This window comes from Glycine soja, chromosome 8 (assembly GCF_004193775.1).
Source record: "Glycine soja cultivar W05 chromosome 8, ASM419377v2, whole genome shotgun sequence".
In the NCBI taxonomy this organism is placed as follows: Eukaryota; Viridiplantae; Streptophyta; class Magnoliopsida; order Fabales; family Fabaceae; genus Glycine; species Glycine soja.
Window position 1 is genome coordinate 12,953,673 of NC_041009.1, and position 121,896 is coordinate 13,075,568.

Here is a 121,896-nt window from a genome sequence, read left to right on the forward strand (position 1 = left end):
TTATATTTTTCAAAAAATTTAAATATTAATTGTATTAATAGATAATGGTATCTGGGATAATTTATATCATGTCTAAAATTTATTTATCTAAACTGATTTATGATTTTCTCTATTTTGAAGTTATAATTTATTATCTTAAAAAATACAAAAAATTATTCGTGTCATATAATTAAAATGAATTCTTAAATATCTTTAATTTGATTATTCTAAAAATCAAAATCAAATTTTAAACATCTTAAATATTAACTTTAATATTTATCTATAATATTTTTATGTCATTTTATAAATTGGCAAAATCAGCATTCAAAATCAACTATTAATATTGTGTTGAGAACCAACACTAATTGGTCCAAATGGTAGTGTCTTCCATCCCTTAACCAAATTGTCTGTGATTTGAATTTTAGCCTTGACTATCAAATAGATCATGTTGTGAGGGAATACTCATCTTGTATGCACTCATGATCTCCCACCTAAATTAGTTGTTGTTTTCAATGATAAATACTTCATATAAATACCAAGATAACAAAAAAAATATTATGGTAAGAAATGAGTCACCATGTAAAAAAATGTAAAATATAAACTCCATATATGTAACAAAACAAGCATATTATCATATTATTTTTGGAGTTAAATTGAAATAAGAATTTGAAATCATTGATCAAAGAGAGAAATTTTGGCAGCTATAAACACATAATCATAAAAACTGATCAAATAAATATTTTAAGAAAAGATATATCAAATAAGAAAATGAGTCTGGATAGTTGGAGAAATTCATAAGTGGAATTTTAGGTAAAGTTTCACCACTTCATGAGGTGAAAGAAAATTCAAATTAAAAGAGAAAGGATGTGAATGAGAGAGGGGACATGATCAGCTGCCATCGTTGGTTCTCACCATGTTCAAATCTACCACCCTGGATTCTTGTCATGTCCACATTTGCCACCATGGGTTCTTGCCTTGTTCAGATAGATCTATCGTCATGTGTGCTCTCTTTGTTCCGATCTCGTGATGTTCAAAATCTACCACCGTGGGTTCTCATCATGTCCACATCCACCATTGTGTGTTCTCTCTTTGTTCATATCTCACGGTGTTCATGTCTTCCATGGTAAGTTTCACCTAATATTGATTCCCTTCTTTGTTTGGTTCTAATTCACTCATAGTTTAGTTGGATGCATGTGATTTAGATTATGTTTTGCAGTTTCAGTTTTATGACCTGTTTTTCTTTTATATTTTGTTCAAGGTTAAATTTTGGTAATGAAAAAAATGGTGTTTTTAATGTGTGAAGGATGTTGGGAACTCTAATTTTGGATGTGTTTGTTGTTGGTTTTTGTTAAGCATCTAAGCATTTGCTACCTTGTATCAATTGATGCTTTTTGTTGAATATTTAAGTTTGCTTCCCCACTGATACGAACACTTATAACCAAAAAAAAATGAAAATTTTTATCGGTTATAACTATAACTAATGTAAAAAGAGTACTTTTTACATCAATTATAGTATAACCATGTAAAAAAAATATGCATTCCACGTTAGTAATTACATTGATCATATAATCGATGTAAAAATCATTTTTAACTGATGTAAATAGTCTCTTCTATAGTACAGGTTCAATTCATATCAAATTTACAACTATAGATTTTATTGCAGCATCATAAATTTAGTTTAATTTCTAAATATATTCAACCACTTTGCGAATGCTTTTTAATTTGTTTCATTTATCATTTTCAAAATGATATCGAACAAAATAATAGTGGCAATGGATCTCTAGTATTTTCATCTGGATTCTAATTCCATAAACGTCATGATGAGTATTGGTGAGGACCTTCTTTTTGGGTCATCAATGTATGTTAAGCCAACCAAAACTAAATCATTAAGCATGCATATTCAAATTTGGATGAGTTGTGAAAGATAGGCAGCATTGTAGGGCATCCTTTATGCATGGCATCTCCAAAACAAATGATAGACATGAGATTTTATGATTTCTTCTGTATTATTTTAAGGTTTTATCCAAAGAAACGATTGATGATGAAGTGTTTGACAAAAGGGTTAAATATATGGAATTGCTGGCAGTATTAGCTCATGAGTACTTGTGGTACTTGCCTACATGAAGCTTCACTAGCTAGATATGCCATTGGTTGAAATGACTCCAATCAACGTTGAATCAATTATGAATATGGTAATCAAGTTATTTATAATCAATTTAATGGTTTGGAACTATTCAAACATTGTCATTGCTATTGAAACTATTCAAACATTGTCATGTGGCAATATAATTACAAAGCCTAAAAAATTGTCATTGCTATTGAAACTATTCAAACATTTTCATTATAATTGTAGACACAATTGAAAATTATAGCCACGTTTTATGAACATATTGCTCTGTATAGTGTGATTTCATGATTTCTCTTTCTCTAATATTTTCACTCACTATGTTTTTGGTGTCGTTTTGGTGGCTATTAAATAAAATCAATGATCAAATTTATACTACAATATTGTTCCACAAAGAAACAATAGTGAGATCTTTGTTAGGATTGGAAGGAAGAAATGATGACCGATTGCATGTGATAAGTATAACATGTATGCTTCCATGAAGTACATGCATATGCGAATTCCAATTCTTAATTAGTATCATAAATTTCGTAGTCTTAATGTTAATAAATCTTAATTTTCTTTGACATAGTTAAGATGACTTATTATGTATTTAGATAATTAAATTTCAAAATTTATTTGCATTTGTAAAAGTTACGACATTGGTTAGAATTAACTGTGAATTCTATTAAGCCTGGTAAAATCTTTCTATGAAAACTTTATGTTCTCATCAAGATGTATGAATTACATTGAAAATGTCTAACATAACAATCTTACATATAAATTTATATTCAAACACTTTAAATTTATTGCCTATTTCAACCATTTCCAATATATATTAGTGCAATTGTAATTATTTTTTGAAGGATTAGATTGTGTACATATGCCGCATGTCAAACTATCGTGTATTGATACCATATATGTTTATAAATCTGTAAAGCATGCAATCCATTTAATGTTTTTAAAGAGTATGCATGAAAGATTTACATATAATAAAGTCGTCAGATAAAAATTTAACTTGAAAAAACTTATTCGCCTCATATATTGTAGAGAAGTACTTGTCACACCAACAGCCATAAAGTGCACATAGAAAAGAGATGTAAAAGTAATATTTTTCCTCTATAACTAAGTTTGGTACTTTCATATTATAATTAAAGTACTCATTAACATGCACTATTTTCTCTTTCATCTTCTTTCTAATTCATTTTTTTGTCTAATCTTCCATTTTAATCACAACACTTATAACATCTATTACTTTCTCTTTACCTTTTTTTCTTGTTCTTATCTATTTTTCTCTCACTAGTAGAAAAAAAGATTTTCAAAGTTTGTTCTATTTCACATTCCATAATGATTCTAGAATCATATTTCAAATTGTCATGAAAAGTCAATATTTTTTACGATGGTTTTTAAACTATCTTAGTATATTAATTTTTATATCGATTGTCATAAAAAATCGTTTTAAAATGTCTTTTTTATAAAATAAAAATAAAATTAAAATAATTTTTTCAAAAATCGTATGAGACTTTTTAAAATAATTTTTCAAATAACTGTCTTATAATGTCTTTAGAAAATTGATAATTCTAAGATGATTTTAAAAAAACCATCTTAAAAAATATATTAGAATGTCTTTTAATAAAATGAAGGATTCTAAAATAGTTTTCCATATGATTGTCTTAAAAAATTAAAATAATTCCTCTGTTCGATTAAAAAAAAAAAATACAACAATAAAAGATACAAAGTTGTTATGTTGAAAATAATAATTATTAAGATTATTAAGATTCCTCTTTAAAAGTAGAAAATATTTTCTCAAACTAACTAATCTATTGATATTTCATCTTCTACATTATATCAATACATTTTCAATGTAATATAAAGATATACGCTACATGATTCATTGTGTATGTAAAACGGAATATCAATACATTTTCAATGTAATATAAAGATATACGCTACATGATTCATTGTGTATGTAAAACGGAATGTTTTAATGACATTGTCGTATTTTCAAAATTAGTCTAAAATTAATGGATTATTGTTAAATATTTGAAAATAATCTAGTCTTATAAAATAATAAAATAGCCTTTTCTTTCATGACATTATTGATTGTACTAAATCAATTAGCATTGGTAGATTTTTTTAGAGCCGGAAAACTACACAAACTGACTCGATCGATAACCCCAAAAATCAGTACTAGAGTATCACCAAGATTGGTTAAGAGTATACCCTCAGCATAGGCCAGCGGGCCAGTTTCTCGAGAATATGATGGTGCTTAAAATGGTGAAGATGAAAGTACATGGCACTGGATACTGACTCTCAATCACTTCCCATGACTAGAGATTGGTTGATCATGTTTGTGTGTGCTGAGATATGGATCCATAGGAGCATATCGAGTCATGAGTGTCAGATGAAAACTTAGGTCAGGCCTTATAGACTCTTGCATTCATTTTTTTTAGTTGTTTGTATCAATGATTGTTATTGGATATCCTACAAATATTTTGTGAAAGTGATTTAAAAATTAAATCACCTTACTCCTTTCATCTTTCCTTTTTGATTGTTTGTGTGTTTTAAACTACCCCTCTGAAGATTCTTAAGCTTGAGACTTTGGAAGATGATCTCTTTTTGGGTTTCTAGATACTTAAGTCTACTGATTTTTCTTTTCTTTGTCCTTCATCTTCCATCAACTCTATATCATTTGAGCGTTCCAAGAAGCTATTACATAAGAAAAAAATTATGTTTTTCAAAAATTTAAATATAGCGTACACAAGTTTTTTATATTTAGGGACTTTATGAAATAAATTTGATGCACAAAAATTAGGCACACAAAACTAATATTTAACCTATTAAGTTTTTATTTATACAAATAATTTATATTTAAAATAATAAATTACTTGTTAATTGATTTAATAATTAGTGTGTGTACAATCAGAGACATTTACTTTAATTTATGAAATTTTTGGGCAACTATCTCCACAAAATTTTAATTTTTTTAATATATTTGTATAATTAAAAGTTACTCTTAAAACATAATTAAAATAATCAATATATTATAAGTATCACTCTTACAAATTTATACTCTCTCCGAACCCAAACGCCTAATGTTTAAGGTTAATAAATAAAGCTTAAGAAATATTAAATACTACTAACAAAATACATATTTAGACTAAAATACCTTCATTTCATGTCGATGATGAAAGTAGTTGTAGAATCTAACTTATACTAAATATAAGAGTACACGTAGAAAAAAAATAACTATAACCTGAATAAAACATCAATAGTTTTGGGGAAAAGAATCATTACAAGCCAAGTGCACACAAAAATCTTTTCAATTTTCTTCTGTCCTCTATCTACCTATTACTTTAAGAACAATATCACATGCTTTTTAATGTTGTGGGAACACCCGAAAAGGCTGGCTGCAAATACAAACAAGCATCAACTTTGTCAGTTATTATATATTAAGTAGTACATGTTTGTGAACCTTATAAAATACAATACATCTAGAACCAGCCAACCAAATTAAAGTCTCCTTTTTTAATTGCATGGTCTCAATAATGCCACCATTCACCAATTAGTCTTTCATTTCAAACCTCATCACCACTCCAATTTCTTTTGAGCTTAGGTCCTGTGGGTCCCTCCTCTCCCAACAACTCTTTTGGCAAACTATCTTCAAGGCCTTGCAAAGCAGGGAAAACCTTCTCCAACTTGTCCAACACCTTTGCAATGTCATAGGTGATTTTGGGACCCCATTGCCTGAAAAAGTTTAGCCAAGGCGGTTCTACAATTGCTGACCCCAAATACTCACCAGAAACAACCTCAAAACCCACCCCCATGTCAATCACCTTCTCACTCCTCTTAGTTTCATTCTTTATTCCAATCCCATCAAGGCCTTGCATGACAAGTCCTACTTTTGGATAAATGGCATGGCCATTCAAGGAGGAATAGCACACTGCTTTGTTCCCACTTTGGAACTCAAGTTGAGGAGCCTCAACCCATTGGCCCTTGCTGTGTTGTGAGAGATACACCCTTTTTAGTTCTCCATTGAAGTTGCTTACTCTTAGTGTCACATGCTCCCAGTCTCCAATATGCTCTCCTATTTTCCCTAGTGGGATATCTATGAGTCCTACTTTGGCTGTTCCAGGCCCATTGAATGGGTAGAAAACCCACATGACAAGGTCAGTGAATGTTCCACCAAACATTGGTTTGGCATGAACATAGGCTTGGCAACTCTTGAAATCACCCTTTTTCACCCTCTCCTTGTTGGCTTTGTCAGAAGGAAGGTCCAACCAAAACTCACCATCATTGTTGCCACCTTGAGGAAGGTTAGAGCCTGTAGGGTCTATTGCCACAGGTTTGGACTCTTCTCCTTTCTTAACAAGCAATGCCCCATTTGTGAAATACCACTTGGTGGAAGCAGGTTGGAAATCTTCATCAGGATGCAAGTACATGAATGGAGAATAAGCTTGGACTAGTGCCCTAACTTGGGGCAAATTAGGCATTGAGGAGGAGAAGTTCATGCTGGTGTTCTTCAAACAAGCAATAGGGAGAGGGGAAGGAGCTTCACAATTATGAGCAAAAAATGTTCCTACAAGAACACCAGGTGCTTGAGTCCCTCTATTGCTTGGCCTCACTTCATGAACATTGAAACCTTTCTCATCACTGCTCTTGGCTGGTCCCCAAATCCATGAGTTTCTCTCACACTGGTCTGTGAGATCTGACCTAACACACCTGATTTTGTCAAGTGAGGGTTTCTCAGGTGTGGTGGTGACAACATGGCCTAAGGTTTTATAGCCATCAGGTGCTGTTGGTAGCCAAATGTAGCCATCTTTGTCTTGCTTGATCTTTTGGGACTTGCTGCTCCACACCAGTGTGTAATCAACTGGTTTCTTCAAAGCTCCATTGTTATCACCTGAAGATGATGATTCATCTTTTGCCACCAGAATTGATCCAAAAAGAGGCTTGTTGTTGGGTTGGCTGTAGTGGCCTAAGGTAAAGAATCCTTCAGGTACTCCTGCTGGCTCAAAGAAAGTTGCCCCTGCATCACCTGGTCCACCTTCTAGGGTTTTCCAAACTTTGTTGAATATTGAAATTTGAAACAGTTTTAGCCCTCCTATGTTGATGGTTCCAGTAGCAAATTCACCACCTACATGAAAAGTTTCAATTCATGAGACCATTAAGAAACATATAATTAGAAGGTTTTAAATTACAGTTCTTGACATTGCGAGAAATTGCGGCAAATATGACTGATGCAGTCGTAATTGCGATCACAATACATTAGTTGAGTCAAAAAATCTTGATGTTGCAACCAAAATCACAGTTGCGGCATGTGGTTTTTTAAAATCATGATTGGAAGTAATAAATAACACTACAATATATATCAAGAAGGAAAAGGGGGAAAAGTTCACCTTGTGGCCAAACTGGTATATTTGCTGGAAGCTTAAATGTAGTGTCGATGGGAAGAGTTTCTATCTTGTTTGAAGAGGATTGGTTCTCCATGACTGTGTTTTTCTAGGACAAAAGGAGATGGAGTATTAATTTTTGTGTGATAATAAATGTGTTGGTTGTTATATATAGCGAATGTATCAGTTTTTATAACGTGGCATAGAATTATACTTATTTCTGAATATATGTGTTCCCACACACCAAACTTCTCATTTCCAAGCAATCTTATCTTCAAGGTAATTTGCTCATATATTTTAAACCAAGTGTTTGTATGAATGAATGTTTTTCTTTCAACTATTTAAATACTTCTTCGTTGATTATGAATCTCACGTTTATTAGCTAAACCTTGCAGAGCAAATAGCTGTGATCAATTTTTACTAAGTAAAACAAAGCAATATAACGTGATATTGAATTGAACTTGTCAAGTACACACTGTGTCAACTACCAAAGAATTAATATGCAGTAATTATATATATATATATATATATATATATATATATATATTTCGTACTTTTAAATGTTTCTTATTGAGTATGTAAAAAATATATTAAACACAAGAACATCTACCCCAAAAGTCAATGCCAAATAATTAGATCACAACCAACATCTCCACCCCAGGAGTGAGTGAGTGTGTGTTTTAATAATCACAACAACCAAATAATTTTTCGGAAGTAAAACAATAATGGTAAGTATCCAAATACTTTGGGGAAACATAAGATCTCTTATATAGTAATTTGCAATTAGTAGCCGTATAAATATATGCATAGATAAGTTTTGCGTGAAAATGGTATGATTAAAGTTGTAGTCAATTATCATTTAATATTAACATGACAACGATGGGATGCAACCCATATCCATATATAATACATTGAAAAAACAAATACTAGAACTACATAGAGGATTATACCTTTTATATTAATTTTTTCTTGCTATATCTATCTTAAACTAAAATTAGGTTTTACACTATTTAATTGATACTTTCATTCATTGTTTACTGACGCTGCTAATGTACCTTTTGTTTATTTAGAATAATATATAAAATCTGCACTCCACATCATTAGCTTCTGTTAATTGTTTGATGCTGACTTATATGCAACTTGAACAATTCAAAGTACTAATGCACGTTTTCTTCATAACTAGAAAGTCACTCGAGTGCATGTATTAAATAAGAAAAAAAAATCTGGTATTTAGTTGTAGGATGATGACATAACTTTTATGTTTAAACTTAAAAATGAATTAAAAATGTCATCAAGATTTTAACATGTTTACAATCATAATTTGAGGATTTTCTTTAAAAACTATAACTATAAGTTTAGAGAATTAATTTATTTTTTTACTGCTGAGAATTAATTTTCTAGTAGTTTTGTGCGAAAGATCTTATGAATTGCTTAAAGACATGAATTAAAAATATATTGGAGACACGTTTTCTTTTCTTCTTCTTTTTCAAACACTCTGTTCTTAATTAAATTTTTTGAATATTGACTCATAAAATTCACCCGTTAATAAAGTGTGTCAGATTACTGTTACAACCGACAATCATAATCATCATAAGAAAGTTATGCATGATCCATTAAAAAAAATCTTAAGAAAACCGAAATTAGTTGTCTTCAGAAGATGCCCTTATTTTATAATGATCATTAGTTTTTCGCGGTAATTAATACCTTCTCTATAGCCGGATTACTATAACAATTTTTTTCTGACCATATTATTTTTATCTACCAGAAAAGATTTCTACCATATTTTATTATTGAATAATATTTCTCTGATGTCTGACAGATGACAGATACTATATTTCACAATCCTATATAACATATAGTGATTTTTTAATGCGAAACAACCTTTTGGCTCAGGATTCCAAATATATTTTTAACGTATTGAGCTTTTGTTGATAATGTTTAAAGGAGAACATGTGGGAGCCGTCTTTTTTTTTTTATATATATATAATAGGTGATTGTGATTTGTGAATTTGGTTAGGGTTTTTTTCGAAATAAAAAAGTTAAAAGATTTAATTCAGTTTTTTTAGCCGCAATAATGAGAACTTAAGTCTAAATTATGTTTTTGTAACATTCCAAATTTATAGAAAGGATTATTCCTAGCTTAAATGAGGAATCTTGCTTAAGCAACAATGTGCATAAAGGAGGTCAGAGGGAGTTTAGCTTAAGCAATAAGTATTTCTAGCTTAAACAAGAACTCCTTCTAGCTTAAAGCAAGAAGTGGTTCAAAGAATATCTTTAGGATCATTTTTAAGGGAGTTGTTGGATAGTATAAAAGTTGTAGTTATTTAGTTATTTTCTTTGCCTTTATGCTTGTTCATCCATAAGTGTTAATTTGTTGTTGTTGATATGTATTTAAATCCTTAAGTCCAGTCATTGGAGATGACAGGTAGGAAGGTGTCATATATATGACCATAGGAAATTTTAAATATATTTTATTGTTATATTTTACTCCTTGTGTTTTTAACTCTCTTGATTGTATATTGGATCCTCACTATAGTTAGTAGTGAGTTTTCTTTCTATTGTATGTTAGGTAACTTAAGTTTGTTAGAGTTAGTTGACAATTAGCATAATTTTCTATATAAACTGTTTTGTAACAACTTTTCAACTGGGTTGAATAATACAAGATTTCTCTATCTCGGTTTTCTCTTCTCTTATTTTTTCTCTCAACTCCATTATGGTGTTCAGAGCTTTGGTGGAAACCTAGCCTTCATTCATGGCTTTTGCTTCTTCTCCTCCTCTTTTCCCTCCATCGTCTTCCTCGTCGCCAACTTCTTTGAAGCAGTTTTCGCATTCGATTTCTCATAAACTACATGTGACAAATTATCTTCTATGGCTTCAACAAGTTGAGCTTGTGATCAAGAGTCGTCATCTTCATCACTTTCTTGTTAATCCTTTGATTCCAAAAAAATATGCCCTTGTCAAAGATTGCGATTCTGATACAACTACTGAGGTGTATCATGGTTGGAAAGAACAGGACCAATTCTTTCTTGCTTGGCTCCGATCGACCATTTATGGTGATATGCTTACGCATGTTATTGGTTGCAAATCGTCGTGGCAGCTATGGGATCGTCTTCAATTGCATTTTCAATCTCTTACTCGGGCTCGTGTTCGTCAGCTTCGCAATGAACTCCGATGTCTCTCCCATGGTAATCGCTCCACCACCGGTTATCTTCTTTATGTTCAGAATCCGGTTAATGAAATCACTTGGATTAGTGAATCGATGTCTTCATCTAATAAGCATTTGAATTTGATTCTTTACGGTCTTCGGATGAGTATGACCCATCCATCTCGATGATTAGTACAAGATTTGATCCTCTCTCAATAGATGAAGTCGGGACCCCAGGTTCCATCAATCTTACTGAAGGTACCTCTGGTAATTCGTCTATAGAGAATTCCTTTACTCCTAATTTTGCCCAAACAGCAAACCCTAATTCTCAGGTACAGGTCAATTTGACTTCTCAGACTTCTGGTGACAATTCCACCAATGATTATACTGGAAATCAGTTTTTTGGTTGTTGTGGTGGTCAGAACTTTGGCTGTCATAGCCGTGGTGGTTGCAGCCGAGGACGCGGTGGTGGTGGCAGAGGTCATTTCTTCGATGTCCTGTGCCAAATATGTTACAAGATTAGACATGGTGCATCGTTCTGTTATCATCGTCTTGATGAGAACTATGTGCCAACTCTTCCTCTACCCCCTTCCATTATTCAATGGACTTCTTCTGCTCTTCCTTCACAGCAGATTCAATATGCACAACTTGTTCAGTATGCTTACTTTCAACCTCCACCATATGTTATTCAAGCTCCAAAACAACCAACCAACTCTCTTCAAATTTTTTTGACTAGTTCTGCTGCAACACCTTCTCAAAGTTGGTATCCTGATTCTGGTGCTTCTCACCATGTGACCAATATGTCACAAAACATTCAGCAAGTAGCACCTTTTGAAGAACCTATTCAAATAATTATTGGAAATGGTCAGGGCCTCAATATCAATTCCTCGGGTTTATCAACCTTTTCCTCTCCCATTAACCCTCAGTTTTCCCTTGTTCTGAGTAATCTTTTGTTTGTTCCCACTATTACAAAAAATCTCATTAGGGTCAGTCAATTTTGTAAAGACAACAATGTTTATTTTGAGTTCCACTCATATGTTTGTCTTTTTAAATCATAGGATACTAAGTTGGTTTTGCTGGAAGGATTTGTGGGAAGTGATGGCCTCTATCAATCCCCTCAACTCTTTGCTTCCATGCCTCAATCTAAGTCTTACTTAAAATCTTTTCGTTCATCTCTTTCAAACAATATTGTTGTAAAAACTTCTATTGTAAAGACAACTAATTGTAGTACTAAGTTTCTTTTTGTGTCTGCAAATAATACTGTTGTTGTTGATCTTGTTGTTAATACAACATCTTGTAATTCTGTTTCTTTTCCTATTTGGCATTCTAGGCTTGGTCACCATAGTGTTGATGCCATGAAAACTGTGTTTAGACTCTACAATCTTCCCAATATTAATAAAAATTCTTCAGATTTTTGTAATCATTGTTGTATTGGGAAGTCTAACAGACTTCTTTCCTCTAGTTCTCTCATTGTCTATGAAAAACCTGTTGATCTTATTTTTACCGATCTTTGGGGTCCAGCACCATTTCCATCTCCTTTGGCTTTTAGGTATTATGTTACTTTTGTGGATGTTAATACCATATTCATCACTTGGTTTTACTTGCTTAAAAATAAATTTGATACCTTTGAAACTTTTAACCTGTCTAAAACTATGGTTTCAAATCAGTTTAATGCTTCTATCAAGGTTGTTCAGTAAAATTGGGGAGGGGAGTTCAGACCCTTTACTAGGTTTTTGGAGGAACATGGCATTCAACCTAGACTCATTTGTCCCCACACTCATCATCAGAATGGAGTAGTGGAACGCAAACACAAACACATAGTAGAGCTTGGCCTTACTTTGATGTCTCAAGCTAAGCTGCCTCTTCACTATTAGGATCATGCTTTTATTTTCAGTGTCTATCTCATCAACAAATTGCCTTCATCTACTATTGGTAATGAGGTTCCTTATCAAAAGTTGTTTAACAAACAACCACGTTACTACTTTTTAAGGGTATTTGGTTGCTCTTGTTTCCCTTTACTAAGGCCCTACAACAAGCATAAGCTACAGTTCAGATCTCAAGAATGTGTGTTCTTAGTATATTCTCCTTCAGACAAAGGTTACTAATGTCTTGCTGCTGATGGTAGACTCTATATCTCTATTTTTTTATTTTTTTTTTTGCTCTGCAAAAATATATAATATATATTAATTTAGTACCAGAGGTACTTAATTACAAATATTGGGATGCCCAACACAGAATTGGTTCCAAAACTGACTAAAATGGAGTCAGGAGAGGAACCGCAGTTGGCTACCCCAACTAGAACAAACTAGATTAGATACAAACTGTTACATGAACCCTGCAGAAATGAAAACAGTTTTCCCTACCCTGACCTTTTTTTCCTGAACCATCTTTAATTACCTCTGAGGTTCTTGACCCTGCCTCAATCCTCACTGTTTTGTCTACCACCCAACCGGCATTTTCCACTAATGTCACTAGCCATACTGCATCTTCACCATTCATTTCTCCAGATTTTTCCAACCCGCAACCAACCACTTCATTCATTAATCCTAATACCCAGTCCCTCACTACCAATACTGACCAACCTCAAACCGATAACCTTCCCTCACCTGACATAGTTCCTGCCTTAGTCAGACCCACAAATACCCATCCCCTGTGCACTCGTGCAAAATCTAGAATTAACCCTACCTTTCTCCTTGTCTATCTTGAACCTAAGTCCACTAAAGCAGCTTTGAATGATCCCTCCTGGCTCTCAGCCATTCAAACTGAATATGCAACTTTAGTCAAGAATGCCACTCGGCCTCTGGTTGATCTCCCTCCCTCTAGACTGCTATTGGATGTAAGTGGGTGTTTAGAGTGAAGGAGAGAATCCTGATGGTTTAGTCAACATGTACAAAGCTAGGCTTGTTGCCAAGGGCTTCCACCGGCAGTTAGGCTTTCATTACAAGAAGACTTTTTCCCCTGTAATAAAGCAAGTAATTGTTAAACTTGTACTCTCTTGCCATTTCTAACAACTGGTCCTTCAGCAGCTTGATGTTAACAATGTCTTCCTCGATGGCATTCTTGAAGAGGAGGTATACATGTCCCAACCCCCAGGATTTTTGTCTTCTAACAAGCATAAGTGTGCTAGTTACACAAAGTTATTTATGGTCTTAAGCAGGCATCTAGTGCCTGGTTTGACAAACTTCAAGCTACTATTCTTAGCTTCAATTTTAATTCCAGCAAGTGTGATCACTCTTTGTTTTTTCAGAAAATGCTTTTGTTGTCTATATATTAGTCTATGTAGATGACATTATCATCACACAAAACTCATTCACTCACTTGTTCAACTCAATTATGTCTTCTCTTTCAAAGATCTTGGTGATTTAGATTATTTTTTGGAAATAGAAGTGCAAAACCAACCAGATTGATCCCTCATTCTGACTCAATCAAAATACATCAGAGATCTCTTGGCCAAGACTAAAATGGATGAGTCTAATCCTATTTCTTCTCCTATGGTTGGAGGCTGCAAGTTAACCATGCTTGGCTCTCCAAATTTCTCTAATTCTACCTTATATAGGTCAATAGTTGGGGCTTTGCAATATGCTACTATTACTAGACTTGAGATTTGTTTCTCTGTTAACAAGGTCTGTCACTCCATGTCCAAGTCTTCTGAGCAGCACTGTTTGGCTATTAAGCGTATTCTGAGGTACCTCAAGGGTACTATCTCTTGGGGATTACATTTTCAGGCAACATCTCTACAACATCCCATTCCTCTTCATGCTTACTGTGGCTCTGACTGGGCCTCTGATCCTGATTACAGGAGGTCCTTTCTTGGACCTAATCTCATTTGTTAGTGGTCCAAGAAACAGTCTGTGGTGGCCAGATCCAGCCATTGAGACAGAACACAGAAGCATGACTCTTATTGTAGCAAAGGTCACTTAGATTCAGTCCTTGTTGTCTGAACTTCAAGTTGCTCACTCTACTCCTCTCATTCTCTGTGATAACACCAGCACTGTCTCACTAGCTCACAATCTTATTTTACACTCTAGAACCAAGCATATGGAACTGGATTTGTTTTTTGTCCGAGAGAAAGTTTTGAACAAGAAGCTTGATGTTGTTCATGTTCCTACTATGGATCAGATTGCAGATGTTCTGACCAAAGCTTTGTCTCCTTCTTCCTTCATTTCTTTTAGGTCCAAACTCAAAGTGGTTGAAAGACCTTCTTCCAACACCTCTTGAGCTTGCGAGGGAGTATAAGTGTATACTTTATTCCTTTTGTTTTTTTACTCTTTTTGTTGTATTCTGGATCATCACTATAGTTAGTAGCGAGTTCTCTTTCTATTGTATGTTAACTGACTCAAGTTTGTTAGAGTTAGTTGACAGTTAGCATAACTGTATAAATTGTCTTGTAACAACTTTTCAATTGGGTTGAATAATACAAGATTTCTCTATCTCAGTTTTCTCCTCTCTTCTTTTCTCTCAACTTCATTAGTGCACAACATATTCTTTTATCCTTGGAATACTATGGATGTACAGTTGGTACACAAAATATTTCACTAATTGTTGTTGAAATATGATGGGTGCATAGTTGATGCACAAAATATTCTTTTCGTCGTTTGAATACAATAGATGTACAGTTGATGCACAAAGTATGCGAAATATGTAGAATATGTAGAAAACTCCATGGAGTAGAATATGTTGTTGAGAATGTTGTTTGAGTCAAATGTGGTGATTATAGTTTAGATTTTATGTTATGATGAATAGAATATGATGAGATTTTGATAAGAGATGTTTAAAATATCAATCATAATGTTTGTTGTTTTATGGAGACTAGTTGGTGTTTAAATTATGTTGTGGCCTATTAATGTTACATTAAAATGTATAAGAAAAATATGATTTTGAGTTGATATTTGTTTAATTTTCTTCTAGTAATGGATCATATGTGTAGTTTTACAAATAAAATTAATATAATAAATATTTTTTGTTAAACTTATTATTTATTATGTAATTATTTATTAAAAGTTTATACATCAAATTTCCGTACTTTTTGGGCAAAATGATAATTCCAAATATAAATCTAGGTTTTATTATTATCACCAACCAGTTGAGATTGATTTGCATAATCACAGTTCATTAAATGTGCTCTCAAAATCTCTTTCAAGTTTCAAGTAGGGAAAAACATACTTCCAAGCAATCAATCACTTCCTGGAGCAACCTATCTTGGCTTACTTATTTTTAGAGATACTCTCACGTTTTAGTTCTAGAGGCTTTTTTATTTTTATTTACATTTAAGCAACACTTGCTTGCAAGCAATTAATTGTGATAGTTGTTTTAAATTTTAAAGATTTTTTTTTTCACTCAAAACGTAGATTGTACAAGTAGTTTATCCTCAAACATAAGATGGCGTAAGCCTAACCCCGATGCCTTCAAAAGATTTGAATTCACATAGACACCATTATGCACATTAGTTTATTAATAAAGATGTAAGGGCTCAAAAATTTGACACCATTATTTTGAGTTACATTTGACCATGAAACTCAAAATTTGACACAATCTAACACCTTTATTCAAACCGATCCAATTTGGATTTTTGAGTTCATTGATTTGGAAAAACACAATGAAACAACGTTACACCAAAGGGGTCAAAGGCTAATTGCTTTTCTTTCTTTTTTTTACTAACCTCGTACCTTTCACAGTGCATTTTTTAATATTCTAAAAATCTGTGAAAAATAAAGAGAATGAAAAAGGAAAGCAAAAAGAACCAAACAGAAAAATGAGGAGGCCCTTTGCAAGCCAGCACTTATTTGTATACAACACGTGTGCAGCTATATGCATATTCTTCAACTAAGAAACGCAAGGTGACTCCTCCCTATTTTGCTTGGCACTGTCTCGTACTTCATTCTTTGTTCATGTTTCCGAAGCACACATACTTGATCTGGAAAAGTAATAGGGACAAACTTCAGCAATGTCACACATTAATGTAAAGTTTATCAAAATGAAATGACAAATTGACCGTGCATGTAAAGTATATCAATGTTGCACAATACTGACACTGAAACCTAAACAGTATTTTTAGCAAAAATTTTAAATTTTAGCATATGAACCTTCATTCTTAGACATTTTTCAAAGATAATTAATAGCATTCAACTTATAATATGTGATATATGTCCTTGTATCTTTCTGCTAGAAAACAAAATTGTCCTCTTTTCCTCACATTTGAACAAAGCAAGGTAAGGAATCTTTCTGATCCTCCACCAATACTACATACGAAATAGCTGAATCATCTTACTGTGAAAACTTTATTTGGTAAACATCTTAGACCCAGTGAAGAATAACATTATTTTGTATGCCAGGTATCAGCCCATACCCATTGACCCAAAACATCTAAAAGTGTTATTAACAATTCAACACAATCCCCTAACTACCCACCACACATAATTCTACACAAATATGCCCTCTTTTCTAGATTCTTCAAACCATAACCAAACTCAGTTTTACAAACTTCAAAGGACAAAAGTTGCACAAGTATAATCAATGGCTATGCTTATGGACTATGAAGCAGTCTTTTATTAAGTAACAGGAAAATTACAGAAATGAATACTTTAGATTTGTCCTTACCTCTAAATATTCATCCATCCCATATTTGGAGCCTTCTCTTCCAAGGCCAGACTGTTTAAAACCACCAAATGGAGCCACCTACATCAACACATGCACGTAGATAAACCCATCAACAAAAATTCCATTGTCACTTGATATCATTTAATAAGGAATGAGATGCACCTCAGTTGAAATTACTCCTTCATTAACACCCACTAGTCCATATTCAAGAGCCTCAGCAACACGCCATGATCGTTGGATACTGTTTGTAAATACATATGAACCCAAACCTTCATATGTACAGGCAGTTCCATGTTCCAAAGTTTCACAACATTAAACCAAGAGTGACCAAATATGACAAAACTATTAACCTAGGCTGTATAGGAGGGGGAGGGAGGGCAAAAACCATTCTTCAAGGCTGTATAAAGAAGAACCAAACGAACTACCTGCGTTAGTGTCATTAGCAATTCTGATAGCTTCCTCTTCAGTTTTGAATCTCAAAAGGGGTGCAACAGGTCCAAATGCTTCCTCTCTGGTTTAAGCCAAATCATTTAGGTGAATTAACAAAAAAAAAAGTCCAGCAAGCGAAAGTTAACAACAAAATTCCATTTGATGATATCAAGGCAAAGTGAAATAAACCATATCAAAATTTCTGCACATATAGAATATAGGAAGCATGCAACAAGGCACTGTAAACTATATAAACTACATTGGTTTGAATCCTCATATCACCAAAGAGAGGTGAAGACTAGCTTTACAGAAGATATAATGACAGTGCAGTGAAAAGATTCAACAGTTCTGCACAGTTGTGTTTCTACCAAACTCAATCGCAGTTTGTATTTTGTAGATATTAGCCTCATCTATAATCTATAAAAATTATAAAGGCAATACGCCCTTTTTGGTTTACACATTTTATTACCAAATTTATCCTTCAGCTGCTTCATTTGTAACTCCCCACTCTCCCATTCAAACTCCTGACATCCTCTCTCTGATGTTTGGTCTCCACTTTTTCAAAACTTGTTTACTCTTTAGCTGTTACTGCAAATTATGCCCATTTTGTTTCAATTCTCAACTCTCACATCAGTTATATTGATAAAAAAAAAACTGTATTAATTACATATACAATAAATTAAATTCCAAAAAATAAAAAATGTGAATAGAGAAGCACATTAGTGCCTATCTTTTTGCTAGTGTATATAAAAGCATATCCATAATCCAATTTCCCTCCAGTTTATTATCTTAAAAGCACAGCAGAAAAGACAGTTCATATATTAATCTGTAGTGACAGAGAAACCATAATTAATCTGCCAAGAATTAGGAAACAATTAAGGAAGTTTTTACCCCATAATCAAGGGTGATTAATTGGGAAGAGATTCTAGGTAACTGGCTGGAGTTTGATTAAGGAATGCAAGCATGACAGTGACAGAATATGCTGTCAATATTTCACAAGCATCTAGCTGGGGGAAATCTTTACATAGTCTCTCTTACTCTCTGTATCTCTGATTATCTTACAAAACCTTTTCTCCAATTTTAAGCATCACCATTATAATATGGACCTGACTACCACCATTCCAATACGTCTATTCTGATAATTCGCATGGGTATCACCTCTTATTAGCAACTTTTTTCCATTTAGTACTATTTAAAAAGAGAAACACAGCACAGAACATTAATGTTAGAGTAGTTAGTTAAGTGCTTTAGAGCTTATTAGGATTCTGTTTGAATTCTGTTAAGCTTGTTGACAGCTGTATCAAACAACTGAGTTTCCAATGCAAGCATCCTACCCTCATATAAATACTGTTCACTTTTGTTAATCAATGTAATAAGTATTCTCTCATTCCAGAATATTAGAACACACACTTTCTCTCTCTCTCTCTCTCTCTATATATATATATATATGTGTATATATATATATATATATATACACTTAGATTTCTAACAATATGGGCAGTTGGGTATATTCAAAAACAACCTTTGAATTTTCAATAACAATCATGTTAATCTTATTTTGAAGTTTAAATTCACTAATATAGTGAATGGGCACCAAATTTAATGTCCAGCATCAATTTCCAACTTAAAACGCAAGATACTATAACATAACCAAGCTGTGAAGTATAGACTGTATAGTTGTTAATATCAGTTAGTATAGAAATTAATTAAAATATCATGTCAAAGTTACTGGTCAAAACTTAAAAGTCTAATGAGAGACGCAAATCAGAAAACAAGAAAACGTCGTAAAAGGTTTACCTTGATATGTGCATATCACTGTTGACATCACTGATGACTGTGGGTTCATAAAAAGTAAGTCCAAGGCTATGTCTTTTACCCCCAAGAATTACTTTTGCTCCCTTCAGATAAAAAGGATTTGAATAGTCAGAACTATTACCATTTGTTACTAGACCTACTTATCCATCTTGCTATATTTGCAAACAGAAAAATAAAGGAAAATGTACATTTGAAAAAAAAAACGTTTCAAATATACGTTACTCTGTTCAAGTATATATATATCACAGCAATAGAAGAATGAAGAAAGGGTCAAGAAACCATTATAAAAGACCTTGATATAAAAGAAATTTCAGAAAATTTGGTTTTTGATCAAGTTAACATAATAGTTTGATCGATGTAGCCAACCCCATCCTGTGAAATAAGGCTTGCTGTTGCTCAAGCATGCAACGCAGTAGAAAAAATACATCAGAAAATTGCACTATTAATAAACATTAGCAAATCCCAAAAGGGATCATAGATGGCAAAATAGTTTGCATAATCAAAATTTTGTTTATTTGACTTCTTTAGATCCTTTATTTAGAATGCAAGAGATTGAATAGGATGTCATAATAAAGATTGACAACAAACCTTCGATGTAGCATCATGAATTAAGGACTCAACCTGTAAGGAAAAACCACAAGGCAAACCAAGAAGTTCCTATTAGTTGGAAGATATCCTGCAACAATGCAAAAAGAAAATGAAATACTAAGAGAAACACAAACCTTTTTTACAGCAGCTTCATTTATTAGAGGACCCTGTTTAGAGATGGATATGAAATGAGTTACACCATGACTCATTTTCTATCAATTTAGGAGAGGACTCTAAAGAGTAATGACACTCAAAAACATATTATAACGGGAATATTGGAAAGGAAATATTTATCAAAAAGTACCTGAAGTCCATATGAATGAATATTACCTTGGAAAAACAGAGATGCAAGATAGGCAATATCCACAGGCAGTTGGTTCAACAGAAACTAATATAAATTATTTTAAATAAAAAAGACCAATAACTACCTGTGACACACCTTCACTAAAACCATCCCCAACTTTCATATTCTGAACAGCATCACGTAAAGCATTTGCAAACTTCTCATATATACCTTCACAAAGAAACTTGGTTAAGTAAAAAAAAACAATGAATATTAAACAAATAATGTATCTAAATGCACATTTTCACATTGGTGTGAACTTCAAACAGCCAAACAATCAATAGGACACAAACACTTCAGAGAAAAATCTCATAAGAATGTCATTGTAATGCCCTTTATTCGTTATCTTGTGTTCTGTTTTCAATTCTGAAATTTTTTATTTTTCAAAACACTACAAATTCCATATAATATAATGAGATCAAAACTAAATAAGAAACTGCTCACAGCAGTAGTCACAACCAATAAGCCTAATGACAAGGTTACAAAAGGCTATGTAAGCATCCTGCAAAGATTCACAATGTCATCTTGATTATATCAGTAATACTGATACAAGAGCACTTTACATGAAACAGCTAGTGTGTGAGTGTGACACATTCCAGAAACTCATACCATTTAGGAGAAGGAGCTATTAGAAAACAACAAAGTATCAAATTCTCCTAAAAGTATTCATAAATTCAGAACCATAAACATGTTATATTTTTTTTTGAAGGGCATAAACATGTTATATTCAAATGAAAAGTTTTTAAGAGATGGCAAATCAGATAAATGCAATGTAATTGTAAAATTGATATTTTACTATCATTTCCATCTAACCTTCTTGCACAATAATTCTATTTGCACAAACACATGTTTGTCCACTGTTACGGAACTTTGCTGCAAGCTGCAATCAAATTAATAAAATATTATGATTAATGATATGATCAAAACAGAGGGGAAGGGAGAATCACAGCACGTCCCTTAACTTTCCATTTTAGCAATTAACCCAAAAATTGGAAGCTTCTATCATTTTATGCAGCTTTGTTAGTTGTTATCATACCACCCCATGCTCGAATTGCCCAACCACAAATCGACCCATTGATTCTAATTGACAAAAGAATTCATGCACAGAAACCATAATCTCCAAAATTGCTGAAATTAAACTGGAAGTTGCTTCCGCCCCAAGTTGATGGAGTTCTGTGCGTTTGGTGTGTGTGTGTGTGTGTGAGTGAGAGAGAAAGAGAGGGAGAGCACATATTAAAATCTCAAACATATAATTAATAAATATTAAATTATCATCAATTAAGATTACTTATCAAGGAGAAAAAATCACAATAGGCTACTGAAAGATAGTTTAATAAAATAACTTCACCAGTCCACCTCAGCAAGCTAGATAAGACCTGAAGCAAAAAATATCCATATACCTAAACTTCGGTAAATAACAGTCAGAAAGAAAAATCTAAGTGAAGGTGATATGTAACATCTAAAAGAATACTAGCATGCATGGAACAAGTAATCCACTGCTAAAATTGCAACTGCTTAGCCCAGCAAGCCCCAGTCATCAAGCTAAGACCAATAATCATATACGTAATTTGGTGACACATGCAATCAAGGTTTCTGTTTCTCCATGAAATATGGAGTAGTTATTTTGATTTCAGAGCTCGATTTTTTACCTAAGTACACAGGCAACTGCCAAGTTGCATTTTCCCTGTGCAATTTAAGTTCCTCATAGCTGAAGAAACCCCATATTTTTTTCTCAATCTAACAAACTATCTGGGGCTCACCCACCACACAAAGAAATGACAATACAGCACTAATTACTTGCATTTCTAATATTCATTTTTGAGGCCACAGGGAGAATACAAGAATTATCCATTACTGTTAAGAGGCATCATCAAAAGGTCTTAGGCACTGCATACATTAAGTTGCAAACAAATCAGACACAGCAAATCCATATAAAGCAATATCTTAAACAAAAACATCATTAAAGCCACCATGCATTCTCGTCCTTTCTAACTTACAGTTCCTTTTACTGCAACATCCAGGTCAGCATCATCAAAAACTATGCAAGGTGCATTGCCACCGAGTTCAAGAGATACCTGGAAGTTCAAAAGGCATATATATAATGGTAAAAAAAATCCTTCTAATCTTGTATTTGAAGAAATTCATGACAATATCTAAGCATACTTTTTTAACTGTTTCAGCTGAACCAGCCATCAATTTCTTCCCAACTGCTGTCGAGCCTGTGAATGTGATCTTCCTTACCTAAATAAGGTTGATAATTTCTTTTTCAGGCGCTCAATTACATTCACAAGGTAATTGCTTCGTAAAATAACATGGTAACAGAACCTGTGGACTTGCAAGTAAAGCGTCCCCAATATCAGGAGCATTTCCCATTACCACGTTCACGACACCCTATGTCATTAAACATCACAACCATTAAAATCATAAAAGAAAGGCCGGAAGGGGGAAAAAAAGAAAAGGAAGCTTCATTTATGGGAAAAGAATGAAAGAAGAAAAAGCAGAGAAAAGGTCAGCAAACATGTAGCAACATAAGAGATGGGTAAACTACAGACTTTGGGTTCATAGTGGGTGTAAGATTTACACAATATTGTGGAATAAACTAATGATGATTAAGACAATATGTATTTCTCTTCACATGTATAATATGTACATTGTACAGTTCCAAAATATTATAGTAAAGCATTAAAGTTTCTAAAAGACACATTCAAAGAAACCAAAATAACTGCATATGTTCAAACATAGTTTTTGACATAAACACGTAGTAGATTACATACCAAAATATCAGAATGAACTTTCTATAAACATCACAACCAAGCTGTTGATGTACAATTGCCATACTACAATGACAATATTTAATAAATTTAATTATTAAATTACAAAACATCACAACCGAAAATGATGGAAACTGTAAGCCAAATATGCAATGAACTTTCATTGCAGTGATAAAAGTATGTTCAAGAAACTACCGGTGGTATTCCAGCTTGAATGGAGAGTTCCACTGCAGCTAAAGCAGTGAGAGGTGTAAGTTCAGAGGGCTTTATGACCACTGTACAGCCACATGCAAGGGCTGGACCAACCTGATATATTAGAAAACAAATAATTCTTAAAATGATTGTTATTCCCTGACTCCTAAAAACACTTAAAGTGAAAATGGGTAAATTTAGGACAGTGAAGATTCAAAACTAAAGATACCTTTCGAGTAATCATAGCAAGGGGAAAGTTCCAAGGTGTAATTGCACCTACAACCCCTACAGGCTGCAAATCCCAAAGAGGTAAATACGAGCCATGTAGATAAATATTAGGATTATGATTTATGAAGAAGAAATTGAATATTAAAATCAGTAAAATCATATTCTAGAACTTCCAATATTGAAGGCAATTGAAACCATCATTTCTAGCAGCATTCACACAGACTAAATCATTGGATATCAAGACAGAAATTTACTTTTCATTTGCTGAGGAAAGTGCCTCCTCAACATTCACAAGAATATAGTTTTCAATTACTCAAGATATAAATATCTAGCTCAATTCATCAGAAACTAATCTCATTTCTTTTAATATGACCTCAGATAAAAAATTCTGCAGTACTTGGACATTGCCATATTTTGGCTTTATTTAGTAGCCATATTTCACATCAATAAAATTCAATTGCAGATGAGTGCCATTTCCTATTTAACCAAGCTGTTTTTTTTTTCTTTTCCGGAAAATAGAGGGATGAAAGAGAGCTAAGCAATTAAATAAACCGGGAAACAAATAAAGATAGCAATTCAATAAACTATAAAGCTCTCAATCCCATTATGTATCAGTTAAGGAGACACTCCCATAAAGAGACCATGACCCAAATACCAAATAGAGGCCATCAAAATGATTATGTCCCATGTCAGATTTAAGCAAAGAAGAATACTTAAAGATATAGGCATTTCACATCAGCCAAATACACCATAGAGTGGCATAAATAGCAGAATCCCATAATCCTATAAGCCTCACCCTTCTTAGTTCTGCCAAAGCCCCTGAAGCTAGAAAAATGAAATATTCCAAGTTGCTGTAGAGCATTTAAAAGGCAAATCAAAAGTAGAAACTAATAATTTAGACTAATTGCAGTAATAAAGAAAGCAAATGCGAAATCATTGTAAATAATAGCAAGTTAGCAACAAACAAAGCAATCCCAAACTTCAATGCCATATAAAATGTGTTGACCTTCCATGAAAAGCTATATTGACCATTGTTGTAACCAATTCAAATCATCAAAAACTAACATCCTTAGACCACCAAAAGAATATAAATTAAAGAATATGATTCAAGATAGCATGCCAATCAAACAAACAATTCTTTTATTTTTGCCTCCTCTGATTCACTACTTTCCCTTATAGTAGTTTGAGTTTGATTTTCCAATGTTATTAAACATCAACAACCACCATACTTGCGAGGCATGATTAGAGTAATTAACATCACAAACATTCACATCACCTTGCAGAAATGCAGGTCATGTACACCCGTTGCAATATACTTTAAGTTGTCAGATGAGAAAGAGTTATAGTTTAAAAAATTATTTGATATGTTAAACGCAAACCTAATTCTTTGATATAATTTTTAATGTCAAAAATACCATACTCCACTTCATTTAGCACATTACATCAGGTACAGACATCCCATCATAAAATTGCTTCACTTTAGGTATAAAGTTATCCCAGAAAACTGCTGAAATAAAAATTTAAGATACCAAGTTTACCTGCTTTAGAACAAATAATCGCCGATCAGAAAAAGGTGCAGGAACTATATCCCCATATATACGTTTTGCCTCCTCAGCTGCAAACTCAATAAAGCCAGCCCCATAGACTATCTGCAAAATAGTCATTTACATATATACTGCACCAATAACGAAACTCAACTGGGGAACATACATAAGAAAGAAAAGAAACAATAACTCTTCACCCATTGTGTACCTCACCCACAGACTCTTTAAGAGGTTTCCCCTGCTCCAAGGTTATAAGCTGTGCAAGTTCTTCTTTATGTACCATTAGCAAATCATACCTTGAAAATTGAAGAGAAAATTAATAGGATGTAACTATTATCAGGAGAAAATTACAATTCAAGCAACTTCCATGATATAACTATAAATTTCTGATCTACCTTTGTTTTCAGCATCATAAATTTCCTCATAAATTAAAAGATCCAATTATATTAAACCTGTCTAATGCATTTAATTATCTTCCTTTCCATCTAAAATTTGCAGTTGCAAGGGTCTAATGTTGTCAACACATGAATGTAATAGGAGTTCCACATAGCACTAGCAACAGTTGCAATTACAAGGAGATGACAGGTTTGCATATCAAATGAACAAAAACCATTTACTGTTTAGTGATATAGTACAAAAACTCTGAATTGAATTGACACAAAGTGGTCCTAATAAATAACAATGCTAGATAAAGCAGTATTTGTGGCTAAATAAATTGAATTACATTAACGTCAACATAACGGTCCCAAAACTTAAAAACAAATGCAAGTTAGAAAAAAAAAAGTCAAGTGTTTCAAAAAAGGTGGGTCAATCACCAGAGAACAACTATACCATTTCCTCAGTAATTTGCTTCGTTCAGCAGCAGTGGTTTTGCTCCAAGCTACACACAGGAAATTTTAGTCATTATAATATTGTGAATAGTCTAACAATACAAATAACAGAATTTTTTAGTTAACTCATTTTTCGCACCAAAAAGGAATCGTGAACTTTAATCCATCAGCAATGGGAAATTGTGAGTGAAAGGGTGTGATTAATACGATAGAACAAATCAACTACATTAATAACCACCACAGACTGAACATTGAAATATATTAATCCCTCACTTTATGCAAGTCATCCTAAAACATAATCATAAAAATATAGAGGGGTTAATATTTCATTTCATCAAATATTACCTAAAACTCTGTCGTCTGTCCATACTCTCTATAAAGTAGCAATTCTTTTAATGCTTAGTGCATTTAATTATTTAACATCTACACCCAGTTTCAATTGGAAGCTACTCCAATTTGGTTTAACAGAAGTTAATATTTTATTTTAAAGAAATAGATGTTACTCTTGACAGGTCTGCAATCCCATTAGCAAACAAAACAAAAAAAAAATGACCAGTCACCTGAGATAATTCATTTCTTACACCAAACTTGTTAGTTGTTATTGTTATTCAACATAACCATCACATCTTATGCAAATTTATCCTAGACGTTATAAAAGAAACTTCAGAACCCAACTTATTTAATAATTATACACTAAAGGGAGTGTTTGGGTGATCAGCTTAATTAGGTGCTTATCCATTGTTGAAAAAAACCACCGAAATTGTGGTCACCCCTAGACAGAGGGGGTGTGTTAAAAGTCCCACATGGTGGGTAACCATGGGCAAAAGGGAACATGTTGAAGTTCCACATCGACTAAAGATAGTGCTGAGATAAACTATATAAGTAGATAGCAATCCTCACCTTATAAGTCACTTTTGTAGGGTTGAGTTAAGCCCATTCCTCGCTTTCTAATATTCATTAAGCTCTTATGACATGAGAGTTTATGTTATAAATTTGACCATAAAACTTATTGGAATAAGTTGAAAAGAGCTTATTTTGATAAACTTCACCAAGAAGCTTATTGAAATAAACTAAAAAGAGCTTATAAGAGTCATAAGCTCTTTATAGGCTCTTCCAAACACCCCCTAAGTATCTTAGGCAAAGGCTTATATTCAGTCATTTATGGAAATATATCTTAATCCTCTCCGCTACTTCTACTTCTACTCTAAAATATAAGACATAGCATTAAACTGGGAAGTTTCATACACCCCCTAGGTTCCATAAAGAGCTCAAATAAGCTCTTCATAGCCTCTTCCAAACACCCCCTAAGTATCTTACACCAAGACATATATATTCAGTCATTTATGGTAATATATCTTAATCCTCTCCAATACTTCTGCTTCCATTCTGAAATATAGGATACAGTATCAAACTCGGAAGCTTCTTACATCCATATGCATCATAGGCTGCAGAAATTGCATCGTTTGTCTCTCTTCCACCCATGCATGCAACATCTACAACAGATTCACCAGTTGCTGGATTATAAACCTGCCACGGCATTTAACATATAAGATACTTACACAACAGCACTGTTAAAACAAAGAAACATCGAGTGATAAAACAGGCTGCATCTTTAGACTATGATCATCAGCAGCATCAATAGACCATGAAGCAGCAAGTGCATGCTGCCCCTCTTCTATTGTACTTTGCTAAAATAAAAACATTGGAAGAAGAAAAAGAGAAAAAAGAACAGCAAGTATACCTTTATGGTTTTACCATCATAAGCATCACTCCATTTCCCTGCAATAAGGCCCTGAGTCCTCAACAATCCAGAACTATTAAGCTGGGAAGCAATACTCTGCGCATCCGTGCTCATCTGCCATTCAAACAAACCCAACTCATGCACAAGTAACAAGAATATCCCAAATCTCGCATTTCTCTAATAATAATAAACATCCATTTTGCAGCCCCTGAAAGGCTTAGGTATCGTTAGTTTGGTCCTCTAATGATAACTACATCAAACTGGTCATTCAAATGTCAACTTTTACATCAAACCATTAACAATACTAATAAGAAATCGCATTCAAGTCGTCCACAGTTTATACAAAGAATCAAAGGTTGTCTATAGTATCACTCAATCATGGATTGTCATATAAGTAAAAATTGTTGACTTTTCCAATAATTACTTTAAAATTCATGTGAAGAGCAATTTACAAGGACGATATAGTTGAAATTATTGAATTTTATAATGATTACTTTAAACTCATGTGAAGGAGGTGATTTCTAACGACAGTGCAAAATTCGTGTTACATCAAACTTAAACTCTTAAACAAATGGGTGAAAAACATGTACAGTTTCACCAAACACCCAAAAAGCTCAAATGGGTCGTGGGGAATCGGCTAAAAGATCGAAACTTTGCACTCAATTTCAAACATTTAGACGCAGTGGGGAAATGGGTATGTCAGAAAATGAAAACGGTGAAAAAGTGAAAAGACAGAAAGGGGCATGCCTTTCGAGTGAGGGGAGGAGAAGAGGGTTGCATCTGCATCTGCAACTGAACGGAGAGAAGATTATAAGGGCGATAGAGAAGTTTCGAGGATCGAAGTGCCATGCGGCAAAGGTTCAGTGCGGCCATTTGCAATGGTGGTCGAAAAATTCCAGTGGTTTTGTTTACTTGTGCTTGATGAAGTGAATCGGCTAAAATAATATTTAGTAATTAGTAATGTTTTAATTGAGTGTTGTAATGTACCTTAATCATATGAAACTATTTGATTCTATTTATAAGATATTAATTAATTTATTAATAATGATTTTTTAATTTTATCTTTTATATTATTCTTAATATTTTATTATTAGGAAAGAGAAATATTAAGTAAGTGTACCAAAGGCATGTATATCAAATGGGTTTCTGACTATTCAAAAGACGAGACACTTAACGAAAAGTATAAGAGCGTGGCATATCATGTTTATTTTGAGAACTCACAAATCAGCTAGTTGAATATACTACCCATTAGCTGAATGGTTAAGGCCCCCCCTTTTTCACTAAATAGAGCAAAATAATGAAGACATCCTAGTCACTATTAGGGAAACAATTAAACATTGGAACCGTGATTAAGACCGAATTACCTAGAAGGAAAATCATCCACAAAACCCATAAGTCCTAGACTCATAAAGGTAGGTATAAAAAAATGTGAGATTCTTGAGGTAATGACAAACAAAGGTTGCGGTGTGTAAGTTAAACTCCTCACGCATCGTTCGCAAATTATTTATAATCGTTAGATTTTTTAATGTAAAATCTATGGTTTAAAATTTTATTTTTTCTTCACTTTCCCAATTTTGTCCCTTAGAGAACCCATTCTATCTATCCCCTTCAAAGACCTAGCCACTTTGATCTCCATTTTTCCTAGCGGCGAACCACCTTGCATCTTTCTACACACCGCCCTCCCACACATCTCTGTTGGCCATCATCTTGTAGATCTAAATAAGCCCTATCACAGATCTCTTTTTCCAATATTGGGCTTCGATTGAAACAAATCTAAGTAGACTCCCTCGTTCCAACGATTGATCTTTGGTGGCTGTAGAGGCACGGGGCAATTAGTAGAAGTTTCACCTTTTTTGTTATGTGATTTGTAATGATTTGTGGTCTCCTTCACGATTCACAATGGGATTTACTGGTTTCACATTGAGTTTTTGTGGTTCGGGAAGGTGATATGGTTTCATTCGCCCTTGGATATGGTAGGAATGAGGCATCAAGACGAGATGAAGGGGGTGGTCGGAAGCAATGCCGCACGATGGTTCGTGTTGACATGCAAGGGAAGGTTTTACAATGGTTCATCATTTTCCTTTGGGAATGGATTTCTTGTTGATTTGTGTTGGATCCTTGTTGTTTGTTATTTTCTTGAAAGCCATTGATGGTCATGGAGAAGCAATGGTTCTATTAGTGGCAAAGTGGTGTTTGTAATGGAGACAGAATGGATGACAAAGGATAGGGAGATTAGGCGATCGGAGAAACGGAGTAGTCAGCGACAAATTGGGAAAGATAAACAAAAAAAAGGAGAAAAAGAAAAATGTTAACCATTGATTTCAAAATCAGCACATCTAACAATTCAAATTTACTTAAGTATCATGCAAAAAAATCTTTCACTTTTGCAAGATAGAATCTGTCGGTAAAGACATTATTCATTCTTGTTCATTATCCTCATTTATGCCTCTGAGCCAAAGCCAAAATCGAGGTCTGATGTTATGAACTATTTTTTTTTGTAAAGCATAATATAATTATTACTTGAAAAATTATTTCATCATTTCATACTCCTTTACTGATGTTACCAGGCTCAGATTGATCATTGCCTTGGTTAAAATATTTGATCAACATCACTGGCTTAAGGATTGACCCAATGAGTTAATAATTGACTTGCATGACTTAGTCTACATTAAAAAATTATAAATAATAAACTTTTAGAAGAAATTATTAAAAAAATCATATCATACCTTAAATAATCTCAAAAATATAAATACAACACAAGTTATACAATTTCACTAGTCCATTGTCAAGACATAAGTCATGATTACAGAAATAACAAACTCTTCAAACAAAAGAAAGTCACTAATAAAATTTCGAACAAATAAAGTTCTTTACATAATAAGTATCAAACAACTACAAATAATTCATTCATGTCCAACGAGTTAAAGTGGTGTCATCAAGTTCACTGAGTTAATAAAACAAAAATAGTTGTGAATTTGATTAATTTAAAAAATATTTTGTTATAAAAATACTATAAAAATAATCATTTGCTAGGATTGTTATAATATGATTTGTCAAGTTCATTTTTTTTTTTGCGCACCCCTACATATAGATATGGTGAGATAATTTTTTAGTAATGATCTCACCTCATCAACTAACTTGATTATGATGGAGACGATTAAAATAATAATCGTATGAGATAATAGACATACAAATGAAAAATTTAAGAATATATAAAAATGTATTATATTATAAAATAAAATAAAAGTTATTTAAGCCTATTATAAAAAAGGTGTAAATGCAAATATAGGAATTTCCCCATCAAACACCTAACCTGAACACAACTTAATTTTCAGTTCAAAGTCCATTATGAAATTAAGAACCCCTTAGAAAATATAACCTCAAATTAAGAAGTGTTCAAAATCAAATCAAACCAAACCTAAAACTAAAAGCTGGCCAAAAAATAAAAAATCACATAAAAATCGATGGTCATTGATTTAGTTTTCTTATCTTCCAAATCGCATGATTCATTTTGCAATTTGATACATGAAACTCGAATTAAATCAAATCAAACCGTATCACTAATATCTCTAAAAACTATTGTTATAATTAGTGTTTTGTTATTAAATATTTATTTTCTATGTTTTCATGGTTGAAAAGGTATTATGAATATTATTTTATTATTTTTTTAGTCCAATAGTTGAAACTTAAAAATAAGTATTGTGTTATTTTTACTTTTAAGTTGAATAATTATTATTCAAGTATTATTTAACATAAAAATAATTAGTATTTTACTTTAAGTTTAATTATTGAAACTTTTTTTATTTACGTACACTGTTAATTGTTAAACTACTTATTACTCAAATTTTATTCAATTAATAATAAACTTTTAAAATATTTTTTAAATATTTTCTAACAAAATTTTCAGAGTAAAAATGAAATCAAATCAAACCATAAAAAAATAATTTGATTTGAATTTGATAAATAACTTTAAGGCAAACCAATTCATACCATATTTACTTATTTTGTTTATTCAAACTAATTTTAAATTAAAACGGCACCGAATTATATCACGTACGCCCCTACTCAAATTATGAATAAAACGAATTCTGACAATGACAAACTCAAAATTGGTTACCAAACCATAATGAATAACAAGTCTTTCAATTGTCAAACAAAAACACAAATTTAACCAAAATACAGAGAGTTTAGTAAAATTATAATATTTAATGGAGATTTTTTGAGAAAGTCTACTTTGTAAACACGGATGCATTAAGTTAATTTTGTTATTGCTAAAAAAAAGTGAATTTTGTTTAAAATAACAATAAAAATATATTTTTATTAAACATCTATTACCCAAAACCAAAAGCAGCAAAAACAGTCTTGGGGTTTTCCCCCGTTATTTTCAACAACAAAAAAAAAAAAGAGATTTTTATTTCTCATTTCATAGCCCAAAAGTAACCAAAAGCAGCCAAACAATAAGTGTGCGTAATTGCATTTGGTAGTTTTGTTTGACTCTCTTTGTTGTTGGCACCTTCCAATTCTTCTAATCTTCTGCGTTTATCTCTCTTTTCTTCTTCATTTCCGCAGCATAGAGAGAGATAGAAAGCGAAAGAAACCTAACACAATGGCGTCTTCGATCGCAGCTGGTGCTGGATCCACCGATCCCACAGCTGCCAGAAGAAACACTAAGCGACCCAAGTGTAAGGCTCTCTCAGTCTCTCTGATCTCTCGTGGTTTTTCGACTTTTGAGCTCAATTTTCAGTGACCCATTTGTCTTTTTTGTTGAAGTTTTTGGTTTGTGGTGGAAATTTCGTATTTTTTATTTTTGGGTTTAATTGAGTTCATGTTAGGAAGAAAATGGTTTTTTTGGGTTTGTTGAGTTTTTCTGTGTTAGGATTAAGGCTTGATAATGCCTAGGTTCAGGTGCCCGTGTTGGAGTTCTATTTCATTAAGATATGACAGTTTGTAAAGCTAAAAATCCACTTTTTATTTATTATTTAATTTGAACTTTTTAGAGTTAGTAGTGGTGTTAAAAAAGCTTCCGATGTTCATGTTGTCTGTTTGTTGACCTAAATGGAGGAGTTCAATGCAGTTGGATTGTGTGTGCTTATTTTAGATTGTGATTCTCTACTGTTTTGAAGTGAATTGCATCAATTTGGACTTTTGATTAATTTTATTAAATGATAAATTTATCTTATAGTATAATTTAATTTGACTAATTTTAATGGTGGGATTGTGTACTGCGCACCCTGTAGATTTGAAATGAACTGCAGGGGATCTCATTTGGCTGATTTGACAATGCTTTGTCTCTTTTTTTTTTTTGGGTGCCCACTGAATACTGAGCTGACAAGAGTTCTCTTTGAAAATTTAATGCCTCTCAGATTCAAAGTTTACTCAGCAAGAACTTCCAGCGTGTAAGCCAATTCTCACGCCACGAGCGGTAACATTACCTACTACTATTTTTGTAATACGTTGCATTGTTGCTCATGAGTATATGTGTACCTCAATGCATCTTTGTGTCCTTATTTATGTGGTGGTATAGCTTGCACTTAATAAGTTTTTCCATGCAGGTTATTTCGGCATTCTTGCTTGTCAGCATTGTATTCGTTCCTATTGGAGTTGCTTCACTAATTGCTTCAAGGAAGGTAATGTTGAGTGCTATAATGTGTTGAATTTATGCTTACAGTGGTCTATAATGCTGAGCACAACTTTCACTTTCTTGTATTTATCAGGTTGTTGAAATTGTTTCTAGGTATGAATCAACATGCATACCAGATGGTGTTACTGACAAGGTAGCATACATTCAGAGTCCTGCAGATAAAACATGCCACATATCACTACCTGTAAGTTTCCTTGACACCTGTTTATCTATTTCATTTTACTGTCATCTTTCTATTAACTCAATTCCCATGATTGATGATAAATGGAGGTCAAATCGAGGCAATTTTCTTTTCTTAAACTTTTCTCTTTTGAAAAGGTGCACAAGCATATGAAGTCGCCTATTTATGTCTACTATCAACTTGACAACTTCTACCAAAATCATCGCCGGTATGTAATAACCCTTTTTTCTCATGCATATTACATTCTTTTCTGTTGTTTCAATTCCACATTTACGAAGTAAGGGAAAAGTGTGGTTTTAAGAAACAGCGATCTCCTGGTCCTTTCTTCAATGGTTCTTGACAATTATTGGAAGGGAAAACTGCCCAGAAACTGATGCTTTTACTCCTTTTGTTTGCAAAGCATCTTTCAAGCTTGTTCTCATAACTCTTTCAGTCTTAATATATTCATTATAATGGATTTTGTTGTGTATGATTGGTTATTTTCTTACAATCATGGCAATTTTGTATAATTTTAGATATGTTAAAAGCCGAAGTGATGAGCAATTGCGGGATCATAGGGAAGAGAACTCAACAAATGCTTGTAAGCCTGAAGATATAGCCAATGGAAAGGCAATTGTACCTTGTGGTCTTATAGCTTGGAGTTTATTCAATGACACATACAGTTTCTCCCGTGACAACAAGAATTTGACTGTGAACAAGAATGGCATCTCCTGGAAGAGTGATAGAGAGCACAAATTTGGAAAAGATGTTTTCCCCAAAAACTTCCAGAGTAGTGCTATTAGAGGTGGTGCAACTCTCAATGTATCCATACCAGTGAGTATTTACATGAGCTTTTGTTTTGATTGGACTATTGGATTAAACTTCTATCCAAGTATAATATTTTTCTTCACAAAGTTCAGCAATGTAATTAAATGTTGTTCTGATAGTGCAGTCTTAGTTTAGCCTTTGTTTACCCTTGCATGGGCTTTTGTGTTAAGCTTGCATCTTTTGGTTTATTTATTGTTGTTCTGCTGTTGTTAGTACTTCTATTGGCAGTTTGGTTCTCATATTGTACATACAGTAATGACTTTTCGCATGGAAAATAATTCCACTGTTCCATATTCCTCATTTTCAACTTTTCAATTATTTCAAATATATTTTTTGTTCATCTTATGATTAGTACAAGTATTCACAGTCTAGTTTTCATCAATGGGATATATTGCTCACTTTTTTAATTTTTTTTTATCAGCAAAGATAAAATATATATATTAATGAGTACCAGAGGTACTAGAAATACACTTTACAGGTCAAATTAGTTTCCTGAGATACCTAAATCTGACCATAGAATGTGAATACATAAATAAGCTCACTTTTTTTAAATGATTTATGGAACAGTTGAGTAAGCAGGAGGATCTTATTGTCTGGATGCGAACTGCTGCTTTGCCAACTTTTAGGAAGTTGTATGGAAAGATAGAGGTGGATCTGAATGAAGGTGATAACATAACTGTGACACTGCAAAATAACTACAACACGTACAGTTTTAATGGCAAGAAAAAGCTTGTTCTGTCAACTACTAGCTGGCTTGGTGGGAAGAATGACTTCCTTGGCATTGCCTATCTCACTGTTGGAGGATTGTGCTTCTTTTTGGCATTGGCTTTTACCATTGTATATTTTGTCAAGCCAAGGTAAATACTTTAAATCCTTCATTGCTTTGTGGTTCAGACCATGAAAGTTCCTTTCACAGCACAGAAATTCATGGGGCACCTTGCATGGGCTTACTGCTTATTTATTTTTTATTTGTTTGACCAAAAATGGGGTTGGATGCATTTATTTGTTTTACACATTAGCACATGGAACTTGAATTTCTATTTGTGACTTGTTACCAGCAAAGTTGGCACACACACAGCGTGCCATCAGACCTAGACTAATTGGAGTATTAGGCCTGAGCATTTATTTCCTAACCCTTTCTTCTCCCTTTTTAACTCTGAAATCTGCATTGATTACATAGGCAATTTGATTAAAACCTAAATAATATTTGTGACTTGTATGTTCAGTGTGTTGTTAATTCTGTCTATTAGAAAATCTTGTCTGGTATGAGAGTTTTCTTCCTCCTGCATAGTAAAAATGATATTATTTCCTAATGGGACTACCAAGTTTGTTATAAAAAAAAAGAAGAGAAGCTCCCTTTAGTGTTATTCAAGGTATATAATTCAGATATTAATGATTAAAAAGCCATGTTTAGAACTTGTATAGGAAAAAAGGTTGAGGTTGTTTTAGATGCGATGACAAAATTGTTACACATGCTGCATGTTTTTGTTCAATGTCCATCGATTTCTTTGTTAGTGTCCACTGTACAATTTAAAATTCATATCTGTTCGATTGTGTAAATTAGTTTAGGATCTGTTTGTTCTAAGCTCTTTTTGAATTGAAATATATGTTTTAAAATTTATAATAATTATGATTTAAAAAAGAAGAAGCAAAAACCTCAAAAAAGAAAATTTGTTTTAATTCTTTACTCAGAAAAAAGGATAAAAAAAATCCTTTTCTCAGATGTCAAAAGTAGCAGGTTCTGGAGATAAAAAAAGCTAAAATAAGCAGTTTCATATAATCACCTTTTTTTAAAAGATTAAACAAATTGCCCCTTGTTGGATAATTAAAATTTATTCATACCTCAACAGCCACTTGAAGTGGCAATTTTGAATTATTATTGTTAATTCCTAACTTATCTTTCAATCTGTCTTTGTAGGCAACTTGGAGATCCCTCATATTTGTCATGGAATAGGAATCCAGGAGGGCGCTGAGCAAAGAAACTCACTATGCTCGTTGGTTATTTCCATGATTATAGGCCTTGGGTATTTTACAGATGTGGGTGTAGTTTTGTACATTAATGTTAACCCAATTACTAGTAGTACTTGTGAATTTAGGTGTTCTTATCCCTCCTCTCCCCAACACAAGAAAACCAAAACACTTTTTTTTCTTCTTTTTTTGTGTTATGCATCAGAATTAAAATATGTTGTATGTTCTGATAATATATAGTGTCCCAATATATGTTCTAGTTGCATTTCATACAACCTGGAGAAAATAGTTCTTTGGTTTTGGTTAGCTTTTGCTGAGCTAAAATAGGGGAAATGCCCCTTCAACGTTTGCATGTTCCCCTTCATGAAGTTGGTTTATTAGGAGAGGCTATATTTTAATTTTTTGGAGAAAAACAATTTATTCCATGAAAATTATCTTAAAACGGCCGGTGCTTTATCTCTACATCAATGCCATCAGTCAGTCTAACTGGCATCATTTTTTTTTTGGATAATCAAATATGGTAATTGCTCTGTATTTTGATTTTTTTACCTAGTGAGAGGGTACCTGGAAAATAACGTTGTTTAAGATGAACAAAGATTAAATGAGCCATGTTACATTAATGCCATAAAATTTATTTTCTTATAAACTTGTTGAAAATGTTAAAAAATTATTTTAATAATTAAATCATGCTAAAATATTATTAAAATAAATTTAAAAAACATTAAAGTAATAATTTATTTTCATAGAATTCATGTAAATTTTGTATAAAGTATTTTAAACACGTCTTAAAATTATTGTGACTAATCATCTCATTTTTTATTTTCAAAATCAACCTAAAAATTATTGTAACTCATCATCTTTCCCAAGTAGCTAATTTTTTTATATTATTATAAATCTTATTTATCTATTTATAAATCTAATTATTAATATTATTTATTAATAAAAAAAATTGATGGTTTATTAATAAAAAAATTGATTTTAATAACGTTAACCGATGTTGAAACTCTTTAATAACTGATGTTAAAAGCGTATTTTTTATTAATGATGGATTAATTATAGCGTATTTTTTATTAATGATGGATTAATTATACGTTGTGTGCATGATTCTAAGTCTAATTGATCTATTTATATATTTAATTATTGAAATTATATTATAAACATATTTATATATAATTATTATAAAATCTGATGATTTTTAGTTATTATAAAAAAGATGTTTTATTTCTTTTTTACTGCTTGAAATTAAAAAAAGTGCACAAATTGAGGAGTAAGTCAAAGACTAAAACTTTTTTTTATATAAATTTCGGGACTAAATTACATGATATTAGAGTTTGTTAAATTTGTGACTGAATTTCGGGTAGTAAAACACAAAATTCATGGAAAGTATAAGTGACTGAATTTTTTTTATTCTAATTATTATTATATCTAAGGAGTTTTTTTTTTTTTTTTTTTTTATGGTCTGTCAAGCGTCTGGTTGATTGATAGCTATTGTCGTATGAAATCAAAAAGTTTTTCAAAAACTTGAAATAAAAAACTAATATGAATTATTTATTTCCTATATCATTTGAATAAAAAATAAAATTTATGTATTAATAAAAAATAATTAGCTAGTCTGGATCAAGTAGCTAATAGATAAATATTTATGTATTAATAAAAAAATTACGTTTATTTCTTCAATTTTTTTTTTTTGCGAATTTTAGTTAGAAATTGATGTTTATAATTTATATTTAAATAAAAATAATAAAATATAAACAGTAGATTTTTTTAGTCAAAAGACTTTATACTAATTAAAAAATATTAAATCTTAAATATTCAATAAACATTATTATTTTATATTTCAATAAAACTTTTTACTTATTCTTTAATTAGTATTCTACGAAGAATAGTATTGTAAGTATAGTCTCTGGTATATTCTTTTTAACACATTATTATTAGGTAAAATTTTCAATCATTAAATAATAAAAAAACTCATCAAGTTTTTACATTTTTAAATAAATTTCAATCAATAAAATATAATAAATTCAAAAAGAATTTCGACATTGATTGGTAGAATTTATTTAAGAAAAATGCTAGCAAGTTCCTTATTAGGACACTGGATAAAATATTTAAAGTGGAATTTTTTTATTATAACACACTATAATGTAATTTTCAATGCAACTCCAAATTAATCTTCAACAAAAACTTTCTACCCTCTTTATTTAAAAAAGTTAGCAATTGTAGAACTCATGTCAATAGTGCACATTAATGTCATAAAGATCCAAAGAAATATTCGCCGAATTCGTTACCTCGTCAATAGTGTCGTGTACCTGTGTACTGTAGTGTAGTACACCTGTTGGTCACAGTCATTCTTTTATTTCCTCTGTTCATAAAATTATTAATTATATTACTATTATTATACTACACACTACACAACACATTAACACAATCACATGCACTTCACTTTGTTGCACACTTACACTTGCCCCCACTTTGGTGTTTGCAACAGCAGCAACACCATTTTCTTTCACTCACTGGATGATGCCATGTCTCTCTCACACCTCACCACTCCTCTCTGCTGCACTTCTTCAACTTCAGGTCCTTTTCATCTTTGTTTCTCTCTGTGTTCCAAAAGGGCTATGCAGATTTTCCCTTTTTTAAATGGAATCATTTTTCTTTTTCTTTTTTTCTTTTTTCATTCTTCATTGCATGAGTTTGGTGAAGCTGCTGCATTTAGCAAGTTTTGGAATTTGCAGTGGCAAACTTTCTCTAATGTGGTTCTGGGTCCAGATTGGGGTGTTTATTGCTTGCTTGATTATTTTGTTTGTGTTCTTCAGTATATAAAAGGACAAATGTTTATATAAACAGAAGGGTGAAAAAATGTGAATTTCTATGTTTTCTGTGAATATGTCTACATACTTAACCGACAATTGGGATATGACAAAACCTAAAGGATTTTATCTTGTATTGATTTCTTACTGCTTATAACAAGTTGCAGAATCTATTGTTGGGAAATAGTAAATCCAAATTAAATATTTGATTTGATGTTACTCTCCTCTTTAATTTTATTTCAATGTTGGATTGCTATGCACATCTCCTTATAATACTCCTAGGTAGGTCTGATATGATTTCCTTTTTAACAGATTCTTTGCTGACCGCGTCATGTGTGAAGAAGAAAATGAACAGTACAGCCTTGGTATGACAATGCCTTTTTTTTTGGTTTGCAAACATGCATGTGCTGATCTTATACACACAAATATAGATAGATAGATAGATAGATAGGTAGATACAGATATATAGAGATATTGTAAGCAAGGTTTTAAATTGCAGTCACAATTGTGGTTGTAGTTTCATCACAAATCTTGATATTACGGAAACTTGCAGCTGCAATTGTAGTCGTGAGGCAGTCACAACGACTCTGAAAGCCTTGACATTGCGGCCACAACAGTTGTGGACCGTTTTTGAAACCTTGAGGGAATGAAGTGTGTTTTATTGCTTGCAGTGCCATGAGGCCTCCAAAGAAAGAATCAGGAAATTGTTTAACAAGGTTGAACTTTCTGTTTCTTCATATGATACCGCTTGGGTGGCAATGATTCCCTCTCCGGCTTCTCCTCATACCCCATTTTTCCCTCAGTGCTTAAATTGGTTGTTGTATAATCAACTCTTAGATGGTTCCTGGGGTCTTCCAGATCGCCATCCATTATTGATGAATGATGCTCTCTTGTCTACCTTAGCAAGCATCCTTGCATTAAAGCAATGGGGTGTTGGTGAAGATCAAATTAATAGGGGTACTTTACTCTTATCCTAACTATTGCTTTCTCTGGTGTTACATAAATAAACTTTACTAATATTCCTTCAGGTCTTCGTTTTATTCAATCAAACATTACTTCAATCAATGATGAGAATCAACACCCTCCCATAGGATTTGGTATACTTTTTCCTTCTATGATTGAATATGCACAAAATTTGGGCATTAACCTCCCAATTGGAGCTACAAGCTTGGAAGCAATGATCCAGAAGAGAGAAATAGAGCTCCACAGGTAGCATTTTGGGTTCTATCTTGTATATATTTCAAGTTTTTCCTGTCTTCGAAGTATTTCTGATCCTTGGGTTCCTTTTGCCAACTTCTTGGTGCCAAGAATTTAGTAGAGAAATCTTACTCTTCATTTCGCTTAAATTGCCCAAGCTGACCTCTTTCTGGTGCATGTCTTTATAGAGGTAGTCAAAGCAATTCAGATGGGAGGAGAGCATATCTAGCATATGTTTCAGAAGGAATGCTGGAATCACAAGACTGGAAATCAATCATGAAATATCAAAGAAAGAATGGATCGTTGTTTAACTCACCTGCTACAACGGCAGCTGTTTTTCAGTGCCATAAGAATGCTGAATGTCTTGGTTACCTCCAATCCGTATTAGAAAAGTTTGAAAATGCAGGTATGTTTCCAGAATTATATTTAATTTTACTTACTATTTTTGTAGATTAATTGGCCTTCTTTTTGTTTTGAAAATACAATCAGTTCCGACAACTTATCCTCTGGATATATATGCCCGTCTCTGTATGATTGATAGTCTTGAAAGGTTGGGTATTAATCATCATTTCAAAGAGGAAATTCGAAGTGTATTGGATGAAATATTCAGGTAATAATCCATTTGAGGCGCATACACCTGTTTATGTAAAATATTAACATTATGTCAGTAAATGGAGAAGTTGGAAAGAAATTATAAAAGTATGTGATGAAAATATAGAGATACCATTCTATTTAAAGTATTCAGGACCCTTTGATAGTAAGTTTCAAAACACTCAAACATTTGTCAAAGCATAAATACTTATCATTTTCATCCGCTGAATCCCTCAGTATATATAATTTGCAAAAAAAAAAAAAAAAAACAGATATTGGATGCAAGGAGTGGAAGATATATTCTTAGACCCCACCACCTGTGCAATGGCATTTCGTATGTTGCGTCTCAATGGCTATGATGTATCTTCAGGTTGGATCGTTTGAAACATTTAAGTAGGTAGGAGTTTTTGCTTTTTAGATCAAGGCCAAAGAAGCTAATCTGTATATTGTCTTTGCAGATCCATTTTATCAATATTCTGAAGATAAATTTGCTGAATCCTTGAAAGGGTACTTGAAGGATGTTGGTGCTGTTATAGAGCTATATAGGGCTTCACAAGCCATTATACATCCCGATGAATCAATTTTGGTGAGACAAAGTTTGTGGACAAAACATCTTCTGAAGCAGGAATCCTCCCCTTACAGATTATATGCTGATAAACTTCGTAGTTATGTTGACCTAGAGGTAGTTTCTTGTCTTAATCTTTCAAAAACTTTAGTTACGTAGTTTTATAAATCTTATAATCCTTCCTGAAAGCTGCAAGTTTTTTGTATTTTAGATCAAGGATGTTCTTAATTTTCCTTATCATGCAAATTTGGAGCGATTGTTAAACAGGAGATCAATGGAGCATTACAACACAGTAGAAACAAGAATTTTAAAAGCATCATATAGGTTCTGCTAGTTTGTTTCCCTTCTTTCAAGTTCTCTTTGTTGTTCCTTTCTCTTGAGATCAAATTCTTGATGGTTAGTATGGTCCAGATCTTGCAATCTTGCAAACCAAGAAATTCTAAAGCTAGCAGTAGAAGACTTCAATATCTGCCAAGCGATACACATTGAAGAGTTGAAACAGCTTTCAAGGTATATCTTTCTTTTCTTCTCATTCTAAATTTTCAAAGATATACATTTGGGTTCTTTTGTTCATGCTACTACTTATGCTGGGTTTTTTTAGAAACTTCATTCAAATATGTATCATAAATATAGAATCCAACTCATATTTCGACTGAGAAACATAATTTTGTTAAACTCAAATGTATGAACGCACAAACAAGAAGGTTTTATTGAAAGAATTCTGGAGCTGAAGTAGAATTTGTAGGACAGAATACTAAGATAGGCCTAAGCCCTAACTAGGAGTCTCCTCCTTCAAAACAACTTCAGCAAATTAACACACAATAAATCAGAAAACTGTCACTTAAGAAACACACATAACTGCCACACAACACATCAGATAATGATAGAAACTGGTTCAGGTTGAGCACACAAAGAACATACTGTTATTGATGAACAGAAAGAATGCCCAATTTCCTTGGATATTCAAGAGATCCAGGACTCTCCCTAGCCACAATACTAACTCTCCAATTGACTTACTACTCCTCTCAACCCCTCTTCCTATTTATAGGAAACATGTTATATTTTTCTAATTATTCCAGCCCTCAACTAACTAACTAACTCCAATTATTCTATTATCTAACTAACTAATGAGTATCTATCAAGGCTGAAATGAGGAAACTGTTTTATCATTAACCGGTTCAGTGGACACCAAAGGCTCCACCGATTCAGAAGCTTCAATTTTCCCTTCTGGAATTCCAATTCCATCATCATCTTCCCCCCAAATTAGCACTTAAAGCTTTCTCATAGGACATCTATGGAGAGGGCTGGTCACACTAGAAGCAGTGTCCTTCCGTTCTGTGAGCACACTCTTGGTATGGCTAATGCCTCATGCCTCTGTTCCTGAATTGGTTCCTTGTTTGGCTATTGTTGCTGCCAACACTGCTATTTGAATTCGCAGCAGAAGAAGCCTATTTGGCTAGTTGAGTTTGGTTCAGGCAGGTATCTCCCATTTGGCTTGAACTTCTTGTGGCTGGGTTATATCCAGAATCCATGCCCTGGCATGAAATAAAAACCTTGATGCATTTGGCTATTGCTCCCTGAACTGTCTGATTTGGCCAAATAGAACCAGGTTTCACTGCTTGATGTAATCCAAACCCGTTACTATCTCCATATAACTCTTCTTCAATTGATTGATCTTGCTAAGATAATGGCCTTTCACACTTCCTGTAGGTCATGAGTACAATTCCTTCTTCTTGTCACCTCATTCAAGCCATTCATATAATCCAACGCTTGTTAGTTGTTATTTGGAAATTTCTGGCAGTTTGTCAATTTCTCAAACTTTTGAACATAATCTTCTACCCAGCCATTTTGGTACAAGGCATCAAGTTGCTCATATGGGATTGCAGCATCACTAGGTGAAAACCTCTTCAACAATTCAGTTTTCTGTGCTTCCCAATTCCTCTCAAACATCCTCTTCCTCAAATATCTGAATCAAAGCACCGATGTTCCTTCCACACAAACAAAAAATAGTGGCACTACAGTTCTAGTTTGGTATTTTGGATTTCAAAACATTTCTCAGCTCTAGCCAACCATCCAATGTGATCCTTCCCATCAAAATTGGGTAGCTCCACCTTCTTCAGTGTTTCAAATGATTCATCTTCATAATTGGTTGACTTAACATCCATGACGTGTGGATCACGGGGTACAGGAGTTCTAGTATGGCTTGAACTTCCTGCATCTTGTTCTCCGATCTTTGGACCTTTTGTTCACTGTCTCCTTCAACAAGGATCTCTTTCCACTGTGTTCCCCATTGTTCTTAATTTGACTTGCAAATCTGCTCCATCTCTGCGCTTCTTCTTTTGACTTGCAAATCTGCTCCATTTGCTTCGCAAATCCCTCCACTTGAGTCCATCCTCATCGATGGCATCCCACAGGTCGGGCCTAATGTTAGACTTAAAAGTTTGAACACACAATCTGGAAGATTTTCAAGAAATAATTCTGGAATTAAACCAGAATTTGTAACATAGAACATTAACACAGGCCAAATCCCTCCCAAGGACTCTCTTAAGGAACACACCTAACTGCCATACAACACATCACATAACTGTCCTATCACATTTTCTCAAGTTTGATCTAAATGTACTACACTATCATATGCAGGTGGGTTGTTGAGAGAAGACTAGACACACTAAAATTTGCAAGGCAGAAACTGGCTTATTGTTACTTCTCCTGTGCAGCTACTATTTTCTCCCCTGAACTTTCTGATGCTCGCATATCATGGGCGAAAAGTGGGGTGCTCACAACAGTTGTTGATGATTTCTTTGATGTTGGGGGTTCTGAAGAGGAACATGTGAATCTTATTCAACTAGTTGAGAAGTATATTCTTTTATTTCTATTATTAATTGAAATGGCCTTCTCTTGATTTATATTTGAATTTTCTCACAACTTTCATGCACAAAGATGACGTCTTGACAATTGAACTGCAGGTGGGATGTAGATATCAATACTGTTTGTTGTTCTGAGACAGTTAAGATAATATTTTCCGCAATTCACAGCACAGTTTGTGAGATTGGAGAGAAATCAGTCAAGCAGCAAGGACGCAATGTGAAAAACAATGTTATCAAAATTGTGAGACATTTCTGTCTTTCTGCCTGTGCATTTTTTGACTAACGTTATTTTGATTTTTCAGTAGTTGATTGTCAATGGTTTAATTTTTGAGGAATATGAAAAGTGAAATCCTGAAACCTTTCTGCACCCCTCCCTCAAATAAAAGAAAATTTCTAATGCTAAATATTGTGCTCCCCAAGACCTTAACAATTGCCTGTTCTTCATATTAATGAATATTAGTTCGACACTTTATTTTTATATTTACTTCAATGACATGAAATTTTACATTGGAGTTCTCCCAGTTATGATAATTTTCCTAACCAATGGATTGAATTTGTTTACTTTTTACAGTGGTTGAATTTGGTCCAGTCAATGTTTAGAGAAGCTGAGTGGTTGAGAACCAAGACTGTGCCAACAATTGGTGACTATATGGAAAATGCATACATATCATTTGCCTTAGGACCAATTGTCCTTCCGGCCCTCTATCTGGTTGGACCTAAGCTTTCAGATGAAGTCACAGAAAATCATGAGTTGAACTATCTCTATAAGCTCATGAGCACATGTGGCCGTCTTCTTAATGACATTCACAGTTTTAAGGTATATATAATACATCCCTGCTCCTTGATTCCCTTCCTGGTTTTATGGTGACTAATGTTTTTGTCTCTTCTGTAGAGAGAATCCGAGGAAGGGAAATTGAATGTGCTGGCTTTGCGTATTGCTCATGGCAATGGAGTTATTACTGCAGAAGATGCCACCGAAGAAATGAAGGGTATTGCTGAAGAAAAGAGAAGAGAACTCCTGAGATTAATTTTGCAGGAAAAAGGAAGTGTAGTTCCCAGAGAGTGCAAGGATTTGTTTTGGAAAATGATAAAAGTGTTGCACCTGTTTTACATGAAGGATGATGGATTTACTTCACACGAGATGCACTCTAGTGTAAATGCAGTACTTAAAAAACCTGTCATCCTTAATGAATTGTTAGTACATTCTCAGCAGAACCTTAGTCCTGTCAAAGCCACTAATGACCTGATGCTCTAGTCCAATTTGTACATACACATGACAAGCAAGACCTGCCCTTGCTTTTGAGTGATCATTCTATATGAACAAAATGTCCCAATCTTTCCTAACTTTTTACCAATTTATTTTTTTCTCTTACTTTTAGTTTTTTACTTTTCATGATGATCATTTTTTTTTTTGTCTTGATTGTCTCAGGATCCAATCCATATCCATAAATGTTAAGTATGCATCCCTGTAACGTTTTCTGGTGAATGGAAGGGTTGAAAAGAGATGTCATTTACTTAATTGCTTTGTGTATTGGCTCCCTTGTCTGGTGACCCGCATAGTGACTAAACTTGGGGTAGGCAAGGGAGTGGTGCTAACATCAATTTGATAAAATAAATCAGCAAACAATATATGCTAATCTTAAAACTTGAACGTGCAATGTAAGATCAAACAGCAATACTAAGGTTTATTTTGGAAATGATTAATAACCAACTAACTAATCATGAGTGGATATTTAAAAATAGTAGAAAAGTGAAACTAAACACAATAAAATTATTATTTTTTCTTTTATAATAAGGGATATTCCTAACAAGTGTCATAAGGGCATGGATTAAGAAACAAATAAATGGAAATTTTTTTATCAGAAATACTGGTAAAATTGCAATAAAAATCATAATGGGATGTGTTGGTAATACTTTTTCTATTGTTTTTTTTTTATTTCCTAAACTAGTGCTTTAAGGGCACTTGTTATCATTTCCTTATAATATTGTCTGGCAGTCGTAATACAAAAAATAAAAAAATGGAAGCTTTTTTTTTTATGTATGATCTATCTATTTCAAACTCATGATAATATTCTGTCATTAATATTATACTAGAGTCTAGAACTATATATCTTGATATGAAAGACAGTAACCGTTCTGAACTTTCTCTTTTCACAAACTTTTCTTTTTTTCTTATAAAATTGGCGCTGCAGCTATCCCGCAAGAGAGCAAGGCAGCAAACAAGCACCTAATACCTTTAAAAGGGGATCAAAAGAGAATGCACAAATTGGGGGACCAAGCCAAAACCCAATAACTAAAGACATTTTATTCCTAAGCCAGCCTATAGACGCAAGAATTACCCACCTGTATATATGAGAACAAAACAAACCTATATATCTTTACACCGAAAAAAGGCAGGTTTTCCATCTCCTTCTAATCATCCAAGAAGCAGCAATATCCAATTCTGAATCACACTTCAACCATGGGGCACCCTTAGCAGAACCATCAGTGTTCACCTTCACAATGCCAGCCAGCCACCGGCAAACGCCAGTCCACCTGCTTGATGGAAGGCACTTTAGGAGTATGAATATCCACCAAAAAACTTTTCAAGAGGGAGAATTCATCCAAGGAATGAGCAAAGCACCCCTTGGAGCACCTCCAAGCTAAAGTATCCACGGCCGAGATGACATTATTTTACAAACTTCTTTAGCTGGAATCAAATTCATTTGTCACCCAGAAATAATAAATGCGGGAACTATCTGTTTAGCATCTCCCACTAATATCACTTGTTAGTTGACTGTTATCAATAAAGAGAGGAAAGCATAAATTCTAGAGCTCGAAACAACTATTTCATTCTCAGCATCTGTTGGCAGTAAGCATTGTTCGTCAATTTAGCAGATCTTTACAACTGATGTTCAGTTTCCTTCTATGCATGATAACAAAATAAAACTTACAGGATACAAAACTCAGTTAATAATAGTTTCTTGTATGTTCAATTCGTATGCTAGCTATAAGTTAATAATAGCTTCTTGAGTTAATTCAAAGATGCAGCCTATCACAGGTTCAAAGATTGTAAGTGTCCATGGTTGGTAACCACTGCAAAATTCAATTGATATAAGAAAAAGGTCTAGAAAACACTAATTACTTGTAGAAAGTAATGTTAATAAATGTTTGCAAATGAATATCGTCTGTAGGAATAATACTTTTATTCCATTGAGAGGGAAATAATGAATAATGTTGCAAACCTGCATAAAATCAAATTCCAGTTTATGCTAAAAAATTAACACACAATGTAAGCACTAGCAAAATTTGCAGTATACTTGCCAACGATCTGAAATTTTTTAAATTTCAGACAACTAAAATATTGAAAGCTGGAAGAAACAACATACATCACTTCATTCCATAACAACCTTTGCACCAAGAGCTTTCAATTTCTCTATTATCTGCTCCCCTTCTTCCTTTGAAATACCTTTCTTTATAACAGAAGGTGTTTTTTCCACTAAATCCTTTGCTTCCTTCAAACCTAAATCAGTAAAGCCCCGGACCTCCTTGATGATTTTAATTTTGGAAGCCGCTTCATAGGACTCCAGTTTCAATTCAAACACAGTTTTTTCTAGCTTTTGCTCCTCCTTGGCTGCTGTTGGTGCTTTTGCTGCCATTCCAGCCAAATTTCCAGCTCCTGCTTTCATAAATCCCACATTAGGCATCTCCTTCACTCCCATTTTCTTCATGAGAATGAGACCCAATTCTCCAGCTTCAGCTACCGTAAGAGAAGCAATCTCATCAATAAGCCTGAAAACTCTCTCTGATGGAGGGCCTCGATGATCATTGGGATCAAATGTAGCAGGATCAAAATCAGCTGGGAGACATTTTTGATCAATTTCCACTTCCTCTACATCATCCTCCTCCTCTTTCCTCGCAGGTTGACCAAAATGTCTTGAAAATACATTTAAGTTACTAGCGTTAAGCCGCACTACTGTTGGATGAAGAGGTTGTCTACATAAACCCTTGGGTAAATAATGTCTTATTCTTAAAAGTAAGCTCATTCTTGGCTTGTAGTGCAGCAATATCTCAATGGAAAATCAGTTCAGTTTGGCGCACCTTGTGAACTCCTCCTAGTCCAATAAATAATTATCCTGAAAGCAGAACAAAAGAGAACAGAACATTTTGTTTAAACATCATTGTCCAAATATTGTAAATCTTATATTTCTCAAGCTTCCAACGAACATAAACAGAAAGAATCCTAAAACTCGCATATCGTTCAGAGCAAATTACTAAATCATAAAGAAAGATGAACCAAATACAATGCATATTTTCTCATATCATGGATGATTTCATAGAAGCTAATAGTTCTTGAAGCACTTAGAAACCACATGAAGTAAAATATTTTAACAAAATGAAAGTATAAGAATGATGATCAGCATATAAGAAACACATAAAACCACAAATTACACAACTAACAAATTCCTAGACATCCTTCATCATACCCCCACAATCAAATCGTAAGCAGCTTACAAGTTACAACAATTAACACAACAACGACTAGGTGAGCTCGACTACATGGATCACACAATACCATTAAGCTCAAAAGTAAGTTCTCAACCCCCATCTCTTCCTCACCCTAAAAAATGCACATTTACGAACACCAATTTATGAAAATTAAGGGTAAAAAAAACTTGCAAATTTTTTTTAAAAAAAAAAAAAAACTAGAAACCCCTAGGAAAACTAATACAAGCATAATCTGCTCATAACTCATTACAAATAAAATCCAGATCTATATCAAAGACTCAACTTTGAGTGGATGACAACATCCCATAACTTGCTATTTGATCTGCAACCTGATTTGCATCTACAAAATGCACCCAACGAATATGACCAATCTATTGTAAATATTATGGATACTTTAACCAACCCGTAGCAAGGATGAGAGAAGTAACAACATTTTCTCAAAACACGAACCACACATCTAGAATTTGAGTAAGCACAAATCCTCCTGAAGCCCCTTTCCCAAGCCAATTTTAGAGCAGGAAAAATACCCCCACAACTCCACGGAAAGAATAGAGCAAGCACCGAGCTTAATTGCAAAGCAACAAATAAAAACTCCATACCCATCCTGAATCACACCCAGGAGAAGCACTTCTACCCGCATCCACAAAGGAACCCATCACAATTAATGGTCACCTCACCCCTACAAGGAGGTTCCCACCTTATACCTATATCTCCAACACGTCTAGTCACGGATTTAGAATCCAACATGCTGACTTCAAGAGCAGCCACCGAATCCTGAGCCAATCTCAAAACTTTGTTGACAATACCCTCTACATACAACGTGGTATTATTAAAAACCAATTGGTTCCTACTCCACCAAATTTGATTCAACACAATCCCAAAAGAAAAGTACTCCACCTCAAGCCATGCTTCTCCTACCCATTAGCAAGATTCAAGTGCAACCAATCCTCACAAACAAAGAAATTATTTCCCACATGCCCCTGAATCACTAATTCCTAAATACCTTCAACCACAAAATACTACACAAATAATTAAACTTTTGCCGCTGAGATAGAACATTAAACTTCAAAAGCAACAAATCATTGTTCCAAGGCAATCACTACGAGGAATCGATTAAACCAAATCCAAGATGCTTATAAACACAATAAAAGAATAAATCCCATTTTTTTATAATACACAATTTTTACTTGTAAAACAAACATCATACACCCCACAATCAAATACAAGAAAGAAAAAAAAATCATTTTGGCAAACACCCAAAATTGTTTTCCCAAGCTTATGGCTACCCAGAAAGAAGAAATCCTAAAATCATTGAGCAGAATGAAGAAGCACTGATATGAGCTTAAAATGGAGAACCTCAATTCTTACCTTAGTCATAATCTGAGCTCACAGTCGCATAACGAAGCCAACGGAAATGCAGTGAAAACTGAAAAGTCTCGTTTCAGTATGTGTAGGTTTGGAGAAAATTGAAATAATAAAAAAAGAAAAAAATTGAAGGTATGAGTTTTTTCATTGGGCTGGCCCGTGTATATTGTATCAAGTTGTTAAGTATGCAAAATGGAAATTGCTATCCTCACCTCCACGTGCATCAATTTTTTTACCCCAAAATGGACATCAACAGAAATATGTTTTCTTATAGGAAACATATTTCCGTCGTAGTATATAGGGGTGTTAAAAAATCAAAAGAGAAATACATTTTCATTGTTACTAAAACATATTTATGTTTTATTTTTCTGCACCCCCATGTACTACAAAGGAAATACATTTTTGTTAGATATTTTAGGGGGCGTTTGGTTTGATTGTTTTCTGTTTTTCATTTTCACTGAAAATAAAAAATGGTGATGGAAATGCGTTTGGTTGGATTTTTGTTTTCATTTTCAGTGAAAATATTTTTTCAAACGAACCAAAAACTAAAAACAATAAAATATCGTTTTCAGTTGAAACCAAGAACCTCATCTTGTGTAAAATGAAAACGCGATGACAAGAAATGTAATTTTAAGCAAATCTAAAAATACATTTCCTTTTGAAAACGTATTTTCAGTGTTTTTATTTCTTGAAAGCAGAAAACAAGAAGTCAAACCAAACATGTTTTCAAAATTCTAATCTTTTAAAAATGAAAACAGTTTTCAGAAAATGAAAATACAAACCAAACACACCCTTATATTGGAAATGTATTTCCATTTAAATTTTTTTCAAAACACCTTTATTATAACAGAAATGTAGTTCCATTTTTGTTTGTGCCAAATACAAAATAGAATCATGATTTTGTCTGTCTCCGATATAATGGAAATATGATTCGTTGAAATTAAAGGAGGGAGGAGGGGAAAGAAAAGTGGTGTTAACTCGTTGGCAAGTGTACCAAATGTCCAAGTAATAAAGACTCGAAAGTCCGAGTGTCGATTTCCGCAGGAACTTTGTTTTGTACTTGTGTTGAATAATTTCCAATTTATAAGAGAAAAAGATAAGATGAGATATAAAAGATAACTTAAAAAAAATAGAGTATAAAATAATAACTATTAATAGAAAATAAAAGAAATAATAGAGAATTCAATGGGATGAGAATTTTAGGACCTAGCATATCTTATTTGTCTAAGATGTATTATTTGTGATTTTTCTCTATCAATCAGGTGAATTTATTCTACCCACATCTATTATAATACTTGTCTCTAATGTCTCACGATGACAAACTTATTTTACTTATTTATCTCACAAATGTCTTTGCAAAGAGTCAATAGATAAAATACATAAAGTTCTAATTAGAGATGTTTGTTTTGATGCATGGACATAATGCAATCACTCTATGTCTAGCAATGATTTTATTAAGGTACCCCTTCCTTTTAGTTCTATTAGAAATTACCCTCTATCAGACGACTAATTCCTAAAATAGATGCATGCAAAACCTTCCTTGTTTTTCTATTAAGGATTATCCTCTGTCAACACTTAACCCCCAAAGATGATGCAAGGATGAATGATGTATGAAATTAAAAGTAAAAAAGGATAATAGAAAAGAAAACACATGTTTGTATTGATAAATATGAAGTGTATAATACATCTTTTGATTTTTTAGACCTGTTACGTCCTAACTAAGAGTTTAACATCTCATAGTCATAAGGGGGCCTTGCACTAGCAAAGGGGTATAGGAACTGATGAAGGAGAAGAGATGGAAAAAAGGAATAGAAAATGATGAAAGAGAAGAAAGAATTCTCTAAGGGAGAGTTTCTAGGTTTTAGGTGTGTATTAGAGTGCTTTGAGACTTGGTGTGTCTTTTCTCCTTGACTTGACTCCCTTTTTATAGTTGCTGGAGTGGACTTGGACTTAATGCAAAAAATCTTCCTTATTTACATTTTTTATATTTTTTGGATCTTTTTCTATTTTAATCATTCAATTTCATATCTGCAAGTCATAAATAAGAAAAATATTAATTCCTATCATTTAAATAAAAAATAACTGCTAAATAAATATTTTTAAAAATATTTTCAATATATTTTTATTATAAAAAATAGTTTATATTTAACAGTTATCAAGTGGTGTAGGGAAGGAATGAGAGGTAATTTTGTGTGTGTGTGTGTGTATTTATATATAAAAGTTAAGAGTGAGAATAGCAATTCTCATGCTAAAGTACATGTTTTATCTCAGTTTTCTTTTTCAATACAATTTTCATTGTGCGGTGAATCTTGTATACAAAACTTATTTCATAACGAGATTGTTGACAGTGCCAGAGTTATTCAGTCTTGCAAGAATATTCCAACTCATAGGATCAACATGAGTCACACAAAGATTCCAAACTGGATACCCCAAGGACTAATTCATACTTCAACTCATTCATTTCCTCTTCGGTTAAGCTCGATCACATCATCCGTCTTAAAAACATATGCATGTTTATGATGCATAATCACATAGGATGTACATGGTTTCACTTATCACATCACATGAAGAATCCTATCCCACATGGACTAGGTTCTTTAAACATTTTAAATCTTACTCATATACAATTGCATCCACATCTCATACACATAAGAATCACACATTACATGTCACACTCATTTCAATATACATAAAATCATGTTCATAGTAAAAAGGAACAACGTTCCCAAACATAATTCAATCACAATCATCCTTAAGCACACTTGACTAAGTAATAGATTGTTCAATCCATCCAAATTCTATATCATTTTCCTATTATAGCAATTATCTATTAACACCTATATTTCGTATATCATTTCTTAAGTCCTTGGAGTATTACCTCTTTTATTTACTTTTATGCTCCTATGACCTCTGTACGGTTTACATGATATATCTGGAGTTATACTAACTTAGTAAAGCTTATTCCTATCTTGTTTGAAAGACAAGACAATTACCTACAATTTTTATATTTACTTCGAAAGCTAGTTCAATTGTCTACTATGCCTAAAATTAGGAAGAACATGAGTTGATTGCACAATCCTCACAGTTTGACCTTTGTTCAGTAATTGTTCTATATATAGAGTTCCAGAAGTCCAAATTAAGTGAAACCAATGTAATTTGTTAGCTAACACATAGGACTACATTTCTTATGAAGATACCTAAGTCTAGTTCAGTCATCTTTCTAACTTGTTTTCACCTAAGTTTTTCACATTAATATATAAGACACCTCATGAATCCTTTCTTGATTTCTAAGGTATATAAATGAATTGTATTTTTTCAGCAAGTTTTTCAACGACACAAACAACAACAACAACAATAACAATTTACAGAAAATATAACAAAAGGGTTCTAATAAGAGTTCTCCTTATGATATATTCTCAATACTCAAAACTTGGAGTGTTAACAACATCAACAATTTACAGAAAATATAATAGAAGGCTCCTAATAAGAGTTCTCTTTATGTTATATTCTTAGTACTCAAAACTTAAAGTGTTACAAGGTGTACATAAATTGATGTAATCGAATGCAAATTAAAATACCATATTTTAAAACTAAAAGGTGAAATAATAATAATATTTTTTATAAAATTGAATCAAATTTTAGATGCAGTTTTAAAAATTGATTGAGTCCAATCATATCATCATATGGAACCCAATCATGCTTGAAGTGTATTCAAGATGAAAATACATGTTGTAGGTATATGTGGTTACTTATAAGTTTTTTTTTAATTATCAAAATTAAAGACGGTGTCAAAAGATTTACAATAACTCACATTATGTTTAACCAACTAAGTTAGATCCCCTTGACGTGATTACTTATAAGTAGTTAGATGGAATATGCATCCAACGCTTCAGATTTTAATCATGTTGTGACTTATACAGAGATATTTCATATATTTATTGTGAACTTGTTCTATGAACGTGTGTTGTGTGTCATTTTTTTTTTGAAGCAATCTGTTGTATGTAATACAGAAGTATAAAATTGTATAGTTAATCAAATTCATACCACAATAGATTGGACCAAATCTTATTAAATTTGACAAACCAAATCAATTGAAACAGTAAACACACCCTTATTATTAACACCAAATAACTAGCTTTATATATTTAGGTAACTGGCAGGATGGGGGTGTGGAGGTGGGATTGGAGTTGAAGGGGGGCATTGTTTCAATGGGAGAAAGAATAGTTAAAGGAGTTGGAAGAGACTGTGAGTAGGGTAACAATGTTAGAAGAGGAAGAGGATAAATGGGTATGGAAGGAAGACAAAAACGGCATATATTCTATCAAATTGGCTTATCAGGTTATTAAGGCCAACATAGGAGGAGCCAAAGATGTGTTATTCTTTGAGAAGATGTGGGTGAGAGAGGCATTCCCTGGAAGGTGCAATTTTTTATGTGGATAGAAAACCTTCTCTATAGATTCTAGCCCGCAGGAACATAATGGGTAGGTAGTATGGAGGTGCGGTGCAAGAGTGTTGACATTTTCACGTCAAAATGGAGTGATGATGCGGAAGCTAAGAATTGTAGCTTCTCAAAATTCACGTCAATTTTTGTGCATAATCATTTCCAAACACACACTAAGATGGCTGGCCCAAGATTTTCTCACGTTCAGAGACACAAAAAGAGGTATTGTTTAGGTTGCAGAAATAGTGAAGATTTTATCTAGGAAATGAAACAAGGCTTGTTATTCCCTCTCAAGTTGGATGCTAAACCCAAGGGGCTGAGAAGCATTGGAGTTGCAAGCTGGGAAACGTGATTTTGAATTGGGACGAGCTGGTGGGGTGGGGTGGGGTTGAGGAATTACTATAGTGAAGATTATGTTAAGTACCATATTTTTTTTAAAAAAGGTCTTATTTTTATTAGATCCTACCATAAGTTTTTGCACCACGATGACAGTAACATTAACTTAACAGGACAGAAAACATGCAAAATATATTTAGGAAAGTTTATGACACATTTGACAAACAAAATCTAATGGACATAAAAAAAAACCCACGAAATCAGTGTTCTTCCTTCAGAAACTCAAGGAAAAATTTCCCACGATATTCTATTGGTATAGACTTCAATTCGCTAGACACAGTAGCAACAAGTTGCCACTAACCCAATAACAGTGTGTCCCCTTCTTTTATGCTGAACTGCAGCAAGGGATTATAGCACCGCTTATGATTTTTGGATGGTTTCATACTTCAAAAGTATTTCTTTTCATAAGAAACCAGCCCATGAATTCCACCTTCAACTTGTGCTGCTCCACTCCGGACCTGGGAAGAGCAAACCAAATATTAAGAACATAATCAGTGGCTTTTTAAATGAAATCCCAAGCAAAGTTGCATGCATGCAAAACAGTTATGACTTGTAAACATAGCAAATTGCAGACTCAAACAAATATAAGAAACACCCTAGACAACCCACAATTATATTTCAGGTGATTTCAAATTTAAGCAGATCACTCACCAAAATGAAGAAAAAAGCAAAACAAGGTACTACTTTTCATCTTTTTGTTTATAAAATCAAGATGTATTTAGGATCATACAGGCAAACATATTCATTTTTTAGTCCTCAATTGCATTGGATTAATCCAAAGAAACTTAATAAATTGCTGCAATTTCTTTTACTCCTTTTCTTGGTTTTCTGATTTAAGAGTGCAATGGCAAACAAAAGAAGGGTTTTATTTTTAAAGAACTACATTATCCTAGCTTTTCCGGTCATGAAAATAAAAATTTGGCGAACAAAGCCAAATATGTGGGTTCAATGGGAGATGGGCAGTCCGTCAATAAATATTGCCCTTTTTGATTGTGCAAATGATCAAAACTTCATTGATATCTAATGCTAATAGCAAGAAATAAATATTTAAAAGAGTGGCTCAACCGTACCTCCAGTCTTAACACCCTGGATCTTAGAAGGTCATGAGCAGACTGTAGAGAGTTGGCACCGATATCCTGAAACCCTTGCCTGACTGCTTGCAAGGTGTATGGTATGAAATTCAAGACAGAGCCCTTATCTTTAACAGCTCCAACAACCCCCTGAGCAATTTTTAGCTTTGCTGTATCACCCAAGTACCTTGCATCGCTCCCTTTAGTCATGGCTTCTAGGGAACCCATTCCTCTGTACTTTTTCACACGTTGACCATTCTGGTGCAGAAACGGTAGTTTAGTTATGCATATTAATATATTATTATGATATTTATTCTTGTATGAGCATGTACAACTCATCAGCAAAAGAAAGAGGCAAGAACAATTTAGTGAAGCTAAGATAGGAAAGGGAAAAAAATCAAAAAGTGAGTGTGTGTGTGTGTGTGTGTGAGAGAGAGAGAGAGACAGAAGCATATTTTCATAAATGTAATAAAAATAACATGTAGTTCCTAGAAGACAACAAAAATATTATTTGTTCAAATGGCCAAAGCCAATAATAACAAATCTTTTCATTTCTAACTAGTGAAGTTTCCAATTTTCATCACAATAACTTACCTTTAACTACAAGCATTACAGAATCTTTCATGTTCTCTATTTCTAAAGAGATTTTCTTTACAACACTATACTACCATATAAACTATTAAAACACATAAATAGGAAATCACAATTTTTAAAAGATTCCATCAGGCCATAATCATACCTGATACACATAAGCCCCAGGAGCCTCAAGACTACCAGCTAAGAAGCTTCCCATCATAACAGTTGACGCTCCCAATGACAAAGCCTTAACAATATGACCAGAGTTTGAGATGCCACCATCAGCAATCACAGGAACACCACTTTTATAAGCAATGGACGAGACCTTGTAAACAGCAGTTGCCTGAAAAGCATAAACTCCATAGTCAATATTAAGAATTGACACATTGAGTATGAGTTGGAATCAATTTGAAAGCAAGAATATTAGTGGGGCAGAGCTGAAATTCCAAAAAACTTGAAATTTAACACAATATTTAAAGTCTACATACACTTATGCTACTAAAAGGGAAAAAAAAAAACTTTTGCATTCAATAAGTATGTAATTCATCATTATCTAAGCCAACTGTACCAAAAAAGTTCAAATTTAGGCACTACCCACTGATCTAGAGCCTATGTTAAAAAAGATTGGGGAGTTTTTAGTTTGTTTTCATTAAATAAAAGCAAAACACTAACTTTCTTTCACACTATTTCCTGTTTTCAAACATCTTTACAAGAAACAGTTAAAATAGCCTTTAGGGAACACCAAGGATCAGGCATGCCGCACAAGCCCCATCAAGCGGGTAAGGTGGTAACTATAGACATCCTAACCTCCTGAAAGGATCATTGACAAGTATCAAGCAAGCATTTTCAATCCTAACAGTTGATCCTTCAAGCTCTAAGTCCAACCAACACCAAATCAAAACGCATAGATTCAGAAAAAACTCATCACAACACAAAGATTTACACAACAAACCAAGGCTTTAAAAATCAATCAATGATCATGATTTTATCTATCAAGGTTTTTGGAGTCTCTGCGACCGCAATTGCAGTCACATCATCTGCATTTGTTTGCAATCTCTTAAACCACAACTGTGATTGCAATTTAAAACCTCAAAACAAACCACCACACACTTAAATTCAATGATAAGGGTAACAAAGATCAAAACAGTAATCAATCAATTGATTGATCGACGAATCAAATATACCTGACCACGCCCCACAGCACAAACCTCCTGAGTAGTACAAATGGACCCAGACCCCATTCCAACCCTCAACCCATCAACCCCAGCCTGAATCAGATTCTCAGCCTGGTACATAGTCACAACATTCCCCCCAATCACATCAAGCTCAGGGTAAACCCTCTTCACATACTTCACCATCTCTAACTGATAAATTGAGTTCCCCTGAGAACTATCCAACACTACAACATTCAACCCAGCCTTCACCAAATGCTCCAACCTCTCCTTATCATCTTCCCTCGTCCCCACCGCGGCCCCCACCATAAACTCCCCGTCCGCCCCCACCGTCGCCGGCGCCACCAGTTTCGGGTAACCCTTCACCCTCTCCACCTCCTCCCTCACCACCAAATCAACAACCTCACCATCCTTCTCCAAAGCCACAGCACCACTTTTCTCACTCTCAAATATTTCATTAATTTTGTTTAGGTCGGCGTTCCATGGCACTGGCTTGGGAGGCGGCGCCATGTAGTCGCCGACTCTCAAGCCCTTGTCGGTATGATTCGTCCAGTCACTCTTCGCGACGTAGCCGAGGAGTTTCCCGGCGGAGGTGCCAGTGTCGGTGACGAGAAGGAAGGGGGAGGCCCCGAAGGCGTCATCGTGCTCCACGACGGCGGAAGGTGCGGCGAAGGCGGGGTCGGAGAGGATGGGGACGCGGCGGGACTTCGCTTTGCGGAGGATGGCCGCCTGGACGGCGGCGGGGACGTTGGAGTGGACGACGGCGATGCCGCCGAGGGAGGCCATGGCGGAGGCCATGGCGGACTCCGACACGGTGTCCATCGGAGAGGCAACAAACGGCACGGCAAGGGGAAGGCGGCGCGTGAGGCGCGTGGAGAGGTCCACGACGTCGGCAGCGAAGTCGATGTAGTGGGGGAGAAAGATGACGTCATCGTATGTGTAGGAGAAGCCCTGCGTGAAGAGTTTCTCGGCGGTGAAACCGTCCTCGATCGGCGGCGGAGTGAAATCCATTACGGTGGCCGGAGAAGGGAAACAGGGTTCAGCTAGGGTTTCGCGGTTTCAGGGTATTTAAAAAAATATAGAACAGAAAATGACAATAATAATAAATAGTAATAAATTATAAATTAATACTACTATTTATGGCTTTTGGTTTACTTGAATTTTACTGTTCTGGAAAAGAATGGAAAATGCAGCAGTGCTGTATGAGCTGGAGGGATAAGTGCAAGACTGTGTTGGATTTTATAGCCGATGACGTCGAAGGAGATAAGCTTTTTTTTTTTTTTTTTTTTTAATTTAGTTAAAGTACATAGTACAAACTCATCCAATATAAATTTTGTTTAATAATTTATTTGCTTTTATATTTGTGTCATTTTTTCATTTTAATCTTATGTCTAAATACTTTAGGCTTTAGTTGCTTTTTAGACAAAATTATAAATTTCGTTCTTTATTTTATTTTTAACTTCGGATTTTGTTCCTTGATAAATTAATTCATAAATTTTGTCCTCGTATTTATTAAAATCACGCAATGTTCATTCATCGGGTCACAATTGGACGTTGATCGTTAGCAAATGACGTTGATTGACATATGTCAACTGAGAGACACGTTAACTACAGATATGATGTGCTTCAAACACTTCAGCAATGTCAGCAATTACTTCTTTGCAAGTTGGTTATCCCCAGCACCCATGTCGCCTCCACCGCCGCTAGCTCTGCCGTTTCCAACGCCACACTCCTCGGCTACGCCATTGGAACGGCCCACGGGATGGCGTCGCAGGCGCGCATGGCGGCCTACAAAGTTTGCTGGACCGGCGACTGCTTCGCCTCCCGCTCTCCCTTGGTGGCTCCTCCTCCTCCTCTGTCCCTTACTACTTTGACAACATCCCCATTGGAGCCTTCGCGACGCTAGAGAGAGGCATCTTTGTCGCGTGCTCGACGGGGAATACCGAACCTTGCAACGGTTCTGTCACAAATGTCGCTCCGTGGATCATGACTATCGACGCCAGCACGCTAGACAGTGATTTTTCGACATACGCTACTCTCAGAAACGGAAAACACTTCGCTGGAATTTCACTGTACAGTGGAGAGGGGATGGGAGACGAACCGGTCAATTTGGTTTATTTCAGCGACCGATCGAACTCGTCAGGCAACATTTGCATGTCTGGTTCGCTCAACCCGAAGAGCGTGCACAGTAAGGTGGTGGTTTGTGACAGGGAACTCAACTCACGCATGGAGAAGGGTGTAGTGGTGCGCGACGCCGGCGGGTAGGGATGATACTCGCAAACACGACGGTGAGCGGCGAGGGACTGGTGGCGGACAGTCACTTGGTGGCCGCCGTTGCGGTGGGGGAATCCGCGGGGGATGAGATCAGAGATTACCCGTCTTTGGATCCTAATCCAATCGCGAATCGTTTGATGTGTCTCTCTGTTGACACATGTCAGTCAACATCACTTGCTAATAGTCAACTTTCAAACTATGACCTGAGAAACTAACATTGCGTGATTTTAATAAATATAAGGACAAAATTTATAAATTAATTTACCGGAAGACAAAATTCAAAATTGGAGACAAATTAGAGAACTAAATTTGTAATTTTTCCTACTTTTTATATCACTAAAAAGTTAACAAGAGAGATTAAAATATAAAAAAGTTGATTATATATATAGAGACTAACTAAAATTAGAGATTTTATGGGAAAAAACCCTAATATTAGAGATTTTAAGTAGTACAAATAAATTGATGCAGATACAGAGATCGATATATAAATTATTTTCTCATATTTTAATAAAAGCTTGTAATTAAACATGAAGAAAATTTTATTTAGCAATTTGTTGTGTGAAAAAATTTATCATATATATATATATATATATATATATATATATATATATATATATATATAAGATATTATAACCTTTATAGTATTAATAAAAGTAAAAAAGTTTTGAAGGGAATCCTAATACATTTGAGAAGAAATTTCCATAACAATAAATTAATTATCATTATCAAGTAATATAATAAGTATTTCAAATTTTGAATAATTATATTTATTATTATTATCAATCTAATTTGAAATTCAAAACAATTAAATTTCTGATAACTATAAAGATAAATATTTAAAATTTTGAACAATTAAATTTATGATAACTAATAGTTATAAACTAATTATTATCCGTAATTATGATAAGTATTAAAAAGTTTGAATAATTAGATTAACTATTATCAATTTGATTTAAAATTCCATTTTTTTAATTAAGGCAATTAAAATTATTTTAAATTAAGATAACTGTATAATTTCAAATTTTAAATTAACTAAAATAAGCAATTCATAATTGAATTATCTTTTTCCAAAATAAATTAGCATGGATCTTATATGATTAGTAAGATTCTTATTTTTTTCAACTACGATGCAGTATATTTGTCACATATATTTTGTTATATCTTTTTATTTATTTTAGTTACATATTTTATTACATATTTTAATTTATTTATTTATTCATTCATTTATTTTGTATTATAAATTGAAAAATCAATTCTCACATAATTTTAGTATAAACATAGATAAATGTGCTTCTCTTTTCATGTTATTTTGTTATGATTTTTTCTTTAATACTTTTTGAAAAAATATACCAAAGATGTATATGATTTTTTATATTAAGCCTAAGATAATCAAGTACAAGATTTTAGTTCGAGTCATTCGATTGTGGTTGAGTACTGATTTCAATAAAAGGAGCCATAAATTCTTCTAAACTTTGAAATCGTCCATTGAAACTTAAAATTGGTGTGCTTATAATGTTGTTAAAAAACATAAATTAATCTTCTAGCATGTGTAATGGTATTGGGTTGGTAATTAGGCACTTAGGAGCTAGCTTGTGTGCTTGAAACTAAGGTCATTTCTAAAAATAATGTTAGTAAAAAGTATTCATCCCAAAAATATCATTGACTCCTTCGGATAATAAGAGTCAACAAAAGTTAAGGTTGATCTCTTGAGCATGTTGGTATCTATCTTTCAAGATTACTTATCTTATTGTCAATTATATGTCATAGTTTCTTGGGTGACTAATCGTAATGGGTTGAAGATTCTTATTCATGATAATGAAGAGCAAAATACTTCAATCGCTTCAAATGTGGTATGTAAAGAAGTTTTTTGAAACTTAAATTAGGTTGGTTATTATAATCATTACCGTAGAATTTATACTTCATATTCTTAAAAAAATTGTGATAAACATAAATTAACTAATTTCACCAATAGGTTTTAACACATGCTATGGATGCAACTAAAGTTACACCCCCTACACCAATCCTATTTGTTCCTAAAGAAATAATGCCACGAGCTTCCATCAACAAGTCCATCAAGAAAGTGACATCGAAGAAAGAACCTTAAGATCGACCCCCTCTCCATTATTAACTATGAAGTTTTTATGTGTTCTTTATTTTATGGTTATAATATATTTTTGGTCTCCTAATTTATTTTTTAATTCTAAATTGCTCTCTTTTGTTTTAAAAGTTCTAAAATGATCCCTAAAAAATTGTTTTAATAGCATGTCCTTTTGTTAGTTTTAATCCAAACGGAATTAACCCTGCATCATCAATGAGTCAGTTGTGGCTCCTCCGCACATGGAATGAAATGGACCCTAAATGATGTTGACGGATTGAATTTCTCCAATGTGAACCTTGTTGACAGTTACAACCTCTCCATGATCATGAAATCATTGAGTGAAACCAGTGTTAGGAATTGCACCACCACGGGAGATAGAGGAATCACAATTGTTGATAATACAAGTTTAATGTCGTTTGAGTTAAAACTAATGAAAAGACAAACATGTTACTAAGTAATTCTTTAAGGGATCATTTTAAAACTTTTAAAATATAGATTAACTTAAAACTAAAAAATAATTTAAAAGATCAAACATATATTTTATTCTTATTTTATAAGTACTAACATTTTCATGAATTCTGAATGTTATTAACATTTGTTGTTAATCAACTTAAGTTATGTTTTCATTTTGTTAAGTATTTTTTGTTCTCAAATGTATATATGTAAAAAAGTTTTTTTTTTCTTACTAAAATATGTAGAATTAAATGTATATTGAAATAACAATTTCAACATTTTAAAACAAAATAACATGTTCATGCATCCTACCAGTCGCCATACTAATTTAAATGAAAGATACATGTATTTTTATTTTTCATCATTTTACGTACTTATTTTTCATTCAACCATGTCGGATGAAATGATAAAAAATAAAAAATAATCAAATTATTCTTTAGTGCATATTTATTTCATTTAATTTTAAATAAATAATTGCCTTTTATAGATATTTCAAGAAGCTATAAATAAATTATTATTTTTGTAAAATAATTTAATAAATCAATATGAACACAAACTTAATCCGAAAAATTCAGCAAAAAAAAAAAACAAAACTTAATCCGGAATTCAGAACATCATTCTGACAACAATATTCGCTTTTTGCTTCTTGAAAGAATTTAAAACATTATTTTTCAGAATTTAGACGTCCCCATGCAAGCCAGCTTTCTACCACTCTAATTTTACCAAAGAAATTGACAAACAATATAAAATGTTTCTTCTCGAAATGAAATAAATTTACACCGTTAAAAGATTATGCTGAACGAAATTTAGCGAAAAAATTAGCTGAAATTTAAAAAGTTATTGGAAGGTTGAAATTTAAAAAATTAACCGAGGAAGGTGAAAACTAAAAATTCAAAAATCTAGTTTATTAAATTATGATTATGTTTAATAAGATAATTAAGTTAATTTTTAATTTTTTTACTAACTGAAAACTCATTTGACAATTTAATAAACAAGTTTTTTTTAGTAATTTTTAACATTTTTTAAAACATTATTTAAAATAATATTTTTAAAAATATTAATTTCTAGCTTTCTATATTTTTTTTATTCTTAATATAATTATCACTCATTATCCTTTTTAAATAAATCAATATTTTAATATTATTTTACTTGATCATACATTTAATGTATTAGTGTTAACCCATCTTTTTTTTCCTCCAACCTGTAAACCCTCGTTTTGTTTCTCAATGTGTACACTAACCTCTTTTTTTTTTTCCAGGTAATGATATTACATTTTTAATTTAACGACTGCACTTTTTTTTAATAATTTAGCATTATAAATCAAAATATTGATAATGATAGATGATAGCTTTATTTATTTTTATTATATTTTACATTTTTATGTTACAATATTTACTTTAACTATAGTACCACTTATAATATTTAATTTATTATTTTAACATTATATTTTTTTATTGAATAATTTTATATTAGATGATTTATTTTAACTATTACACTAATTAACATAGTAAAAGTATAATGTCTACTTAAGTGTATTTTCTTATATTATTTTAAACTTTATTAAAAATATTTTAAAAAATAGTATAAGATTAATAGTAGAATACTTAACATAAAAAAATGTAACATAAAATAGGAGAATATAAATATGTCTGTTTCTATTATTTTATATTTTTCAGTTACTTTGATCGCTAGTTTTATCGAATATTTATAATTTAATAAGTTAGTTTTTCAACTTTTAACTACCAGCTTTTGGTTTGTAGCTTTTAGCTAGTTTTGTCAAATATAGCCTATATGTATTTGGTGAACTAACTCTTAAAATAGTTGAAACATATAAAATGACTAAAAAATAATAAAATTATGATTTATTTTAAAAATGTAAACAAAAATTTTGATAAATATATAAAGGATAAAAAGGAAACAAAATATAAAAATCTAGAAGGTAGAAGCCACCATTTTAAATTACACTACTTTGACATGACATTCTAGGTAGGTTATGGCTTCTTTTACTAAAGTTGATTTAATTGTTCGGTAAATAAATTTTTTTTGGTAACTTCTAGTATTTTTTAAAACACTATTTGAAATAACTTTTTTTTTAAAATACTAGTAAAATTTTTATTTTTTTATGTATTTTTTATTTTTTATCTTTAATATATTTATCAAACTTTAAGTTTACTCTTTTTAAATAAATCATGATTTTATTATTTTTAAGTTATTTTACTTTTTTTTATCATTTCAATAGTTAGTTTTACCAAATACTTATTATTTAATAAGTTAATTTTTTAATTTCAATTATAAATTTTTAGCTTCTGGCTATCAACTTCTGCTTAATAATTTTTTAACTAGTCAAATATAAACTCCGAGTAGTATTTTAAGAAAATATTAAAAGTTACTAAAAAATTACTTAAAAAAATTCGTCTACTGAAAAGATAAATAAACTTTTTAGCTAATAAAAAAAATAAAAACTAATTAAATTGTGTTTCATAACATATCGTTGAATTTTATTAGAATTTTTTTTTGCTGAATTTTAAGCTTTATTAGAAACTGACTTCTACTCATCTTTTTTCGAATGAATTGTTTTATATAAAAAGCATTTTTGTTTACTAACAATATCAAAATTTTAAAATTAACAAAGTTTAACTCTAACGAGAACGACTGAAAAAAAAAAAAAACTCTAACGAGAACGGTTCGCGAAATAATTTAGTAGTTTCCAAACGTCCTTAGGTATCATGATCCTCACTAGTCAATAATTTTTCTTTTTAATATAAGCTTATACATTTAATATAAAGTGTTGTCTATATAATATTATAAGAATTATTCGAAAAATATAATATATTTAGAAGAGCAAATAAACAAATTAAGATGAGAGCTACTGCAATTCCACCTCATCCAAAGGTGAAGTGATTCGACGTTTATACTTTTTAAATTTAAGCACAATTAAAGTAATGTTAAACAATGCTTGGACTAAAGGTTGTCAACATTGGGGGTTTTATAAGTCTAACATAGAGTTTGTCTTTGGAATTATCAACCAAAGATACTTTTGCTTTCATGCCAAGAATAAAAATACAAAGCAAAACTACTTTACCTAAAATGGGATATGGTTTTATATTTTTATTTATTAATTGTGCTTTTAATTTTTAATTTTTAATTTTAGTTTATGTATAATTTTATATGTTATATTCATCTGAAACAGATTTATATGTTATATTTCGTTTTTATATTTTAATTAATTTAAGCAAGTCTGTTACTTTGAATTTTATTCAATAATTAATAAAAATATAATATAACATTCATTAGTATAAATTAAAAAATGATATAAAATATTTCAATAAGACTAAAAAAAGGACTTCAGAGTAGTAATGGAGGGGAGTGTGAACTCAATTTTTATTTTTATTTTATTAATTTATATAAATCATTGTTACGCTATATTTTCAATAATTATTTGATGAAGTTTCATGTAAAAGATTTGATTTTAACATTTAAAAATTATAATGACTAAAATTTGATAATTAAAATCATTTTTTTACTGCATAATTAAAATTAAATAAATATACTAAAAAAAGTAAAAACATATAAATACTAAAACTGAAATGAAGAGAAAGAATTTATGCATCATTTAAAAAATTACAATATGTGGACCATGGAATCTCCTAATGAGACAAGAATTTCTGCTCATCGCAATTTTGCCATGAGTTAATAGTTAATCACTATCTACAAGGTGGTTTTGTCGTATCAACATCAACAACGGGCCACCACATAAATCAAAAGCATTCCTCGGGAGATGGATAAGTTTGCGTTTTTAAACTTAAATTTAAAAACAAAATTTATTTGAATAATAAAGGATTGAAATAATTTTTAAATGAATTTTTAAATTATTTTAATTCATTCTTGGAAAAAGAAAAATGAAAAATAAAATTCTAGTCTCTATCTTTAGCAATTATTATGATTATTTTGATTTTCTTTTTACCTTTTTTTCTTCTTCTGGCTAGGGATAAAAATAGTTTAGGTTACTTAATAAAGACATACAACCTAGGTCAATTGGCTAAAGCTTCTATAAAATCTTATTTTGTTAAAAAAAAGAGTCAAACTTTAGGTTGATAAAAAAAGTTTTGTTGGCTCAACAGGCCAATCTATAATTTTTTTTATCACTATTACTATTTTTTTTATAATATATTAAAATCATATTTATTTAAATTTTTTTAAAAAATTAAAATATGTTGAAATAGTTAAAAAGTCCAGCATATAAAATATATTGAAAGATAAACTTAAGTCGTATTTAGAGATCTTATTACAAAATAAACTTTTAAATAAGTTATTATGAATTTTACATTAGACCTTAAACTATAAGCTAGTGTTATATAGATAAGTTACTCAACTCTTACAAAGTCTAACATGTCTATAATTACTCTTCTCTTATGACTTTATTTTTAGAGGGTCTTATGTCTCAAGTAGTAGTTTTAACTTCTATAGTTTATGGCTTATTTTACATTTTTTTTTGCCACATTGGCCTATGATTTGATTAGCTCATTCAGAAGTATGTCATACTTATCTAATTTTTTAAATATAATATATGATTTTAAGTAAGTTAACTTGTGAAATCAAACTTTCAAAACGATCAAACTGGCCCTTAAGAAAGTTATGACAGACAACCAATTAGATTATGTCTTTATTTTTTTAATAGATTAAACTTGTTTAAGCAAAGTTTTGTTTAACCTAACTTATTTCCATCCTTACCTCTCATCCATCTTTGTCGTCTCTCATTATATATTTTTTCAAGAGGTGACAATTTGTTGAACTAGTCAAATCTAACTAATATGATAAAATGTAGGACTTGAACTTTATTTATTTTTTAAATAGATTGAATTTTTGTCTTTTAGTGGACTAAGCCCACAAAAGACTACACAAATTGGATTTCACTAGCCTTAGCCATTATTTTAGAAGCCCAAATTGAATTTAGGCATTTTGGTCTCGTTGTTGCTTGTAAGGCTTAGCCTATATAAATCTAAGCCATTTTAGCTCGATTAAATTGAAACTAGTTTGATATGGGCTTAGCTTATAAAAAGCTCATACAAATTTGACTTTCAACAAGATAAAGCCTTATTTTATAAGCATAAGTTGAGTATGAACTTTTTTATTTGACTTGTTGTGACTTGCAATTCACATTCTAGCTTGTAATTGGCTGAAATCAAACTCAATCAATGAAATGCTGGACTTGAGCTTTTAAGTTTGATTTGGGTTTAACCCACAAAAAGTCTATACAAATTGACTTTCATTGGACTTGATAGCTCAAACGAATTAAGTTTTTTTTAGATCAACGTGCATCAAGTCCATAATCGACCTAATACAACCAAAAATTGAGCATTAAATCTGAGCTCTTTTTTTCCCAATTTGATCATGATTTGCTTTGATCTTAACTCACAAAAAGTCCATACATACTATAATTTGAGAGCATGTTTAGGTCTCATTTTAAAAGTTCAAATTAAATTTTGACTTTTTGACCTAAGATGAAAGAATACTTCTTTGAAAAGGTTTTGCTTGTCTTATAGTTTATTATTGAAGTCTTGAACCATCCTACTAGTCTTTTAATATGCTTTACAAATCAAAATATGCAAGACGCTTTAATATATAAATGCTTAGATATGTTGATGCTCTAGTTTTTTCAGATGCCTTATTTTATTAGGTTATTTGAATAATCAGCACACTTAGTAAGGGAAATTTGAAGTAGATGCTAAAGGATGTTATATTGGTTGGTGAAAGACAATTTGAAGTGGACAATTGAGAGACTTGATGTTAAAAGTGGACGAGTAAGAGACATGATATTGATAGTTGACATCCTTAAAGTCGTCTATGTATTGGTCAAGAATTTATTATAATTGGAATAGTAAGAGAGAATAAAGGGTACCAATAAAAAGACACTTTAATGCTCAAGTTAATATAGATAAAAAAAATGTTAATTGTATATCATGCACAATAACATTAATGATATTTATAAGAACTATAAATGGGTTGATTTCCTGCTTCAAGTCATTTTAGGAGAAATGATACTTTATATGTATGTATTATATCCCAACCAAAATATATTATCTACACCTTACATTTTATATGTGAAGGGATTGACTATAGTTAATCCCTAAAGCAAGACAATGATTGTTAAGTTTCAAATAAGGATTGAATTAACATTTCTCAAGTTGATAACAAAAATAAATTAAAAGGGTGTTTAGTTTGCAAAAATATTTTATATTTTCATTTTTTGAAAATAGTTTTTTCTATTTTCAATTTGCTAAGATTTAGAACACTCGATTGATTTTACTTGTTTTCATTTTCAATTTATTGTTTGGATCACCACAAACTTTTGCACCTATCTGCTGACCACTCCCTTGATATTGGTCCTCAGCTTCGTGGTGTTCTACGCCATCACCATGTATTGCCAGACGTCACTCACCATCGTTTAGAACCACCCTTGACTTCAGAAAAATCGTCAGGTACCTCCTTGATGATAGCTATAAACGTGACATATATGACATGAGTTAATGGCGCCAATGTTGTATCAGACGTCATCGCCTACGACTCCAAAGTTAATGATGAAAATCGTTAATAGGTTTGGAGGGAGTCATGGTTTGGTGAAGGCGTGGTAGCAGTGATGAGGAGTTCTAATATGCATGGTTGCTCGTCATGGAAACACACAAAGAAAAGGAAAACAAAAAACGGAAACATTTTTTTCTTCTTCAAATTTTAGACTTTTTTTTTAAAACATTTTAAAAGAAAATATTTTCTAATCCTAAATCAAACATATTTTCACCTTTATTTTTTTATTTGAAAATAAAAATAGAAAATGCTCGAAGCAAACGCCCCCTAAACTCCTAAAGTATAATATATATAATCTCTCAAGGAAGTTAAGTATATATAGTTTTTAAAATAAAATAGCAAAACATTAAACTTATTTTGAAAAATAAAATTTAATTTCTCTTATATTATTATACTAGCCCAAAGCAAGTTTAAGACAAATTAAATATATATTATGAATTTTTCCAATTATGCCTAGTCCTAATAACATTCTATTTGGCTATTTTTTTTTTTGAAGAATTTTTCTTTTAGAGTAAATATTACATTGAAATCCGTTAAGATTTCGTTAGATTGTACTTATTTCTCTCTTTTTTTTAATGTTTAGAGTAACCTTCCTTATAAGAAGATATGGTATAATATTTTTAAACAATTAAGTGGATTAATATAATATATAAGAGATATCAATATAATACTTTTTAAATAATTAAGTAATATTGTAGGAATAAAAAAATATAAAAAATTGTATAATTTTACGAAACCTTAGAAAATATCAATATAATTTACTCTTTCTTTTATGATTTGGGAGAAGAAAAAAAAGATGATTTTTTTTTTTTTCTGAATAGAAAAAAGAAAGATGATGACCTCCTAGCGATTAAGAATACCAAATGACAATAGCCCTCAAACGCTCAAAAGGTTGCCAAAACTGTATAGTTAAAACTATATTTTTAATTTCCTTCTTCTTTATAATATCCTCATGTTACAATACATTATCAATATATTAACCTTCTGAATATAACCTTTTAATATTTGTATAAGATGATTGTTTTGAGGGTACTGTAAAAGAGTTAATTTAATTAAACGATGGCAATAAACTACAAGTCAATGGTGATATACATTACTTACAAAATGCAAAATCTTTGTGTGTAATTCACTGTGGCATACATACGTAACTTATTTGCACAAGGAAAAAAAGGGGAGATTATGAAAGAGTGTCTTCACTCTTCAAACATTGCTGGGATCCAAAAGTTTCTTTGTTCTAAAGGGGAAAAAAAAAACAAGCATTGATCAGTTGTAGATGAAGTGGCACCCATCAAAGCCTGTTGAGACGAAAAAAATAGCATTAGTGATGGCAATATACGTAATGTGACCAAGCAAATTAAACCTAAGTTGATTATGAAGTTCTTTGAATTAGTGCATGTCTGAATTTTGAGAGAAATTATAATTTCGTTTTCAAAAACTTCTTTATGAAATAAAAGAATATGTCCTTATAAAATACTAAATTAGAATTTTAGTCCTTCAATTTTTTTCTTTTATTCATTTTGGTTCTCGTAATTTTGTTTATCTTTTAAATAATTTTATAATTATTCTATGATGACTTACCATATTTTTAGGTATATCATAACAACATCATTCAGAAGTAACATATGACGTAATATCTCTAAATACATGATATGGTATCATATAACACTATTTATAATTTGAAAGGACCAAAATCATTTTTTTCATAAATTTGGAAAGATATTAAACCTTTAATTAATCAAATTTAAGAATCCAAACCCATTTTATGATTGTGAGACTCACTAGGATCAACTGCAACCAGCATCGCTGTGCCTCCAAATTCACAATTGCCACCAGCACCTTTGGTCCTTTGCCAATAACTATTGAAAGCGTATGAAGCATGTGCATACACAGTGTTGGGCTCATAGCACGGCCCATTGGGCTGAATTGAAGTGCAGTCTGCTCCTGACCAGCAAGCATAGTTCATGGCCTCTTGGATGATTGGGTCTGGGACTGAGGGCTTAGCCACACACCACAAGGTGGTCCTAGGGGCATAGTTGGGTGGTGGTGGCACACTCGGTGGAGGGTACACCACAGGTGGCTGAAACACACTTGGGCTTGGGACAGTGCCTTCAGTGGGGGATGGAACAGTGCTTGGTGGGCCTGGGGTGATGCCACCCGTGGGGGAAGGGATTATGAATGGTGGGGTGGGCTCAAAGTAGGGTGGGCCCATTGAGGAGTCAGGTGGGCTTGGAATAATGATGGGAGGATTGAGTACGGGCTCAGGAGAGCCTGGTGTGATCCCGGGTGGGCCCATTGAGGAGTCAGGTGGGCTTGGAATAATGATGGGAGGGTTGAGCACGGGCTCTGGCGAGCCCGGGGTGATGCTGGGTGGGCCTGGAACGGTTTCCGGAGTTGGTGTGGGGAAGGACTCTGGTGGGCCAGGTGTTATGGTTGTTGGGCTTGGTGGTGAGGTGTCATAGTAAGGAGGTGATGGTGTGGTGGGTTCAAAGCCTGTGGGTGTGGGAATGGTGGTGGAAGGAGTGCCAGGTGGTGGAAACACACAAAATGGAGGGCTGTTTTCTGGCAATGGGATTGGAGCAAGTGATTCATAAGGGGGCAAAGAGAATGGGGAGCTGAGACTATAGGGTTGTACATTTGATGAGAATATGGTTGGATTCACATCAAAATGCTTAACCGTTTTCAACTTCTTTGGGTTCTTGTTGGTTGTATTTCTTCTATGTTTGGGCCCTCTCAATAGTCTCATTGATCTATCTGCATCTGGAAACGGGAAAGCAAAGATGGTTTTGACCGATGAACTTATTGCCATTGATGTCAATAATATTATAATGCACTTGTTAAAACCATGTGGGATGAAACCTATATTTACTTAGGTAAAGAAGGCTTACCACAATGAGTGAGAGAAATTGCAGCCAAAGTGAGGTAGAGGAGGAGTATCCCAACATTCTTTCTCACTCCGCTTGTTTCCATGACCATGATCCCCCTCTTGCAATTTTGGTTACTGCAATATTGCCACAAGATATAAAGAAAAAGAGGCTTCTTCTGATTATTATGGCTCCACTGTTGCACTCCAATGCCAGTGCATTGAAAGACTCAAAGGTAGAACAATGTGAGGTTTTTTATATAAATGCAGAACTTGGAACTATTGCCCAGAGTAAAGGAAGAGTAGACAAGGGGGGTTCTGTTTGGGATAAAGATTGATTCTTTGGGTGGGCACAACTTTGATGCACACTCATCTTTGGTTGGAGATGTGAGCATGAAGGAATGCCAAAAGTGCAGAAAAAAGTGTCCACAAATGTGAGTATTTTATGGGAGTTAACTCACCGGCTGAACCTTTTTCTGGGAGTTTTTATAAGTTCATTTCATGGTGGTATATATGCTTGCTTCGCCCTTAGAAAAAGATGGAAGTTTTGGTTTTTATAAACCCCCTTTTTCTTTTGCTTGCTTTCTACTCAAAGCTCTCTCTCATGGAAATGCTAACACTCCCCATGTTGTGGCGTGATGAAGAGGTTGGTTGGTCAATTAACCATAAGCAAGAAGGCATTAGGTACAAGTTAATTGTTAATTAGACTTTTATAAGTCTCAATTGGCATTCATGCATAAAAGTTTTGTCAAACAGAGAAGAAAAAGAAAAGAGTATAATAATGGAAAAAATTGATTTAGATGAATCGTCGTCATGTAATTTCTGCTTAGAAGTAATATATGTATTTGTAAGTCGTAACTAAGGTTTTAAATTATAGTTACAGTCACAATTTTGTTACATTCCTTGATATGGTGGAAAATTTCAGATAAATATGATTAAGACGATCATTTCAAATACCTCCAAAACCTTAACATTACAGCCAAAACTGCACTTGGGAAGTCGATCTTTTAAGACCTTGATTGTAACATCTTTTTATAAAGTGCATCAGAATTTTTTGTCTAACCGGAAATGGAAGTGGTGGTTCTTTTTGTGTGGTGTTTCAACTCTATGTACTAGTTAAGATGCTTTAGGGAAAGTGTGCTTTAGGCTACCATGTACTGGGATTTCATTAGTGTGTCAATGTCTCATGATTAGAGCCTAAAATCTCAGGGTGGTCTTTTAAATGAAAAGCAAAGAGGGAAATTGTCTCTAGTAGGGAAAAGAGAGATTGTTGATGTGACATATGAGTAGGACTAATATAGTATTTGATAACCTTTATGATGATATCTTTGAAAACTAAATGTAACATTAATGAGTTATGATCTTATAATAAGAGTCAGCGCAATAATTGGGAGGAAAGAGTTTTTTATAAAGTTTATTACAGTATTTCCTCTTCTGTCTCAAAAATAAAAATTAGCTATTTTTGACAATGACCAAGAGAATAGTTTCACAAATTTAACATATATTATTTTAAAGGATGAAATGAACCTTGACTCAAGAGTATAACAACTGCTAAATTTTGTCCACCAAATGAAATCATGAATCAATTATATCGGCCTTGTCAAAAGTAAGATTTTTTTTTGAAAAATTATTTCTGGTTTTTGTTAATAAGTGTAAAAATATTATTTTATTTTCTTATTATCAAAGTTCTGTAGAGACTTTCTGTACAAGTTTTCAAAAAAATAAATAAATAAGTTAAATTAGTATTTTAGTAATTGTTAATAAAAACAGAAAATGAAAATAAAGAAAGGTTATTAAACAAAGAGGCCCTAAAATAATTTCATAAAAAGAAACTAAAGAAGCTTTCAGAGATATTAATTGGCATCTTTCTTTGCTTCAGCCATCAAGCATGTTCATAATGGTTAGATACATAACTTAGCATTTGGATGCCTGACATTGCTCGTGTTCTTCAATGCGATGTGAACGGGGCAGGGTGAATACTTTGGTTGATATATCTTGTTTGCTCTGTTTTCTTTTTAATTCTTAAATTGTTGATGCTTCTGATCATCAAATTGGAAGAATCAGAACAATGTTATGGGCTAAAGAGCTAATTTATTCCTCCCATATGTCAATTTCTGTTATTTTCTTAGAGTGTATTTAGACACAGATCATGTTGAAAAGGATATGTAGTGTTCGTTTTAGATAATTATATTGTTCGAGATTTAAACTGTTTTGTAGGAAAAAAATCATTTTATAACTAAGTCAGTGTGTTGGACAAATTGGATAAAGAATTTAAAAGGGATAAAATATATTTTTAGTGTTTATACATTTATGTGTCTATGATTTTTTAGTATAAAAAAATTATTCTATGATTAAGGATCATCTATGTTTTTTAAGAGACATATATGTCATGTGTAGCGTAATATTAATTAGCGAAATATTGATATGTGTAACTAATATGGTCCTAACAAATATTACTTAGAACCATAGACACATGGAAATAAAGTCATAGTTCGAATATTTCAATTTTCAACAAGTGTAGCGTCGGGGAATCATGTCTTGATGAAAATGACGTCGTTTATGAGTTATTGCCACAGAAAGGCTTCAACGACATGTCCAAATTGTCATTTTCAAAAAATCACACTTAGGAAATTATGTGCCATTTTTATTTTCTAAGAACTTGAAAGGGTTTGGATCAATAGAAGGAGACATAAGGGCTGAGTCAATCATAAAAGGAGGCAATTAAGGAAGTTCTCCTATGTCATTTTTTGATTGTATTGACAGAGAAGGACATTCCAAAATTTTCAATAACTTTCAATTTTAGGATTGAATATCCAAACAAATTGTTTTATAAAATTAAATAAATTAAATTAATGTGACCAGATTTCCTTATATATATCTTCAATTCTCTAAAATATTAATCTATTTTGTCCAAACACAACCTTATGGAATTTATTAGAAAGAAGGTTTCTGGTCATTGGATTTATATCGATACAATGAGATTTATTTTCTTGGTTTTCCAGAGTATATGTATATCTTAACCATATGTTGGATTGTATTAGAGATCAGATAAAGAAGGTTGAATTAACTCATGTCATTGATTGTTTATATATATATATATATATATATATATATATATATATATATATATATATATATATATATATATATATATAAGAGAATTACTATAAATGTTTAAAGGCAAAGCACAAAGGAACACAAGCTTTTAACTCTCATTAAATTAATTTAGATGCGTTATTTTGATTTTTTTTACGCTATCTTAAATTTCTCATAGATATATCATTCAATAAGTTTGATTATATTTATAATTACATAAATATTAAACTTATCAATTGATATAGTTATATTATTAAATAAAGTATAGCTTTTTTACATTAATAATAAATAAAATTAAATGTATTTCTTGATTACATGTGTAAAACACATTAGTTGTTATTTTTATCTTATCCTACCTTATTCATTGATCAGTCTGTTCATCATTAAATTTATAAATTGTGATTTGTTGTTAGGACTTTTGTGGACGGAGGGATTATAGTGATTGTGTGAAATCTAATTCAGCAAGTAGATCGATCAACATCGGCTAATAATAATCGATAAATAGAATATCATCGCAGAAAGGTGTAGTTGAATACGATGTATTAATTATTAGTATTAGTCAAGCAAATTGAAAATCCAATGTCACGTGGTTAGTTGTAGAAATCAAATCTAACTAAAATAATAAAAACTCAAAAAACTAAAAAGCGCTTGACTTGAAGGGGGAAAGACTTAAATAATTTTGTCCCTATCCTTAATTTTTACTGTCACTCTTGAAATCTCAATCTCACACCTTGATTCAATGTTTAAATGAAAATATACTAGCCCAAATTTCTTCGTAATTAATCTTATGGGTATCAAATAACAATCTTAATTCCTTAGACGCCCTCACTTAGCACTTAATATTAGGTTCAGGATTCTCAACCACACCTCCATATATAATCACCTCCATATATAATTATGTATCTCAAATCTTAGTTCAACTTAAGATCTCTTTTCCAAGTTAACTTCAAAGTTATAAGAAGGAGAAGTAAAATTGAATCAATATATATTAAAATATATTTGTTTATTATGAAATTTGATTATAATATAGTTTATATGTTTAAAATATTTTTATTATAAATTATTATTAGAGTTTAATTTCTATAAATTTAATGGTATAAAATAATTTTACATCATCGTTCAATCACATATTATTGTTTGAATTATTTTAATATTATTATTTTAAAAGTTAATAAACCCATCAAGTTATAAATGAATGATTATGTATATTTTTTTTTCTTATTATTATATAAAAATATATATCTATTATATACTAAAATACTTTTAATATGGTGTTGTTTTCTTAGATTGAGATGGATTTTAGTTTGTGAATTGTGACTATTGAAGTATTATTATTATTATTTGGGTTGACATATAATTCATCAATAGAAATGCACGTCTATCAAAAGTGGTGCAGGATGGATGGGATTGCATGATGAGAAATGGCAGATCAGAGTTCAGAGACAGAATGTTATTCTCCTAGATTGATGCCTTGCCAAGATATTCCAATTGCAGGGACAAAAACTGGAGTCAAGTACTTTTATAAAGAGCCCTAATAACGTAGGCATAATGAGGAACATTGGAATGGACGGAGTTTTATTTTGACCTTCAAAGGCTTTGAAATGGGATAAATGGGCCTTTTTCATTAAATACTACTCTCCTACACCGAAGAAGATGGACAAGAATAAGCACAAGAGAAAAATCCCTTAAAGTCCTTGTGTGTATTTGAATTGGCCATGATAAAATTGATTTTAAATAAAAATAATTTTAGCCAATTGATTATGAAGTAACATGATTTTTGTTTAAATAATAAATATAAAAAAGTGATTTTTTAAAGAGAATTTGTTCACTTGTTTAGATACTTTGAATCAAAATTGATTTTGGGGTTTAATGACCAAAATAAGTTTTGATGTCTAGGTACACATTTTTATTATAATTGGTTATATATAAAATTAAAATTAAATAGGCATAATTAAAATTAAGACAATATGTATATACTATGTTTTGAAATAGAACGATATTCCTTATAAACCATTAAAATTAAAATTGGATAAAATAGATAATAAAAACATTAACTTAACATAAATATCAAAGTATAAACAATATTAAGGGCATTAGTATGAGGGTAAATTTTTGGTTGAAGAGGATAAACAATATTTTCTCTTTTTAATATTTTTTTTGGGAATATTCTTTTTTTTAAATATGATTTACCACACTATTAAAGGTATGAGTGTGAGGATAAATTAGATAAAATACATTTAAAATCAAATAAATATAGCAAGATATTTAATTATATTTTTAAATCAATAAATAATAAACAAATAATGAGAGTATTGATACGAGGATAAATTAGACAGAAACTAACTAAAATTGGTTTAGTAGAAGTAAAAGTTACTCTTAATTATTTCAATTTTATTATGTTTTTTTCCACCATAATTGATTCTATAAAGATAATCAAACATGTAAATTTTTGGTCAAAATTAAGTTTGACCCACTCCACCATCATCCACCCTGATTTTAAATGCAATCCAAACAAAGTTAAACTATCTATCTAACTATTTATGCCACCTAAAGGGGTTTAACCTAATGAAAACGTGTTAGGTCTGCAAGACTCGATAATGTGTATAGAAATATTGCACAAGGAGGTCGACCTGTGATTTTATTCCTCTGAAAAACATCTCCTTAAGTAAGAGATTTACTCATATCGTTTTAATTCCCGAAATGTGAAGTTCTCCCTCCTTCCGAATATATCTATCTATACCGATTCGATTGTCAAATCATGGATTAAGCTTGTGATCAATTTTGCTAGAAAATGGTTCAACAGGGACATGATGCATTTGTACATGCATGCCATGCTCGTTTAGTTATTATCCTAGTAAATGGTCTAATTGGCTTAGGTATCATTTAAGTTAAGGCATATCGTGATCTTTTCAATTGGGGAAACAAATTTGAATATGGGATGCTTAATTATGAGAACTTGTTCTGCTTAGTAGTTGACCACCTCTGACAAACCACTACTCCTCAAGCTACGTAATCATTGTTTTTATTCCGCTTTAATATTTTTTTCCCTTTTACTTAATAAGTACAAATTCGTTGTATTTGGACCTAGTTCTACAAATACAACTTATTAGGACCTTCTAAATATTATAAAAATATTTTAAGAAGAATAATATCTAGCTATTAAAAATTGAGTTTTTTTTTATAAAAGAATTGATAGAATTAATGTTTTTTTTTTTATCTAACTTCTAAATCATGATAATTTCAACCATCGGTCTCTCAGTTAGTTAAAGTTATGTGTTACAAATTTAACATTGTATTTGTGTAATGTATAAATTCTTTATTAGTTATTCAATAAGATTCTTGTTTTATACACATTTTAATTCCTAGAAAATAAAGAAATAAATAGAATTTGAAAATAAAATTATATTATTTATATTATAAAATTTAAATATTTTAAATCATTAAAATAATAAATTACTTGATTATTTTGTGTTCATATTAATTTCAATAATAATGGTTTTAGTGATTTGATTTTATTTAGTTGTTTAATTTTACTTGTATACTAGTATTAATATATGACTAGTAGATATTTATAAAAAATTAATAAGTATTTATATTAATTCTAATCAATAGTTAGTATAAGTCATAAATTAAATAAATAAGCATTTTTTATTAATAGAATAAATGTAATATCACAAATATCAATATTAATATTATATTTTAAAGATAGTTTTAATATTATATTGAAAATGTTAATAAAATGATAAAATATATTTTTTTTAAATTAAATAAATATATATTAAGTGTTTTAATGAACAATTTAATTAAAAGTCTAGCCACCATACAACATTTTTTTAGGGGTGACACGATGCCCCAATTTAAAACAAGAAAAATATTTCGATTCAAAAAGAATGAGATAATTGTCTAATACTAAGTCATCATGAAGTTCATTTTCACTTTTTAGTGTAAAATTTTCTTAAGTTGAGAATCAATGAAATAAGATTAGTTTTTGACCCAATAAATAGGAGAACATCTCATGTGTCTAACTTGGAAAAAAAAATAGTTTAATTTATTCATTTTGTTAAAAAGTTCATTTTACTTTTGAATACTTAATAGATATTTTACGCTTTTTGTTCCTCATCATCAATCATTGAAGGGTATGACTGAAAAAGCATCTAATACTTTATATTTCTAACAATGTTAGAAGTTCTGTAATTGCGTTTGCGTTGGCGCATAAACTGCATTTCTGTTTCTAGCTTCTCTTGTTGTGGTGCATATTTTGGTGTGGCACACTGTTAAAAAGAAAATGAAGACAAAGAAAGATCGCCCAAAAGTGAAGGGACAGAAAATTAAGCCAAAGAAAGAAAAAAACTCTATAATTGACTGAGTGATATAAATTATTAAATTTCTATTTAAAAATAAATAAATTATGAGAAGTAAGTGGTGGAGATATTTAAGTAAATTTATTAATAAAAAAAATAGAGAAAGAAAGTATATTTAATAATTAGGGGATATATATATTTAACCATTGCTAAAGTAAAACACCAAAATTAGGCCCATTTGGCCAATAGAGACATGCAACCTGCACCTAAGAGAAGGGAAATATTTGCCCCTAGTTGGAGCTTCAAATTTTTCTGCAACTTTGGGCTCATAAAATCAGCTGCTAACAAATCCACCAATGCCATGTAAATCAAAATTCCAGCAGAAGCAGAATTGAAAATCCCTTCAACAGTTAAAGCAGTAGGGCTATTCTCTTTGTACACACTTGACACCCCCATTCCAATTGCAATTCCAATTGGGGTTGTTAGGGAGAAAAAGGTCGCCATAATTACCGTAGACTTGGACTCGAACTTTGCCTGCCACAATTAATATAATTCTATTAGTAATTATTAGAAGCTTTTTTGTTTCTTGAGGGTTATTAATTAATAAAAAATTACGTTTAATGGTAAAGAATTCACAGCACAAAATAATTTTATATGACATTCAATCACAATCTTTGGTATAATTTTTAAATATTTCTGTATAAATCAATAAATTTATTATAAATGATGAATGTATTATCAGTGATAAACTTTTTCCTCTTATTAGTTAGAGGCTTATAGAAACATATAGATAGTTTTCTTTTCTTTTTGATCCTAGTAACCTAATTTAAAGTTATGTGAATAATTTAATGTGAGAACCAACCAAAAGCATGTCTTTTAATTCACCGGTGACTGTTTGTTTGGTGTTTCTCTTTTTCTTTCTTCATGAGCTAAAAAAGGTTGGTTAGATGAAAATATAAGGATGTTGTCATCATGGCAACATTTTACAAGCCTTTCCAAACTGCACAAAAGACTCCACAGTCCACACTCAACTCACTTTTCTATTCAGCTTGAAATTTATCCCATAATAGTAAATGAATTCAACTTCATCTTTCAGTGTTTGTTTTCTAAATCACATGTATGATTTGATAAGAAAAACAAAGACCTGAAAATTTAGTCCATGTTTATTAATAGGTTTTATCCTGAAAATAATTATTTATTAATTTGTAAAAAACCTAAAAAAAGTTGGAAAAAGGAAAAGATATTATTCTTTCAAGATAAAAGTTTTGTCTTAATCATTTTGTAAAGAGCAAGTAAGATCTATGAAATTATTATACCAACCAAATTGCAATACCTGAGATATGCAACCACCAAGCCCCATACCCTCAAAAAATTGATGGAAAGACAGGGCCACGAGAAGAGGCTTTATGGTATCAATGCTCCCTGCAGTACCCAATGATATTCCAATGATCACTGAATGGACCACTATACCTATCTCCAACACCTAGCACACAAACCAATAAACCAAACTGAATATTGCTAACGCAAAATTACTCCAAGTCCAACATATATAAAAAAAAGGTACCATATCAATAAGTAATTAAGCACATGTTTGTTTTTTAGTTAGGAAATTTAGAACATACATTTTATTTTGCCTCAATTTGTCTTAAAATTCATAAGAGTTACTTTTGCCAATTCAGCTAGCAAAATAAAGTTCAATTGAATTTAAGTTTACAAACTTTAACCCTAACATGCACCGATTGATCTTACTTGTGATATGATGCGCTGCCTAATTACTTCAGATGTAATTGAACCCTCAGGGGACACAGCTGATCCATGAGCATGACCATGTGTGGCATGTGTATGAACATGCATGTGACCAGCATGTTCATCTCCCATTTCCTCATCATCAGCAGGAACCTGCTTAGAGGGGTTAAAATGTTGCCTATGATAAAACCCTGTGGCAAATGAGTCCACCATTAAGGTCCCTATGGAGGACAACATGGCAACAAATCCAGTGAAGGGAAACTTGCCCCAAGGATTTTCCTTAAGGCAAGGTGAAGTTAGGCTCTCATATGCCTCAGGAAGTATGTGCACAAACCCAGTTGCAAGAATCACCCCTGCAGCAAAGGCCTTAACCATAAAGAATATGTCATTCTTGGGGTTAAGTGTTGGGATTCTCTTGCTTAACAATGGGAGGCTCACCCCAAGTGCCCCAGCAACAAGCACAGAAGCAATTGAGCCAATTTTGTAGTGGAGGACTTCAATTGAGTCACTCTTTGTGGCCTCTTTTGTGTCACAGGTGCAATCTCCTAAGGCCATGGTTGGTGGTAAAAGAAGGACACAACACGCATAGAACAAGTTTGAGATGGGGTTTGAACATGCTTGAAATTTCATCATTCTGATGGGATTTGAATTGGGATTGCACAATTAAGTGAGTGAAGGAAGCTAGAGAGAGGGTATATGGAACTGTTGGTACTACTAACTATGAGTCTTTGAGAAATGTTTTCATGATTGTTATTTAAAAGAGGGAAAAGCTAAGTTTGTACGTTGATATTATGTTCGTGGGATGGGATCTAAGATTGCATATATATATATATATATATAAAGAAGAGAAAATAAAAGCCACTCTGAGAGGCTCAAAACGTGAGGCATCTTAAACAGCCAATGACACCATATGTCAAACATAAGTCTCAATAAAAGGCCACACGCATACTCTCTTTTTCTAAACACCACATGTGTTCTCTATGGTAAATTCTGTTCAAGTTCGATTTTTTTTTTTAATTTAGACTATAAATATCTTTCTCAAGGTCATGATTGAAGTCAAATAAAATAATTATGGATGATAAAACACGTATACTTAGAACTCAAATTAAAATTTCTGATTAAGTTGAAATAATTTCATATTAATTGATTTAAACGTTGGGTGGTTTAAGTCAGATTATTTTGATTATGAAAAGGTATAAACATTTCAATTATTTAGTACATATGATTATTTGGAACCAACCAGATATTAGGTCTAGTTGAAAGAATTTTAATTGCTCGCAAAGTTATATATACGTACGATTCAATTTTTACTGAAAAAGACACTTCCATTATTCAATTACGCTTTAAATATGATTCTCTTCTCTCATTTGAAACTTCTTATGAAAAAGCATAAGTAAATCATTATACTTTCTTTAAATTTGGTTGGTTTATAATGATTCAATTTATTATTTAATAAGATAGGTAAATTACTTAGTAATAACTTTAGTTTGACATACTTAATTAAGGAATAACTTTTGTTCAACTCATATTTTTGAGGTACGGGTCAATTAAAAAAATAATATGAGGTTAGTATAAAATAGTTAAATGTGAATAGAATCTGGATGATATGATGTTTAGATTCTAATTAATTGAATGATATATAAACGATGTACAAAAATGGTATACAAATGACCGAATTGTATTATTTATGCATAGATTGAACTACCCGTAGGCTATAATGGATCTGTAAAACCTGCACGAATTTTTAGTTTTGTGAAAGATACAGCAATCTGAATTGAGAATTTATGCACGTTCCTAGTTGGAAATTACTTATTTGAATAATTTGCAATGCTTTTGGATGGCAAGGCAAAAGCATTTTTCAGCACCGAAGGGCATTTAAGTCCTTTGGAGTGATAGATAGAGATAGAGTCAGAAAAGCAAAAATGGGGTCATAGAATGGAATGACGTGCATCCATAGTGGGAAAAGATGTCTTACCTAAAAAAAATTTAGACTGTGTGGACAATATGTTGTCATGCAAAACCCTTAACATTTGTAATTTACTTAGGATTGGTTCATTCTTGGTCTTAATTTACCTAAGATTGGTTCATCCTTGGTCTTGATTTGGTTAATATGTCGATATTATGTCCTTGCACCTCCAACATCTCGAGCCTCTTGCCCATTATATAAAGCTTCTACTGTTAGATTTGATTATTCAGAGTTATGGGGAAAAAGTTTATGTAGCACGGCTCTTTTTGGATAGCTATTAGAAAAGTTATCATAGCACTTTCTTTTTTCATTGTTTTCATCAGATATTCATTTACGCTGAATTGGATTAAGATTTTAAAAGCTTATTTTAATATAATTTTTTTTATAAATTTTAAAGATTATATAAAAATATTAAGACTTATTAAATTTTTTTATAAGATTTTTATGATAGTTTAAATTTTAATAGATTTATATAATAAGAATTTAAAAGATTTGAAATGACTTTATATAGATTTGTAATATTTAAAAGGATTTTGTAAATTTTTAAAAACGCTTTCAAACTTATAAAAGTTAGTGAAAAAAATAATAAAAAATGAAGGTTTAGATAAAAAAAAAGTAAAATCAATATAATTTTTTAATATTTTAATAGCTATATTGATTCTAATTTTATGTCTTCATATCCTAACCTTTCTTCTAATAACATATTCTCATTTTTCACTTTTGGATTTGAACAATAGATTTAAAATTATTAATAAGTTTTATGATTTTTTTAATTACTTATTTCATAATAAATATAATTACATGTTTAAATGGGATGCAAAAAATTAGTATAAGGGTTGCTGAGCTATGTAGATGATGAAATTAAGGGTGACAGTCACAAAAACATTGTATCAAGCATGTTATTGACATAAGTAGTATAAGAAAAACATGGTTAACCTTTGCACATAAGACAAACATTAATTTAATTTAGAAAACAAAGGGAAAAGTGCATAGGGGAAGAATATACTTGACATTTTTTATTTCAAAAGAATATGAGAAATATATGACATACGCATCTTGAAGAATATTCATGTTAACTGCTAAATAAGAGTTGTTTTTTTTTTTTTATGAAAATAGAGTTAAAATATCTTTAAAAATAATTATTTAGCAGTTGTCCATGCTTAACTGTTAGGAATTGATATTTTTTGTTTACGGTTTGCAGATATAAAAAATGGAGGGATTAAAAGCAAAAAGATGCAGAAAATACAAAAAAAAAATGAAGGTTTGAGCACTAGGCCCAACCTAAGACGCGCTTGCAGTGCACGCTAAGCGCGAAAATTGGTACTTGCATTAAGCGAGCAAAGCACGAAAATAGGCATCTGCGCTAAGCGCGAGTACGCAGCCCAAGTCCACTCCAGCAACTATAAAAAGGGAGTCAAGCCAAAGGAAAATGACACACCGAGTCTCAGAGCACTCTCATACATACCTAAAGTCTGAGAACTCTTCCCTAGGAAATTTTCTTCTTTTTCTCATCATTTTTTTTATATTCCCTTCTTTCATCCCTTCTCCTCCACCAATTCTTATATCCCTATTTCAGTGTAAGGTCCTTAATGGCCATGAGAGGCTAAACTCCTATTTAGGGTTTGACAGGACTAAAAAGCCAAAAAGATGTATGATGTGCTCGATATTTATCAATGCAACAGGTGTTTTCTATCCTATTGTCTTTTTCTATTTCTATTTCGTGCATTAGTTATCTTTACATTATGTTAGGAGTTAGATGCTTGACAGAGGGTAACTCTTAATAAAAATATAAAAAAAATATGCATGTATCAGTTTTAGGGGTTAGACGTTCAACAGAGAATAACTTCTAATAGAACAAAAACAAAAGATATCATAATGAAATCATTGGTAGACATAGGATGATAACATTATGTCCATACATTAAAGCACACATCTATAATCAAAGCTTCATGCATTTTATCTATTGAATCTTTATAAAGGCATTTGGGAGATAGATAGATAAAATATGTTTGTCATTGTGAGGCATCAGGGGCAAGTAATCGAATAGGTGTGGGTAGGATAAATTCACCTAATTGATAAAGAAAAATCCAAAAATCATACATCTTAGGCAAACAAGACATGTTAGGTCCTAACATCCTCATTCAATTGAATTCTCTAATTAGTTATTTTGCTTTCTATTATTTTCTCTACCATTAGTTGTTATCATTCTTTTACTTATTTTACACTCTTTACTTCTTTCCTTACGAATTAAAAATTATACAATACAAGTACAAAACAAAATCTTTGTGAAATTCGACACTCGAACTTTTAAGTTTTACTATTTGGACATTTGGTGCACTTATCAAACCGTTAACAATTAAAGAGGAAAGGAGGCACAAATGATGAGACAAAATGAAATTTAGTAACCAATAGAAAAAAGGAAAAAGAATCTAACAAAATCTCAAGGGTTTAAGTGAGATTTTTTGATAAATATTTTATATTAAAAGGTCTTATGAAATCCATTGATATCATTCTTAAAAATAATTCACCGAAATTTGTATATTTTTAAATAATAAAATACTTTTTATAAGTTATAAAAAAATCATAATAAAATATTATTAAATTTTGTTGTCTTTCTTAAAAATCTTAAAAGTTTTAATTAAATACCATAATACTTATTTATATTATTTATAATTTTTGATTAAATATCAGAAGACTTTTTTTTATAAAAAAACATTTTAAAATTTTTTATATCCTAATCCAATACATACGTAAGACTGTCATTTTCTAGAGCGAAGTATAAATGGGATTTTTTTTTTTTTTTTGAGAAAGTAAATGGAATTTCTATCTAAGGGCGTTTGTTTTAAGTATTTTTTTAAAAATTCATTTTTGAGAGTATGAAAGGGTGAGGATAAATATTAGAATGTGATGAAATTGATGTTCTGAATATATGTTATTTTTAAGAGAGCCACGTTTCTATGTTCTGAGTTGTTATTTCTTCGAAGGGTGAGTATACACAATAATTAACTATCTATTCTTACTTCATGCTTCTACATTTCTTTTTTCACTTTTATATTTTAATTTTTAATTGAATAATTTCTTTTCTTAAATAACTAAATGCTAACCAAACATATTTCCATGAGAACAACATACCTAGGTATAATTTTTTTTTATACGTTCCTAGGTATAATATTTTTAGGAATGTGATTTTCAGAAATGCAAGATTTCACTGAAACAAATGCTCCTATTCAGTATTTTTCTTTTTGAATAGTTATAATATTTTTAAAATTATAATTTTTTATATCGTTATTCATAATTGCAGGGTAGAACCTAGCTTGAAGAACATGATTAGGGGGTGGAAACGGTGGATTTGCTCTCATTAAGTAATCACTATTCCTTCTACGAAAATGGATGGTTTTCACAGCTTCCCAGAGGTATCAAAGCAAAGTGTTTCACATCGTGTATATAATTTCTTTAATTTTATTTTTAATTTTAATTCAATTATAAATTAAATTCATTTAAACATATTAAAGTTGAAAAACTACTTACTCTTTTGATAAAAAAAGTATAGACCAAAAACACTCTATACATTAATTAGGATTGTACAAAACTTGATCGAACCTGCTAATTAACCTGTTTTCACCCAAAGATTACGAATTGAACCCAGGATAAAAAGTAACAGGAAGACAAGACATATTGAAAATCTATTCTTAAGTTGGGTTAGGAGCAGATTAAGCCTCAGGTTCTCCTTTTATTTGCTCCTTAAGTTATTATTTAGAAAGATTGTTCTACTTCGAGTTTTGTTGACACACATGATAGGATTTTATCAAGTTATGGATCAAGTTTGAGTCTTAAAAATTGGTTAGCTTAAAATTTAGAGTCGGGAAAGAGATGAACATAATGTGCCTCAATTCATCCTATGGAGTATGGACACCCCTGCATATCACATGTAACTTTATTTTATATTCAGTGGTTCATAAACTATTATATCATGCAAAACCCTTAACCAATATAACTTATCTTTTGATTAGTGTGCATGTGTTGTGTTCTAGTTTGGTTCGTCAATATTAATTATGTTATTATGTCTTTGCTAATCCAACGTCTCACACTTCATGTCCATTATACAAAACTTTTTGGGCAAAAATATTTTTTTCTACTTCAAATTTGGGTCTAGTTTCTTTTTGGTTTTCTAAATTTAAAAGATTTTATTATTTTTGTCTTCCTAATTTCAAAAGAGTCCCTTTTGGTCCTACTGTTATTTTTTTTAATCATTTTAGACTCCCTGATAAGGACTACAAGTAGGCTATTTTCCAAATTATGAAAATGAAAATAATGACTTTTAAATTTTGGAGACTAAAAAAAACTAGGTCCAAAATTGAGAAATCAAAAGATATATACTAAGTCAACTTTTTTTTTTGTTGGTTTAATTAGTATTGAGTTAAAGAAGGAAAATTAAAGCATCTGCTTATAAAAGGAATCAAGTGTCGTAAAACAATATATGTAAATTTTCATTTCACCACACTTCATGATTAACTTTAATACTTACAAAAGCTTAATAATAAAAGTAAGATTAAGATTCCATTTTGAAAGAATCTATTTATGGTTTATTTGAAGTTATCTGTTAACATGAGTACTTATATAAATATTTAAAATTACTTACAGAAATAAGTACGGAGTCTCTGTTGCATCAAAAATCCAGATCAAAGTCGTTGAAAGAGGGTGATTGCAACTCCAGATTTTTTCACTCGTTTATCAATTGGAGGAGGAAGTAGAATTCTATTAATGTCCTTATGGTGGATGGAACTTGGGTGACAGACCCTAGTACTGTAAAAAATATAGTGAGACAATTCTTTGTGAATAGGTTTGTGGATTCTGAAGGGACTATACCTAAACTTGAGGGAGTACCTTTCAAGAAATTTTCTTCTCTTGACAACACTTTGTTGGTGGCGTCCAATTGGTAATTTCAAAAAAAAAAAAATTACCCTCGCTTGATAAATTGGTGGCTATTGTAATGTGCTTTAAAAAATGTAAGAAGAACATACTTTACATTTTAATATAATGCATATACATATAAATAAATTTTAAAATTATTTCGATTTTAATTATTGGTTTCTCAAATAATAATAATAATTTTACTTTATCTTTTAAAATATGTTTTAGAAGAGGCAAAACTTCATTTTAAGTGGCATAAATATGAAAGTAAAATGCTAATGAAAATTCTTAAAATATTTGTTAAAATTTTAAAAATATTAAATAAATTCTGTAGTTCTAAATTATGTTGTCTGGCTGGTGTGAGGCTAACTATCATGAAGCCGTAGAAATGTCATTGTTGTTAGTTGACCTTAGTCCACTTAATAAGTTAATATGAGGTAGTTAATTTCTAATTCTGTCAGTTAGTTTAACTAGACCTCTCTTTTGTATTTACTTTATACAAATACTAATTACTATGTATTCTAACCGTACTATTCAATATTAGAATAGCATTTTTCCTTTAATTTTTTTTATCTTCTTAGTTAGTGTTATGAAAATAGGCCAGGTAATTAATCCGGTAGATACGGGTTAAAAGTCTAATCGGTAGGTCATTGACCTGATTAGTATATACATTAAAAAAATTAAAATAATTATATAAAGTATTTAATAAAATATGATTAATCTATATTTTTATACTTTAAAATTAAATTTATTATTAGATCAAACGGTAAATATTATATAATCATTTATTATTATAAATTATTTTGTGAGTATTATAGTTAAATAACTAAGAAAATTATTATTTTTAATATTAAATACAAAAGTTATTAGATGATTATAAAAAAATTTGATAAAAATATATAAAATACAAATATTAAATCATACTATATTATGATTAATAAGATAATAATTAGTTATTATATATTTTTTATTATCAAAATAAAAAAAATAATATTAAAGAAAAATATTATGTATTATTCAATAATTAACTATTAACAATTTAACATATTATATTATAGGTATTATAAAAAAAATTCTCAATTGAATCAAACAAGATGAATCATATTTTGGATGTTATAGTTGAATTGGATTGTCTAAGACATTGGGTTTGGGATGAGTCGGTGGGACCAGCTTGGCCGATCCGGTTTTTATAACTTGGGTCTTAGTTTTCTCTTTCTGCACTTGTACCTCAGTCCAATTAGTTCTCAAAGAGACAACTGCATTTCTCAAGAGTTGGTGAAGGATGGGAAGTTGCATTCTTGTAACTTGTAAGCCTATAAATGATTTAGATTTGACCATTTTTTTTTATTGTGGCTTGTATACTGAGTGATGAGAGTTTTTTATTGGAAGGGTTCTCAGGGAGGGGATGACTCTTAAGATAGAGCTAGGCCAGCAAAGAATATTTTTAGATGGTTGTGGTCGCGGATTTGGTCACTAATTCCCATTCTTCTTCAATAATTTCCAAAATGTGTTTTGTCCTCAACTTAAATTCCATTGCATAAGTTTTCACCTTTTTATTTTAGAGTTAATGTTTTGTTTTTATAATTATTAAAAATTCAAAATTAAATAATAATAATAATAACACATAGCAATAGCTATGTACAATATATATATATATATATATACACACACACTCAAGAAACAGATAAACGTAAATGCATAATCCATTAAATTTAATTAATTGCATTGAATAAAACCTAATTAGATAGTATGTCTTAACATTTCCATAGTGGTACAAGCTCAGCCTATCTCTCTGTTTGAAACTTTGAGTCTTGTATGTAATAGACATCTCAATATATAAATGTCCACAATTTCTTATACTTAAATATCCAACAAATGAAATTATCTACCTCAAATAAATTTTGCAGTAACTAATTGCAAATAGTTTCTTATACTGTGATGCAAAGGCTCAAATATTGAGACCACAAATGAGACAAATTTCATTTTGATGCTTTTTATTCTATACATTTAGATAGGACATCACATTATTTTTTAAAAAAGAGATGTTGCAATGTTGTTTCTCTAGTTCAGTTCATGGTTTAACTTACTGAGACCTCAGATGCAAAATCGTGTTTTGCAACCATGTTTTCTTTCACATTATCATACATCACCACAAAATAGTCAAAAGCATTAAAGTCAAAACATGGAAATAGACAAATTTCAAGTAATTAGAAGGAAATAGAAAAATAAAAATAAAAAGAGAGATAAATTCCTAAGGTTCTTATGAAAAAGGAAATTTAATTGTTTGATAGTTTGAGGACTAAAATGACCATTCACTCATTATATTTTCTACTTCTAAAGTTTGCACTCTACCAGAAATGCACACTCACTGTGGATTTCAAAGTAATAACTTTTTAATCTTTTCAGAATGAAAATCAACAAACCGTTCTTTGTTCTGACTATATGCTGTCAAGTGAGATTAAAACATCCAAATCATTGTGATATACTATTTTATAACAGAATTGCAAAAATGTGGATACTGTACTGTTTCCGGTTATATCATAGTCAAAATAGGTATACAAGTTATTTAACAAGTGAAATTAAGGAACAATATGCGTGGTCTATGTATCAAGTAGAGAATGAAATCAGGTGTACTCATCTAACCAACAATAGTCCAAAAGAATTTGGAAATAGGTAAAGATTTCTAAAAAACAATTTTATTAAAGAACAAATTAGTACTCAATCCTAAAGTCATAAACTGAGTTTCAAACAATCTAATGAAAATTGTCAATAGAAAACCAATACAGTACAAGTCTAGAAGAGATTATAGAATGTCCCCTTTAAATAAGGGTGATCCATAATAAGGTTCAACCATTATAAGAGAATAAAAAAAAAAGACAAGAATCAATTTTGTTCAACAACTATTAAAATTAATTTCATAAGATTACTAGATATAGATATATGTTATCTGTATAAGCTTACCACACATAGGAATCCCCATTTCCTCCAGCAACAAAGTGTGCAACTTGAACATTTTTGCATCCCTGCCTTATATACACTCTTGTCCTTGAAGAAAAACCATTTTATGCTATGGATCAAATTCATTATATTTATACCTGACCTATTAAACACTAATGTATACATAATAACCTATGAAACATTAAGTGCTAGCTCATACATAGCTATGAACATGTAGCTAGACCATCTTGTGGTAGCAAACTCCTTTCTTGATCCAATGTCTCCCTAATTGCCTTGTAAAAGGTTATCCATGAAGAAGAGTATGCATCAACAGGACCCCACAAAAAGGTAGGGTTTGGACTTGCAGGGCATGCAGTAACCAAATCCAAAACTGAAACTGGTTTAATATTCTGTGGGAAATTGAATGCCAAGTTATCAACTTTGTGTTCATAAATTTTGCCATTTCTGTCCAATTTGTACCTTGAAGTGCCCTGAAACTCTCCTTTAGCCTCCCAGGGAACCCGCGGCACACCCCTAAGGTTCCACCTGACCAATATCACATTCTCTGAAGGCTGCCACACCCTGTACACATCAAGTGCAATCTCTCGGAACAAGATTTTGCCATGAAACCTCAATGCCCAGAAGATCAGCTTGTACTTCTCAATCCCAGTAAATGTGTTCAAGGGGTCCATGAATGTTATGTCATCCCTGAAATAACCAAACTCCAATGAAAACCTACTTAAAAAAGTTAGAACATTCATAAAAAGGCAAAGGATAAAACTCAGATACATTTGTCTATAACAATTATAGCTATGTTTGGATTACTATTGGAATTTCATTGGAGGGTGCTTAACATACTTTTGGAGAAGGAACTCCTTTGTATCTTTTGCTCTCAACGTACTTTTGGAATATTAAGAATGTTACCCCAAGCATGCACTATAATGGCCAATACCCACTTTTGGTCTCTCCATTATTTTTGGACTTTTTCTTACCCTTGGCTGATGTTGCAAATCATTTCACTGTTCTGTTTTAACCTCCCAGTCAATTACTTTAATTAGACTACTCAATGTATTAAAAATAAGAAGAAAATCGCACTAACTGCATATAAAGTCTGATTCTAAGAAATAACGTGTGGAAAGACAGGCACTATTATGCGTGTCTTTCCACTAGTGTAAACAATTGCATTTGGGATTTGGCTCCTCTATAAAGTTAAAGAGGGTAACGTAACTAATCTCAGTGTTGATGAATTAGTAATTAATAGTCTAACATGTTTATGATTTGTTATGCATATGCAACTAATATCAATTGTTGATTTTTTTTTCTTTAACGACTGAGATTACTTGTTTTAACTCTGGAGCTAATTGCTCAAGGATCCTTACTTTTGATATTATTTTCCAATCAAATTCAGCATTTTATCTAGCTAATCACAAGAAATTTTAATTAGTTACCAAAACAAAGACAATGGTTGCCAAGGTAAAACGACAAACTTAATTGAAAAATAGTCCAAAGTCCTAACACTATCATCGATACTGTATTTAAGAGTTTTGTCCCAAGAACAAAAAAAAAAAAACAGCACGGAGAAAAGAATTTGAAGACATATATGGTCACAAGTACGAAGAAAAAAATATGGTCACAAGGGGTGAGAAAGAATTAAAGGAATACCTATAAATGTCATAATTGAGGTCTTTGATGAAGATCAAAGGAAGGTCCTCACGGATTGTCCTGACATCAAGACCAAGGTTGAGGTAGAATTCATCCTTTGGCTGTTGTTGCTGCTTATCATGTGGTGTGCTGACTTTTGCAACTTGTGCAGTGGAAGTTTGTAGAGAAGAAGAGCATGTGGTGGATGATATAGGAAACTGAGAAGTGGGTTTTTGAGGTGAGAGAGTTTGGTGAAGGTTTGCTTTGTCTTTCTTGGATTTGGATTGAGCTAAAAGAGAAGGTTGGACGTTTGGTAGAAGAAAAGCCATGGCCTTAATGGTTTGCAAAGATATTATTGTTATGTTAGCTTTTTTTCATTTGTGTGTGTGAGAGAGAGAGAGAGAGAAGAGAAGAGAAGAAGAGATTTGTGTTTTTGTTCTGTTTTGTTGTGTCTGTGAGTTGTTTCTGATGATGATGCAAATTGAGGCTGTTGTTAACTTAGTATTTTAATTTGTGTCTGAGTGGCTTCGAACATGGCCATGAAATTTAGATGAATAGATACAAATGTTGCCAATTTTGCCTATGGACTTGCGTTTTATAATATTGCATTTTATGTCAAAACTCAAAAGCATGTCCTTATAATAAGAAGTGTCGTAAGTCATAACTACTTACTACGGAGAGATATATTGAGATGGTACACGACACGCGAGCGCATATATTAAATCTATTATTATGTATAAAATATATTTATAAAAATTTCAAATCACTTAATACTCCATTAATATACATTAAAATTAAAATAAGATATATTTTTAAATATATAAAAACATGAACTAATCATTTGATTACCTATTTATAATTGTTCAATTTTAATAAAATATAACACAAACAATCAACAAAATACATATTTATAATTTAATGATTTTTTATTTGAAAAAATTTATAATTTAATTATAAGATTAATAAAAATTATTTTAATCATATAATCACACATATATATATATATATATATATATATATATATATATATATATATATATATATATATATATATATATAGATAATTAAAATTGTTGGAAGTGTGAATAAAAAATCATTCATTAAATAAAGATGGACATGTTGAAAGTTAAATAAAAAATCATTCATTACATGGTGTCAAATTTACAAGCATTGTTTGCTCATGATTCATTTAATACGTAGATTTTTTCAATATTTTACCCCCTTTTCATTCATACAAAAATATTTCATTTAAATATAATATTTATCATTATTTTGATGATATGTGCTTTCTTTCGTTAGCTGATATGCTTAGAGACACACGTTTTGGATGAGCTAGATATATAGTCACACATAAATACTGCATTTTGGATCCATACAAGTGCTAGTTCTTTATGTAGTTAACAGACAATGTCACAGATATTTATTTACGCGCGCAGCCACGTAAACTAAACTAACAAAACCTTCTCAAAATCTTTAAACGTGATTCACAAAGTTTGTGATTAAACCAAATACACGTTTAAAAATTACTTTTATATGGTAGGTAGTACATTTAAAAATTAACACATTTTAAAATATGGTCATTTTTTTTTTTGGTACGGTGGAAAATAAAATATGGTCAATTAATACAAGTGATAAACGTACGTTATTATTATTGCAATTATTTTCTTTTGAGAGCGTAGGATACACGTGAAAAGAGAAGCAACACATTTCTACTCCTTTATCCCCTTATTAAATAAAATTGAGGGTTCATCCCAAATATTTACGGAAGGAACACATTTTTCACCATCATAATATCTCATTCTAGTGCCTGTACAAGTTATGTTCACATATTATAGTACAAATTTTAATTAACTGTTATATTAATTTGACCGTTGCTTGCTAATTCAAATCGTCTTTTTGCTTCTTTGACTATATAAATTAATTTAATCGACAATGTGATCAAAGCACTACATAAAGTGTTAAATTCAAACTTCAACACTGGATACTTGTATCCTCATTCATACTTGGAGAACAAGAATTAGGTTTTGCTCCTTTCTTTACTAGGATACCATCACAATTCACAAGTATTGTTAATGTTCTATTTATGAGACTAATTTAGGTAAGAAAGATTAGTAAGCCCTTTACTTTTGTTCTGGATTTAGTCCTTAAATTTAATATAAAAATATATTTTATAAAGTATCATATATTTTATTCATGTTTATTATATTTATCACTAGTAATAACATATATATAAAATGAATGGTACTTTATTATTATAATAATAATAATAATAATAATAATAATAATAATAATTTCCATCAATTTTTTTAATAATAATTGAAAAAATCAACGACTAAAACAAAACTTTTCTAAAGTTAAAAACTAAAATGACTTATACTTTTTAATTTCTATTTTTTTTTAATCTCTAACTCTAAACCGAATTTTGACTATCTTACCAATAATATTACACAAAGTATGCACTTTAACATTTTCCTTGGATGTGTGTACAACTCTTGTTACTCTTGTCGGTTCTTCGGCTTCTCTCCCTATTCAAAGTTGGAAATTTTTCTTCTAATTCGTTTTCTTGACTTTGATATTATGTATAACAACAAGATGAGTTGAAGATGAATTTGACCTTCCTTATCTCTATCTCCACAAAAGACTGAACGGGTATAAGTATGAGTAAAAAATGATGGATTTAAAATTTTAATATCTATTTCACTTTAATCGACTTTTATCGAATTCGAGTATACTCATGCTATACTCTTTTTTATAATTTTACTTTACTTATATATTTTAAATAAATTATATATTAAGTTTTTAATTGTATTTTAATTCAAACAATATATAAATATAATGAATAACAAAGAAATTAAAGTTAAGAATTTAATTCTATTTTAGTTAAATGTGTATTTTTAAGTTTTTATTTAATTATTTAACTATTTAATTTAATTAATTTATATTTTCAAAAATTATAAAAATAAAATCTTTAATATGTATTATGTATATATAAGTTGCGACAAAAAAAATTATAAAAAAAAATACAATAGTAACGATTACCGGTACCAATATGGGTAAGAGTATATTTTAACACACATTCTCATCCCCGCTTAAACAGTTGAGACTATATTTATATCCGTATCCATTTTCGATCAAAGGAGATATTTCTCATTAAAGTCGGAGCCATACCCACCAATAGGAGTGATTTATCTTGCCTATTTGATACTTCAGTGCTTAGCAATTGAAATAATTCGCATGTTTCGAATTCTTTTTTGGTTTCGTGTTGTGGATCATCAAATCATCAAGGAGTGGTGGGTGTAATATTTGCAGCACCAAATTCTGGTCTACAGTTCATACGAGGAAACAATATCTCCATCATTAAACAGAATAGCCACTTTTTTTGGTCTAAATTAGACAGTCAAGACATGCATGAATTTTATGTTTTACCCAAAAGCTAAATATCCCACAACAGATTTCGTGTATCATTTTGTTTAAAAAGTAAAGACCGTGTTCTTTGATTTAAAGGAGGAAAAAAAAAAAGAATCTGAAAAAGTCAATTCAAACACTTTATTACAACTATTTTTTTTCTTAAAGATAAAAGTAAATATTGTTTGAAAGAGTGGTGATGAGTATAAAAGTACTTCTCAAAATATGAAATAAATAAAACACACACTTCTGAGTTGAGAGTTTCTTCGACTAAATTGTATAACTACTCCCCAAATTCCAATAAAGCTATCTTTATGCTAAAATGTCAAAGAAAGTGCCAGTAACATATACACTCTAATACTCTCTATTAAATATATATTTTCCATTGGTTAAAATTCACATGAATCCTCCTAGTTTATGAATGAGATTCATCAAATAAAGAATGAAATCCATGTAAATTTCACTTAATAAGAAAAAAAATGTCTTAAAAAAGAGAGTGTGTTATTAGCAATTTAGCATTTCTTATTGTGAAATTACTGTCATTTGTTGATGTGAGGGGTGGGCTCCGGTTGCATGCTGTGTCTTAGATTGAAGGGTGAGATGCATAACATGCTAATGCTGTTTTGGATAAGGTTTCCTTTTATTGAAAATGAAATGACAAAATAAACACAAGTCTAGGAGAGGGAAGAATGCAAAGAGGGTCCTCCTCCAAAGGATTTCTGGAGTGGATATTCTTCAAGGTTCTCACTTCTTTTCAAGAGCCAATACAAAAGAGGGAGCACATTCCTTTTTGGGATACCATGTACTTTAGCATTTTTATTTTTTTTTATTCATAGCATCTTTTTTTCTTTCTTATAGGTTAGAATGCTACATAGACTAATATAATGGAACTCTAATGTTATTTAATGGTGACCGAGAAAGAACGAGAGAATAATATAAGACTACAATTCTATTGAACCAATTTGAATAAACATCTCATCAAGCACTTATAAAGAAAATAAAAAACAAATCAAGTAATCAAAATATATCCTTACATAAATTAAAATAAACTTATGCGTCTCAACTTTTTCATAAACTCACGCGTCTAATTTTTCCGCAAACTATAAAAAACCTTAGCATTTTTAAATTAAAAAAGGTCTTTAACAATGGGATTTTACAACCGAAAAATTCTGGTGAGTTAGAAGCTAATTGAAACTCAAACTATAACATAATGGTTCTAGCAAATGAAATTAACTTTCTACGAGTTCTATCATTTAAAGGGAATTTCCATAAACTCCAGCAACATATTAGGGTATGCTTGATTTGGCGTTTGTACACCCAACGGGAGGTTTACCCCTCATGAAAAATTGTGCCTGCTTGAATGGCAAATAATTTTTTCAGTTCAGTTGAACGAGACTTTCACACAAACTAAGGTTTATCCTAAAACTACTTTTCTCTTGAACATAGAAAACTCAAAAAATGAATAAAGTTACATTAAACCTACTTTTAACTAAACTTAATATTACAAAGTTAAGTTTAACCAAACTTTACTTTTTCAATGGTAATCCGAACATACTTCGTAGTCCGATGTCAAATCCGCAGCCAATTCTTGAATTTGATGTAACTAGGGACACCTCATCTCTTGGGCCAAGTATACATGTGTCAGGCTTCAAATATTTAGTAATGAAATTGGCTCCTGCATTGACATTGTACAACATAATTTGTTTAAGCAACAGGACTTTAACCAGGGCATATCCATGATCACTTTGTAACCTGAACTTCTGCTACAAATATTTTGATTTTTTTTATTAAATAGAAATCACCTCATGCAACCAACTTAGCCATGATTTTGAAATGGCTTATATGTCAATATATAGTTCCTACTTTACAGTTCTACACTACTTAATTACAGATGCAAATAATTTCTTCTTATATCTATGATAGTAATGTGTTGCAATACAAAATGAGAAGTAATACATTTAATAATTGAAGATTTGAGAAAACAAATGTAGTAGCAATCAAAACACTATTTAATTTCTACTTTATGAAGCAACAATCAGTCTCAATTTGCATGGTTGTCATGTTGAATTGGATTGTAGACAATATAAATAGCAAACTTATTAGCAGTCTCAAGAAACACTGCCTTTGTGCCATGGCTTGAAACTTGGCCTCTACACTTGACCAAGCCACAAAATTCTGTTTTTCAATCCTCTAAGTTTGTAGGTTCCCACCAAGAAACTTAGTAGCCTGAGTTTGACTTCCTATCTATAACTGACCCATCATAATCAGCATCAGTATACACTTCCATGGATAAATCCTCAATCCTTCTTCAATAACAACCCACTTTCAGGGGTAGTTTTAAGTTATTGAAAATATTCAGTAAACTCCTTGTAGGTGCCTTTCCTACATATCATGCATAAATTGACTAACAACTACATATGTAGGGAATTCTTTAGGTTTTAGTCTCTACTTCAACATTTCTTTCTCATTCAAATCATCCCCAGTTCCCTAGGATAATAATATAATCTACATATGTAGGGAAATCTCCGCGCACACAAGATCAATAATAAGAACACCACAAAGTAAATAATAGACACAAAATTTATGTGGTTCATTACTTCTTGCCTTCATCTACGGGAATACCCAAATGTGTATCACACTACAAATCCAAGTATCTCACCACTAAAAACTTATAAGAAATTATAAACACTCACTTCACAAGAGACTCTCCACTATTCAAATGACCTCTCAAACATGCTTTTGGATTACGCACTCTTAGATGTGTGTTGATGTTTCTTAACATCATGGTTGGAGACAAGATGTGTGTACTTCATAGCAGTGACACCTAGGACCTCACTCCTCTTCCTCCCAGGGAAGTTTGTTGTCGGATGTAAATAGATTTTCACCATAAAAGTTGTCCCTAATGGTAAAGTTAACCAGCTTAAGGTCTTTGGATTAGACTATGGTGACACTGTCTATCATGAAAAATTAATTGATTTATTCTTACCATTAATCTATTCCAAACACACTATAAGTTCCTTCAGCTGCATTAGAATGTAAAGGCAATTCAAGAGGGGGAAGTCTAAATCTAATTTCCCAAACTTAGACAACTCAGACAACCAATTACACTTTCCCTGAGGCTGAGGTGCAACAAAGAAATATTCAATTTCATGGAAGATCACATCTTTAGATTTAGAAACCTGATGACTAGAAGGGTGATCAGTTACACCCTTCCTTGGAAGCTGAATAACCAAGAAAAGCACACTTGACACTAAGTGGATCAAACTTACTGTGATGCTGTTTGCTAAAATGAACAAAAGCACTTGAGCAGATTGTATTAACTGAGCAGTCTTGAGAGATATGCACTTAGCAGACTATATTCACATAAATCTAAAACAAATACATATACCTACAAGAACAATAAATAGGAAAGATTATTTCATATGATCCTAAATTTCCAATATCATTTGGTTTTTCAAACAGTGACTATTTCATGATCGTAATACTCACAGTATAACACTAAATACTATCATTATTTTCAACACAACCAGCATTAACAGTTCAGTATCTCCATAATTAATGAGACCTTATAACATTTACCCTTCCACTACAATATATGATAATCTATAAGAATCATAACATTCACGTAACCAATTCCATGGGCAATTACACAACTTTCAACAGAATCGTAGTGCTAAAAAATCACAGTATATCTATAGTAACCTGAATAATTTCATCAAGCAGATTTAACATCCAGCACAGCAGGAACAATACCAGCACCAATTCCCTGAATCAGATGCCCTCCTTTTACACATTCATGCAACATGTCCTGTTAGTATAGCATTAGCACCATCAGATGTCAGTCTGAAAGTAAAATATTATGTGATGTACTGCCTCTCAAAGTTGAAAAGAAAGGAATGCCAAATTAAATTTACCTCAAAAAGTTGATAGGGGAAAAAATAATGCTTTTAAAAAATATCAGGAAGTGAAAAATCATAATTTTAGTTCTATCGTAATGATGCATATATGGCATCAGTCTCTATGATTGATACCAAAGAACATTAGTAAAATGTTCCTAATCCAATTAAATTGGAGAACAATGTGAGTGGCAATAGGCTTTAAATAGTCCACTGAACTCAGTCTATTGCACCAACTGTTTGGTTGAGTCATGAGTGTTCTAACATATTAACCAAGATACATACTGGCTTACAATCTGAAGATCATTTGAAATGCAGATATCAAAGGTCAACAAGAGATTAAAATCTTATGAAGTGACTACTTAGAAGATTTTGATGATTTCAAGAGGTAAAAGAGTTGAAGTGATGTTGTAGAGGTTATACATGGAGAGAAAATGGGACAAGAAAGAGCAATAAGATAGGTACATCATTTATGAAGACAGTAAGTAGCTTACCTGGCTGTCCTCCACTCAAGACTGCACTTTCAACTGGTTCCACTCCATAGACCTTGATGAAAACACATAGCATTAGCAATGAAGGTAATTGCATGCATTTTAAACTCTCTTCTATCCACAGGAAAGTGTTCACAAGAAAAGGAACCTTGATTTTTGAATTTCTCTCCTTGAGGAATTTCCCTGCACCTGTTATTGTACCGCCAGTTCCTATACCTGCTACAAGGGCATCAACTTTCTCTCCAGAATCTCTCCATATCTCAGGGCCAGTGGTTTCATAGTGAATCTACAAGGACGCACAGATTTTCCATCAGAAGATCACATACTATATCTCAATACATACAAGATAAATTACCTTTGGGTTTGCAGGATTTTCAAATTGATGAGACATAAAAGCATCACATGTCTCCCTCAGTAGCTCCTCAGCCTTTTGAAGACTACTTCTGAAGCCCATAGCAGGATCAGTGAGATGCAGCTCAGCTCCCAAAGCACGGAGCACAATTCTCCTCTCGAGACTCATTAAAGCCGGCATCGCTAGGATTAGCCTGTAACCTTTAAGTGCTGCAATGAATGTCAATCCAATTCCAGTGTTTCCACCAGTAGTCTCAACAAGTACAGTCTTTCACCAGTTTAATTTAACCATGTCCACAACCAGAAAAAAAAAAAAAAAACACAAAAATCTCATCTAAGAAACCCAACAATCTGAACTTGAAAACACAGCATCACTTTGACTAAACATGGTTGATTATTGGGGTAAAAATGGCACAAAAAACTAAGCCCCTATTTGGATAAATCTTCTCAATAAATCCTAATAGGAGAAGAGAATAAAAAGGTAAAATGAATTAAATTTCTTCCATAAGTTAAAATTAGCTTATACAAAAGTTAAAATCAGAATTTGGAGAAGTTAAATGAGAGGACTTCTATAAATTAACTTATGTATAAGCTAATTTTAACTTATGGGAGAAACTCAATTCATTTTACCATCTTGTTTTCTTCTCCTGTAAGTGCTTATTGAGAAGTTTATCCAAACAGGACCTGAATTCATAAATCATATCATGCATGTACAAAACCACCAATACCTCAGAACTAGAGTTCTATTACCAACCATCCCTGGTGTAATCAGGCCATTGTCCTCAGCATCCTCGATCATACTTAATGCTATCCTGAATTCCTGCACCCCCAAACAAACAGTTAGAATGTCTTTTTTACATAAAGTCCCAATGATGGTAAGGCAGACCAAAAGAACAGAGAGCCAACCTCTTTAGCATTTCACAAAGAAAAATCACTTCACCAACATCTATTCCCATTACACAATGAATTAGCAGGAAATTTTCAAGCATCTTTAACATAGAAAAGAAACAATGATTCATTATTTATGACAGAGAAAAACAGTAAACTCTTTTGCACCTGTCTTTGACACTTGAGCAGGGTTCCATTGATTCCAACTTTGCAGCAATGCAAGCCACACACAATGGAGTGTTTCCAATTAGCTGCAGAAAGCAAGAAATAAGGGTGTAACAACTATTTCTTTCTAACCGCAGAATAATCATAACCAAAAGAGCTAAAAGAGAAAGAAAAATTACTTCAGTAACATCTTGTTTTATTGCACACTCCTTGTACATGCTATCTTGGTAGCACCTGAACACTGGATTGTGAGAATGAATCCGAGACTGAAACAAAAAGGAGAGAGAAACACAGCAAGTTATTATGTGTCAACACAGCACAATGAATATTAATGACAAGTTGGCATATTGAACATGCATGTTCTGTACTTACAAGAATTTATCTACAACAAGATGAGCTTCCTTCTTTGCTTGAAATAGATCCTCTTTGACTCTATTTCGGACACTGAGCTCCCACATCGGAATGATAATGCAAACTAGTGACTTGTCATTTCCAACTTTTTCCAATTTTTAATTCGTTTTTCATATTTACTTGTAATTTAATTTAAGTACATATAATTTAAATTAAAAAAACAGCTAATAAAATATGTCAATCGGAAAATTAGGAACTATTAATCGTCGACATAATTAATAATTATTAATTTAGAATTATTATTGCTGAGCTGAACTACTTTTAATTATTTACTTAAAAATTAACTACATGTTAGTGCTAACTTTATTTCAAAATATTCGTTGCTCACTTCAGTTGATAAGAGTTTTTCTTATTATAGTTTTTCTTCTGGTTTCTAGCTAGTTGCTTGGCCTTGTTCAGATTCATCTCTATGATCAAATTAATATGGGAGCAACTATTCACATTACCAAAATTGTTTTCTCACTGTCCATGTGGGTATTTTTTTTTTCAAAAATATCCTTCATAGGAAACACCATTATGTTGTTCACTTGTACAATCTCCATTGTATATAGTTGTGGCGAAAAAAATATATATGGGTAGAGGAGTTTCAATGACATCAATTGTTATTCTTCTTGCATTGAGACTATTCTACCTATTTTTTCTTTTTTTCGTGATTTTGCATTTTAGAAAAATAACATTAATTTTGTTCATCGAGATGATGATTCCACTAAACTAACAAATAATTAAGCATGTTAGAATTAGGTTTGGTCGTTCAAGATGTTAGAATTTCACATGCTTGGACTTGATATGCTAAACTTATAATTCCACCGAATGGTCTCGGACTCTTGTATCAACTCCAAGGGACGACATCTCCTTCTATTAATTGGAAATGGTTGAGACTTGGACCGCAAACGATGCGGCAACCAAAGTTGGTCTCCAATAAGACTCAGACAGTGAATGATGCAGAGATAGAAGATGGAGTAGTGTTTTTTTTATTAATATTTCATATTTGCTTATGTACAAAGATTGGTATTTTGTTTCTAATTTTTGGGATTTTAGAGTTTTTTTTTTTTTCACAACCCTTCTTCTGTGCGTAGGTTCGGAAAAAAATTGGACAAATAAAGGACCACATGTTTCTAATTTGATGGTTGGGGTACAGAGGTCACTTTCTTATATGGTCAGATTTCATTTGTGTTTGCAAAATATATACATATATATATATATTCTCTTTGATTTTAATTTCCATTTTGATTTTGATTATGATTAGTTTCTTATATGAGGGTTGAATTACATAGCTCTTTTTGACTTTCTCGTTTTTTTTCATGATCGGCCTTAATGGCTTTCTCATATGCAAGCGTAATTTTCAATTTCCAAAATATGAGGGTTTACAACTAATTCACAGAAATCTCATTTCCTCTGACTGAAATTCCCTTTTTACTATTGTGTGATTGCTATTCATGCCAAAACAATTGGGGAAATTTGAAATAGAACCAATTACAATTGTTATTTCTTTTTTTTGTGTGTAAATTTACAATTGTTAATTCTGATATAGTTATCCCTGAATCCCTTGCATAAAACTATGAAACTGAAAATAAAGTTTAAATCCTAATGTCACACCATCACTTCTATGACAGAGTATAGTTATATGTTACAGTAACTCATCTTAGGCGTGTACGTATAGTTCTACATCTCAACAATTTGGGAAAATATTAAGAATATGAGCAATGCCTTTGTTATTATTTATAATGTCTTCATTGAAAAACAATTCAGGTATTATATAGTGATTATGGCCTATTAATTCATATTTATTTGGGAATTTATATATATAGTCAGATATGGCTTGCTTATTGTTCTATGAAATATTACATCTAAACCAGAGAGGATTTGTTTGAAGAGATGTTGCAAGAACCTGATGAGTTCTTCTCATGACGTCTTGAAAACTATGATTGGCTTATTAAAGCTTTCAAGGGAGGGTTCTCCAAGTACTTGAGTGCTTATTTCTTAGCTTTGGGATTTTCATTTTCTTTATGCCTTATAAGGATTCCCATCTAGCGACCCAATTGCACTCTAATGAATTCTTAGTTTCTTATTTAATTATTCAAATGTTTCACCTGCTTAATTCCCATCTAGATTTAATGATTTTGATTCCTTTGTTCACTGATCATTAAGCTGGGAGCAGTCAGAAAGGTTATAATTTCATGCTGATGGGATAGCTGTTCGCTCATCTTTATTTTTCAATCATCACTTTGACCAAGTCAACTTGTGTTATTTCTATGGAGTTGCAAAGGTTTCTTTCTAGAGGGTAATTGGCGTGGGAGCCTATGTGGCGTTGCACGCACACATTATGCGGGTTATTCAATTAAGCTGGACTACAACTTGGGATGGAACATATCTTTTGCCCAACTTAAGCCATTTAAATAAATGAATTTTGCATCCAAAAAAAAATCATGTGAATTATCTGTTGCTATATTATTCAACTCCTATTTGGGTGAAAGAATTTATACCTGTACCAAAGTTGCCAAAACACTGATATTTATCTCTAGGGAAGCTCATAGAGAGACTATTGCAAGGGGCATTGAACAATTTCTTTGAACTATTAAACATATTCTGTGTTGCAAACCGCTTAAAGCAGTAAAGTAGAATTCAAGTTATTGTTAATAAGTGCATGGAGTTGATTTATGTTTGAGATTTCAGTTTATCTACTGTTAACATTTTAGTAAATTATTCAAATTTGAAAACATTAAAGAATAAAATCGTAATCAAAGTTTAAAAAATTAATATTCTTAAAATTATTGAAATTAAAAGTATATTTTTCTTTAAAAAAGGATAATATAAAAGCCCTCAAAATTTACACCCTTAAAAACAGAGAATTATCATAACTATTCAACATGATTAACCGCGAACACATTACATACATCGCATAGAACAATCTAACATTTAAGAATTTAACCAATGTCATTAGGTCAAAGTATTGAATGGATGATTGGGAAAACCATATGAACCCGTATATACGTAAAAAAAAAAACCAACTGTCACATAAAATTTGAATTTAAAATAAAAAAATTCATAAAGAAAACAAAACAACAATTCACTACACACCTAATTTTAACTTAATCCTATAAGATTTTCTTTTTAAAGATTGCATTGAAAAACAAGAACAAAAACAAAGGGGAACGGCTTTATTAAAAACTAATAAAAATCACAAATTTCGACACAAAAATAAAAATAAATAAATATCCCAAAATGGATTGTAAAGAAACAGTTGAAAATATAGGAACATCTGAATGCACAAGCCTAAGGAAAATAAATGGCCAATGCCAGAATCTCAGTTCCAAATTGTTCTCGGCAACGTACAGCACTGAAAGCGCCACGGATTAGGCGAATCAGAGACTCTAATTTGTTGCCTTTTTTTTCGAAACCAAAATTCAATAAACGATTAAATAAAATCAAAAATTGAACACAAAAAAATTGAAGAAAAAAAAAAAGGCTCAGAAAATTGATGGCATCAACAAGCTCAATTAAGCTCTCATAGTTTGATGGTATATATAGATTTAGTCATCACTGCCCCAAAACATGAGAAGAAAAGAAAAATTAAACTTTCGAACGAGAAAACGAGAGAAAATTTAGGGTTTTGGCAATCTTTATTGAGGATAAATTGGAAGCGGTGACAGAAAGAATTGTAGAGAGATAGAGAATGGATGGGGATTAAATAGGGAGCGAGGGTGGAAGTTACGAAGGGAATAGCAGCGAAACCCTAATCTCTAGTGCGTGAATTACGATTCTTTCCAATATGTTTTGGGCCATAAGGCCCACGACATACAATGGGCGCTCTTTTTTGCAACCTGTAAAATCTCCCCGAAATAAATAGTGCTAGAAAATATTGTAATTAAATTAGGATTTTAATTGCTACAAATGCGTTTGATAAATATTTTTTATATCTATAATTAATTAATTATATCAATAAAATAAATATGTTAGTATTTTTTATGTATGAAATTAATATGAAAATAATATTTAATTTGACTTAAATTTAAAATAATAATAATATTTTAAAGAATACGATTCATTGGAACATAAAATAAAATAAATTTTCATTTGAATTTAAAAATAATTATATACTTATACTCATAATAATAATAATGATAATAATAACTAACGTGATTCAATTTAAATTTAAAAATGACCATAAATGTATAGTCAATTATTAATTATATCATTATTATAAATAAAAAGTTTTACCAAATAGATGTCATGTTTTTTTTGTCTAACCATAGTATTGTTACCAAACAATCTCTTTGATAATTGTTGATTAATCTTTATTGAAAATTGGGCACATAAAATAAGTATTTTTCTTCCAACACATTAGATTATAATATAAATATATTTTTCAATCTTCTATCTCCATTTATTGACTATTTTATATGATTACAAAGTAAAAAATATTCATTGTATTTATTTTACTCTGTAGTTATGATTCTACGTATTTTATTAATTTATTTACCTAAAATATGATAAAAATAAATAAATGGTCAAATTAAGATACTTGGTGACATTATATAAGAACAAACGAAGATCAAAATGAAGTTATAGAAAAAATTAAAATGAATGAATAAAAAATATAAAAATACAAGATAACATCAAAATGAATGGGAAAAAAAGGAAAAGGCAAAAGTAGAATTAAAAAAAAACAAATTAATTAATCTAATAAAAACAAATTTAATTAGTTTGAAAATGAACACCCATATGTGCAAGTGTAGATACATATCAAAGTTAATAATGGGTTTACGGATCTAGACCCACAGATGATCTTTTTAAGTGGGGGAACCTAAACCCCAAATTTTATACCGAATAAATTAAAATGTTGATCCATTTAAATGTGAATTGTTTTGCCTCCTCCTTTAATTCGTGAGTTACATTAGATTGATTTGCAGGTTAATAGACCAGTCCACAAACCAATTAATTTCTTAAATATTACTTATTATTTTGTAATCCTATACTTACTTTATTTACTTAAAACTATTTTGTGTGATTAAAGTCACCAATGCTTTGGCTTTAGTTGAGACTTGGGAGCATATTCCCTTCTCAACTCATCAATGTAATGTAAAGTCAAGGTTCTATATTCTTTTGTTTGCATTTCCCGTGTGGCTTTTGTAAAAGTCATTGTCATTTTCCTGGGGGGTAGGTTTACTCCATTTGTTTGACTGAGATCAAATAGGGATGAAAAAAATAAAATTTTAATTTTTAATGCTTTGTTTTTCTATTTTTATTCAAATGTTTTTTTTTTCTGTTTCATTATTTTTTTTCTCCTCTCCAACTAAACAATCGCTAAATTCCAGGATCACAAACTTAACCACATTCGAGTTTCTACACCATCACGAATCATGAAGAATTTGACGTGCATAATATAATATTTGACCAAATGGGCCAGGGCCACTTCCTTCCGGAATAATTTGATTATGGATGATATCTTCAATATTCTTTGGATTTAATTACGGTAAAAGGAACAAATATGTCAAATGAGAAAATAAAAATACTTTTATTCTTAATTTAAATTAAAGCATAATTTTAACCAAATTTGAATTAAAGATAAATTTACCCAAAGGATGCATTTGGTACAAGAAAAAAAATCGTGTATGAAGATCATGATTCTTAAGAGTCATGAATTCCAAAAATATAATTCTTATAAATGACTAAAATATGTTTAAATTATCATGTTTATTTAAAAAATATTTATATATATATCTTTCATAAGAATATATTATTTTCATGTTTACTTTTAAAAGAAATTTCTCAAACTTTAATTATTTGCCATGCTAAATAATCTAAGAATAATATTATTTTATCGCAGTTAAACTTTTTTTCAACTTAAAAAAATTTATATTCTCACCTTCACACCCTTGAATAGGAAAAATTTTATAAAAAAAAAACTAAGTAAAAATACATTCTCAAAAAACAATGTTTCCTAATAAAAAAAATAAATAACAAATTAAACACGAAAAACAAGCATTTCTAATTTCAAATTCCTGAAAAATTAAAAACTTTTCTTATACCCAACGCTCCCTACTTTTATCATTAGAAGAATCAAATCCTCTTATTATATTTTCTTGTAAAAGCTTATTCATTGCATCACACACACATTTGCTAAAGACAATAATATTTTTTTCACATTCTATTTTCGCTATCTTCATTTCTCTCTTCGCATCTGATCAAATTACTCGACCATCACATTTATTTTCTTTTACCCCTGCCCTGTGCACCCACCGAAAAAATATTGTGAGAAAAACATATATTTATATTTATAATTATTATTATTTTTTTATCCATAAGAATTAACCAAAGTATAAGAGAGTTTACAACACTCACTCAACTCAACTAACTCGGGTAGATCCCCTTCGTTACTTATATTTTGAGCCAACTAAATTATGAATTAAAACATACTAAGTATGATTCAGGGGTAGCAAGTATAAACACCATTGTCCCATGGCATATAATCATACTACGGCCTTGTGCTCTGGCCTATGAGTGAACTCAAAATCTATGTACACAAAAGCCCTCTCAACTTCTTGAAGCTGCTCCAGCTTCTCTTGGAGTGTCTCACCAATGTTGTGCGCTTGGTGGAGAAGCATGTCTTCTGGCAACACAATATCAACTTCCACAAAGTAATGTGCACCAAAGGTGTATGCTCTAACATTATCCATGTGCTTGATCTGCTCATGGTGATTCCATATGAGGTAAATTAACTTGGCCGGAAAACCAGGTGGTGCTGTTCTTCCAATGAGTGAACCAACATTCTCAATGACAGTCTTGGCCCATGTATTAATTGTATACAATGCTATCTGCATTACTCATTCAGGATATCATCATTAGTATTTCAATCAAGCAGTTGGCTTGATGTAATGTAACACGCAAACAATCATGTAACATAAAGACCTCCCTTCAAGAATTTGAAATGGCACATACAAGGAAATGATGGCCACTGAAGAACAATAGAGAAAAACAACTAAAAGGTAAATACATTTAGTCCTTGAAAATGTAACGATTTTTTATTGAATGTAGGGAGTAAAACAAAAAATCATGATATTTTGAAGGACCAAAAATATACTTAGATCTCAATGCAAAAAAACACTTGTTGAATATGTGAACCTAATTAGAAAATCAAAGTACTGTTAGGGGAGAAAAAAAAAAGAGACATGCTTGCAATTATCTGTGAAAAAAAAAATGAAAATCATAGACAGGCTCTAAGCTGTAGTCATGAATTCCCATCAATAGCTCCTGTTGGATCAATTCACCAGTAGAACTTGACAGCTAGCACAGCATCCAACAGAATTAGTAATGATATAAAAAAAATGATCTTGTGCATATGCTCTAATGATTTCATTTTTAAATCTTCAACAGTAGATCATGAGAATGAACTTCACTACGGTCACAGACACCATAATCCCAATCATCCAATGCAGTTTTGTTGGATCCATGTGGGGCTTAGCCTGTAAGAAAAAGAATGGCATGAAAAATTAAAAGTATGTGTCAAGGTAATAATTACATTTACAGGAAAATCTAAAAATGAGTTATTTGCTACAGCTCAAACAAATGACTAGAGTTAGTTTAGATAAACTTTTCAACAAGCACTTATAGGAATATAAAATAAGGAGGTAAAATGAATCAAATTTCTTCAAAAATTAAAAATAACTTATGTACCTCAACTTTTTAAGAAGTTAAATAAGAGATTCAAAAAAATTTGGGGTGGACAACTTAATTTTAACTTATGGAAGAAGTTTGATTCATTTTATCTTATTTTCTTCTCCTATAAATACTTCTTGAAAAGTTAATCAAAGCATGTCCTAAATTCAAAAATCTTAAACAAAAACTAGTCTTGAACCCAAATTTGGGGATCTAATAAACAAACAAGAACAAAAGTTTATCTCAATTACCTTGGAAATAACTTGTCAGCCAGATTCAATCAAAATCTGCAGCCCCAAGGTAGCCATCACTGATGCAAAAACAATGATACCCTGCTTGCACAGGAAATCTTATTAGTTATTAGCATGTACCTGTACCAAGCAACCATCCAATGGCTGTTTTGACAATATCTTAAATAACCAATTACTTACGTTTTGACTCTCAGTATATTATGAAACTATAACATTACACTGCATTTACTATCACTTTATTTGACTCAATCACCTTGTGCAGTCTAAACTAAACCTTACCACTGGTTGCATGAGTTTCTTTCCAATTGGATAGTGATATTGGTTTCGGTTTTTCATGGCATGTGCAGTAAACCACAATATGAAACCTGACAAGAGATCCAAGAGAGAATCCATGGTTGAGGCAATGACTGCCAATGATCTGCTCCCAACTGATGCATAAACCTTTGCTACAAACAGCACCAAGTTACATATATTTGACACATGAACAGACAGCCATCCTCTCACTCTTAGCTAGTTGCTTCATTTCATCCTGAGAAACATTGAGCACGTTTTTTTAGTAGAATTCTCTTTATAGATTCACATTAATCATTCATCTCCATGTGTTTGAGACCTTGAGGTTGATCATGTTCAATGGGAAATCATAAATTTTCACTGAGATATTGTTGTCAAAACAGGTCCGTGCTGCTCCATGTATGAAAAGTTATAAGTAAATCACGGTGATAGAACAATCAACCTCAGTAAGAGTTCCTGGTAAACCACACGTTTCAGTCATGGTCTCCATCTCATTCAATCCTTCAAGGAGACTCTCCTGTTTCTTGGAATATTCTGCTACTTTAAGTTGCTTACCTACCCCACAAGTTCACAGTGGGTTATAGAGTAAGTAGGCAAATCAACATGACAAAATGTAACCAACTAATTCCTGAGAAGAAGAAGAAAACCAAACAACTTAAGAAACTAGATCATGGAAGCCACATACAATGCATGCAAGTAATAAACACGTTGAACTTGAGATTTCCATTAAACTTGACATCTCAAATGCATGAAATTATACCAAATTAATCAAATACAAGCACCAATGATGCACATTCACAATGAAAGGCTCTTTCTTTGTGTAAAGATTCCTACCATGGCCTACAATAAAGAACAAATAAAGACTAATAATAACACCACTGCTCTTCTTCGGTATTCACTAGCATCACCCCTAAGAGCGAAACAGTCACCCAAAACAAAGATACTAAAGTTTGAACATTCAAAGGAAAACTGGGTTTGCAGAAATCAACACATGCATAATATTAATAACCAGAGCCCAAAACAAAGACTTTATCACTTTAGAAACCAAAGAGTTAACAAATATTAAATATACATTGGGATTGCGCAAACCAACACACCATCACTCACAAACAACAACAAAACCAAACCCATCAAAAAGTCCAAAAATAAAAAGAGCAAATTACACTAACACTGGTTTCTTGAAATTTCACACTGGTTTCTTTAAACATGATATCCCTATAAGGCCTACAATAACCCCCTTAATTGTTTAAAACACATTACACTGTGCACCCTATAAGAAAGTTACTATAGGTGTTAAAGGGACAGAGGTATCGAGTGAATTTTTAAAAAAATGGCACATTCCTGGTTCCACACAATTCAACAAATCATCACTATAAACAAACCACACCCATTACACAAAACAGAAACCTTAGACATTCAAGAGAAGTAAAAGTAGAATTATGTGACAAATGGCTAACTGGGTTTGCAGACATCAACATGCAGAAGGAATAGAAGACCTATTAAAAAAAACAGAAACCAAAAGTCTCAACAGAACAAAAGGGAAAAAAGAATGTCTAACTGAGCTTTCGGAGAAGGCTACGGAAAGTGTAGAAACGGTGATGTTGACGATGATCATGCGTTTGGTTAGACAAACAAAACTCCTCCACATTAAGTCTCCACGAAGCATTTGCACCCTCTTCCTCCGGAGACACCGGAGGCGGTTCCCTGCGGCGGTGTCCGCCGCCACTCTCCGCCATGCTCGTTCTCTGAAACAGCGAAAGTAAACGGCCTTCGTTTGGATGCCGAAAAGTACAGTGTGCGTATAAAAAAATATATAAATTTTAATGGATTGTTTTTAAGAAAAATTTCGATACATTTCATTATATTTTTTGTGATATAAAAAATTTATTAAACAATTCAGATTCTTTTTATCCTTATCACCCTTATCACACATACATTTTCTATTTAATATTATTTAAGATGTGTGTAATATATATTTTTATTATTCTATTGGAATTAAAATATAAAATATATTTCTTCCTTTGGCACTTTTCCATTTATTTTATAAATTATAAATTAATATTTATCTTACGTATCAAGATTAATTATATTTTTTTTATATTGATTATGTTTATGATATTTTTATGAGTCTAACTCCTAATTTGGTCATTCTCGTAACTCAATAACTCTCTTAATAAATTATTCTCACTCTAGATTTATGATAAAATAATTATAATAATTAAAAAAAATTAAAAAATCAACACATATAATTTTATATTTATTGTTCAGATTTAATACTGAGAATCAGAAAATATTATCATAAAAAAGGTTTAGTAAATGAAAACATAAAAATAGAATCAATTTAGTTATTAAAATATTAAAAAAATTATATTGTTTTTACGTTTTTTATCCAAACTTCATCATTTCTTAATATTTTTTATTAGCTCTTGTAATTTTGAATATTTTTTCAAAAATTCATATAATCCTTTCAAATCTTATAAATCTATAAAAGTCTTTTCAAATTCTTTAGGTTCTTATAATATAAATTCATTAAAATTCAAACTATTATAAGAGTCTTGTAAAAAAATTTGATAAATCATAATATTTATATATAAACTTTAAAATCCTCAAGACTTTTTATACTAAAATAATCTTTTAAAATCTCAATCTAGTGCACTCTCCAAATTTAAAAAACATTCAAAATTCTTATAATTTATTAAGTTGATAAATTTACCCTAATGAGATAAAAAAAAGTAATAATTTAGGGTAAATTTTTTTTTCTTTTTTTTCTAAAAATAATTAATATCTATCAGAAAACCTAATTTATCACATTTAATTAAATCTTTCATCCAATCTCATTCTTTCTAGTTATAAGATTTGATTTTTCTTAAGAAATTTAAGTTTATTCTGATTAATTCTACTCATATTAATAACGTGTTAATTAATTCAATGACATTTAATGATATGTTAACATATTATTCATTTAATTTATAGTTTGCATTATTAATTATTGAATAATATAAAGTATTAAATTCATTTCAACAATTCACCAAAGTTATTTAAAATAAAATTAAGGCAAAATAAATCTTAATCCTTCTATTTTTTTAATTTATTCAACTCGATCTCTTTGTTAAAATATTCAATGTAGTACTTTAATTGACAAAATATATGCAATGTAGACCTTTTTATTTTTTTTTTCCTCACTAATAATGTTACTATGTTGGCCTAGTCCAATGAAAAATGAAAAATGGACACATCATCACCACTCTGTGTCAAAAAATATTTATTGATTTTGATAATTATTAATGTTCATTTGAAGAATCTAATTGGTCATTTAAGTAAAGTTTTTTTTTAAGTTATTTTTTTATTCATAATACTTGAATTAAAAATTTTATTTAAGAATATATTTTAACAATTAGACAATCATATTAAATATTTTAATTTTAATAAGAGAAATGATACACGTATAATAGATTGTACAAAAATTTATGCAAAATTACATAATATGATACTTGTATTTTGTATATCTATTGTTAGACTTATTTTGAATATAAAAAAATAACTAAAAGATATGATCCTAATATTTCTCAACACTTTTGTTTTCTTTTCTACTCACTCATGTACATAGTCACTCTCAATTTCACACGGGTTACTTTAGGAATCGATCAACCACCTTTATAGCAGAAATTGACGTGCATATTTGACTAAATGGTGCTATTCCATGCACGTAAAACTCGATTTTCGATGCAACCATTCTTTGGATTTAGCTATGCTAAAATTAGCAAACATATAAAATGAAAAGGTCAAAATATATATATTTATTATACTAAGCATTTAATTCAATTGATTAAATAAATATGCAAGTATTATAAATCCCTGATACTCTATTTAATTTATAGAAATAACATTTTTATTATTGAAGTGAACCAAAGTAGTATAACTTCAATTGGTTATAAATTGACGGTGAATTTATTCTTATTTTCTTAATTTTGTTCAACTTATTGGAGGAAACTTCCAATGAATCCAAAAAGCTTATTAGAGGAATCAAATCCTCTTCACATATTTGCTCCCAGAGTTGGTTAAATGAAACAAAAACAAATCTCACAAAATAGATCACAGTTAAATTTTCACTCATCTCTTTAAAATAAAATAAAAATAACTTTTTTTTTTATAAATACTCTTCAAATTCAGAGACTTTCTCTATCTTAGACTAAGTCATCATCTCCTCCCCCAATTTTGTTTGTGTAAATAAAAAACAATAAAAAAAAAACAAAATACTTAGTAGTAATTGCATCCTAAACATAAAGAAAGACAATCAAACAAGTTTCTCATATTTCAGTTTCTCCTTCTCTTCATTAATCCCTTCCGTTCTTATCAAATTTCTCATCATATATTATTTTCTCTCTTTCCTTTTTATCTCCCACTCCAACAGTGTATATACCCGAACTATCAAAGCATCATTTTCCAAAAACTAGCAATTATTTGAGTACTTATATTTCAACATTATTTTTTCTTACACCCTACCCCGTGCACCGACCTAAAAAATTGTGGTTAGAAAAAAAATACTCTTAATTATTTTGAGTCAACCACATTGGAAGTACCATTCAGAGGTTTCAGCAACTATAAACGTCAGAAAGAAAAATTGCTACTTGACTTGCATAAAATAACTAAGAAAATTAGCAAAGCTAAGATATGCCATCATTGTCCCATGGCATATCATCACACCATGGTCTTGTGCTCTGGCCTGTGAGTGGACTCAAAATCTACGTGCACAAAAGCCCTTTCGACTTCTGGAAGCTGCTCCAGCTTCTCTTGGAGTGTCTCACCAATGTTGTGTGCTTGGTGGAGAAGCATGTCTTCCGGCAACACAATGTCAACTTCCACAAAGTAATGTGCACCAAAGGTGTAAGCTCTAACAGTATCTATGTGCTTGATCTGTTCATGGTGATTCCATATGAGGAACGTTAACTTGGCTAGAAAATCAGGTGGTGCTGTCCTTCCAATAAGTGACCAAACATTCTCAATGACTGTCTTGGCCCATGTATTAATTGTATACAATGCTATCTGCATTACACATTCAGGATATCATCATTAGTAGTTCAATCAAGCAGTTAGCTTGATGTAACAAGCAAATAATTATGTAACAAAAAGATCACCACCATTCAAGATTTAGTAGAACAATGAAGAAAAACAAAATACTCATGATTTTTTTATTGAATCTCTAAAACTTTTCCTACATTTAATAAAATAATACGATTTTAGTATCTCACTGAACATGTGCAGTGAGGGACTAAAATCACATCATTTTGTTACATGTAGGGACTAGAAATGAATAAATTTTTTCATGTAAACTAAAACAAAAAAATCATGATATTTTTAGGAACCAAAAATATATTTAAATCTCAATTAAGAGAATCACTTGTTGAATAATCAGAAAATCAAAGTACAGTTAAGGGGGGAAAAAGGAGAGAATAAGGGCCAACTTGGTCAGAGAATACATTTTTTCATATAATAACAAAAAATGCTACCACGTAAAAACAAAGTGAAGATAATGTGGTACGTTCGCAACTATCTGTGAAAAAAAGAAAAAGAAAACCAAAGACAAGCACCAAGCTGTACTTATGAACTCACAATAATAGCTCCTGTTGGATCAATCCACCAGCAGAACTTGACAGCTAGCACAGCAGCAGCTAATCCAACAGAATTAGTAATGACATCAAAAAAGTGATCTTGTGCATATGCTCTAACAATTTCATTTTTGAATCTTCGACAGTAGACCATAAGAATGAACTTCACTACAGTCACAAACACCATAATTCCGATCATCCAATGCAGTTTTGTTGGATCCATATCAGGCTTAGACTGTAACAAAAACAATGAGATGATAAATTAAAAGTACGTGCCGTGGTAATAATTACAGGAAAATTAAGAAGAGTTACTTAAAACTGCTACACCGCAAACAAATAATTAAGAGTTAGTCTGGACTTTGGATAAACTTTTTAACACTTATAGCAGAAGAAAATACAAAGGTAAAATGAACCAAATTTCTTCATGAGCTAAAAATAACATATCTACCTCAACCTTTTGAGAAGATAGACAAGCGAGCATCTAAAATGGTTGGTTGAATAAGTTGATTTTAACTTATGAAAGAAGTTTGATTCATTTTATCTTTCTTATCCTTTAAGTACTTCTTCATAAGTTTATCTGAATTGTACCTAAATTCAAATTCATAAACAAATGTTGAACCCAAATTTGGGGATCTACTAAACAAACAAGAATAAGAGTTTATCTCACTTGCCTTGGAAATAAGTTCTCGGGCAGATTCAATCAAAATCTGCAACCCCAAGGTTGCCATCACTGATGCAAAAACAATGATACCCTGCACAGGAAATCATATCAGCATGTAGCTTCATTAAGCAACCATGCAATGGCTATTTTGAAAATATCCCAATTATCTACTAAAACTTTATAGGATTCAATCACCTTGTGCAGTTTAATTTAAATTAAACCTTACCACTGGTTGCATGCGTTTCTTTCCAATTGGATAGTGATATTGATTTGGGTTTTTCATGGCATTAGAAGTAAACCACAATATGAATCCTGACAAGAGATCCAAGAGAGAATCCATGGTTGAGGCAATGACTGCTAATGATCTGCTTGCAACTGAGGCATAAACCTTTGCTGCAAACAGCACCAAGTTACACATATTTGACACATGAACAGCCATCCTCTCACTCTTGGCTAGTTGCTTCATTTCATCCTGAGAAACATTTAGCATGTACATTTAGTAGCGTTTCTCTTCATAGATTTAATGGAAAATCATAATTTTTTACTGAGATTATAGTCAAAACCAGTTACTGCTGCTCCATGTATGACATATTATAAGTAAATCATGGTAATACAACAATGAACCTCAGTTAGAGATCCTGGGAAACCACCCTCTTCAGTCATAGTCTCCATCTCATTAAATCCTTCAAGGAGTCTCTCCTGATTCTTGTAATATTCTGCCACTTTGCGTTGCTTCCCTAAAACACAATTTGAAGTAGGATTAGAGAGTAAGTAGGCAAATCCACAATCCAGAATATATGACTTTAACTGAAACATCTTGATGATGAATTTAAATGCTAATTTTTTAATTTTGGTTATCTTTTCTGAGTTCCTCAAGTAAATTAATGATCAATAATGTCAAAATTTTCAAAACAGTCACCAACCTTTAATAAATTGAAGATTTTAAACTTTTAAACAATATGTAGTTAAACTGCCTACTTTATCTTTAGAGAGACGATAATAAAGGGTATAAAAAATATATCTGAAAAGCAAATAGGATCATGTTTCGTGTCATTAGAGTAAGCATTAATAATTTCTGATTATGTGTGGAATCAAGTACAATAGATTCTAACAAGAAAAAAATTATATGATATAGGGAATGGAGTATCTTCAGGAATAGTAACCGTGTAGATATGAAAAAGGACGAATCATTATCATCAATATTAATCCCCATGTACTTTTGATCAAAAGAATGGAACTATACCAAAGTAGTATTAACTAATAAATTCAAGCACCAAGATGCAAATTCACAATAAAAGGCTCTGTCTTTATGCAAAGATTCCCACCATGGCCTACACAATAAATAACAAACAAAGACTAAGTGCATGTTTGGTTTCGCTTTGAGAAATTGGTTGAGTTTAGAATTGATTTTGGATACATTTCCATATGTTTGGTTTCATGTTAGAGAATTGATTCTGAGTTGAATTTTCTACTGAGTTCTACACCTAACTTAATTTTATAAGAAAACATCCAAACATGAATCACATCACTTCAAAATCAATTTTAACCAAAATTATTTTTTGCAAAATCAATTTTTTCAACGCTTATCCAAACATAAACTAATAACAGCACCACTTCTCCAACTTCTTCGGTTTTCACAATTCAAAGCATCATCACGAAGAGCAAAACAGACCCATCACGTAAAACAGAGACACTGAAATTTAAACATTCATAGGAAGTCTGAATTTGCAGAATTCAACACATGCATGATAACCACAGACCAAAACAGACCCAACACACAAAACAGAGACTTTAAAGTTCAAACATTCAAAGGAAGTCTGAATTTGCAGAATTGAACACAGGCATCATGCATGGCAACCACAAAAACCAAAACAGACCCATTAAACAAAATAGAGACTTTATCACTTCAATCAACAAAGAGAACATTAAAGTTTAAAAGGGTAAACAAAGGTACACTGGGTTTGCACAAACCAACACACCATCATTCATCATTCATTCAGAACAAAATCAGACCCATCACAATTTAACACGTCACCACTGTAAAGAACCCATACCCATTACACAAAACAGAAACTTTAGACATTCAAGAGAAGAAAAAGAAGAAAAAAGTGAAGAATGGCTAACTGGGTTTGCACAACTCAACACAAAAAAGAAAAAAGAAACAAAAAGAAATGTTTAAACTTTCAACAGAAAAAAAAGGAAGAAAGAACGAATGTCTCACTGGGTTTACGAAGAAGGCCATGGAAAGTGAAGGATCGTTGATTTTGATGATCATTCGTTTGGCTTGGCAAACGAAACTCTTTGACGTTAAGCCTCCACGATGCTTTTGCAGCCTCTTCCTCCGGCGACACCAGAAGCGGTTCTCTCCGGCGATTTCCTCCGCCACTCTCCGCCATGCTCAGTTTTCTCAAGGTTTTGGTTTCAGTTAGTTTTGTTTGATGCAATGCTTAGATAATAACCACTTTCCTAGTTATAGGGAGAAACAGAACGAGAAAAGAACTGTGCTTGGTGCGTATATAAACAAACTTTAAGATGATTTTCCACTTTTCCATAAAAATAATTATAAAAAATAAAAAAGAAATAAAAATTGTAGTTCATACGTGGCAACATGTGGACCCTGTGTTCTTCCTAGATTGAATCTTCTTGTGACCAGGATCACTAGAACCAGGGGATCTATAAATTGTGGAGTGGATAAATACTATGCTTGATGCTTGTTTCGGTAAGGCTAGCCTGGCTAGGAGCCATATTTTTTTTTTATAAAAAAAAAGCCTTGTAATTTCAAAATAAAAGTGAAAATGAAATTAATTTTATTGAATTAATTAAAGAGGGATTTTATTAATAGAATATTTCCTCATGTAACAATTAAAGTTGAATTAACATGTCATGCAATTTTAAGATTTTATCACTAAAATATATAATTAAGTTTAAGGTTTTGTTCCTCATTATAAATTCGAGTATTTTTAAACAAAAATGTTTTAAAAGTTTTTTTTGTTTAACATTTTTTTAGACTTGAGCATCCGATTAATTTTTTACTTGTAATTTTTTAAATAATACTACTTAAATGTAATTAACTTTAATTGAAATTTTGCCTAAATTTAAAATTTGATCTTAACATACTATGTAAGACGAATTATAATTTTTAGCTAAATTAAATTTTAGTGCAATTATAATCTTAGTTAAATTCAATTTGTGTTAACTTCTAAATTTTGAATTTGAGTTTTTAAGTATAATTTTTTACACACCATATCATTAGAAATAACGTATCATGATTTAAATAATTTTCTTAATTTTAAAGTTTAATCTCTTTAATATATTTTATCTAATAAAATAAAATATTTGTTGATAATAATAAAATAAGTATACATTACTGATAATGAAAATATATATTGTTTTTAATTTTTTATTTATAAATGTTACTTAAATTTTAAAATTCCCGCGCCCCCGTCAACATAAATTTTTAGATTAATTTGAAGTAACTAATAATAAAATTTTATATTAAAAATATTTATTAATTTAGAATATATTAAATATGTTTTTTTAAAATAAAAACTTACTATTTTTGCAAAATCGTTTAATTACATTAAAAATATATTTAAGATCATTCCCAAAAGCTAATAACACAACCCATTATCTTCTTAAAGTTATTAAGATTAATTTTTCAACTTTTGTATTAAAAAATTATTGTTTATGGGATAAACATAGAATCAAGCCTAATGGATTACTTTGTTGCGACAATCTATTAAAGCTAAACTAAAACTATTATATCTTAATTTTTAAAAAAGATTTTGATGATTTCTGGATATGCAAAGGAGATTGATGGAAACTTTCCATTACCTTACGTTGTCGTCTTTCTTAAGGAATAAGTTACTGAAGGGAAACTGCAAATCGTTCCCATCTTTATTTCGTTGGATGTCTCTATCTCAAATCTTTGTTCCTTTATGATGTGTGTGCCAATTGCACTCCCCTAAAGTGTTACCAAAGCAAAGACTTATCTCAAAATCATATTTGATCGATGCTAATCTTATTTTAAAAAAGAGATTAATAATGTAAAAGATATTATACTATTAATTAATATTCTATTTTTTAAATAATTATTATATGAATTATTATATTTTAATTATATGTGAAATTCTCATATTGTTAATGTATTTTGATTACGTATTTTTATTATTTTAAATTTAATTTCTATATATTATCAGTATTACATTTTTTTATAGATTAGCAAATTAAATTGTTGTTACACGTGATAGTAGTTACATAGATGAGGCCCCTAGTGTGTTAGGAAAATGATGCATCTGATCTTTCTGTTATTGAATAAAAATCAGCTCTTTCCTTAAAAAAACATAAATAGATTCAATCAAATAAAAATATTCAAAGTAGACTTTTGCAACAAAAGTTAAAAAATTATGAAGCTTAGACTTGTTAAAGTCACTCACTAAATTTAAATTCGAAACAGTGAGATAAATGTAAGACTTTTCTATAGTTTAAAGTAAAGATTTGGATAAGACTTATTTGCAAAACTTAAATCAAAATCCAATTTTATTTAATAAAAATTCTAATTTTCATCATGTTTTTAATTTATTTTTTTTTTATTTTTATTTAACTAGTATTTTAATTTGTGCATTGCATAGGATAAATATTTTTATATATAATTAATATTCATAATAAATATATATTTTTAATATATAGATTATATTTTATATATTAAAAATATTTATTTATTATAAGTTTTAGTTATATTATACAATTTAAATTATTTATTTTAAGTTTATGATAAATAATTTAAATTGTAATATGAGATATTTTTAAATAAATTAATATAAAAAAATTGAAAATTATTTTACAGATAGATATAAAAATAGATAAAGATAAAAAAGAGCTTAGTTTGGGATAATTAACAGGAAAAAAAGGTTAAATCTTAACTGTGAGGCTATTGTACGCTTCTCCAAATGAGAGAATAGAAATAAGATTCACACACAAAAAAGTGAATTCACCTTTTAAGTTTTGTATTTTAATTTATTTATAATATAAAAAACGAAATATATTTAAATTAAATTAAATTCATCTTATATATATTCCTAAATTATTTCATCAATGTGAACAAGGAATTTGGTCCCCATCTGTTTTG

At 31.4% G+C, this 121,896-nt stretch overlaps 11 protein-coding genes, 1 non-coding gene and 1 pseudogene across 17 annotated transcripts; 2 read left to right on the forward strand and 11 right to left on the reverse strand.

Annotated features, from left to right (window-relative positions):
* Positions 1-5,335: 5,335 nt before the first annotated feature.
* LOC114424334 lies at positions 5,336-7,607 on the reverse strand. Its single transcript, XM_028391176.1, has 2 exons — positions 7,483-7,607; positions 5,336-7,220 (listed from the first exon to the last, which is right to left on the reverse strand). The coding sequence occupies exons 1-2, from the start codon at positions 7,571-7,573 to the stop codon at positions 5,662-5,664; spliced, it is 1,650 nt and encodes a 549-aa protein (XP_028246977.1). The 5' UTR covers positions 7,574-7,607; the 3' UTR covers positions 5,336-5,661.
* Positions 7,608-16,084: 8,477 nt separating this feature from the next.
* Positions 16,085-28,651, reverse strand: LOC114422062 (succinate-semialdehyde dehydrogenase, mitochondrial-like). Of its 2 annotated transcripts, XM_028388251.1 has the most exons (20): positions 28,447-28,650; positions 27,700-27,813; positions 27,386-27,485; positions 25,960-26,008; positions 25,337-25,424; positions 25,123-25,233; positions 23,586-23,648; positions 23,360-23,470; positions 22,719-22,784; positions 22,557-22,634; positions 22,391-22,468; positions 21,207-21,273; positions 20,479-20,564; positions 20,185-20,217; positions 20,051-20,083; positions 19,445-19,545; positions 17,644-17,729; positions 17,381-17,487; positions 17,219-17,296; positions 16,085-16,535 (listed from the first exon to the last, which is right to left on the reverse strand). In XM_028388251.1, exons 1-20 carry the CDS (start codon positions 28,570-28,572, stop codon positions 16,497-16,499), a joined length of 1,614 nt encoding a protein of 537 aa, XP_028244052.1. In that variant the 5' UTR covers positions 28,573-28,650; the 3' UTR covers positions 16,085-16,496. The 2 variants fall into 2 exon arrangements, 1 of the variants encoding a protein (XP_028244052.1); XR_003668612.1 differs by lacking the exons at positions 16,085-16,535; positions 17,219-17,296 and adding an exon at positions 18,117-18,235 and having other exon boundaries at positions 17,467-17,487; positions 28,447-28,651.
* A 3,430-nt stretch (positions 28,652-32,081) lies between these two features.
* Positions 32,082-36,645, forward strand: LOC114422064 (ALA-interacting subunit 3-like). Of its 2 annotated transcripts, XM_028388252.1 has the most exons (9): positions 32,082-32,162; positions 32,269-32,381; positions 33,063-33,121; positions 33,252-33,326; positions 33,414-33,524; positions 33,611-33,729; positions 34,037-34,334; positions 34,896-35,185; positions 36,247-36,645. In XM_028388252.1, the coding sequence occupies exons 2-9, from the start codon at positions 32,306-32,308 to the stop codon at positions 36,299-36,301; spliced, it is 1,083 nt and encodes a 360-aa protein (XP_028244053.1). In that variant the 5' UTR covers positions 32,082-32,162; positions 32,269-32,305; the 3' UTR covers positions 36,302-36,645. The 2 variants fall into 2 exon arrangements, with proteins under 2 accessions (XP_028244053.1, XP_028244054.1); XM_028388253.1 differs by having other exon boundaries at positions 32,152-32,381; positions 33,659-33,729.
* Positions 36,646-38,592: 1,947 nt separating this feature from the next.
* Positions 38,593-45,701, forward strand: LOC114422065 (ent-kaur-16-ene synthase, chloroplastic). 2 transcript variants are annotated; one of them, XM_028388254.1, is made up of 14 exons: positions 38,593-38,870; positions 39,416-39,468; positions 39,775-40,060; positions 40,132-40,312; positions 40,489-40,706; positions 40,790-40,910; positions 41,164-41,261; positions 41,350-41,573; positions 41,668-41,780; positions 41,868-41,966; positions 44,097-44,312; positions 44,423-44,564; positions 44,895-45,140; positions 45,216-45,701. In XM_028388254.1, the coding sequence occupies exons 1-14, from the start codon at positions 38,726-38,728 to the stop codon at positions 45,576-45,578; spliced, it is 2,505 nt and encodes an 834-aa protein (XP_028244055.1). In that variant the 5' UTR covers positions 38,593-38,725; the 3' UTR covers positions 45,579-45,701. The 2 variants fall into 2 exon arrangements, with proteins under 2 accessions (XP_028244055.1, XP_028244057.1); XM_028388256.1 differs by having other exon boundaries at positions 38,804-38,870; positions 39,657-40,060.
* Positions 45,702-47,486: 1,785 nt separating this feature from the next.
* Positions 47,487-50,306, reverse strand: LOC114422066 (50S ribosomal protein L7/L12-like). Its single transcript, XM_028388257.1, has 2 exons — positions 50,180-50,306; positions 47,487-48,438 (listed from the first exon to the last, which is right to left on the reverse strand). Exon 2 carries the CDS (start codon positions 48,346-48,348, stop codon positions 47,698-47,700), a length of 651 nt encoding a protein of 216 aa, XP_028244058.1. The 5' UTR covers positions 48,349-48,438; positions 50,180-50,306; the 3' UTR covers positions 47,487-47,697.
* Positions 50,307-55,114: 4,808 nt separating this feature from the next.
* Positions 55,115-59,036, reverse strand: LOC114422067 (inosine-5'-monophosphate dehydrogenase). The gene is made up of 4 exons (XM_028388258.1): positions 57,844-59,036; positions 56,823-57,002; positions 56,084-56,341; positions 55,115-55,471 (listed from the first exon to the last, which is right to left on the reverse strand). Exons 1-4 carry the CDS (start codon positions 58,840-58,842, stop codon positions 55,400-55,402), a joined length of 1,509 nt encoding a protein of 502 aa, XP_028244059.1. The 5' UTR covers positions 58,843-59,036; the 3' UTR covers positions 55,115-55,399.
* An 11,268-nt stretch (positions 59,037-70,304) lies between these two features.
* LOC114424440 (extensin) lies at positions 70,305-72,483 on the reverse strand. The gene is made up of 3 exons (XM_028391289.1): positions 72,124-72,483; positions 71,018-71,995; positions 70,305-70,533 (listed from the first exon to the last, which is right to left on the reverse strand). Exons 1-3 carry the CDS (start codon positions 72,209-72,211, stop codon positions 70,502-70,504), a joined length of 1,098 nt encoding a protein of 365 aa, XP_028247090.1. The 5' UTR covers positions 72,212-72,483; the 3' UTR covers positions 70,305-70,501.
* Positions 72,484-79,614: 7,131 nt separating this feature from the next.
* Positions 79,615-82,058, reverse strand: LOC114422069 (zinc transporter 1-like). The gene is made up of 3 exons (XM_028388260.1): positions 81,245-82,058; positions 80,829-80,978; positions 79,615-80,029 (listed from the first exon to the last, which is right to left on the reverse strand). The coding sequence occupies exons 1-3, from the start codon at positions 81,872-81,874 to the stop codon at positions 79,724-79,726; spliced, it is 1,086 nt and encodes a 361-aa protein (XP_028244061.1). The 5' UTR covers positions 81,875-82,058; the 3' UTR covers positions 79,615-79,723.
* An 8,839-nt stretch (positions 82,059-90,897) lies between these two features.
* LOC114422070 lies at positions 90,898-93,225 on the reverse strand. Of its 2 annotated transcripts, none has more exons than XM_028388261.1 (2): positions 92,718-93,225; positions 90,898-91,790 (listed from the first exon to the last, which is right to left on the reverse strand). In XM_028388261.1, the coding sequence occupies exons 1-2, from the start codon at positions 93,023-93,025 to the stop codon at positions 91,280-91,282; spliced, it is 819 nt and encodes a 272-aa protein (XP_028244062.1). In that variant the 5' UTR covers positions 93,026-93,225; the 3' UTR covers positions 90,898-91,279. The 2 variants fall into 2 exon arrangements, with proteins under 2 accessions (XP_028244062.1, XP_028244063.1); XM_028388262.1 differs by having other exon boundaries at positions 90,898-91,763; positions 92,718-93,217.
* Positions 93,226-97,372: 4,147 nt separating this feature from the next.
* LOC114422072 (cysteine synthase-like) lies at positions 97,373-102,439 on the reverse strand. 2 transcript variants are annotated; one of them, XM_028388264.1, is made up of 9 exons: positions 102,265-102,439; positions 102,072-102,158; positions 101,896-101,978; positions 101,568-101,659; positions 100,844-101,107; positions 100,637-100,774; positions 100,492-100,543; positions 99,804-99,909; positions 97,373-97,776 (listed from the first exon to the last, which is right to left on the reverse strand). In XM_028388264.1, exons 5-8 carry the CDS (start codon positions 101,018-101,020, stop codon positions 99,896-99,898), a joined length of 381 nt encoding a protein of 126 aa, XP_028244065.1. In that variant the 5' UTR covers positions 101,021-101,107; positions 101,568-101,659; positions 101,896-101,978; positions 102,072-102,158; positions 102,265-102,439; the 3' UTR covers positions 97,373-97,776; positions 99,804-99,895. The 2 variants fall into 2 exon arrangements, with proteins under 2 accessions (XP_028244065.1, XP_028244064.1); XM_028388263.1 differs by having other exon boundaries at positions 100,844-101,659.
* Positions 102,440-105,766: 3,327 nt separating this feature from the next.
* Positions 105,767-105,849, reverse strand: LOC114424832. Its single transcript, XR_003669127.1, has one exon. It is a non-coding gene; the product is annotated as a small nucleolar RNA snoR116 (small nucleolar RNA).
* A 2,722-nt stretch (positions 105,850-108,571) lies between these two features.
* LOC114422073 lies at positions 108,572-112,294 on the reverse strand (annotated as a pseudogene).
* Positions 112,295-115,025: 2,731 nt separating this feature from the next.
* LOC114422068 (metal tolerance protein 10-like) lies at positions 115,026-119,255 on the reverse strand. Its single transcript, XM_028388259.1, has 6 exons — positions 118,990-119,255; positions 117,393-117,505; positions 116,995-117,240; positions 116,779-116,859; positions 116,112-116,342; positions 115,026-115,544 (listed from the first exon to the last, which is right to left on the reverse strand). The coding sequence occupies exons 1-6, from the start codon at positions 119,162-119,164 to the stop codon at positions 115,200-115,202; spliced, it is 1,191 nt and encodes a 396-aa protein (XP_028244060.1). The 5' UTR covers positions 119,165-119,255; the 3' UTR covers positions 115,026-115,199.
* Between the last annotated feature and the right edge of the window lie 2,641 nt (positions 119,256-121,896).

Coding starts and splice junctions, on each gene's coding strand:
- LOC114424334 (XM_028391176.1), bottom strand. CDS start 7,573: ATGGAGAACCAATCCTCTTCAAACAAGATAGAAACTCTTCCCATCGAC. Junction 7,221..7,482: donor TATACCAGTTTGGCCACAAG/GTGAACTTTTCC, acceptor CTTTTCATGTAG/GTGGTGAATTTGCTACTGGA.
- LOC114422062 (XM_028388251.1), bottom strand. CDS start 28,572: ATGGCCGCACTGAACCTTTGCCGCATGGCACTTCGATCCTCGAAACTT. Junction 25,234..25,336: donor TTAAAGAGTCTGTGGGTGAG/GTACACAATGGG, acceptor ACTATTTTGCAG/ATAGTCTATGGGGCTGGCTT. Junction 22,635..22,718: donor CTTTACTTGCAAGTCCACAG/GTTCTGTTACCA, acceptor AACCTTATTTAG/GTAAGGAAGATCACATTCAC.
- LOC114422064 (XM_028388252.1), top strand. CDS start 32,306: ATGGCGTCTTCGATCGCAGCTGGTGCTGGATCCACCGATCCCACAGCT. Junction 33,327..33,413: donor CACTAATTGCTTCAAGGAAG/GTAATGTTGAGT, acceptor TGTATTTATCAG/GTTGTTGAAATTGTTTCTAG. Junction 33,730..34,036: donor TTCTACCAAAATCATCGCCG/GTATGTAATAAC, acceptor GTATAATTTTAG/ATATGTTAAAAGCCGAAGTG.
- LOC114422065 (XM_028388254.1), top strand. CDS start 38,726: ATGCACTTCACTTTGTTGCACACTTACACTTGCCCCCACTTTGGTGTT. Junction 40,707..40,789: donor AGAAAAGTTTGAAAATGCAG/GTATGTTTCCAG, acceptor AAATACAATCAG/TTCCGACAACTTATCCTCTG. Junction 45,141..45,215: donor ATGACATTCACAGTTTTAAG/GTATATATAATA, acceptor TCTCTTCTGTAG/AGAGAATCCGAGGAAGGGAA.
- LOC114422066 (XM_028388257.1), bottom strand. CDS start 48,348: ATGAGCTTACTTTTAAGAATAAGACATTATTTACCCAAGGGTTTATGT.
- LOC114422067 (XM_028388258.1), bottom strand. CDS start 58,842: ATGGATTTCACTCCGCCGCCGATCGAGGACGGTTTCACCGCCGAGAAA. Junction 57,003..57,843: donor GTGCTGTGGGGCGTGGTCAG/GTATATTTGATT, acceptor TATGCTTTTCAG/GCAACTGCTGTTTACAAGGT. Junction 56,342..56,822: donor CTGGGGCTTATGTGTATCAG/GTATGATTATGG, acceptor TTTCTGCACCAG/AATGGTCAACGTGTGAAAAA.
- LOC114424440 (XM_028391289.1), bottom strand. CDS start 72,211: ATGGTCATGGAAACAAGCGGAGTGAGAAAGAATGTTGGGATACTCCTC. Junction 71,996..72,123: donor AATTTCTCTCACTCATTGTG/GTAAGCCTTCTT, acceptor TCCCGTTTCCAG/ATGCAGATAGATCAATGAGA. Junction 70,534..71,017: donor GCTGGTTGCAGTTGATCCTA/GTGAGTCTCACA, acceptor TCGTCTCAACAG/GCTTTGATGGGTGCCACTTC.
- LOC114422069 (XM_028388260.1), bottom strand. CDS start 81,874: ATGATGAAATTTCAAGCATGTTCAAACCCCATCTCAAACTTGTTCTAT. Junction 80,979..81,244: donor GGCAGCGCATCATATCACAA/GTAAGATCAATC, acceptor TTTGTGTGCTAG/GTGTTGGAGATAGGTATAGT. Junction 80,030..80,828: donor TTGGTGGTTGCATATCTCAG/GTATTGCAATTT, acceptor TAATTGTGGCAG/GCAAAGTTCGAGTCCAAGTC.
- LOC114422070 (XM_028388261.1), bottom strand. CDS start 93,025: ATGGCTTTTCTTCTACCAAACGTCCAACCTTCTCTTTTAGCTCAATCC. Junction 91,791..92,717: donor CTCAATTATGACATTTATAG/GTATTCCTTTAA, acceptor TTTTTTAAGTAG/GTTTTCATTGGAGTTTGGTT.
- LOC114422072 (XM_028388264.1), bottom strand. CDS start 101,020: ATGCCGGCTTTAATGAGTCTCGAGAGGAGAATTGTGCTCCGTGCTTTG. Junction 100,775..100,843: donor AAAATCCTGCAAACCCAAAG/GTAATTTATCTT, acceptor GCGTCCTTGTAG/ATTCACTATGAAACCACTGG. Junction 100,544..100,636: donor AGAGAAATTCAAAAATCAAG/GTTCCTTTTCTT, acceptor GTTTTCATCAAG/GTCTATGGAGTGGAACCAGT.
- LOC114422068 (XM_028388259.1), bottom strand. CDS start 119,164: ATGGCGGAGAGTGGCGGAGGAAATCGCCGGAGAGAACCGCTTCTGGTG. Junction 117,506..118,989: donor TGGCCTTCTTCGTAAACCCA/GTGAGACATTCG, acceptor ATTGTGTTTTAG/GGAAGCAACGCAAAGTGGCA. Junction 117,241..117,392: donor TCCCAGGATCTCTAACTGAG/GTTCATTGTTGT, acceptor AATGTTTCTCAG/GATGAAATGAAGCAACTAGC.